A 129293-nucleotide genomic window follows, 5' to 3' on the forward strand; every position below is an offset into this window, starting at 1 on the left:
CCCTAAATATGACCCACTCCTGTGGAAGCGTATTCAGGACCACCAGTGCTGCTGGCACGGGTATATTCTCTGACTTTTCCAACATCCAGACGGTCAACATCAGCGGCATCGTCCGGTCCATTGATCCTACAACAGGCACAATCACTTACAACGCTGAGCTGAAGTACTATTACTCCTGCGCCTATCCCTTAGAATATCTGATCAACAACACTCAGATCGATGTGTCGGCTTCCTCCATTGCAATCAAGGACAACAATGGGAGTTTCATCAGCACCTTGAGCATGGAGCTGTTCAGTGACGCCAACTACACCAAACTGATGACCATTCCAAAGCTGGGGATTGAACTGAGGACCAGTGTGTACGTCGAGGTCAAGGCCACCAACTTGACGGGCCAGTACCACGTCTTGCTTGACCGGTGCTACGCCTCCATCTCCCCATTGCCTTCTAACTCCAGCTTCTTCAACCTGTTTGTCCCCTGCTCCAAGGACCAGTTCACCACCATGATTGAGAATGGACAAAGCCAGAGCGCCCGCTTCCGCTTCCCAGCCTTCCGCTTCATTGAGCAGCAGAACGAGACAGTGTCCACCTACTACCTCCACTGCATCACCCGGCTGTGCGAGAAGAGCACCTGCAGCACATTCATGCAGTGCAACAGCAACAGGAGGAAGAGGAGCACCCTGGACACCTCCGCAGAGGGTATAACCAAAACTTACACCATCACTTCTCGGGAGATCACCACCAAAGCTGAGAGCACCGAGTCCAAAGAGGAGGCCCTCGTTGCCAAAGAAGAAGACGACTCTGCTGCTGGGCTTGGTGTGGCTGTTGGCGTCCTAGGCTTTGCTTGCCTTATTGCCCTTAGTGTTGCAGCCGTGTTTTACAAAAGGCTCAGGAACTAAGGAGGCATTTATGAGCTGAAATGCAGAATACTGGCCTCAGATCTGTGGGCTAAGCACTTTGTGAGGTATACAGTATCTGCTTCCTCATTTAATTTTGCTGGTGGAGGACTAGGCTCAGCTCATCAATACATCTACTGGGAGATCTTTGTGTGTCAGTTACTGTAGCCCTAAGTGTGTATCAGTCCTGGAAAGATAGTTGGGAGAATGGCTTATCTTTAGAGGATTCAGTAGATTTTGCTAGTGCTTTCCTAAATGGACAAAGAAAAGCTATAAGTGTTAATGCATGTCTGCACTTTATAAGCTTTGAAAAAAAAATAATAGAAGAAAAAATGGTTACTGGCGTGAAAAATATTAAAAAAAAAAAAAAATCACATAAAATTTCTATGGGGAATGTTTTGAAAGTGAAGTCAGAGTACCTTTCAAAGTATTATGTCTAATTTATTAAATGCTTCTCTTTGCTTTTGAACAAATAAAGCTATTAAACTGAAAATGCTACGTTTCATGAATCCAGAATCTGTTTGTGTTTTTCATTGAAACTTCAGTTTTGAAGCTAATCCATTGATCAAGTGCCTAAAGCACCTGGCCCCACCACGCCCCACATGTACTGGCAAATAAAATACTGGAGTGGAAAAGTGTCCTGTCTGATGAAGTACCATGTGAAGAAAGTGCCTGTAGAATTATCATACTGTTTTCCCTGATTTGTCTTAATTTGTCTGCGTTCGTCTACTGGTGTTTAAAACAAACTAGTAAAAAATAAAAATTTAAATAAAAATAAATTGTTCAAAGTCAGCGTTCTTCAATTATGTATTAGATGTGTATTACTGTGAGTACAGGGGAGAGGTCAATAAAAAAAAAAAAAAGGCTGCTGAAACGTGTACTGAAAAGTGTATTGATTGTTTGATCTAAATTGTTGCTTCTCTATAAGTCAAGTTCTTTCAAGTTGTCAATAAGAATATCTGAAGGGAAATAAAATTACATTTATATATTTACAGTAAACTATAATCTAGGTTAAACTGCATAATTTATATGCTTATAAAATCCCTTTTAAGTAGCATGTATATGTGACAGCCTGAAAGCTTCTCCTGGTGTGTCAGACTCCTGAAAGTTTCTCCTCCTCCTGTGTGAAAGTCTCCAGAATTCTGCCTTCTGGCCTCAGGCCCCTTAAGGCCAGTGTATATGTCAGAGGAGGAAGCTGTCTGACTATCTGGATACATAGAGCAGTATATCTCTGACCCCGCTGGGCCACAACTGCACTGTCTCACTGTGATGTGCTCTGGAGGTGAAGGTTGATGAATGGAAAGGAGATGCTGAGCCCCTTCACGAGGTTTATACGACCAGACCTGAGATGAAAAGTTTTCAAGTTTTCTTTCTGCAGCTCAACGCAAACAGGTAGTTTCCTGATTCAGGAAACTGTGAAATACAGAAAACTATATTAATACTGATGCCAGCAAACCAGTAGCTAACAATAACATAACATTTCTGAATGCCTGCTTGTGGACACACAGGATACGTTCAAAGCAGCTCAGACATCTGAAAGGTCACAATTTGCTGCCCAAGACCAATTAGCTCGCAAATTATGTTGTTATGTCATATCCAAGAACCAGATCATGAGCATGCATGTAAATCATGAAGAGGATAATGGGAAATTTATAAGTCTTTGCTTTGGAAAGTTGTTACTCTTACGGCTGCCACAGATAAAGTGACTACTGTGGCCCTGAGGTGGAAAACGCAACAACATTTTTCTACGGAAATTAATAAAACAGAAGGATTAAAAAGAAAAAAACATTTGATAAAACAAACAGGAGAAAAAAAAATACACTATGCAGCTTCTGGAAATCAAGTTAGCAGCACCATGAGACTTGAAAGCAAACCACTCCACCCTTCCTTCTCCCTGCTCCACCCAGCCCTTCACCTACATCCTTGTTGTGTTCATTGTCTCAGATAATGCAGGTATCATGAGCTTTCTAACCTGTGGATCAGCCACAGCTACGTCTTCCAGCAGCTAATAATAGCGTGAAGCCTCATTGTGAGAGGAGTAGCAGACCAGAGGCGTTGTCACGTATTGACTGACAGCCATGAGCTCCCACCCCTGACTTTGACCTTTGGTTAGGAGGGTGAGGTTCAAAGTATTGTTGTTTGCTTTGTCTTTACTTTTATCAAATATTGTTGTGTGTTGCAGTTCAAAGCCAACATAGAGAGTACAATGACGATGCAACAATGAAAGAAAAAAACAATCATTATGATGGGGTATCATTTTCGAGCACTCATTAGTCCTTGCGAGATGATATCACACTGAACTGATTAAAAAATAATAACTACCTGCAAGGTAAGAAATGAATCTAAATATATATGGTATACTTTGGAAAAACCACTGGTGAAGTGCATTCCCAGCATTAATCTTTGATCCGCCTGGAGTTGCAAATCCCATCCATCTGATTTTCCAAGCAGGTTATAAAAATACTACAATAATTATTTGCAAATACTTTAGAGTATAACTCAGGTCTGTGGAGAATAACTCACCCCATGCCTCATGCTTTAAAAGAGTTGTAGATGACGGGTTAGTCACTACTGTATCTGTCTGCTGCAGGAAACGATATGCAGGATAAAGTGCTATGGAAAATCCAGAGTTTCAGTAGAAACATTTGGCATTGTTGAACATCTCTTACTGTAAGCCTACCCACACATATGGGTTACTTTCACACACACCACATGGAGCAAGTTATGCACGGGTTTCATACTAAACCCTAAACCTGATCAGATCATTATTTGCTGTAGAGACGGGCGAATCTGGAGTTGAACCGTTTCCCAGAGTCATGCTGGGTTTGATCTATGGCAGTTTAGCATCCAGTGAGGTTTGGCGAGGAAATGATAAGAGCTAAAAAGGAGAACAAGGGGAAGAAGGAAAGAGATAGAGAGAGAGGCAGTAGGAAGGAGGCCCATTTTCTGATTGCTCTCCTGTGTATGAACATTATATATTCTATGAGATTTATTCTCTGAGGCTTTTTTTCGGGGGAGTTTAGTCCTGGGAAGTCTATTTGTCTTCCCGACTGTCCCCGACTCCAGCTGGCATGTGCATGTACAGCATGTATGCAGCAGATTGAATTTCATTCACGCACAGATTCAAGCTTTAGTTCAATCTTAGAGGCAGAGCTGCAGAAAATCTCATTGGCAGAGTTGAACCTCAAAGAACGAAGGATTTTTTTTTTGTGGCAAAGTTAGCCTGAAGTGTTTTGAAAGGGTAAAGAGAAAGAATCTAACAAAGCGTAAAGCTCGTTCTGAAAAAAAAAGTCTACGTTTGCTAATTAACCTACCCGACTGTCCAGTTTCAAATACAACAGTTGTCTGCTCACTGTGCAAGTTAAACAGTAATACGATGTGATTTTTATATCCCTGCTCAGTCAGAATGAGCAAAAACCGCCTTTGTAAAAAAGACTATATATAATTTATTTAAAAGGTATGCAGCATTGAAAATGTACGTGTATCATTATGAGGTTTAAGACCACAGCTTCCATGGATAATTCTGCCCCATGAACAACAGTTAAATGCATGTACCTATAAATTAATGCATGTACAGCAGATTGTTTCAGTCAGAGGGAATTTGAGAGAGGATAAACAGCATGAGATATAAAATAAAATGCTATAATAAAAACCAGTAATGAAATCAGAAACCACCTGGCTTTCCTAGCATTTCAGTGCAGAGACTTTATATCAGTCTTATGTATCCTGCGATGGCCTAATGGCCTCGCTGTGCTGATACGACAACAGCAAGCGGCCTTGAGTTGATCGCCGAGCATGCTAAACGTATTACGTGAGTTTACAGCTAAGCAGCGGGAGGCAGGCCGGCTGGAAGACGGAGGAAACAGGAGGAGGAAGACCCGCTGTCCATAAACAGAGCAGAGTGTGGATGTGTGAGAGAGTGCGTGTCTGTGTGGGAAAACCCCAAACTAACCTACCGTGTCAGATGCAATTTTGTCAACTTAACTGTTAAGCTTTCATGTTTCCATTCCACATTTCAATCACTGGTTCTTTCAAGCTTTTGTCGGTTGATTTGTGCATAAATATCTGATTCTCATATACAATAAGAAGAGGAGAAGGAAGGAGAGGAAACACTTTCATTTCTGTTCTTCTTCTGGATCCCTTTATGTTTATTTGTGTTTTATTAAGCTGAATTTCTTCTACATGTTGAGATCTGTTTCTGCTTTTTTGATTATTAACCTTTCTCATTGGGTGCAGATTGGTGGGGTTTTAAGAAAAAGCATACATATATACAGACGCACAATTTCAGCTCCATAAATCTGGTCCTCCCTGCAGAGAGAGATGAAACTGCCTCCTATGGAGCTGGCATGAGCAGACAGAGGGAGTCTCATACATCATATCAGCAGTACATAGACTCCTGCAGTTCACGTTAGAGATGGACAACCTTGCAACTCTCTGACTTCATTTGTTTCCATCTCTCTCTTTTAGACTCCAAATGTACTGCCTGTGCCTCTGGCCTTGGGTCTAAGGAAGTGTACGAGGCTGAGACAAATGTTAAGTAACAGTATTGCTGAATGTGTGATTTAACTGGAAAGGACCCAAATGCAGACACACCAGGCGGACTTAAGAATGACAATGTGTTTTAAAAACTCAAAACAAACACGGAGAACACAGGAGCAACCAGGAGCAAACACAGGATTCAAACACAAGGAAAACGACTGACAGAGAAATGGGAGCAACAAGACAGGTGATCTACGTTAGGGTGGGGCAGACAATCAACAAGGTGGGATACAAGACAAAGACAGGAAGTAGACTATGAACAGATACACAAGGAGCAGGGCTTCAAAATAAAGCAGGAAATACTAAGCCAAACCAGGAACAGGTATATAAGAAGCAGGTCTTCAAACTAAAACAGGAAATATTGAACAAACTCAAGAAACCAAAACAAGGGTCCTCAGTGAGTCCAAAAAGGTCCAGATCCCCTGACTTAATTTAATTTAATTTAATTTAAATTAACTTATTAATTGCATTGCAATTAATTGCATTAAATACGTGCACACATATGTGTATGTGCATATGAAGGACACACAGGAGTATATAAAAAGCAAGAAATAAATACATGCATCAAGCCCACATGGCACTGATTGAACCAAGCTGTCTCACTGTCTGTCAACATGCCAAGTCCTCAAGTGTCTCTGTTAGACCATGGACTCCACAAATGTGACCTTCCAAGCCGGAGAGAGAGAGTTACGGTTCGGTTAACATCTTAGATCTGGGTTCATGTGTTTTGGATTTCAATCAAATCCAAAAGAGGTTTTTATAATTTTGATCATTAAAGGAAATAGGAAACATTTCAGCTGTAAATGCTGCTGACCCCAAGCCTGCTCATGCACCAAACAGAGAGGGATGAAGGGGAATCAGACCTGGGCTTGTGTGTGTCCCTTCACTCCTGAACAGCTGTGCATGCGTTCAGAGATGTTTGAGCTGCAGAGCAATTAGCTGCTCGTCTCTTAACCTTGTTCACAGACTCTCTCTAAGTCCTGACTGAACAAGAGTTGGAACTCACTGCTGGGAAACATTACTGCTTTTGAGTTCGGACATATCATCGTAGATTGAATATTACATTTTTTGGACACATCTGAAGAGTGGTTTGATTTTGAATGGAAAGTGGCAGCCCTCATACTGGCAGAGTGGTCGAACAACAATGTAGATGCCTGAAGAGCAAGATGCTGTGATCATTGTCCAAATACTTATGGACTGCACTATGAAGCCGATTACCAGAGTTTCTCTCAATATTTAACACATTCCAATGCCTGACTCCTGTTTACAGAACTAGAAAGTAATTCTACACAAATAATGCAAAACATGTGTGAGTGGAAATTGGATCCAGACACAATAAGTCTGGGACGTTTCTCAGAGAGTTTATGAATCAATACTCAGCAAAGATTTTTATTAAATATACCATCCTGTCTATTCTGTCTTACTGTGCAGCAGTAAGTCCCACCGCCACATGGAGCTCGCCACAGTGACAATTTTGTGGGATCGGTTATAAAACGCAGATGTCTCCGACATCCAGGATTACTTAAACTGCTTACTCATCATCACTGTGTTCATCTGAACACATTACAAAAACAACAACACCAAGGTCATGGGTGGCATGCATGTGTCGGGTGGGGTTTGCTTTGGAACGTCACTGGATGTGAGGAAAGCCCCAGGATCTTTCACATGTCAGTCTCATACCAGCAGGGAATACAGAATGCTAGTTGTCTCACAGATCTGTCAACCAAGTCTGGAGACACAGAGGTCTATCTGAGGATTAAAGCCACTACAAAAACTGGTGGCTTTTACTGAACATTAATAATTTTGACTATGATGTGAAGCACAACAGTTATGTGTGCATTAAAAATTTCTCATCACTACCTCGTCGCGCTGGATGCTGTGAATCCAGATGTTCCTGGCCACCCTTCTCCAAGACCCGAGGACCTCTATCATGGCTGCCACAGGTCATTTTGCATTACTCGGTGGGCTGAGATGGCTGCAGGAACAATTTCTGTCACTAACACCTGCCCTCACCTTGACCTTGACTCATCTACAGTAGAAGCAATAGTATTAAGTATTATTAAAACAAGCGCAGTACACAGTTTATAATGTCAGGTTTCCTGGGAGGCTCAACGCAGGGCAAAACGGCCCCTTACTCATAAGAGACGGAACAACTCGCAATCTCCACCGCAGGTGCTTCTTGCCTATTTTAACATGAATAAACACTGTTCTCTGAAAGTGTCTTGAAAACGTATTAAACTGTTGACATGAGACAACAGAGACGACTTGGTTCTGTACAGGGATTTTCATTCATTTGTTTTTGGAGATCGATTTACGGGAATCTGAAATCTTCCCAAGCTCCAAAAGGAAAATATGAAGGAACACTAAATCTGTGATAAGTTTCGAGCCCACCAAAATCAAAACATCTAACATAGAGCTAAAAGGATGGACAATAAACTGTTCGAGCAACCCCGTTAACTTCCTGCACTGTATTTACTCTGACCACACCTACTCCTGTCAGCACACACCTTGAGCAGTGCTGATATCTGTATGTCGAAGGGAGCAGATGTGTCAGAGCTGAGGGTGAAGAAGTGTGAGCAGAGAGAGACGTGGTGAGTGAGGACTCCATGTTTATTCCTCCATGGGGAGAGGGCTGTCATTGCTGAATTCCTGTGAATGAAGTATGGCAGCCAATTCCTGTGAGCCGGATAATTCACCGTTATAGGTCTGATGTATCCGACGTGGACGTGACACCTCCGCAATAGTGTCGAGAATTCGCACAAGGCCCGGCCACGCAGACTCCCGCGGTGCCACTAATACTGGCAGTTTTAAGAGGGACGATCACCAGCAGATAGGGCAGACGGGCCGCGGAGGTGTCGAGTTATTTGGATGCCTAATCCGAGTAGTAACAATACCAGAGAAGGTTGAGGATGAATTGTCTCACTGGGGAGCTTTCAGTGACAAATGAAACAAGATGAATGTACAATACAACCAGAATCACCGGACCTATTCACACATCGGCTCAATCAGACATTACACGGATTTTGCACCAGGGAGCTGGTGGGGTAGTCAGTTTAATTTCCAGTTCAGCTGATTCGGACGTTTGGATTCACACATACAGCTCCTGTCTAGAAAAGTTCAGGGTTGAAGGGAATGTGTGAAAGCAGCTTTAAACTGATTTTATTTTCTTTGCGCATAGAAGAGATGATCTTGTACCTTGTGCCTCTGCAGCCTTTAGGATAGGAAGTTATTTATTTTGAAGAAACTGAGTTTGCCATTGATTTCCTGCTGAGAGGAATATCCACTTTGGCTTTAACAAACTCTCCCTCTACATGTCCTGAAAACGCCCCCAATGACATAAAAGTGCTTGATTTGTGGACTGTTAACAGACTGATGATTGATTAATGGAACCAGCTACTTATTGGGATGAGTGTTTGTGTTTGAAAGGCAAACTGAAAGTGGTTAAAATTCACATTCTAACACAAAATACCAGTGAAAAGCCGATTTAAGTCTGAAGTGGATATCATAAACACAAACATTACCAAAGAAAGTCAGCAAGAGGAACTGATTTCCACACATGATGACGGCCTACTCGATACATGCAGCTTCCTCCTTATTTACTGTGTGCTGACAGCAAAGGTCGTCTCAAAGTCCCCCAGACAGCCTCTGTGAGTCCAAACCAGACACCTTTTCCCATTAAAGACTTGTTATTGTTGTTGTAGCACAGGGTGAGACTCACTGACTCACTGCTGTATGTGGAAAAAATGAATTATCTCAAAATGAATTATCAGCTTTAAAAATGTTAATTTATGCTGATTAATTGCTCTTTTAAATATTGTGCCCTGAGCATAAAGTTGCAACTGAATGTAGAAAAAAACAGTAGGAAACAAAACCTAAAAAAAAAAAGCATTCACAGTTTTTCCCAGATTTTTGAAGCATATGCTTTGTGTCATCTCCTGGTTGCCAGAGCCTCTGTGGGGAATCTCTCTGTGTCTCATTGACATTATCTACTGCTTATACGATTTCATACATGTAGTTATCGTGTCGCAGAGGAACCACCTGAGGCTTGGACGAATATCATGCCTGCTTGAGGTTGCTTTATGTCCAAAAAGACGGCTTCTCTCATCGCACTCAGATATTCCATATCAGATATCTCACTCAGTTATCTCTGCTGGGTTTCCTGGGGTTTCCTTGGCTCAGAAGCTGAGCGGAGGCTGAATTCCTTCATGCTCCAGCCCCCTCCTGAAGGCCAACCCTGGGGTTTCAGCTGCTCTTCTCCCTTACTCTGAGCTCTCCTAAGTGACCGTAAACCTGCTCAGGTTTTCACCTGCTGTGGCCATGAAACCCAAACTGGCTGTAAAAGTCAGAAAAAGAAAGAAAAAAAGAAAAAGAACGAAAGATAAATGATTTTGCCTTTGTCTCCTTCCCTGTTTGGAGAGCAGATTAGAGGCTGGTTCAGTGTGATATACTGTTCACTCTAAAACACACTCCTTCCTCTGCACTGTGCTCATGTGTGGGAGGATATTTGGACCGGAAGTGAAGGCGGAGCGCTGGACTTCACTGCAGCGAGGGAGAAATGAACGTGTTTCCAGTGATCTTCCTCTGCCTCACTCTACCTCTGGACATCTATCTGTGTTATTCTGTTTTACGAGGAGAGAGAAGGATAGAGCTGTACTCTATGAAAGTTATTTAAAAGGTCTACAACCACAGCTCCCACACACACACACACACACAACATCACCCCTTCATCCCTGGCATGTCGGACCTGCAGTGGAGCGTGTAATCGTAACACCATGTCCAAGGCTGGAGAGAACTCACAGGCCAAATTGTCCATGTCATCGCCCGCTCCTGGCTGTGAAATACTGGATCTGACATCATCGCCCCTCATGGAGGGGCACAGAGGGAGTAGAAGACGACTGGGGGGGATGGTGGTTGTAGAGTGGGGGGGACGGGGGATGGGGGGGGGGGTTGTATGGGATACAACAAGATCAGGGGTGAAGGTGCACGGGATGTCGTATCTGTGGAAGTCATTACGTAGAACTCCCCAGGTAGACATCTAAAATTATTACCTGGTTCCTTTTCTGCCTTTAAATGTTGCTTCCGCTCTCTTTTTCTCTTTCTGTCTTCCCACTACTCTGCTTCCCTCCATCTTCCTATCCCTCCTTTCACATTTATCCCCTCCTGAGTGTTTAAACACGGCAAGAGGACACATCTGGACCATCTTGTTACGTGGTGCCTTTAACTTCCTGTTCTCACCCTTTTCCAAAATGTACATCAGAAGCAATATGGAGTGTCAGTTTTTGCCATGGGATAATTTGCACAAGAGACAAGAGGAGCCAAAGATTTAATCAACCACATTATATCAGCAGGCAATCCACAAAGGTGAAACATCTTCAGGTATCTACAACCACGTCCAGCTGCCCTCCATTCAACTCTATCTGATTCACAGACACTCTGCTGGGCTGGAACCAGATCTGTCACAGATCTCTGATATTTCACGAATCTCGAAAGCGCTGCTAAAACTAGTGACTGAATCAGAAGTTGATGACATCGAATCTGATGCGAAGGAGCTGCTGATTTTTCTGCTGTAGTTCAGGTGACACCCTTGGACCAAAATCAGATTTGAACTTTATTGACCAACATTTTATGTTGTCCGATTGTGTCCTTGATGTATTAATGACTCCTACTGGTTGGTCAGGATGCCTACACAATGGGTGCACAGTCAGATAAACTGATTAAATGCTATATGAATATCAGACACAGCAGGCTTTCTCTAAAGGCCAGTCTGTATTATATTGGCAAATATCGCGTTTTAATAGGTGGCATCTGACGGTGCTCCCACCTGACCCATCCCACCATGCTCTTCCTTTTGAGTTTAAGTGGCAGTGGTTGTGGTAGGGCAGACCAGGAGACCCACTGGTCCTTTTTAAGTGTTTGACAGGTGAAATATGACGAGCTAATCTCCCTGCCCCCCTCAGGGACATGGCCAGAGAGAAAAACATTAGTCCTGACCTTGGAGTTTCAGATGCAAATACATTCTAGAGGAGACAACCTGCCGACCCTCTGATGACCCCCATAGTTTACTGCGGACACGCACATGCACACGCATATATGCTCACACTGAGGCAATTTCTCACAAGCAAACAATAACTAATAACACACACACACACAAACACACGGGTAACTGCACACGTTATTGTTTATCCATGCGTGTTAAGAAGAAGCATGCATACAAACACATAAAAAACAAACAAGCTTCTCATTAATCCAAAGTGAAGCCCTGTCTACACACAGTCCAAAGAACACACTGAATAAATGGGAATAAATACTCACATCCCTCTTCTATTTATTAGGTGTTTGCTTTATTTTAATGTTATAGAGGATGATTCACAAAGGAGCTTCTCAGTTTACATTCAGCCACTGTCAAAGAGCTCACACCGGGCAAGTGAATCACCGCACATGGCTGTGAAGACAGGCTCGCTTACATTTTGGCCAGTTGACCTGGAAACCCATGAAGTCACTGTCCTGAAAACACAAATCATTCAGCATTTTTTCTTACAAACCAGACAGCAGAAATGGGAAAAGTATTTTTTTACTACAGAAAAATTAGAAAAGGATTTTCAGTAAAATGTTGAAGGCTGATCCGTCCCGGCAGATCTTGAGTTGGTGAGTTTTATAGATTATTTCTGTATTAATATTACTGATGTATTCACCTTTTTTCATGTTGTAGCTGATCTAAGCAGAGATCATTTTAATTATTTTAAATAGACACTGTACAAATGTACAATATAAGCTGAAGCGGGTCTTAATGTTGGTCCTGGAGATGTTTCTTCAGACATCTAACAGGCTCCTTCAGTCCTTCTAATGTCGCTCAGGCATTTTAACCTGTGTGGCTCTTTCACATTTTGATGTCACATGAATGAGGATGCAAACTGTAATGAAACTACATGGGAAAAGAGGTAAGGATGACACCACTGAATGTAGCATGACTGATGCCACAGTTTCCCTCCTCTGTTCAGGGATCTTTCCTCCTGTTTACATGACTCGTGATACTTTATTATAACACTGTGTATAAACAGATAAGATGCTGATTATCTGCTTCCATGCATTAAACCCCCACCTACTACACCTGCCCCGCCAGAGTCCCACACATCAGATTTTTTTTGTTTTTTGCTCTGTAAATGTCGGCTGAAGATTTTGAATTCTTGACCTGCCTTAAAAGTCCTAACAAGTTAACTAAGGCCTAATGAGTTCATACATTTTAAAGTGTTGTACAGGCAGAAGGCTGCCCAAACCTTTGCACATGCCACAATTTGTGCTTAATTTTTATCTATTTGTTTGTGAAATAAAAAATAAAGTTTGCTTTAACTTTGAAGAAAGGTTAAATTTTAACGTCTGAGCACAGCAGATGGTTTGTATTCACTTCTCACTTCAAATATCAACAAAATATGTAAATTGTCCAGGGGGTGCCCAAACTTTTGCATAAAAGCGTATAATGTTTTTGACAGCACAGGGTGTGATTATGTTACACTGGGTCTGCTCTATCTGCCTGATCTGACACAGAGGGGCCTTTTAGAAAAGTCTCTGTGATTTCAGATTGGGTCTGTGGCAGGGAACAGGTGGTGGACACGTGCTGCAGAGAGTCTCTGATGCTCACATTCCTTATTTTAAGTAAATCGTCATCAAAGGACTTTTTTTTTTTTTTTATAAATCAGGGAGTTTCTTTCTTTCTTTTTTTTTTTTTTTTTGTTACAGGAAAAACCTGGACGGCGAAGGAGCCAAAGGAAGTTCCGCTCTCAAATTTCTACCCCTCATCCTCTAAAAAGTACAATCTGTCAAGATGAATATTGCAAACATGTCTGTTTTGTCCAGACAGAATGGAACAAAAGTGAAGGAGGTACAGAAAGAGAAAGGAAATATAATGAAAAAGAGGAGTGAAATGGGGAAGATGCACCAGGGAAAAGAGCAAAGGAATATTCAGTGAGAAAAATGAAGATGAACAAATCCCCACTTTCCTCTTATTCTAACTGAGGAAAAAGGAGTGATATCTGAGAGCAAGGAAAGAGAGAAATAACGGGAAAAGGCTGAGACCACACAAAACCTGCACACAACTTATACTTGCTCTGAATCTCAGGGGAACCCTAAGCCATACAGTGAGGTAATTCAGACCATCTGCAGGGAGACCAGGCTGAAGAGGGGGCCTCCATTTTACCAGGGCTCTGTAACACAGGTTTGGTGGGTGGATTCGGGCCCATACAGTGGCTCTTGGCTGTGACATTTACAACAGATTCATAAAGAGATAGAAAGAAAGAAATCTCTAAAAGTTCAAAAATATCAGTTGTTCTTTGTAAAGTAGCACCAGAGAAGATTTCATAAATGTGACTCGCAAATTGGAGATCCAAGGGGGAGGTCCTGCCCATTTCCAGTGACTGAAACACTACTCATCTGTCCTTTCTCCTCAAACTACATTTTTATATATATAACACTGGACAAGTGTACAAGAGTTCTGGTTCCTTTTAATGTTGAGAACACAAATCTCTTTAACACCTTGTCCTCAAGTCTTTTTACTTTGTCCTGTCTGTCCTTATGGAGGCTACTCATCAATCCATCAATCACTAAAAAAAACACACACACACACTAAATTTCAAGAAAATCAGTTATACCTCCGTACCTTTCTGCTCTGTCTCTCTTCTTAATTGTGTGCATACTTGCCCACAGCGTTAACAAACACACACACGCACACACACACACACACGGCTGTACAAGACAGTACGGAAACACGCTCACTTGATCTCATGGCCTATCAGTGCACCTCATATAGAATGTCCCTCACCACAGCCAGAAGTCACATTCAATTTAGTAATGATCTGCTGGTGGATATTCTTGGACAGGAACATATAGCGAATATGTGCATACCTAGTGAAATGCTAGGAGAAGCCTTAATCTCATTTTCAGGGAGGGGGCAGGGCTTAGCGGTAAGGTTAGCCACGTTGAATTATCAGTCAGCCTTTAGCAGTAATGATGTCTGTGAGGATGCTGTATCAGGACAGCTGAGGGACGGAAAGTATATGTTCTCCTCAGGACGCAGGTGGAGGTAAAAACTGCTTCTGTCTGGGTCAAACAGACAAAGACAAATAGAAATTGTTGAAAAAGCCAACAACGTTTGATGCAGTGCAGGAGATAATGAGGTAGAAACTAAACAGTGCTGTCATATGATTTGGCATTTTAAATAAACTGTTCATCTCGGAGGACATTTAATCCTAATTTAATTAGGCAGTGGAACAGCTCTGCATGATGACGGACATCATCTCAGCTTTCATTTTCTTCTATTTTCAGCGTTGGTGTTGGCTGTTGTATCAACGTCTATTCAACATTAAAATGTTTCCTGGCAGTTCATAGAGTTTAATGACTTGGAGCACGGCTTGTGTACCGTCTTATCAACTGGAGGAACAATACTGACTTTCAAATTCTTCTCTGGAAAAGGAATTCACCTTTTCCAAAATTATATCATACTGTCTGATATAAAAGCAGTCATTTATTGATTTATTCATTGAAAAGAATTAGCCATGAGGTTAGTTGTTAGTAAGACTTTGACGCCGACTTCTGATTCCTCTCCATCTTTTCAAGGTGTTCACCTCTTAGTCTCTGTTCCCACACTGATTCACATAATCTCGACGATCTACCACAGAAGTGACTGGACAACAACACTGAATAAAGACAAAAGGATTGAGTAAGATCCAAGCGCTTTAGCACCTGAACCCTTGCGAGTACAATAAATGTCACAGCGATATTTATAGTGCAGTATATGGAGACTGTCCAATTCCCCTCTCCTCAATAACGCACATGCATCTGCTAATGGCATCAGAGCGAAAACCCCTTTTGCTCCATCTGAGAGGGGCGAGGAGGGTTTTGGGAAGTGAAAATAGAAAAGTGCATTGCGTCAGCTCATCTCTGCGCCACTGCACACTTTCTATTAACTTACACTTTAAGCCCCTCGTAACCCAAACCCCAGCCAACTGCAGGCCACACTGCCCTGTAGGGCCCTGGGACTGAGAGCTATATATATATCTAACACTCACCTTTACAGCTGCCAAGAGAGCACACCACACAGCAAGCTGTAACTCCATCACACCACACAGGAGCCGTCTGAGAAATTTGCCCCCAGCAACAACTGCCAGAAACTCAACATAGATTATACTACATATACATAATTTTCTTTATTTAATTTTTTCGAGACTGATTCTGTTTTTTTCTTGGCTCAAATGGACGTATAGATATTTCACATTCATAGAAGGAAGATAAACAACAAAAGAAGGATGTACATCTTCCCTGAACCCACAGATGCCATAAAAAATGCCATAAAAAAGGAATGCAGGAAATAAATTATAAATAAATTATTAATTTTCCTAATAATAGATACACAGCAGGAGGTAGAGGTGTGTTCAGCAGTGCAGAGAAGCAGAAGATGACTCGGATTATCACACTTGAAGACTCGCTTTCAGTGATCAAACAAAAAATGCACCAAAGTGCAAAACACTCGGCCCAGAAATTGTTTTTTTTAATAATTAATCATTATTGAAATTAAAGAAAAATTAATGCCAGGTGCTGCCAGTTAGATCATGGGATGATACAATCACTATGATAAAACTGAAATAAACCGTGTCATTTCCCAACACCATTAATCAATGGTGGAGACTTCCAGGCAGGTTCATACATTTTCAGCAACTCATGTTGTGTTGTATCATATTTCTGTTTTGTTTTATGTGACTTTATGTGACTTTTCTAATGCTGTGGATAAATAGTTTATATGTGTTTCTCAGACTGGTGTGTGTTTTGATTATCTGCTGCAGTTTTGTTAAGATGTTTTCTGTTTTCTGCTTTTGTTTTCCTAAACGGAGCTCTCTCAGATCCCCCTCCCCCTTCCCCCCAAAAAAAGCCTAACACTGACTTTACAATCCTCATCTGACAATACACACATTTTCATATAAAAGTGTGTTAAGAGGAAAATTCACAGGAAGAAGGACTTGTCAGCTTTAAAGAGAAGATCCTAATAACCAGCATGAATTAATAAATTGTTTGCATTTTGAAAGCCAGTAAAAGATTTTAAAATATATATTTGAGGGCACATCCTGATCAAAGCACCTGCCCTCAAATACCATATGTTGGGCAGCTGCTTTAAGTTGGATGCCACTAGTTGCCTGGGCTAGTTGGGAGGTGAGAAAGGTTTTTTTGTGTAGCTGTTTTGTTTTTATTTTTATATTTTTCTCCCCCATAATCAAAAAGGTTTGCTGTTTAATTTAGTGTTGGGGTTGTAGAGGAAATGTAGTGGGGGTTTGAGTGGTAATAATAAAATTGGGGTGATCTTAAAATGTCAATTTACGCGTGCCAAATAATCTCCCCTGTAGCTAAGTTTAATGGTACATTCCAAATAGTATTTAAACTCAGGGTTTAGACGATGGCAGGGGGCAATCTAACATGTTGGTTTACTGACTTTTCTTGTTTCATGACTGCCGTCGATCTGTGTTTCACCAACCGAAACGGCTCAGAGAGACCTGATATACAGTCTGTGGGCAGAGTTTGTGCTCTTAGTCATTTTTGCCTGGTGCAGCAGACTGCTAAGGGCGGCCGCGTTAGCGTGCGAGCTGTCGAAAGGCCTCACAAAATGACGTCTGGGTAACTGAGAAAGTGTGGATGTGGTGTGAAAGTGTTGTGAACGTGACAGATCTCGGTGTGCTGACAGCATCACCACAGAGATCCATCTGTGGCCTCACTCAGTCTCTTCTGCCAGGAGGACATCAGCCCTGTCAGACTAACTGCTCTTCAGACCTTGTATCTTGTATCCGGGTACCGTGTGTCCGGATTGTGTCTAAACCCAGTGAACACGGATTACAGTTCACACCTGACATCAGAACGCGTCTCAAAAGCATCTCATGTGACCACTGGTAATCAGATCTAAATTTTTCACTCATATTTGATCGTCATTTTCTGACAGAATGGTTACGTTTGGCCTCTCACAGCACTTGGCTAAGGTCAGGGAAAGTCTGGTTAAATACAAAAAGTTCACAGTGACTTCAGACACAACTTATTTACTCACATTTCACCGAAACCACGATCACGATCCTCATGCTTTTGTTGCCCGACCACAGACAGCGCTGTAAATCTGAGACTGTCTCTGGTGTGACAGCCGTACACTTTATACATCTACCATCCGCTCCGACCACCTCCTGGCCACCCTGCTTCTGTTAATAACATTTTATTTATTAGAAAAAAAAAAAATTCTCTGAACGTGATCCAGTCAGTGATTACATTGCCACCGCAACGTAACTGGGAAAACAGTTCTGTTGTATATGAACATAATTTCTAAAAACTTGACACAGCCCAGGTCTACAGTTTGACTGTTTAACACCCAAAGGGCCACATATTCCTAATAATCTGTGCTAACTATACCCAGTAAACTACATAACAGTCTTTCTTTGTGATGAAGTCTGCTCAATTTGGTCTTTGAAATCTTGCCATGAACATCTGCAGAGACAGAGAACAATAAATTCTTCTTTTCCATACTGTGACTAAACAAAGGTAATAATCTACTCACATCATTCAGGTTCCGTCACAGACAAATGTGCAAATCGATTTTACAGTTAAGTATTCGTGTCATGTGCAATTCTACTGCAATAACATGCACTTGTGTTTCACACACACATGCACACGTCTGTGGGTACGGGCTTCAAAAAGTGTGTGTGTGTGTGTGTGTGTGTGTGTGTGTGTGTGTGTGTGTGTGTGTGTGTGTGTGAGTATTTTGCTGATATAAATCATTTCAGCACAGCTGCAGTCTGCCGCTCTATCTATCCTCAGATAAGCCTTCTCAAATCTCCCTCCAACCATCATGTGGCCTCGCAGCGCTCACGGCCTGGCTGCCTCTCAAACTCCTAACTTTTGAGTGCAGGACCGTGTGTTTGTGTGACAGCATGTGTTTGCCCCTGTGTTTAAGAGAATGAGAGTGTACAGAATGCTTAAGAGCAAATGTGGGTTTGAGAGGATGTGTTAGTGTGAGTGTGTGATTTTGGGTGTAACTGGTACTGACTAATCCCTGCAAGATGATGATGCTTCTGCTCTTTCTCTCTTAGCATCACCAGACACCTTTTCTGATCAGTACAACATTTTCAGTCTCCAATCTCTATAGTTATCACCGGGTACGCCACAGGTTTTGCCCCCATTTCTATTGGTCACAATAACTTTGTGCTGTCTAAAATAATTGCTGAGATTTCGACCATGGCAACGTCACTACAAAGTTATGCAGAGAAAAAAAAGGAGAGCAGCCGGAAAATCAGACAGGTTGTTATAAAAGGTGTAGTCAGATTGCTGCATCTAAACAACTTTGTTTGGAAGTGAAAAAAGAAGAAACAAACAAATCCAAGCAACTTAAAAGACCACGGGGCCGTCGAAAACGTGGATATGTGAGGAGGGGTGTTCCTGAAGGAAGGGGGAGAGAGAGGAAGAAAGGAAGAGTGGTGCAAGAAGACCTCTGTGTGTGTGTGTGTGTGTGTGTGTGTGTGTGTGTGTGTGTTGCACACGGGCCACAGAGGCAGATGGAGTTTGGATTTGGGCTCCTATGAACGTACTTGTCACATTTCATTCTTCAGTACTGCTGAGTGGCTCTGCTGAGTGCGCTGAAGCCCACACATACACACACACACACACACACACACACACACGCATGCATGCATGCACTAAAAACGTATGCAAACACAAAGAACTCTCATGTTATTTTTGTAAAACATAAAACACACAAAAAAAAAGTTTAACTTTTTTTCTTTTTCCTGTGACTCCAGCTGAATCTCACTGAAACACCACAGTATGAATCAGTCGACATTTTCAGGTATGCAGAACACACAGACAAGCTCACACTCACATGCACACACTAATAAACACATACACATCAAGCCGCCATATGCTTCCAGTTGAGGTGGCCTGGGTGAAAGCGAGTGGTTTTTGGACGAAGGCCTTTTGCACGCGCAATATAGCACAATGAAGATACATTAGCCATTACCATCCCAGCAGAGAGTCCCTAACGAGCTGGGGAGAGCCGAGCACCTCTCAGACACACACAATGTACGCATGCAGTCACACACTCAGACTAGCAACACACATGCATGTATCCGCACATTCAGGAATGCCTGTGCACGCAACACACATGCAAACACACACGGCTTTACTCCTGTGGGATTTTGCAAGGAAGAAAGTGGAAACATGCTAGGGGCAGGGAAAAAGACTCCACTCTATTTCTTTTTGGTAAAATACATTGATGTAATTCACTATAATCCAATAATCTAATCGACAGCAAGGGGTCCAGTATAGCTTGGCTCTAATAACACCAGTAACTCAGTGAAGGGGAAAACCAGGCACAGAATAAAATAGGGGCAGCAGTATAACATAAAGCCTCAGGAGGCGGTTTGGAGGACATAGTTCAGGCCTGTCTGTCTGATGATCCTACAGCTCATATGCATTTGTAGTTTTGTAGTTCTTTTGCCTTAGTGAGAGTTGTCGTAGCTTCATAAATGAATATACCTTATTTTTAATAACCCTGTTGTTAAAAGTGGAGGCTCATTTGAAAAGTCTACCACTGACCTATGGTTTTAAAGTGCAGAGAGAGAGAGGTTCTCCAGACATGAGTTATATTACAAAAAAAAGCCTTTCTGATTAACAGAAATTAAATTCCATTCACCTTAGGGAAAACAGAGAAAATGGGCCCAATTACAATTTGGGTGAACTAACCCTTTCTGGCTTGCTGGTACATTCCCTACAGAGCTCTGTCATTAACACGTGAGAGACCTACCGCCCCGTTGCTCTTTCACATTTCTCTGCAGCTCTGGACAGCTCTGCTGGACCACACCTAACCAGAATTAACACATAACACAGATGCACAAACTGACGTTATCACCCATTGTCCCAAACACATTAAAGTCTCACACAGATATAAAGACATTAGCAAATTAATATCAATGATTATTTTTCTGGATGTAGTGAAGATTTCCACATTACTGCATCGAGCTCAACTCAAAGGATTCACTATGACTGGTTTTCTTCTTCTTCTTTGGTCTCATAACACGTCATCACACAACACAAAACACATGTAAGAGGCAGGGAATGCCCCTGATCGGCACAAAGTCACAAGACTTATCACCCCTCATATTTAACCGCTGCGAGTTGCGAGTCTATTTTGTTCCTTCCCACAGGTGTTAGGAGTTAATGCCGTCGGTCATGTGACGGCCGCTCGGCTTTGGTCCCTCAGGATGCCGCAGAGGCTTCAGGGCTGTGAACAACCAGCCCCTCGGCCTTCATCTGGGTTAGGAATAACGGTGTTAACAGCTTCTCACACAGTACAGCCGTACAGCAGCACTGGCTGCACACAACAAGGGAGACGGTGAAGTTGGAGGAATTTAAAAACAATATACTTGAAACACATTGTGAGTGATACAGATCTTTTCACAGAGGGATGGTTTTTGTCTTTCAGCTCTAATAACTATACATGTCATAAAATTAAAACAGGAAAATTATTTCCTTTTCTTTGTTTTGCTCCTGGAAATGTAAGGTAAACGACACTATAGTGCAAACATGCACTAAATGCAACACAATGCTTTGAACAGTGTTAACAACCTAGCAGAGACATGACAGAGATGCAACGCAGGAGTTATGGAGAAGTGAAAAACAAAGTGTGGCACAACATCTCCTCCCTGACATAACTGGGAATCCTGTCAGCAGTATTAAAGAGTCAGTTCACTCAAACCATAAACTTTCCCAGTACACTTGCATGCAGCATTTGACCTTGTGCCAGGTTATCCAGTTCATCTCATTGGTGAGTTCCCTCTCTGTTGGGGGTTATGATGGTGTTTCCAGGCTAAATTAAATAACATGTCCTCAGCAGAGACGCAGAGAAAGTTGATAAGGACAAAAGGCAAGAAACAAGAAAAGGACAAAAGGGAGAAAAAGCAAACAACACAATAACAAGACAATGTGAGATGGAGTGAAATAAAAATACGTGGAGAAGCATAACCTGGGGTGAAAAAGACCTGGACAGCAAGATAAGAGAGAAATTCTGCCAGAGAGCAACCTGGAAAGGCAACGTTGTTGAACAAATCCCAAATTTCCTCCTGCGCTCTCAGGCCAGGAGGACGGTGGATTTTAGGTTAAACAGCTGGAAGACGTGGAGGTGTCTCTGCAGACAGACCAAGGTCTGTAAAGGAGCAGTGAGGCTGAGCAGGATCCTCAGACCTCAGCCAGAACACACACACACACACACAGAGGACATCTGGATATACACGCTTCACTGCAGTGATCATCATTATAAATTGACATCCTGAGCCAGCAGCACATAGAGGAATAAATAATTTAGACAGTAAAATGGGTGGAAGACATAGATACAAAAACAACGTGACATTCTGCACAAAAACATAACGCTTTCGTCTGTTCAGTGAGATTTCCATACACCGATCTCAGAGACGAGAGCTGCTCCACCGAACATTCGTTTCGAATCCTATAATCCTGTGACACAGCAGTATAAATGTAGAGGGGGTTAACTGCTGACTGAATATCATTTTATGAATTGTGTAAGCATGAGACAAAGTTCTCAGTACAACCCCGGTGTGCCGAGGCCTTGAGATCAGGCCAAGCATTACCGAAATGTTGTGCATTATATGGCACGTTTAGGGATAAACACGGGTCCAGCTTTGTAACCAAGGAACCACTACAGTATCACAACAGGCAAAGGCCGGGAGACAAACTGTGATGACACACAGTATTAAAATAAAGTTTGTCTAACTACATACATTATAACTGATATTCAGTAGCAGAAATATTACACACTGTTGTGATATTATTCTTAGTTTCAATGTTAAATTAAAACTTCGCAAAGTCCATGTAATATTTAACTTCAATGATCTTTTCTACAGTTCTGCAGTACAATTTTTGAAGGGGGGGTTGGGGGGAGTGAAAATGCTCAACAACCCTAAATAGCACACACGGCTGCAGAGGCATTGTGTACATGTAGCCACTGGTTCAAACCCATTAACACATGCTGCGGAAGGCAGCACCACAAAGATCCCGCCTCTCCTCCAACACAAGAGGGACTATTTATAATTAAAGTTATAATTTCATGTTCATGCTCCGTTTATGGAAGATCCTCGCTTTTTGAAGAAAAAATAATAAACTATATAAACTAATACCACTACTACTAATACTACATTTGTCTTTTTGTCACATCTAAACATAAGGGATGTTACTGTCAACTTTTCAGTCAACAAAATTAATGCTAACAATCATTAAATATTAAATATATTCAATTATGTATACAGACATAATTACACAAATGTAGAACTTTTTTTGAGCAAATAAAAACGAATGTGCTGATTAAATGGAATTTCACTGCAGTTAAGTTAAAATGAATGCATGAATGCTGCATATCTAAGCCTGAGGCTGTGTGGCAGGGATGCATGTACAGAAGCAGCCACTAGGGGGGAGATGTGAGTCTTCCTCTGCCCTCTCTGCAGCCGGCAGGAGCTTCAGATGCATTAGACTCAGGATGAGGGAACATGCCTGGAAGTTTGTCCCGTTAAAGTTTTGGGGCATGAATGAGAAACTACAAATGCTGTCTTGTTTTCAGACAAGGAGACCACACAGCTCCCAGTGTTCCCAGGCCTGGGTGCACTGGTAAGGGTTTCCACCTCTGCTGGTAATAGCAACCTCAGCTAATTAACCACAGGCATTTAATTTGAGCCAGAGGAGACCCGAGCCTCGCTCCTAAATGTCCCTGGAGGAAACGGGGATGAGGGGAAAGGCAGAAGGACCAATAAAAACGGGCAGGATTTAGGTTCAGGGGGCCAGGGCAGAGGTTTGGGCCCGAGCACCTGTCACACACAGCCTGGGAGCAATGAATACTATTGATGAGCAGGGCAAGGTCAGCTCCGACTGCGCTGGGGCCTCCGCTCGGCTTCTTCGGATCTCCGGCGCAAAGCCAGGTGGATTGTTGGACACCTGTCAATCAGGCCGGGGAGGGAAACAATCTGAACTTGGCTACTGTGCCTCAGCTGCAAGGCAGGCTCATGACATTCTCACAGAAACCCCTGTAACAAGATAATGATCTTACAATATTACACCGACATTGAGAAACATTTTGCACACTAGCACATTATGAAGGGTGAGATGAGTAACGTGCTCCCCAGCACTAAACAGACTTTTGATTGTTTGTGTGGCTTTTGTGGGGAAGCTGAGCCAACCAACTGTGTGTGTGTGTGTGTGTGTGTGTGTGTGTGTGTGTGTGTGTGTGTGTGTGTGTGTGTGTGTGTGTGTGTAAGTGATGGATGAAGAGGATACAGCCAACACAGAGGATTTTTTTTTTATTTAATTCATTCATGGATCTTCAGAGTACACTGAATCCAAATGGATAAAAGTGAATGAGAAAATTTGTTTCCAACTTAGTCCTTAATTTAAAAAAAAACAAAAACAAAAACAAGATCTATTTTACGTTTGTGACAACTTGATAATAGGAGACTGTTCATCAAAAAAAAGTTGCTGCTGGCGACATATTTACTTGTGGAACTTTACATGAACACACTCTGGTCCTGGTTCTGACCATGCCAAGTATCTGTATTCAGGAGCAGTTGCACAGGCAGTAACCTTCTTCATTCTTTTGCAGACCGTCCATGGGGACAGTCAGTGTGTACCGATTGTGCTCAACTGACATCCCTCTGGCCTTTCTGTTAGTTTTGCTGCACCTGTTAGTTTGGGAGAATTTACATCTTTATCATCATCTAATTGGCTCATGAACTTTGGTGATTATGTCTAAAATCAGCACAGCTCCACCTCTAACCTAACAGGTAATGTTTTCTTTTCTTTCTCTGCCTTGTGAAAGAAAAGGTTGGATTTCTGTACACAAGCCCCTGAATTTATGAGTCACACACTGTTTTGGTCAGTGATAGGAGGGAATTCAGCCCTTTCTTTCATGATTTCATTTCCTTATGCACCTGTCCAGCAAGTTTGTTTCTCTTTCTTTAATAAATGTCTTGTTTTGCAAAACCTAAATAATATTCTAGAAAAAGTAATCATGTCTTGATTGATCATCAAGAGGGGGATCAAATTTGTCTGTGAAGCCCTTTGACCATCTGTTTGTGGTCATTTGGTTAAATTCATCATTTAGGAATACACACCATGTAAATTTTGACACAACCCATAAGACAAATACACAAGACCCTGCAGGACCCAGGACACAAAGTTAATCTCAGAGGCTCTCTGCAAAAAAGAAGTGTTTTATCATAACTTGTTCTGGGTCAGTAAAAAGGTTATTTGTTGAGAAAATTTGTATTTAATCACATTACTGTACCACAAACCAAACACAATGAGTATGGGCCCTTTGGGGCCTCTGAGGATCTGCAGCCCGAGAGCAGTTGCCTGCTTTGCCCATTTGTTAATGAAGTGTTGACAGTAGTCTCTCTTAATTTTGACTTAATTGTTGTGGTTCTGGAATAAAACACGTCATGTATCGGACTTAGAAACAGACACAGTGACACAGAACAACTGGTCTGACTGTTCACGTGTGAACAAACTGGAGAGGAGCACCATCCAAGACTTTTAGTTTATTTGGTTCAATTACTGTTCAGTTTTTTGTACATGGTAAGAGACCTATGATAGAGACGGTATGCAATATTCTGAGTGTGTGTGCACAGGTGTTAGTGTGTGTGATACGATAGTGGCTGATGATCTGACCACATTCACGCCGGGGAGGTCTCAGAGTTCTTCTCTTGCTGCTGGCTAAGCTCCCCCTAGGAAATGGCATTAGTTCAGGGAAAAGATGGGACGTCCCATGAAACCCATGGTGATCCCATCTGGGACCGACCCCTGACCTCTCGTCTGAGAGGACGAGGGAGGCGGCGGGGTTGTGTTGAGAGGGGATAAGAGAGCGAGGAGGACACCAAGATGATTGAATTTTGTTTTTCGGTTTAAGGAGGGGGTTTGAGGATTTAGCGAGAAATCAAAAACCCCCTCCCTTCTCTTCTCCTCTTCCCTCCGTTGTCCACAGGACCTTTGCAGCTGTCCCTTTTCCCTCTAATTTTTCTCTGTCAGATTTCAGCCTATAATTAGCAGAAAGACCTCAGTGACTCTCCGCACACATGTGAGTGTGTGCCTGGACAGCCCAGAACTAATGGTCTAAATCCACCCCCTATACACACACCCCTCCTCCCCGCCAAGCCTCCAGATTGCAAGAGTGACAGGTTCACATGTAGAGACTTCAAGCTGAACTTCGTTCTCACCGGCCGTGCAGCCTTAAAGGGCAACCCCGCAGAGGTCTCCTCCGCAGTGCCAACGGGCATCTTTAAGCCCCCACGGAGTCCTTCCCCCTGCTCGGCATTCCTTGCATGGCATGGAGCCCCCACCTGCTGCCCGCATCGCATTTAAAGACCGGTTTTATAGAACCGGCTAAGATTCAGGGTCTGCGAAGTTACAAAGGGAAAGCAGAGGCCGCCAAGCGCACCAGCCGTGCCTGCAGTGGGAACAGTGTTTCAGGAAACGCTGAGAACTTTTCCATTACATCCCTCCTGAGGCCATACGTGTCAAGTCGTGGTTGTATAATCAAAGAGCAAGGTCGTGCTGTTACAGGTCAGCAGCTTGTCCATGACGAGCTGAGGTCCGCATCCTGCTGGTGTGACTGGGCAGTGCAGTCGGCCCCTGGGCCTTCCCAGAAATCCATCAACGTCACTGTGATTTAGCCACCTGTTACTATTCTGCCTCCTTAAGCCGGAGACGAAAAAAAAAAAAAAAAAAATTCAAGCACTGGACATCGTCTCTGTTGCGACTCACCCAGCTTAATTAAGATCATTAGTCACTGTGAGATACCTCTAAATTCTTGTTGAAATTTAATTGTATTTTCCTTGAGTTATTTTTGGAGACACACTAAATATCTAAGTATTCATAATTTTTTACTGAAGTAAAAGAAGAAATACCCTAATGTAGAAATATTCTGTTACATGTGAAAGTGTATGAATGAATGAATAAGCCCCTTTTCATGACTTCAAGGATGAAAAACAGCTTCATCAGTCTTACTGACTTCCCATAATTCCCACTTTAGTAGGGCTAATCAGCCACATAACTTTAAACACCTGTGGGATGTGCAGGGACTTTAACCTGTAATGATGCCTTGTAGGTTAGAAACTGATCATATGTTTAAATGTAATATCAAAGTAATATTAGCTGTTAAATAAATGTACTGAAGTTTCCATTTGAAATGAAATGGAAAAGCTCAAGCAAAGTACAACTACCCCAAAATTACCGCACTTACATACACTATGTAGTTAAATGTCCTTAGTTACTTTACACCACTGAATACTACAATAAAATAAAATAAAAATGCATATCCTACATCAGGAGTTGTTTAAAGTCAGAATTGGCCTGTTTATGTCTGAGATAAGTGAGTATTCCTCTCAGTTACTTAAAATACTTGTACTTTCTAACACTGCAAGTCACAGATCAAACTGTATACGGTTTGCATGTGATATCTCTTTGAAAATTGAATCGAAGGCAACTGGACATATGTTTGTCTGGGAAGACGTTTCGCCTCTTATCCAAGGGGCTTCATCAGTTCATACGCATCGGTCTATCTAGTCCGCACTAGTCTGACCAAGAAGAAATACCCTAGAAATACACTAGTCTGACGACCCTAGTCGTCAGACTAGTGCGGACTAGATAGACCGATGTGTATGAACTGATGAAGCCCCTTGGATAAGAGGCGAAACGTCTTCCCAGACAAACATATGTCCAGTTGCCTTCGATTCAATTTTCAAAGAGAGAACTATGACCTGGATGAATGAGAACATTCACAGACATATTTGCATGTGATAATTAATCAAATATTGTCATCACAACTAAAAACAAGTGCTTTGCGTCGAGCGATGTCTTAAATAAAAATAGCAACTGCTCCTCAGAAATCCTTCCTCGCCAATAAACACATACTATGGGAGAACAGTATATTTTTAATGGAAGGGAAAGAAGGTCAGTGCAATAGTGCAGCAGCTTGAAATCCAAGCATAACTATTTCCAGTGTAATACCAAAGCGTAAGTCAGCGTGCAAAATGAGACAAATGCCACCCCACATTTCGGACGCGGCAATATTTCCGAGGAAACACGACACTCATCCTAGAGTAAACCGTGTCGTTAAAGGTATTACAAAGTCATTCTTTTCCTCCTTTTTCTCACACTTCATTTGGGCATTACTCTAGTTTACGGAGGCTTTCTGCGGTTATGGTGGATTTGTGTGGTTTATCAAGTTTTCCTGGCTTTTCTCCCTTAAACCCACAACACTAAATCACACATTGGTCTAAACAGATGTGGTTTTTACCCACCATGACGTACAGTTTGAACAGAGCACCTTTTCAGTTTGTTACACGCAAGTTTTGATCAGTTCAGTACTGTGACTATTCGCAAGCGCCCATGGGAAGTGCATAGCTATAATCTGTGTTTATATTCTAGACCGATGCTATTATTCATTCAGAGATCCTGAAATGCTGCTGGCCCTCGGTCTCGAACGTTAAATTCTTCCTCTTTGCTTTGATTCGCTCAGCTCTGACTCACAGCCATGCTTTGATGAGAGCAGAGGCGTCTAAAGTTAGCAGACGAGAGCTGTAAACAGAAACACTGTGCACCTGATGAGGTGGTGAAGCCACAATGTGGGAATTAACAAAAATACAAATGAGGGAAGCAAGACAAATGTCGGGGGGGGGGGGGGGGGGGGGGGGGCAATACAATAAAAACATTAAGTCAATACAGCTTGATTGACAAGTTCATGTGGGGAGATCTTTACCATAGCAACATAACTTTGGTTGCTAGGAATAACATAAGCAGATGGATGGAGTGTCTGATTTTCCGCATGCACTGACCGACAGAGAGACGGCATCTGCTAGTGTTTGTTTGTGCGTCAGTATGTGTGCACTTGCATCTGAGTTTTATGAGTGTGTATGTGTGTTTCTATCTATATGTGCAGGGATCTCGATTCTCTATGCACCAGAGTTTTGGCACAGGGGAAAAAGTATTAGATTCAGGGGACAAATAATTAACTGACATCAGCTGGCGAGGTCCAGCGAAAGGTTGCGGCTACAAATATAGCCACTTTTTTTTTTCCCAATAAATCGCTGCCGGTGGAGGCAGAGGCCTCTGGATTGACAGAAAACATTGCCTGGCATTCACTGCTGCCCTGATTAATGTGACAGAGAAGTCTTTCAAGTGTGCGCTGAAATAGAACATCAAAAGGTTCGGACAGCCACAAAACAACCTCGTCTCTCGACCGGCCGGCCTGCCCGATATACCAGGAGAATTTGTCTGGTGTCCTGCTCCACTGGAGGACACAAGGAGTCCCACAGCACCCTGGACTTTAACAACACTTGGCTTCCAAATCTGAGATTTTGAATTTAGTATCATGTTTTGGACAATGTTGTCTTGACTGGCTGATCTAACTGAAATTTCTGCTTAATCCTGGTCAGCTTAAAAACACACACACACACACACAAAAACATGTCACAACATCAAAATCCTAAACCCACACGTCGCTCTGCGCTTCAGCTTCTCTGGTATTACAGGAAAGAAGAAATAAAGCTGGGTGTGTACACATTTACAGATTATCAGTAATAAAAGTTAGAGTGTGCTCATAGTAAGAGTGCTGCAAGAGTGGGCTGCTACAGCAGTGTGACCTACTGTAATACACGTGTGAAGACTGTCAGTAAACACCTCGATGTATTAGGGTGTTGAGAGACGGTACTGAGTTGGTCTGGGCACTCAGTTATCGGTCAGTGACAGGGTGATATGTGGAAAGCTGCTCAGGCACCCATGTCGGCATCACCGCCACCAGAATCGCCACAATCTGGGGAAAAGACGAGCAGCGCAGTTTTTCCAGTCGGGTCTATTGGCACCGGACTGTTTATCGCATCTGCGGGTTTAAGCGTTGCGGGGTCATAAAATTAGCACCTTTCTAAAAAGACGGGCGGTGATGTTTGGAGAGGAGCCGGCCAACACGATGGGGGATATTTTGGCAGCTGCCAGGGCCATGGTTAATGACGAAGCTGATGATATTTCTGCTTTTATTGACCTGTCAGTTCTTATCAGAGACTTTATCTGTAAACAGGTTCAGGTTCTGTCCCTGAAAAGATGAGCAGGCCTGTGGTGGTGACAGTATCTGTCTATATTGGTGTGAAGAGTCATTTCACCTCTGAAAAGGAAAAAAAAAAAAAACAGCTATTGTGGTAACAAGATCTTCAGTGCTGCGAGCTGAATCAGCCAGAATAAATTTAAGTCACAGTTGGATATTTCAGTCGATTATTGGCCACTTTTTCTGGCTAAATATACACAACTACTGAAATCACTACTGAATTACTCTTAGTAAGCATTTTGTAATAGCATCAGCTTCAGGTCTTTTCTGTTCTGCTTCAGAAATACATCCATCATTCAGACAGCGTCTTGCCAAAGTCGGGGCTGGTTTTTTTCTTTGAAACTGGGGAGGAAAAAAAAAATCTCCCTTACAATTTATAAAATACATATTTTATAAATACTCACATGCCCAAATGTTGTCACACAGCTACATCTACACAACTACTAGCTGAACACCATGCACACACAGGTTCACAAACCGGTTATAAAAAAAAAATAGAATAAAAAAAAAAAAAAAGGTACAAATCCTGACAACTTTGCACACAAAGTTGAGCTCAATTTTAGCCTCCAAAGTAAACTATCATGCCTGAGCCAGCACTTGGCCTTCACAAAGGCCCACTGTAGTTATCACCTTAAGTGTGAACGGACTTCTCTCTCTGCTTTTTCATAAACAATGTGGACGGCCAAGAAAAACATCATAATTCCATTTATTTACTTTGAAAAAGATGTAATCTCTGGCGCTGGATATCACTGAGTGTATCTTTGGCCAAAACAGGGTGAACTCTGGTGCTGTATATTTTTTACACACCTCCTCCCACAACCCAGCTCTCTCTGATTCCTCAGCACTTTTATTTGACTTTCACATTCCTACGCTGTGGCTCGCTGAGACTGAAAGGATGGGGGCAGCGGTGGTAGCCTAAAGGTTAGAGAAGCACGCTTGTGACCAAACGGCGAACCATTCAAATTCAGAGAAATGTTGATGGTTAACAGCGGGATGGAGGAAAGTAATGAACCCGCAGTGGCTCAGAGGCTCACAGAGGAAGACTGTGGCTGCACGGGGCAGATCTCAGGTGTGAATGCGAATAACTGTGTGAATGTGAAGAGAGGAGGAGAATCAGAAATGTAGGTGCTCTTATAGGTAACTTCAGACTCTGCCAGCGCTGAAAAACATCAGTGAGAGATATCTGTGTAATATATGTGAACTTAAATACCCCAGAATTAATGTAATAACACATCTCAAAGCTCATGTTTGCCAAGCCAGCTGGTTTACAGTGGTTTATCAGTGAAAGGAAGAGACAAAGAAAGACCCCCTTCTTCATTCTTGTCACAAGTGACCTTGAAACTGTTGATTATTTATGATCCATATTTTATTTGGCAGAGTGCAAAAAATATTGAAAGCTGAAGATGTACAGGAAAGGAATCTTTCAAAGTTTCCATCCTGAAATTATTATTTTCACAACTTCATAATCGCAAATCGCAAAGTAAGGTGTCGGGACCCCAAAGCAGCTTCAATGCTCTCTGGCATTGAATCTCCAAGTCTCAGGAAGTTTACTGGAGTGATGTGGTGTGGTGTAGAATGTGCCATATGTGTTCAATTAAGTGAGGTTTCTCCATTCATTCATCTGATTAATTTGTCACCCATCCATATGGACTGAGGTAGGATTCCCGGAAAGGGACTGGACATAGAGCAGGATCACATTTTGGCTGGCACCGACAGGCACTGGAGGGCAGGGTGGTTTTAAGTTGTGACGGCACTGAAGATGTGGTGAAATCAGATTGGTTCAAGTCAGTAGGGGAAATTCCTGCAGTCAGGGGATTAAGACAGAAGCAGGAAAAAAAAGTATAAGAGAATTGCAAATTTAACTTGTGCACCTTGATTTGGACAAATCTAGTGTTTCAGTTAGTGCCTATGGGAAGTTCCTCTTTCTTGCAGCACTAATTTGTAATTTGAGCTGATGGAACAGGTGCATTTTAACTTAAAACATTTATCTAGTGCAACTAGGAAAAAGAATAGCACAGAAAAACCACAATAGGTCCTGAACAGAAACTCAATAGAACTGAACATTGCACTTCCAAAAAAAAAAAATAAATAAATTAATTAATTAATGCTCAGAAAACTACTTTTAAATATGACAAAACACAATTCTCAGCCAGGGACACATATCTGACACAGTCACACACCTTCCTGCTGATACACACTGTACCACACGTAGGAGCACACACTGGTGGACTGTAGTTCACAGTAACGCAGTGCTGCCGGTGAGAGATTGATGTGTGCGGTGAGGAATCTTCATGTGATGTGACGATATCTGGAACATGCAGCGGCTGCCGACCCGCATGCCGGGGTTCGCTTCCCATACTGCTTTTAGATTTCCACTGGTCTTTAATGCGAAAAGCCCACCCTGCTGTAACTCGCTCTCCGCTAAAACCGAGAAGTGACTCAGTGACGGGAAAGGTTGCACTGACCCTGTGAACGGCCCCAACAGCGCAGTATTAAAATGCAACTGACTGAGAATGAAGTAACATAAACTTTATTGCAACCACAAGCGTTCCCGTCCAGGAATACGCCAAGTCAGCACCGTTAATCTTTCATCAGCCTACATGTTGCTTCACTGAAAATTGTTACTGCAATTGAAATAAATGTACAAAGATAACAGACTTTTTTTTTTTTTTTAATCACTGATATCACCTTAAAAAAAGAGAAAGAAATGGCTTAAATTACTGAAGTTTGATGGACTGTTCACTGTGGAAAAAGGGAGAGTTGATTTAAAATTTGATTTATTGTCATATAATTAAATATATGAATTACATTTTTAAAGTATTTACAGTAAAATTAAACTTCCAGTGAGTATATGTATCATAAAGCCCACATGTGATGTGATGTGATTTATTTAGTGTATTGAACAGCACATGAAAAAGGTGGTCATATGAATAAAATGATTTCTCATTACAGCTGCAGGCTGTATTGCTATGCAGCCTTTCTATTGATATACCATGTGTATTGTACATACGCTCTGTACCTTGTGTTCTATCTATATCTTCATCTGGCTGAACAGGTGCAACCTTACATGCAGCCAAAGCGTTCTGGAAACGGATCCCCATAAATCAATTTAGATATAATTACAGACAACACTACTCATCAGTCAGCATGGGCTCATATCATGTCTTCTGAAATGATTAGCATAGCAAGCTATTTTCACTGATGGAGTGATCAAATCATGAACTACTTTGGTCTTCTTCTCTTTCATCTAGGTTCAAACACTTATGTACATCGAGCCAACGTTTCATTCACATCTTGAATTATTATTAGATGGGCTACTATGTGTTAATGCATATAGCTCATTGTGTACAGCAAAGTACTGACATTTGTAGGATGGCGATTCTGGCAGGATTAGAAATTAGATCCACTAATGCTGAAATAAATGCTTTAATTTGCTGCACAATTCTCTGTGGATAGAACCGTCCAGCAACTGTTATCATGCTCATGTTATCACTGTGTGTTGGTCATTCGACTGTACCATCACACATGAAAGTTTAAGCTTGAACAGATGAACTTTTTTGATTCAAGGCAGGAAACTGAATGCAGTACTGTACATTAAACAACTGAATAGTATGGTTTGGAAATAATACTATAAAAAATGATGCATGACAAAAATGCACTACTATATTTTCAACACACAAGCAGTAAACACAAAAGCGCTCTGAGATATCAAAAGTTACCCAAAATCGAATGATAGCTGAAAAAAAAAATAGCATGTTTTGGTTTATGCAAAACAACCAGCCCCATTAGAATACGGTCCAAATCAACAAAGATGGATTGCATGCTCTTTAGCTGACAATCATAAAATCACTGGTCCAGTTCCACCGTGGTGATAGACCAAACTAGTGTGACAAGTGGAATCAGGGAAAGTGCTGATTAATTAGAAGCCAGCTAATTGGTGGTCGTCTGAAATAATCGTAATGACCTGGTGACACACAGTATGAGCGGTGTAAACGATCGGGCCCATGGCTCTGTGACAGAGGGAGGAGGGGTAGTGGAGAGAGAGGAATAGTGTATAAAATTACATTATGTGCACAGATGGCTGGTGTAATAGCACCAACAGGCATACGATCCACTATAGATGGATGAGATCCGTCCTCAAATCGCAGGGGGTCCTCTTGTAGTTTGATTTTAGTTTGAGCACAACATGGAGCAGCGGCCGAGCTAGCTTACACGCTATTCATGTCACTGAGCTTCTCCCAGAAAACATGAGCAGGCTCCTACTCTGACTTCATCAGCTCTTTATATGGTAAACCAGATGGAGATACAAATATATTGTTGCAGGATTTATAAAGGTGTCCTCGCCAGAAAATTGTCTTGATCTCGAACACTTGCTCACACCCTTAAAGGGATCATCTTGTGGTCTCGTGATATAATATCTGTTGTTTGTCAGGAGCAAAGAGGGAGTCTAACATTGTATATTATCACAAAATCTATTTGGTTTTAGGTAAACAAAGTATGCGACTTTGACTAAAAAGCTTCAGTAGATCCACTGCACATGGTCTGCCCAGTACCAAACAGTAGACAGGCAAAGTTAGTGACAGCTTGGTGAACAGTGCATTAAGCAACCTATGGCCCAGATCTTTCCTTTCAGAGTTGGTGGAGACCAAAACAGAGCTAAGAGAACAGTGGATTTTGGACTTGGCCACGTTAATCATTTTTTGTAATGGCTTTGAAAGGCACTGACAAACAATAATGTCCTGATGATAATGATAAAAGCTCACATGGGTTGTTTTTGGAAGACAGTGAGTCTCTAAAAAGTGCAGTCAGTGCCAATTGATACGAACGTGTTCTGGCCCTGTGAAACCAAGCTTGGCCCAATGATGGAAAAGTAATTCCAAGGTCCACCCTCTCTCCGACTCCCTCTCTCCCTCTTTCCCTGGTACTGTAACTCTATATCTGCAGCTCAGCCATCGCTGAGGTGATTAAAGCAGATCTGAGCCAACCGAGTGAAATGCAGTCTGCAGGAATGTTCCACTTGACCATCCAGGGCATACCAAGTGAGAACGAGAGGTGGTGTTTGGGAGGAGGTTTAAGTTTCACTAGACCTTCTAATGTTGTAGCAGTCAACCAAACATTTAAGCTAATAAAAAATTAGATGGCTGGTGACGTCGGCCAAGGTAGTCAGTGTGTGTATGTGTGAAAAGTTGTAATATTAATGGAACCCTACTGGCATTAAAACATGAGCATACAATACCTTAAAATTACTTAAAATTAGTTTTTCTTATAAAAAAAAAAATAGTAATGTAAAGAACGCAGATGGAAGAGATGGAAGGTTAAAACAAGAAACTATAGTTCACATACAATAATAACTTTAACTCTGACTTCTATGGATTACTTTGACCCAGAGTCTATAGAAAAGTAAATTAAAGCCACAACTACATAACTTTCTGCATCTCAAACGTATCTCAAACAAATACCACTGAAAGAAAACTGCTTTTCATCTGTTTTATGATCTCCTCCTCTGTCACGTCCGTAAACCCAGATCTAACAGATCCATCTGACTATTCTCAATTTATTCTAAACAAGTCAGAACCATAAAACACATGACTTCCCGTGCACAAGTTTACCTTTTGCAAAGACAAAACTACAAGCAAGGGTTTGGAAAACTGCTTATACTTCTTTTATTATGCAATTTGTTTGTTCCCACTCAACGGCTAATGTTTTAGCCTCTCACAGGTGTTTAGTTTGTGGCCATCAACAGCTGTCATGATTGTCATCTACAACAACATCTGTCATGTACATTTTTTCCATCAGTGCAGCTTACGATGAGCTGCCATACTGCAGACTGTAATGACATTAGCAATATAATGCAATGTCACCAGGCCTCTGTCACTGCTGTTCACCCAATATGGTGCAGTCTCACTGCTATATTAAAGAAGTGCCTCTAAACACATATAACTTACTGTCTGTCATGATTGTGAACAATAACCAAGCACCTGCTTCTGTTCGCAGAAAGCACCGACTCACCCACAAACACGTTCACCTTCATCCCGGGGTCACAGTCACATTCTTTAGACAGAGACAGATTGCCTGTCGCACAGGTGTTCTTCCCACTCACCCCCCTCCCTGCACACACATGCACACACACACATGCCTACACACACATGCCATCACATACGCAACTGTCCTTGTGCGCTCTGAGCTACAGATGAGTATTTATCATTGTAGTGCTGGAGGGACAAAGAGTATAAGGTAAAGCTGAAGTGCTGCGCTTAAAAAGAAGCTGTAACAAATTTCTAATTTGCTTCGTCACAGAACAGCAGCATGTGGCAGCTTAGATTTATGTCTAGAGTCCAACAGTCCGGCTGTATCAAAACATCCAGTCAAACCACTCCTGCAGCACAATCCACATCTCTGCTGTCCATGTGTTCGCTCAGTGTACTCCATGTAGTAACTGTTTTATCAAAATACAGCCAAATACACAGCTTCCATATCACACTATCACATTCTCTTAAGCTCAAGGATGATAGATTTTAAGTGTAATATCAGCAAAAGGTGATTTGGAGTAGGACACTGAACTACTCATTATTACAAATAAATACACTTTATGTCATTATTTACATAATTCTTCGCAGGTCACAGTTATAGGAAAAAGTTCATATATTGATATATTTTCAAAAGGAGCCCTTAACTTTCCAACAATCTTAAAAGTGTCTCTCAGCCAAGGTCTGCTCCGCTGATGCCCCACCCGCCTGAACAGTTAATTAGCAAAGAAGACATCTCCAACCAAGACATCACACTCCAGAGGCACCCCTTGGCGTGGAGAATCAAGGTGTTAAAACGGGGAACTGATTTATTAAGTTCTAATTGTTGGTGTGGATGTCTCTCCGTCAGACAGGGGCTGAGGTTACTGACAGACTCCGCTGAGTGCTAACTTTTGTCAGCTTGCAGATTCATAGCGGACTGAAACCTCCCGCTGGGGAGAGAATATTCTTGAAAAGTCGCAAAGTTGTTGCCACCGCTCGAAAATTTCCCCTTGTGTCCTAGAGGGGGTACTGTTTGTTTTTTTCACCTCCAGCAGGCAGATGATTAATGACCAGGGGGAACATCAGAGGAGGGAGAGAGATACCATGAACAGGGAGAAATAGGAGAAAGAGAGAGGACGACAGACAGAGCTGAGAGCTGGGGGTTGTGGGCCTAAAATATCCCGGCGTGGGGGGTTGGCAAGGGCAGCAACGGGGGTCGCCATGCTCGCCTGCAGGCAGAGTGTGTTCACAGGCCAGCACACATAACGCATGACTTACTGTAGATAGCAGGAGATTGCAGAGGCTCAAAAAAGTGAGGCTTGTCTGGCCGGGCTATTTGTGGAGCAGAAATTCAGCTACGGCCACATACTGTCATCTGATGATGGATCAGTGGGAGAGGAGCACATCAGATGGAGGAGGGGAGGACAGGGCATCTTGTTGCAACACAGGGGTTCTGGGGAAAACAAACTTCAGCCATTAAACTGTGTGCCCGACCATCAAGCCTTGGACAATCCCAAATGTCTGCTGGGATCTGATCACAGCTAGAGTTTGTTTTCTTTGGTCTGAACCGCAGATAGAAGGCTTACTTTGTGTATTTGGTTCCTCATGGACTCACAAGCAGCCTGTTCATTGGACGGCGTTGCAGTTATCAGTCACCTTGCCAGGTTACAGATTCAAAACAAATCTGACCCCAGCCCCGTAACTTTATCTATGTGTGATGTCCTTGTCCTTTCATAGTTGACCAACCCTGGTGTTTATACCATTTTCTGTGACTCATCTTGACCATCCAAACTTATCATCTACCCTTTCCATTTAGTTTACTTCCCTTCAGTTTGCCATTTAATGTCCACCTTTTAATTCATCTTGCACGGTGCCCTTGTAATGCCCAGTGGTCTGTCGCAACATTATTTTGAAAACAGGACTCACTGACAGACAAAAATGACTTGATAAGATAGGATTTCTCAGTGAACAAGACAGTTTACTCATTCATAGAATCATTTTTGCACTGCACTTTAACAAACTAATAGTTGAAATGTATTTTTTCCCCCAGTTGGTGGACCTGTCTGACCTCCCCTCTACTCCCCCTCCTCTTCCCCACTCACTCCTCATCTTCCCATCAGTGGTTGAACAGCTCGACTGGGTTTGGAATAGCACCAGTGACCCCTGGGGCAAAAGTCTACAGATCCTGTCATGGGTCCCCTGAGTCCACTGTGCCCTCTGTGATTTATATATCTGCCCTGAATTTACAGCTTGTGAAATACTCTCCGTTAACAACAGGAGGAAAGAGAATGGAGAACGAGGGTGGTGGGAGCTGGTGGAACAATGGGCCTCAGTCCATATACATTTATTTGTATATGCACTGAGAAAGTGTTGTATATTTAAAGTGTACAATCATCGGCATCCTATACTATGTGTGTCTGTGTGCGTGTTACACAAACGTGCAGGTGAGGGGGGTCTATGTTTAAGTGTGTGTCTGAGGTTGTGTTTTAATTTGAGGATTCATGTGAATAACATACTGTAGGTCTGTACTGTAAGTGTATCTGTCTGTACTGCAAGTGTGTCTGTGTGTGTGTATGTGTGTCTACATTCCCCAGTTGGAGCACCTGGCTTGGAGGAGAGCTTATAAATTCCCATGATAAGGAGAGGGGAAGTGTCACATAGCTTGGTGTCATTTTTTTAAGATGTGAGGAAATACCGCCTAGCTTGATTTCCTTTTGAAATACAGCAGCACTGAAAATAGCAATAAGTTTCCCATGCTGCATAAACTTTTACTGATTTAGCAGAAAAGTTGGAAATGTTTCCCTGGGGGCCGTATACTTTGGACTACTATCATCTGATTAAGCAGTTAAAGCAATTCATTTGCAAACAACTGACAATTCACATACCAACCAGACACAGAACAACATTTAGAGACGTGTTTCTGTCCACCAAGGTGGACAAGTAGGTGCAAGTAGGTGCCAATGTTCGATCTAGTATAGACATTCTCTGAAGCAATGTACAACAACCTTTTTACTTTCATATGAAACTGAGGTCATTGGGAGGAAACACACAGATTCTGTCTACAACACAGAGTTGTGCTGTATGGAATCACTGCCTGGTAAAGATGCCACACTGTTCAGCTTAAAGCTAGACTGACCCAACTGCTTCATATTCGCTCAGCGACTGAGGGTGAAACTCTTGAGTCAGTTGACATAGTTTAATTGACAGGTTTAAAAACAACTTTCACAGCCTTGGCATAAAAGTACAGCTGGAAACTGGATGGCTGAAACAAAAAGAATCAGCTGTTGCACGAATTACTTTCTACCCAATAATCATAGAAAATATCAAAAGCTGGACTTAGATCCATGTACACTGCGATGTTTTCAGCACTGCAAAGACCAAACAGAAAATCAACCTGACGATCTGAGTTGACATAAGACGGGGAGAAATTATATCTCTGATCCCAGCCTAGACTTTGTTTTGTGAGACCAAAAACTTCACAGTTATTTCCCAGTGCTGCTTCTTAAAATAACTCCCCCATCCTCTCTGTGGTGATCTGCCTGGGTGCCTCCTGTAAAAACTGCCTCCCCACATGACTTCATAGCACAGGCCATGGTATTAAAAGAGATGTTCCCCTCATAATCTCCTCATTAATTGGTTGTCGGGCGAGATATTTTGTCATTTCATTCCCTGGTCAACTGAGCCATTGCTCTACGTGTAATCAGTCTGTTTATCAAAGGAGGTTTCTATGTAAATGATAGGTTTGGATAATCTCTTTTAATTAGGTGAGGCAGGGTAGTGGGTGGGGGTTGGGTGGATCAGAGAGCCCAATGGCTATTGAAAAGGAAACCTTGCTCATCACAAAACAAGTCATCACATGTACTCATAATGAACTTACTCGTGCACAGTAATGGACACCACACACACCTCTATTCTCACCCACTAGAACAAGGGCGAATACTGATGATTCTCCTACCTACAGCACAAGACATTTGCTGCTCAGTCTATTTAATCGTGGTACTTAAGCACATTTGCATGAACATGGAGCACAACATCCCACACACACTGCGCAAAATTGTATGATACTACTGTTATGATCAGTCCCTAAGGGGCTAAGAAGAAGGAGTCACTTACCAGAGTGGATCCAGAACTGTGTGTACAATATTGAGCTCCATCTGGACTCGCAGTCAGCTAGGCTTTGGCCTGCTAGCCTCCAGCCAGTCTTTCAACCAGTTAGCCTTCAGTCTGCTAGCCTCCAGCCAGTCTTTCAACCAGTTAGCCTTCAGTCTGCTAGCCTCCAGCCAGTCTTTCAGCCAGTTAGCCTTCAGCCTGTTAGCTTCCAGCCAGTCTTTCAACCAGTTAGCCTTCAGCCTGTTAGCTTCCAGCCAGTCTTTCACTCAGTTAGCCTTCGGCCTGCTAACCTCCAGCCAGTCTTTCAGCCTGTTAGCTTCCAGCCAGCCTCACAGTCAGTTAGCCTTCGGCCTGCTAACCACCAGCCAGTCTTTCAGTCAGTTAGCCTTCAGCCTGTTAGCTTCCAGCCAGCCTCTCAGTCCCCAGCTTAGCTCCCAGCTGGATGTGGAATTGACCACTCACATCAACGCACCATTCCTTCTGGTATCAGTGGTCCTGGTCAACATCCCACCTTCTCCTGCACCTGGGATCCCAGCTGATGCATGACATGTTCTAGCATTAGAGATCCTGGCTGAAGTTCTGCCTGTTTTTGAGTAATTTCTGTTCTTTATGTTGAAAGTCATGTTACTGTTTTTATGTTTGTTTGTTTGTTTGTTTGTTTTTTCTTGAGTTTGGTTTCAGCATTTCCTGTGTTTCATTTTTGTAGCCCTGGACCTCTTGTGTCTGTACCTAGTTCAGTTCCTGCCTTTGTCTTGTTTCCCCGCCTTTGCTGATTGTCGGCCCCGCCCTAATGTGAATCACCTGTTGCCAATTTACTCCAGTGTATCTAAGTCTCTTTGCTCCCCTGTCTCTTTGTCAGTTTGCTATGCCCTAGTTTGTTCTGTTATCAAGCCTGAGCCCGTGTTCCTGCCCAAATCTACCCTTGCTGTTTGTGTGTTTCCCTGATGTTTGTTTCTTGAGCTCTTGCATCCTGGATTCTGCCCATGTTCGCCTCCTGGTTTTGTCTCCTGTGCTGATCCCCATGTACTCTCTCCGGACTTTCCTCTGTGCCAAAATATCTGTCTTGCTGAAGTAAGCACAACACTGAATCCATCCCAGCTCCAAAGATTCTCTGGAGCTGATCTCTGACCTCCTCTTTTAAGCATGAACAGACAAAAGATAATTTATTTGTGGATATCAAATGTAAATCTGCATTTATTTGCAGAGAGACTGAAGGCTGACCAAAGAACTAAGCCACTGAAAAAGTCTACAAACATTCCTGCTAACAGGAATAACTTTTTGCACAACTTTGAAGCTCAAAATGTTAGTTTGCACTATAGTAGAGACACTGTTTGTTGTTACATGTTTCAGAATTACGCTAATGCTCAGTGTGATTTTAAAAACTTTTTTTTCTATATCTGCAAATAATTAATTTCAGCAAAGTCATGGGAAAGAGGAATCAATCTCCAAATTCTCTTATTTTTGGCTGGTTGTTCTGCACACACCTTTGACCAAACCCCGCCTCTTTAAGTTTTTCTGCTGCATCTGGTCACGCTCTGATTCTCTGACACTAACACAATGTTAAATTCTATGACCTTTACTCACAAATACTTGGCCTCCTCCCTGTGTAGAAGGGTGATGAAGGCTCGAGGTGTTACATGCAGTTTTGCATATCATATTTTTAGTCATACAAAGTTTGGTGGGAGGCAAAGCTGTTAGAGACAAAAAACTAAATCCAAATACCAATCTTGTACCAACTCAGGAAATCCCCACTCAGTATTCTATAAACTACCTGCCATCCAATCTGAATCAGTTGTCAGGAGTGAGATGGGCAGTAATACATTACCTCTGTATTTCCCTCCCCTCGTGCTGTTTTGATATAGCAGCCTCATGGGAAATTATGTGTTCATAAGTCAATTAAATTAACATTATTCCCTGAGCCAAACACTGTGAGCTGTAAATTCAAATGGGCACATGGACAACAATTTGATGGACAATTAAATGTAGACGAATTAATTTCTTTCCTCCTCCTGGCTGGTGGCATTCAAAATAACATCCTGGTTCACCTGCACTTACACACAGGCCCATACTTCATCACAGAAAACAAACCTTTAGTACAAAGAATGCAATGGGAAGTTGCTCAGATTAACAGCTGTTTCACTTTCTTTTCTTTTTTTCATATTAAAGATGCTGAAGCTCTACCTGACTTACACCTCTAACTCAGTGTAACTCATACAAAGCCAAAGAGATTCTAAGTACCTCAGTTCAGCTGTGGGTATTGAAACAGCCAGTGGTGCATCAAATTTAGTTTTTTATTTCTTTTTTTGTCATCTTCTTGTTCACAGCAAGACTCAATTTGTTTTCAATTAGTGCAGAAATAAAAGCAGAACAGCTGTTTATTTTCTGAAAAATGCGACTGGACGCATTTTTAAAAACCAAAAGTTAATAAAAACATCATAAATCTGATATGAACACATATCATGGTTAAACTAAATTGACCACAGCCATCTAAAAAAAAAAGGGCAAAGTCAGCAAACTGAAATCCCTTTTCACCATATTGTTTGCCAGTGTTTCAGTTTTGTTCAAAACTTTTTTTTGGTTTAAAGTGCTTTGAAAATGTAACCTATCAAAGATCCACAACTGTATAAAGGCCGAATGGGATACGAGAGAAGGTTTTAGTAGTTGGACTTGACAATATCTATACAGTGATTAACGTTTATCACACTAAACCTGTCTTATGATCACAAGGACTATACTGGTTAGTTGGTGGTGAATCTGAAAATAGGTGTGAGTAAATGGGAAACAACAAGACAAACTTCACCAAAAAGCTCCAGCTGGATTAGACATGGTTTCATGAAAGTGTAATAAATCAAAGAGTGATTATCATTTTACTATGCTTTCCCAGAAAAGCAACACCCTGCAGTAAGATGTGGTGTGGATGTAGCCGCATGGTGCATGTTGGTGTAGATGGGAAATCGATCCTTTGTGATGAAAGTAAGAAGTAAACAAACAAACAATTTTGTCGAATGTCATCGTCTCCCCGCTGGGCGTTTGTCGGTGGGGGTCAAAGGGGTAGAGGGGAAAACAGGAGTGGAAATGTCATAAATCAGAGGGATTTTAGAATCTGATGACAAACCTAATTCCTGTCTGAAAAGATCCGAGCCGCCCCCCCGCGACTGTCATCGAAGCTGGCCTATAAACATCGCAGCTGTCACCCAAACTCGCCTGGACCGCGAAGGACATGCCATCGTGCCTCTCACATGCTCTTTCTGTGGGCCAATTCTGGACTGGAGGGGCCGGCGAATTCCACTTTGCATTTTGTCACATTCGCCCGCAGTGGGAGCTGGACCAAGACCCCAACTGTAAACCCCCACCACCACCACCACCACCCACTGCCCCCCGTCATGTCTGACCATCTGTTGAAGGGCATTTACTCCTGCAAAATCACTTTATCCTTCTATCACTCCAAAAACAGGTTGTGAAGCCTTAAAAAGGAAATGTGGATGAGGGGGGAGAGGTGGGGTGAAAACAGAGGGTGGTGAGTGGGTGAGAGAGGTGAGTGGGGGGTCGGCACACCGTGCTAAATGTTGTCACTGCGAAAGGTGAGTAGAGGAGCTTTAGAGGCCATTTTCCACACAACAAACGCTCCCCCCTGCCCCTTCCCACCCTCCTTTCTCCACATCACACCACACACACACAGGCAGCGGTAACTAGATAGCTCCTAGCGTGCCTGCTCTGTAACCTATACAACTAAAGCTGGCAACTCACTCACTGGAGATGAAAAAAAAAAGAAGAAATATAAAATTACACTGGGGCATCTAGGCATCTGAGGAGCACGTCTCACTGTTCCAAAACTGTTGCATTAACTTTAACCTAAAGCAAGATGAGACCCTTCACTGTTTTATAGCACAGGGACATGAATGATGTATTGGCACCCGTGAAGGACTTTGCCGGGTCCTGCTGACATATATGTCCCGATTTGACAAATAGGCTTCTACATTCAATTATTTGATCCCAAAGCGCTAATGGTTTGGCTAAGACCAAATGTAACACTCAAACAGAGCAGCAGAACAGAACTAAACCCATACCTCAATGGGAATATTTAGAATGCATTCAGTAGCCTATATAATCATTTTAGAATTAACACCCACTTCAGAATGTCCATGCAGCATATTAGCAGTTAGCTAATATTTTTTGGTGCTTCACATCCATGTAAAGCAGTTTGCAGCTTTTTTGAGGAAACAAGTGGTCTGTGAAGCTGAACATTTAGTACAGCACCTGTGCAGAACCACACTATGTTGTGATGATGCTTATGTTGGTATTTCTGCTTGATGAGAAATGTTAATGATAACAACATTGCACAGGAGCTTTTTTTAATGATGTAAATTTTCATGCCTGTGTCTAGGCACATAAAGTATCTGTGCAGTACTGGTTTTTTTTTTTTTTTTTTTTTCACAGCAAATGCCACAGCAACACTGCGCTTTTATTGAAAGCAACTGAAAAACAATATAGCAAACAAATCAAAAATTATCACTCTGATTCTCTATTGAATCAGAAGATGGAGAAATGAGGATGCAGAATCTGTGCTGGTGATGGAACAACATTTCAAACTGTTTTTTCTTTTTCCCTGCAGAAAACTGAAAAACTAGAATGTAGCAGAGTTGTATTTTTTAAGAAAAAACGTCTGCAATTGTTACATAATTTGAAAATACCAACTACATAAAAACTACCAACACGTCCTCCACATTCAAAATGGCAAAATGCATCATTTGTCCATGTGTTTTGTGATTGGCAGACATAATTTTTTTGTACCTTCCAAAACGATCACAAACCACTGTGAAAATGAATCAGTTTAATGACGTGACGATGTTGTGGTAAAGCTTTGGTTACATTTAGGCACAAAAACAGCTGAGGTAGGTTTAGGGAAAGATTATGTATCGTGGCCTCAAGAAATACTCTTCTCTTAATTGCTTTCTGGTGTTAAGAAAGAATCAAATGGCACCTGAAATGTAGAGTTATTCTGTTCAGCAATGTATTCTCCCCTTTAAATCAGTGCACAAGGAACATTACAGTAGACAGAAGGTATCAACAGCACTTGCTAAGACTGTGAACCTACTGACTGAAGTAACAACAAATAAAATGCCTCTGGTTGGTGGCCGAGGCATAAGCACAATAATGCACAGTCAAGGTGTCCTGCTATACAAATATTAAAGGCATTACCTTTGTTGAGTCAGTTATTTTCTTTTGCTACAGAGCAGGACAAATCATATCAGTGGCACCTGTAAATAAAAACAAGTTTGCTGTGCCCACGATCATGACTAAGTTGACTCTCAGTGCATTTGTTTTTGTTTTTATAGTTAGCCTTTACTGTAACAGAGTGTTTTTCCGACACAAGTGGTTTAAATTCCTGACTAACTGCTGCCCTGGGTTTCCCCCTCTCAGTTGGTTTAGAAGTAAATGGTCGCAACACATCATAAATAAGAAGAAAAATGTCACAGGGCCTACTTCCTGTGTAATTAAAACAACATGCTGTACTGTATGTGATGCTGGAGAACGTCTGTGTGTGTGTTCGCCATATGTACAATGACACACTATCTTTGTCTGTCTATTGTGCTTCACACTCTCTCTCTCTCTCTCTCTCTCTCTCTCTCTCTCTCTCTCTCTCTCTCACTCTCTCTCTCTCTCTCTCTCACACACACACACACACACACACACACACACTATGAATGTGTTGTATGACTGAACATGAAACAGTTTCCGTATTTCTTAACAAAGACTGCAGAGGGTTCACATCCAGCTGCTGGATTCACTGATTGCCATCAGTTTTGTGAGGAGCCTCTGTGGTTGCTTGCAGTTGGCTTTCAGATGAAAAAAAGAGACATTTTTCAAGACTGACAAAGCCAAATGTAAAAGTTGAATGTTCTTACTTTTAGATAGTAGGCACTAATTGACCAGCCTCTACCAAAGCATTTTTAATTAAATTTGAAATTGAGTCTAAAATATTGTATGTTTGCTTTGTTTTTTATCAAGTCGTGCTTTGCTTAACACTGTGGATTGAACAGTTAGAAGAACGTTTATATCATGTTATCCTCTGACGGCAGCTTAACACAAACCCATTGTTTTCTGATACGTGTTCAAAATCAATTAAAGTGTCAATGTGTGGCAGGTGTTGATGTGTCTGGCCATCTGCCCTTTGACCTTAAAGCAGCCCCACAAAACGCTTCTAAATCTAAATCTCATTTTGCCAGAGTAGGAACTCATCCGTCAACACCTTTTACTTCTCTGTAGCCAAAACAGTGATTATATCAATCACGGCTACTGCAACTAATGGACATAACAGCCAAGTGGGAGAGAGAGAGAGAGTAAAGTCCAGGGAGAGGACCAGAGTGAGGGCTTGTCCTGCTGTCTAGTTCCCTCCACCACAGACTCCATTGTCATATTCTGGAAGGCGATCACAGTAATAGTCTTGTAATTGGCTTTAAGTGGATTAGGTGCCAGGCAGGGCAGCGTAGCTCTGGCCAGAGATGTGCAGTCCAAAAAAACCTGTTGCTCTGGCCGTGACTGAGCGTGAGGTCTCAATCTGGACAACAGACATGGCTGCCCGCAATGTGCATCCCAGTCACCGTACATTATAAAACCTATTGCTCCAGTCCACACTTCTGATTGGCTAAGTCACATTTGAAGACTTTGTAAAATACCCAATAAGCACACACCTGTGACCACAAAGCTGTTCATTTACTCATACCAGTACTAAGGTGTGACATAGCAACTGCTTTGTTAAGATGGTGTTTAGGAACAACACTGTGCACCACAGGAATAACAAAGTAATACAGATTTTTTTTCCAAATAAAGTCATTTTTGATGGTGAGGGTATCACAGTACAAATTCCATTTACCATCATTATTTTCATGCGTCTGTTTGGCCATATTAGGTACATTGACATGATCAGATAGTTGCTAGTCCACAATTTAGCAATATGCAACAACAAGCTAATTAAGCTAACTGACAGTACACGCAGGTTAAACGTTCTTACAAGAACACAAACAAACTCTTAGTATTAGTTTCATATGTGACGATTAGCTAATCATTGTCCTGTTTTCCTTGCAAAGTCAAAATTATTCACTTTTCTGTAGTCTCTACATTTGTATACATTTTTAAGGAATATTTTTAACTTCTGCATTTTGCCATCCGTTCAATCAGGCAGCCGCCAGCACAGAATCACATGCAGTAACTGCAAAGACTGACCCGACTATTTCTTTAATCTCTATGACAGAAAATACAAGTTAGAACTGCAGAGCATTTATTCTGAAACTTTATAATAGTTTACAGTTCTTTTTAATCTAGCTATTGCAATCAAGACTTCATTTGAAATGGGCAGGCAAGTTATAACAAACTGTCCCACTAATTCATACAACTGTATCATGCAGTCCAAATGTCACAGAGCCATCCACAATTAAAATCTTCTTTCCACTGGGTCTTTAGCCGTGGCTGTAAATTTAACATGGCATTCCTTTATGTAGCAGGTGTGAGGGATTAGGCTGAGACATCTGAACTTGAACTGTTTCACATATAGATTGATTCACACACTCCCGATTGTGTGAGGCGCAGAAGATGCTATACATAAACTACATTATACACTGTACATGCAGACATTAAAAGACATGAACAGAGATAAAGTGACAACTGGGCAGCACAATGACAACATGAGTTGGTAACACTTATGTTACCACAACAATGCTGAGAAGACAAGTGCTGCTGGTGAAGATCTTCTGCCTGTTGGAATCTTTACTGTCCTTTTAGTTATTTGACAGAAGGCTGCAGATGCATGCTGTGCATCTGCCTGTCTGAGAATTCACATATTGAACACCTGAAAAGCTGGGATCAGAAGTGTATTTATCTCCATAATGCCAGCTTGTAATTATGACATTAGAATTGGTTGTCTATTTTGTGACATGCATAAAAGATGAAATGCATAATTATTTAGATTTTTTAATGCAGTGCTCTATTTTATTGACCATGAGACAGAGGTTGCAGCGCTTCCTGTTCTAAAATAATGACTATATTCAAGAGTATTGTGGTGTTTTTCAGAGAAGATGGCTTATCTTTCCAGGTTTCCAGACATTGCCGTTTTGCCTGCCTACTTGCACACATTTGAGTGTGAGTGATGCAAAATGAGTTCAAGGAAATAAATAAATAAATAAATAAATAAATAATGCTGACACTGGGATACGTCCACATTCAGTGAATTCTGATGGAGTGGGTGACGCGGTTGTCCTTGACTTACTCTTACTCCATGCTTTCTTTTGCTTCTGTGTGCCCATATTTTTGTATTGTAACCAAACACAGAAGCCACACGCACACAGCACACACATCCACAGCCTGCTTTTGTCTTCCAGCTGTGCATTTCAGGGACTTGAAAGAGGGTTTGGCAGCGTTCAAGCAGTTGGTCAGTGTGTGTTTTTGACACACAGGTTTCAGGCACTTGCTGAACATGTGCAGCCACTCCAAATTCCACCAGGGAAAAGACAGAGGACCCCGGCTTCCTGTTTTCCCCTCTCAGTGCACGTCGCAATGCGACCCCAGCCAAGCTGCTGGGCAGCACAATAAGCGCGGGTGTGATTCAGCTTTCAACAGGCCTGTTACCAGGGATTACCCCAGTGTTGTTTAATAGTGTTATCCGGACCACAATAGAATGTTGTTTTATCAGAGTATTAAGTCAGACACTTTGCTCACTGACGGCTTCAGAAATGTCACCGTGAAATTTCTGTGAATCTGTCCCTGGCCTCTGCCCAGCCAGTGCAGGTGAGGTCCATGAGAGAGCACAGCTGCCACTCTCAAACTTGCATTCAGACACGCACCAGCAGGCATGTATGGCCCCCATAGATAGATTGATGGTGGCGAGGGAGAACCAAGGGCTGCGTGGCTGTCCTGAAATCAGGCCAGCTTTAACACAGCGGACATGCTCTCAAGCCCACAGTCGTAGTAACATTTTATGTGACAAGCATTATAAAGGTGATTTATAGAACGCATGTGTGTTGGACTGAATATTTTTCAGAAAATTTAGCCGGGGGTATTAGGTCTGCATTTTCAAATCTGCCTGGTTGTTCACATTGTCCCTACACTGACCGTTAAACAAACTTCCTGTAAAAATAATGAGCGTAGCAAATGGAAAACTGAATGCCCTCTCAGAGGGCCTGACAAGGACAAGGGAGGCATGCTGTTCCAAGCACACACTTATAAGCATTGTTGTTTTTATGGGATGGCCTGTTATGTATGGCAATGACCTCTGGCTTGTTCTCTTTTGTACTCATTCATTCAGAGCAGACACGGACTACAGTGCCAATAGTGCCTGCAAATAGTTCATAGCTTTGATTTAAAACGCCTGCAGAAACAGGCGAGTGGAGCTTAGCGGGCACAGTTCAGAGAGCTTGAGTGGTCCATCACACCAGGGTTTACTCAGGTGACTTTCAAATACTGTTGTGCTTGTCTAAAATTTCTGACATTTATTGTGTCAGCCTGTGAATAAACAACACCTTCCTGGTAGTTACTCCGGGTTACTCCTGATGGTTGACTCAGTTCCAACATCAGAACCATTGATACTCACACGCAAAAGTTGGTCATGATTATCTATGTATAACGCAAGTAAAACTTGGGCAAGTACTCTGTCTTTGCAGACATCTGGACTGACTAAAATGTTCTGTTCTGTCAGACGTGTGAGAGGAATGGTTGAAACGCCTCCTGTGTACACTACATCTTTGGCTTATTGTCACCTCTATTTTAGGGCTGCAACAAACAGTTCTTTACATTGTCAAGTTATCTGTTCATTGTTTTTTTCTGTAAAATAAATTTGATTTGGTGGCTGCAGGACAAACGACGTAGTTTTAAACTAAGCTAAATGAAGTTAAAGGCTTTTAGGGAAAGTTACATGTGACAGTAATGCAATGAGTATTTCTTTATGGAGTTAGAACCTACCTCATATGACAATACGGTTGTAATCTAGATTATAGCAGTTGTCAGTTCATTTTCTGCCAGTTGACCAACAGATTAATGAGCTATATTTAAGCGCATCTCCGCCTAGTTTACCTTTACCACTGCACATCCTTCTCACACCCCACCACTCCGACTCTCGCACTCTGAAATCAACCCTCCACGGGGGTCTCAATATCCAGGTCACCTGCCTAGTCAGTCACACTATACGCTGGATCTCTGAGGACCTGACTGCAAACTGCCACACAGCACTGGACCCCTCTCATTTAGACATGGGGGCTTCCCAGCAGGGTGTCTTTGTACACAGCAGGCACAGCACCCTGGGACAGCCTGTGACGGGCCTGTTTCCATCTGGGCCCGGGGCTTTATCAGAACCACCTGCCTGTGGGGGTCAACCCTATCTCAAACATCTCTTTTCCCTCCTGAGGAAGAAGAAAAATCATTTAGGCTGTTTCCTGTTGACCTGCATGCCATCACTGAGGCCTTTTTCTGAGTGTGTGAATTTTTGTGTGTTTTATTTCCCCTGTGTGTGTGTGTGTGTGTGTGTGTGTGTGTGTGTGTGTGTGTCCATGTGTATGCTTGATTTTAGTCAGTTCTCTGTACTTGGTTTGCAGTTGGTTAAACTGGGGATTAAGTCTTTAATAAAGGATTCAGATTGAGGTTTGGCATGAGTATGAGGGAATGGTTTTGGTTCAGTATGAGGGAATGAATGCAGTCAAAACAAGCTCTTTGTAACCAGTGATACACCAGGGTAAAACTCAAAAATGCCTCTATTCATTAGCTTCTGCCAAACACAGCAGTGTCTCCATCATCACAAACACATGCTATGCACTGTGAAGACCATTTTAGATTCAAGATTCAAGAGTCTCTATTGTCATTATGTGAACATAAGAAGATTTTGCAGAGACTCCCAGTTTGAAGGCACACAAAAATATATAAACAAATATCACAAATACTAAAAAAGATTTATGAAAATATAAACACAAAGTAGTAAGTAAGTAATAAGGAGCAGAGTGTTTTTGAATAGTGAAGATACAAAAGTTCTTAAACCAAATAGTTTTTTGTGGGAAGTGTGCAAAATCATGAAAAAACATGATAAACATGAAAAAACATGATAAATACCTTGGGTTTGAATATAATATTGAAAACACCTACATTGGATACGCTGTATGTCTGATATTTTCATTCTGTGTGGAGTTACTTCTAATTTCATTTTGATTTCATTTCACTTTGCTCTTATATTTTAAAGTTGTATGTTTTTTAAAGATTGAAATGTAAGCAGAAAATAATGTTTACAACATTTTATGGGATTAAATTAAATGTTAGGCTGATGTGAGACACTTTTATATTTTAAATACAAGTCAGTATAACATTTGACATAAGTGCTGTGATCATTCAGTATTCTAGTTCAAAGCCGCCAGTATTCTTGGTATGCATCATACATCATTCATTGGTACCTGGAAGAAAATATCTCAGAATTTTGTTTCATCATTGTTGTTAAAAATCATTTTCTATGTTTCTATATGTATAGCTTACCTGGTTTGGAGACTGAGAGGTACGTGAGGCGTCCTGCATTGAGGAAGCTGTGAAGCTCTCTCCAGATCTCCTTTTCTGGTCTTCCACTGGTCTGTCAACTTCAAACCTGTTCTAAATTTACTTCTCCCTGTGTCCATCTTTCTCCTATTCAGAGAGAGAGAGAGAAAAAAAGAACTGATTGTGACAACCGTATGTAGCTGTCAGGGGGGAGGCTCAGAAAAGAACTCAAATGCACGACTCCAGGACACAGGGATAAAAGGCAAAGGCTAGTTTTTAATACAAACAGTGTCGGTACATGGGAAGGCAGTCCAAAATCAGGCAGAGGTATCCAAATCAAGAGGCAAAAGGCAAAAACCGTAAGGAGAACAAACCAGGTCAAAAACACACAAGGAGTAAACACAAGGAACAAATGCTGGAATGCTTGACACTACGGACAAAGACGATCTGGCACAGACAAAGGGGAAGACAAGACTTAAATACACTAGGGGGCAGGAAGAACAATTAAACACAGGTGAAACCCATAAAGGCGGGGCAGGTAATCAGAATAGGAGGGAAAACACTAGAGGGCAGGAAGTGAATTTAGAGCTAAACAGGCAGAAAAAGATTTCAGAATAAGACATGAATCAAACATGAAAGGCAACACAAGGAAACAGAGTCATCAGACCAGACTTAAGGGGTCAGCTGGTCATGGTTCAGTACTAAATACTTTTTTTTCTCTTTTTCATGCCCTAATTGTGTCATGACCAAGAAAACATTAGTTATTGTTATCATTCTTATTATTTTGGGGGATCTCGACATTACCCAAACTGTCTTCTTGTGATGATTTCATAAAAACATGATTCTGATGCTGTAATTTAATCTGTTTTTAATCAGCAGACAGAAGACAATCACTGCCACAGACTCCCTCTCAAAACTGAAACAGTTTCGTCCAAAGATCACAAGCCAACGACGTGTGTCATGTTGAGGTTACAAGAAATTAAAGTCATGTCAGTCCGTCAGAAATATTCACTGATCATGAGAGAACCTGGCTTACTGTGTTTCCGCTTCTCTAACCAGCTTTTATTTGAGTAATAATAGTTAAGTCATGGTTAGGAGCTGCTGTATGACATTCATGAATGTTTGTAAATGCAGAAAATGACAAGAGTTCATGTATTTTCTGGCAATTAACACAGTAGACGTATTTATTAGTGCTCATCTTTGCTTCAGAGATCTGTGCTTCTTTGACTGTAAAATCTCTGGCCTCATCACCAGAGTCTGCATGTTTCTTTTTTTAAGCTTGACATCTGTATCATGACTTTATCAATCCTAAAATAGTTTCAAGATGTTCCTTGAAAGAAAAAAAAAAACCCTGGTGTAAGGCGGCTGAAGGTATGTGAAAACCCTTTGCGAAAGAGCAGTGATTTAGTGCTTCAATACACATGTCAGGCGCACTGTAACACCTCCGAAAAGTGGGTCTACGTCTCCTGTCAGCAATAATTTACAGTGAAGATGAGTCAAGCCGAGGAATCTCGAGCATGAGAGAGAAATAAACACAAGAGGGCAATAGTTTACCAGGAATTTTTGATTGGAGCGTCTCATATAAACTCACACTCTGTCATATCAAAACCAGACCCTCAGATCCAAGAAATTAAAACAATATTTTTCCTCTCTTTTGCATATGGTCACTGACCCCCCCTGGGCTGGACTTGCATCCAGTAGAGTTCCCCAGAGAGTGATTCTGAGTCTTTTAAAATGTCTGAAATGTGTTCGAAGAGAAAGATCAATGGCTGAAACAGGGGGATTATGGGATACCCTGCAGTCGGCGTGCTGTCACTCAAAATGGGCTCAAAGAAGCAGATTAGGCACCAGATCTCTCTCATCTCTGTCAGAGGATCTCGTTAAAATACCCGGTCCTGTATCTCCAATCGTTGCAGTTTCATGTTTTACGGCGATCCGGCCGCACTCTGCCATTAATCAATCGATGGGATCGTTTGCATATTTTGTTTCTAATGAAAGACGCCACGATGAAAGGCAGAGAGTGGCTGTTAATCAGGCTCGGCCATTCTTTTCCACTTAAGGACCTGATGGATAGTTTACGGTATAAAAACAGACCTGCTGTGCATTATGTCATACCACCGCTCTGTAGATCCATGTGCACTGCTCCTCTTTACAAATACATCTCCTAATTTAACAGGCCCTAAAGTAAATTTGTGGGGAAGACGGGTGGGGGTGAAGCAGGGGGGCAGGGTGATTTTAAATGCTGCTGGAACAAGAGTGGGGGTGTGTTTCAGACAAATAATGTGAATAATTATTGAAAATAATGTCCAGATAGGTGGAATGGAGCCAAATTATGAAATCATGCGCTTCTCTCCGGTACATCACCCTGCTCATTATTTGAAGTCATGCTTGGAAAAACAGGTGTTTCCAATACTGGGTCGTTGTCTCCACGGTCCCGCAACCCCTTCATTTTCTTATGATGGTTCAGATATGATATTTCATGGCTGGAGCCATACACATGATAGGAGGTGATTGGGGAGAGCCGCTCAGAAGACATCCGTGTAATGGATGCTGATTGGCCTCAGCTAAATCCCCAGCGTCTGTGCCTGTGTAACAAGAGGGGAACCACAAAGCAGGAGGAATGATCCTAAATGCTGCATGTTTTCCCTCTCCTGGAGGTTCAAATGATTACAAGGGGATTTCTCTGTCTCTTTAAACAGGTGCCATATTTATGTGCATCAAGCACAACAGCAGTTGGCACGAGAGCTTTATTCTTCATCCTCGTAATAAACAGAACCAGCAGGAAGAAAATTTGTCTTTTCGGGGTCTTTTTCTTCCAGTTTGGTTTACGATCAGTGCATTGCGTCACCGTTTGAAGCCCATGACTCTGATGTGGAGGACAGCAGATGTGTATGTTTTATACCCGGAGAACACTCTCTTGTGTGATTAATAATCATGTCATTTGTTGTTATTGTAGCTTAGACGCTGTGATTGACTGGTAAGTGAACTCCCACAGTTACCATCTCAAACACTCTTCCAAAGGGCATGTGTGTTTTTTAAAATAATCATTTGTCAGACATTTCCAAGTTAATTAGTAAATAGCTGTGAAATGTAGAACATCCGGTGTGTAAAAGCAGCATTATTTTGTTGATTAACTACCATGACCACTATAATTTGTTTCACCTACATTCTCCAAATGATTTTTTATGAGCAACTCCTGTTTCCACTGAGTTTGGGGAAAAAATCTCCATGGTGAATTACCAATAAAAACATCTTTTCCCATTCTCTTTAGATGGAAAACACAGTATGTTCTTATTATTTGTGGATAATCTTTTCAGGTCTACAGCTAATGAGGAGAAGGGGAAAAAAATCAAAACCATGTACATGAATTAAAATGTTTATTGAGCTTTTTACGTGCTTGGCACCTGTATTTACATTTTTTTAAAATGCCTCAAAAAAAAAAAAAAAGAATTATTTTGCTATTTCCCTTTTTTCACACATTTTTTTTATAACAGATCGGCCTGTAAAATTGTTTATATTGCTCAGCACTTAAATACACATCTCTACAACACACCAAAAAAAATTTTTAATTACTCTGTTTTGCTATTGCTTCTTTTATAACTTTTCACACAACAACCTTTAAGCTTATGTTATTGATTGCATTTGCCATCTTATTTATATATATGCTTAAAAACATAACCCACTCAAAAATAGTGAAGCCATTCCAGTCTGTGAGGGAAAACAGGTTGAAGTTGTGTGGTAGAGTCCTGAACTCTCGTGTACACACCTGCAGGGAGTTTTCAGGATGAAGACAGAGTTCCTCTGTTGGCCAACAGTTCTTTGAATTACTGCGTCCATGTGTTGTATTCATCCTTTCTGGCACATCGACCGGCTGCTACAGTGCCCAGATACTTCACTGCACATACTCCTGCATATATGTAGAGCAGTGAGTCACTCAGTGATCTTGTCCAGTTGTCCCTTTCATTCCGGCCAAAACTTCAGACCATGACGGGCGAACCCCTGACCCCCTGACATTTCTGAAAGGATACAACACAAGTGCTTCATGAAGTAAAAACTCAGTGAAATCACAGTGAAGATTCTTTGGTTACAGGATGTCATGACCGGATGGCCTTTGAGTCCCCAAAAATCAAGAATGAGTCACTTGAAGAGGATTTTGCTACTATTGCACCACTACATATTCACAACTGATAATCCCTTCTGAACCAGAGCACGTGGGCTCCTCCTCATCCTTCATACACTGATCTGAGTTTGTTGTTTCTTTCCTGTCAGAAACAGTAAGAGAGTCCAGTTTCTGTCCCAATTATTCACTTTATTAATACATAGATAATTTAATAATACTTTTACTCCCTCTATATTGCTTTGGACGTGGCGGAGAGTCTTTAAAAACAAAAAAACATGAGATGATACCCTTTTCTGAAAGGTTTGTTTTGTACCTCAGTACATTACACCAAACCAGGTTCATAGATTAGAGATTTGCTTTTCAGCTGAAAGACTTTAGAGACGTGGAGGACTGTGAGGTTCAATCTCAGTTTCTACACCATGTGCATGGACATCTGAGAGGAGGAGCCATACTGACGACCGTCACAGGAGCTGCTTCCCTGCTGGCCACTGGTGGTGTTGCCGATCATGTGCATAGTGTCCATGCTTCCGTTGGACAGATACTGGCGCTCAGCAAAGGCCCCGGCAGGAGAGGAGGAGCAGAGCAAACCTCCCTGTGGCTTCTCAGGGCTGGTGGCCAGGCGAGGAGAGGTGGGGAAGTTGTATCCGTACAGGTTGTAAGGGTTGTGCAGGGAGAAAGCGTTGTAGGAGCCCTGCTGCACGTGGTGGTGGCTCCCGCTGAACATGTGGGCGGAAGAAGGGGAGGATCCGGATGTGGAGGATGAGGCAGAGCTGGAGCTGCCTCCGGCCTGCATCACGTACTGAAGCTGTGAGGCTGGGAAGGAGCCGAGCTGACCGCTGTAGGCATCCATCTTGCCTCCAGTGCCGCTGCCGCTACCGCCACCAGTCAGGGAGGCATGAGTGCTACCCTGCATGCCAGCAGCAATCAAGGAGGAAGTCCTCTGTGGCAGGAAGGATTCAGAGGGCTGAGCAGAGGCTACAGCACCCCCTGCGGCCTGGAGGCGGCCATAGGAACTGTCAGCCAGGCCACCGTAGCCCTGCAGGGCCGCCATGTTGCTGCGAGCGCAGGCTGGGTACTCAGACAGGCCCAGGTTGCAGAGTTGACTTTCCCTGCAGCCCACATTGAAGGTGTTGGGAGCAAGGTGGAAGGTCGGCGGGGAGCAGGAGGGGGACAGGAGGTGTGCCGCACCAGAAGGGGAGGGGGTTCCTGTGCTGGAGGTGGTGGGCGAAGTGCCTGTGCTTCCACCTGGAAAACACACAAATATAGACCGAATGATATACGATGACATTTTATAAGTGCGTTTATCTTAGTCAAGAGTCAGTTCCAAGACCAGATCCAGTTGAGTTTGAATCAGGATCACTGCAAAAATGCAAATTATACTTAAAATACTTTCAGCAGACCTCTGAAAATAAAAACTTTACTGTGAAACTGTAACTTGTTTGACTGTGAATATGATCCACTGAGGTGTTGTGTTGATGGGGAGAATCATCCAACAGTGGACGAGACACAAACAAGCCAAAAAAAAAAACAGCCCACGCCATTGTGTAAAAGAAACTGAAAAAGAAAAAGAAAAAAATTATGCATAAAATTAAACATTTAATTGAGCATTTTCTCGTGTTTGTTCAGGTCATGATTGAAGTGTTTATGATGGATTATCGTGAATCAGATAGTTATTTTTAATCAACCATAAACAAACTGGAACATGTGTGGTTCTTGTGGTTTATTGTATTAGAGTGAATATAAGTGATAAGATCTCTTTACTTATTTATTTAACATAACAGAGCTAAGAAAAGTGGTGTTTGGCTGCCATATTTTATGTTATGTCCACAACCCTTTTTTTTTCCTAGAAAATTTGATATGATGGGAAAGTGACATGAATCCCTGCCTGTCCACCTCTGACCTCCCTGTGAAGGGTAGCAAGAAACAAACAGGATTTCCCTGTGGGGAGGTATTAGTCTCTCATTTCCAGACCTCCACATCCTTTCTACCCTGTGGCAGTGAAGGAGAAATGTGTTCTTAAAAATCCTGGAATGTGTAAAAGACAGATTTTTTTTTTTCTAAATGTATTACTCCACAAAATGAATCTTGTTTTTGTACTGATTCTTCACCTTCAAAGTTCAAGCATGTCATGCTTGTCTCATTCTTCATAAAGAGCAGAGAGAAGCAAAACGCAGTAGTAATTGCTAATGGGAACATTTCCCACTGGTGCACATGCACCGAGTCAGAGTAATAAAGTAAGCAGTAAACTAAATTTCGAATTCACCTGTCACCAGTCTAATATACAACCTTGTTGATCCACGTGGACTTTTTCAAAATCCTATCCTTAAACTAATTGCAGACTACTCTTTGAACCTGTGCTGGATATGAGATCATGAGCCATATCATAAAATATATCGCTGGTATGTGGAGATGAATATGGATTCAGTTTTGACCACGTCTGGTCAACAGAGCTGCCCCACATCCCCAGTGCTTTCCTCAATAAAAAGCCACAAGCTTTGAGTTTAGATATGTACCATACCAATTCAGCAGAAAGGGGAAAAAGGGAGACTATATATATATATAAATGTGTATATACACAGATGACAGATTAAAAAAAAAAACATTGGCACAGATTGTATCCACCCTTTCATAGTGAAATGATAGCTGTGGGATGTCAATCGCATATTTCTCTATTAATGAGAATTTGGCCAGGGTTCATCTTGCTGTTGGAGAAATTCAGTTTGAAACCTGAATGAGGAGGAGGCATAACTAAATAATCCAGGACTCGCTTGGCTGGGGTTCTGATTTTGCACCATATGCCTTCAATAACATTGCTGCAGCGCTCTGCTCTGCTCTGCTCTGCTCTGCTCGGCTCGAGGAGATGAGGGGAGCTTGCAGGGGGAGGGAGAGAGAGAAAGGAAGAAAGAAAGGTAGATATATATATATGAGGAAAAAGAGAGAGAAGGGAAGAGGGGGACAATAGTTTGGTGATGTCATGTTTTCCTCTGGTTCGAAGGGCTGAAGGTGCTTCAGTGGAATAGATGATCACTTGAAGGGAAAAGGGCGTCTTTAAGAACAAAGCCACACAGTCACATATACAGTCACTTCACACGTATGCTACAACAGTGTCCTCACAGGGTGACACAGGGTTCACTGGCGGCGCAAGGACTTTAATTAAATCCTAATCACTCTGGAGGAGTTTAATGATAACAAACACATGTCCGCCTGCTCAGACAAAATACGGAGCGTCACGTCATGCCGACCTCAAGAGGTAACCGAGGTAGGGTCAGCGAGGAAACAGAGTTACGTTAAGGCGGCGAGGCCCTTGATCTGAGCCATGACTAAGATCTTGTGCCGGTGCTGGACCTGATACAAAGGGAGGTGGCCCGACTGATGCTGACTCGTGTCGTGAAGCCATCCAAAAGCCACAGGGTTTGTTTAACGATTTTATTTTCAAGGGCTGCACGAGATGTGAAAAGTTCAGCAGACGCAGGCCGATCTGCCAGAGGAGCAGCGTATGGCCAAGCTCAAATGAAGGACAACCATAGCTGATGCAGTGTGTGGTGAGATATACAAGGAAAATATGCAGAGGGAGAGGTTCAGGTTGGGACAACACATGCACCGATGTCATGCTAATAACCGCCGCACACTACCCTGTGTTGGTTATATTAACTTTACTGCTTATAAAAAAGAAATCATTTTGAAGAAAGTTAGACGTGATAATGAATCACAAGAATAACAGCGAAAACGTTAAGAGTGTGTTTACTCAATCACAAAAAAAAAACATTGATCCGAGTTCCAAAAAGTGTTAACAAGAGTGAATCAACGCCAACGAGTATTACGTGTCAGCAAAGTGGTTCTCAAAGTGTCTGAGGATTCAGATCACGTGCAAAAGGAGAAATGGTTTAATTTCACTATTCAGCAGTTCACTGGAAAAGATCCCAGTCAGTGATTATTTGAATCATGGGTTTCAGTTTACATTAGTTTCTTCGTTTCACGAGCTGACTGTGCCTCAGGAATGAAGATTTTCTCATATGATTTCTGTTGGGGCAGAACAGCTGATCAGATGGGGTCAGTGGGTTTTAATTTGTCTGAGTAGAAAAGGTCAGAGGACAGTAAGTGAGCCAATTCTACCATAAAAAAAGCATATTTAACACTTTAACCCTAACAAATGTTATGAGCTCCTTGTATGTCTAGTGTATGTCAGATGGAGGACTCAGTCCCCAAAATAAAAAAAAATAAGGGATTCTTAAAGTTGCCAAGTTTTGCCTCCCTTAGACAGAAATACCAAGTAGAAATCCATCAAGTCATCAGTCAAGTGGAGACACAGAGACCAGTTTCTACTTTGTAGGTAAGGGATCTGATCCTGAAATTTTAGCTTGAACAAAATAAATCTAATGTCCACAAAAAAAAATTCAGTAAGAAAGACAATAAGGACTGAAGGGGAATTTGAAGTGCTGCTTCCTCCTGTACAGGCAAACATTGGGCAGTTACACACCTTGTTGTTTCTGCATGTTGGTGAAGTCTTCAAACGTAAGGGTCCTCACAGGGGGTCTCCAGAAAGCATAAGTCTCCATGATCGCCTCCAGGCCAGTCCTGACAGAGAGGAAGAAAAAATTTCAGAGCACAGAAAAAGAAGAATATAAAAACAAATGGGAAATGGGACAATAACGGCCTCTGCAAATACATGTTGACCAGACGACACAAACACAAAGAGAGAGAGAATGTTTGGTGTAGAGTAAGATTAAGAGGCAAGAATTTAATATTATTGGTCTTGGAATGGATTTAGATTTTTGAGATTTTCTTGTTAGTTTTTTTTTTAAGCGTTCCATGTCCTGGCTCTGTGATCTGCTAATTCCCTACACGCCTGATCACCAGTAGCTGTTCTAAAATCTCGACTTGTCACCAGACCCTTGGCTGTTCAGGCCCCTCAGCTTTCCCCACGCTCTCAAATAAGCAAAGGCAGTGTCATCAGGTCTGATATGTTATATTTCTTCAAAGCACATTGTCTTAAGGTATGTATCAGTTGTTTTCTGTTTCTGTTACACCTGCACATTTTAATTCAGTTAAATACAACTGTCCTCTGCCACACATTCTACTTATATGATGCCTATAATGTTCAGGGTTTTCTCACACTGTCACAGAGGTATTAGCTCAACTCTATTTTCAGTTTTAGCTTTGAGGTCATATTTAGTGATGGGGTTATTCTGGACTGCATTACATTCAGAGGTGAATTTAATGTATGTATGTAAACAGGGGGAACAAAAAATTAGAACCACCTCTCAATTTAACAAGTCTGGTACAACACCACCTTTAACTGACCTCAGTAATAAATATGTAATTCAATTTACACATTTCAAAGTCAACAAAAAGTGAACATTACAAATAGAGCAGAGCTGTTCTGTTGAATTGCAATGGATTGCACAGGTGTATCTAATAAAGTGGCCACTAAGTGTACTTTATAATGTTTCTGAAGAAGTGCTATGAAAACAAAAGCTATTTTTAAATTAATAGTCATAAAATATAAGACTTGTGCAGGTGTGTGTGTGTGAGAGAGTAACTAATACATGCCTGGAAAAGGAGACTGATGGATTTGGTTGAGAGACAGAGAGTAAGATCAAAAATATTGAAAAGATTAGTTGAACAGAGACGGGAAGTGATACTCATTAATATCTGTGTGTGTGAATGAGTGAGAGAAAGAGAAGGAGAGAGGAAGAGGGAGGTTGGTGGTCAATGAGTCAGACTCAATGAGAGAGTATCATGAAGAAGAGAGGGAGAGGGAGAGAGGGCGGGAGAAACTGGAGTCCTGCTCGGAGGAAACTGGAGCCATTAAAAAGGAGCAGATTTTTACTGTGCACATAAATCTGGGTGACGTTTCATCTTGAATCTGTACACGGTTCTCCTTCCTGCTTGATTTACTTCCCTGCATGCCGCTCGGCCCCCGTCCCGGGGAAACCAGCGCCCATCGCCGCTCGGCATGTTATTTTAGGGCCACTAACTCCCTGGCCGCGGCAGCTCGTTAGTGCGCCATGCTAATCGGCCCGGCCCTCGCCATCACTGCACTCATTCATGCAGTCACACTGCTGCGGGACCAAAACCCAACAAATGAGCTGTATCCCTCCGCTAGGCCATAAAGCCCGGTCACCAGACACAACTGACGACACCACCATAACTAAGAGCTTTGGAGAGTTCAACATTAAGATGCTATTGAGAAACTCAGAAAAAGAAGTCAGTGCTTAATTTGAGAAGTAGCAGTGAAGGTTCGCCCTTTCTATTAATTTTGAATTTCCCCTCAGTGTGGAATTAGCTGGTAATGTTCCACCAGTTTCTATGTTTGCAGCTTCTTGTTTCCAACACTTACAGTCAAGTTGCTCCTGTTGCCTTCCACTTCTGTTCTTTGGCCGATTTGACTGTGAATTATTACAGGTTGATAAATTTTAAATTTACTTAAATAAGATAAATGGTTGTCAGCCAACATTTGCATTCTATTTTAATTTTAATGTGGTACACTGTGCTCACTTTTTGTTACCTGATAGGCATCTTCTCGTTTTCTTTTGGTGATTACGGTTTAAAATACAAAGATTTTTGAAGATTTCCAGTATTGGAGATCAAACTTAACCACTGCACACTGCTGTCAGACAGGGTGGGAAAATGTTCCCTCTAACTTTTTACCTACTACTTTTTACCTTTTACCTAAAGGAAAATTAATAAAAACATTAAAAACATTAAATAAACAAACATGTAATAACAAAAAGTGGCTGGAGCATGCAGATGAAGCACCTGCAATACAAATAGAGCTCAGTGACAGAGTCATCTTACCTCCCCTCCTCTCCTCCTGAGGATTTATGTTTACAAAATGTGATTCAACTTTTCATGTGAGCTTTGCTGAATGACAGGTAAAACCCACCCTCTCTTTTAAACTGGCTGGTCACTGGAGAGTCTCACTTTTTGGTTTAATCAGATTGAAGTACAGTGTGTGATCAAAATCATCAGCCACACTTTACATCCACTAAAATTATTTTTTGATTGAAATTATTTAATTTAAATTAAAAAAAATCTGATTTGGAAGGAAAAAAAAAAACTTCCAACTGTGGTGTGAAATCTAATAAAGCAGTGCACTGAATTACAAACCACAGTTTCTACAGTTAGATTTCATGTACAGCAGACACCCTCATCCAGAGTGACCTCACAGTATGAGACCAATGAAACCCCTAAATCACCTTAATTATGCAAAAGCAGCAGCGTGAAGGTCACAGGTCAGAGCTGCAGCTCACAAACAATTATCATGAACGATCAAAGATAAAAAGCAGCTCGAGACACGAAGCATGGAATTCAGAATGACTCAGAAAGGGTTTTCAAGGTGACACAATCTGAGTCCTCGCTCTGAATCCTCTGAGGCTCCTACATGAAGCTGAACAAAACAAATCCCAACGGGGCTGAGGGGAAGGAATCGCAAGCGGTACGTGAGGGTAAATTCATTTTCTCTCTCCACGGGCAAATATCTCATTCTCTGTTATCTTTTCATCTGTAGCTTTTCTGCAATGAAATTCTAATGCCACTTCATAAATCAAACAGTCTATTGTTTGAAAAACGAAAAAAGATGTCTCAAATATCTGTGTGCCAATAATGCAGACCAGATGAGGGGGCTGCTTTCATGTGCGGAGGGGTCTGGTGCTTTAGTACACTCCCGCCTGCCCCCTCCTCCCGTCCACAAATGTTATATATGATAATTCAGAAACTGAGAGAAAGGGAGAGGAATCGAGAGAAAGGAGAGACCGAGAGCGAGCGGAAGGAAAGAAGGTACAAGGAAACGAAGAGAGTGAGGATGAAACTCGTGTGAGGAGAAGAGAGCAAAGGCTTGCCTTCATTGACAAGATCGAACATGTTTAATAATATCATTAGGTGTATCAAGACGAGTAACATGATTTTTGACTACATTGTCAGCAGCCAATAGGAAAGCTCTCTCTGGCTTACATCAGCACACCGGTAGTGAGAATGCAGCTGATGCAACAGCTGACAGAGGACGGAAGTGTGCGCTGTTTGCAGTCACCCACTTCGTCAGTGACGGAAAACAGCATGGCATCCTCTCTGTCCCTGTCGGCGATCCATGTGTGTGGTGTGTTGTGTGGTCAGTGTGTATGTGCTGCGCTGTCTTTGTGAAGTTTGCGTTTGTGACAGGAAGAGGAAGGCTAAGATTCAACATAAAGAATCCTGTTTGAGTCTTAAAAGGTGTGATGCTGCATGACTCGCTGTCCTCACTGAGACACATAGTGTGTGGGAATGTGGAATAAAAATCCATGACTTCAGACAGAGTGTTAATAACCCGTGAGCATGGATTTGGTGATTTGCAGGTCAAAAGATGTCTAGACGTCTAGGTTAAAAGAGGCTAAATTACATGTAACCATTGTTCCAACTGCATTTTATGACTATAGTATATTTCAGTCTGAAGCAGGTCCTAACTATGTGCTGAAATAAGTTTTATGGTTCTATGTTGCCCATCTAAGAAAAAAAAAAGATTCAGACCATATAAAGGGGACACAACACAAACTCAATAGCATTCACAAGCTTCAACTCTTCAGCCATGACAGGATGTGTGTCAGCAGCACAAATCCTAACGGACTTCCTCATCATGTGAAAGAGTGGCTGATAATTTACAGTTAAGATTAAAGGTGGATGTGTATCCATACGGTGGAGGGTCACAGCGTGGCAGTGGTACGTAGCTACGTCATATGTCGCTGTAACTACAAGTTGGAGCAACGGTGGCTACAGAGACACCAGGGACTGTGACAGGTCTGCTTGATGCTGATCTATTAATTAATTCCTACTTCTTGTTTCTGGTTTATATTTTCATGCATGAACAGTGTTATTTGCATGTTGAGACTTCATGAGCATTTCATGAGATGAATGAGACAACGACAGAAATGAAGAGAGTGGTGTACAAGGGGACCCCCATCAACCAATGACTCTCTGTCTCTGTGCTGCAGATCTGAATTGTTCCACTTGGCAACAGACAAAGCAGCTGTTTTTATATAGAGCAGCATCTGGTGCTAAGTGCTATCTTCAGAGGATTATTTCCATATTAAAGGTCACAAAAAAAAAGAGATACGATTTTTGTGGGCAGCATGAAAAAGACTACAATGGGCCAGATTGCGTGGCTGCTCAGTTGGTAAACAGATGCTGTGATACTGTACCTGTTTCTGCCAGAGTCCCGGAAACCTTTGGCGAACGGGTTGCGGTCGATCTTTAGTCTGGTGATCTGCAAACAAGAAGCTTAAAAATGAATTTGCGGCACTTCTTTCCAAAACACAAGTCATTGTTTCTATTTGTTTTCTTCATAAACCTTCAAGAAGGAAACATTATTGGTTCTTACTGTGCCATGTACTATTGCCAGTTGGCTCGAAAAATGGTTCGTTTTAGGTATTAAAGTGGAACTGATTACATTTGCAAGTTTCATAATGGTCAATTTAAGAATTTATAGAGACAATTGTAGTTATAAGAAAACTTTGAGATTGTATTTATTTGACTTTGTCTTATAAAAGTGATTGTAAAAGTAATTCTGAATTTGATCATATTTACATCAACGTGACAGGTGACTGGTAAAATTGGAAAAACATTCCTCAAATTCAGTCTCAAATTCTTTGCAGGAAAAAACAGGAAATTGCAAAATGACAAAAAAAAGATTTGAGGGGATTGCTTGAATTTGTGTTTACTCTTGTGATGACAAGATTGCAAATTTTTGTGAGTTGAATGATTAAAACCTCACAGTTTTCCTGTGAGGGCATAAAACGAGAGGTGCATACCTGTTGGTTCTGGTAGGCGGTGACAGTGGTGAAGACGGTCTCAGGGAAGCTGAAGGTCTTCACTCCCTCCCCGCTGGGCACAGGCTTGTTTGGGGACAGTTCGCTGCTGAAGTCCTTCCTGATGACATGAACACGAGGCTGATACTTGTGCATGGAGTGGAGGATGATCTGAAAGCACGAAAGGAAAGAAGGTGAAGTGCCGCTCCTATCATCGGTGCTAATGATGGTGTTGTCTTTGAAGGCTCATCTTAATCAATCCAGGTGGCATGATGTTGGAACAAAGTTGAACCCAAATCACAGAAGTTCAATTTTGATTAAAAAAAACAAAACAAAAACAACACTATTCCAGAAATGTGTGTCTCTCTGTGTGAATGTGTGTGTGTGTTAGAGTAATTGGGTTTGGTATGTTCAAGCTTTGTGGAAAAAAATTTGGAAAAAAAGCAGAAATGATGATGGATATCTTGCAACTTGAGAATAATTTTTAATCTGTTTTTGCTTGTAATAGACAGAGAAAACATGGAAAGTGCAGATTCTGGCGAAGGTACAACAAAAGATCTCTAACTTTTGACAGCTGGATCAGGTTTTGGTGAGGGTTCGGCACGCAGTTGTGAAATATCAGGGTTCAGAAGTGAGTTTCGTGAACGAAGACAACATAAGTAATACATCTCAAACCTGTATGTGCATGTGTGATTTTCCTCTCTGCAAACACATAATACATGCACCGCTTCACAACATCAATTAGCTGCACTGATTCTCTATCAGAGCTACATGACATCAAGCGGAAACTAAGTTCACACTGCGATGACGCTCGCAGGAGGGCCGAGGATTATTTCACAGTGGAGCGGAGGCGTCAGACGGTGTCGGCCCCAGCTTTGCCTCAGGGCCTCGGTCTGTTCTTGATTAATCTGAGAGTGAGAAAACCTCCCCAGAGCCGAACACCCCCGACCTCCCTTCTCTGCTACAACAGAGGGGGTCATTTCAAACCAGGGCCGTGGGGAGAAAAACAGCTCTGAGTATCAGAAACACTACATTTAACGTTCCAGACCTCGAATCCCACACCCAGGCAAAGACATACACACAGGGCTGCTGCAGATGCATGCTCTAATCTGCAATCCTAAATTTAAGAAAAAAAAATAGTGTCCATCAGTGTTGCTCAGCGTTCATTTCTGTGGTGTTTTGGTACACTGTACTCAGAGCTCACACGTCAGTCAAACTGTGTGGGCGGTGCTGGGCTGTCTTTTTCCTCGGGGGCTCGGTAAATGTTGCTCAAAATTGTGTTTCCCCTAAGAAACTCCTGGCTGCATGTCTCTGCATCAGTTTTTACAGAGAAGAAATATTTTGGGATTTTGTGGGTTGTTTCTCTGCTGCCATTCTTGCAATTGGCAAAACAGCATTTCGAAAAATCATAATTTCAATATAATGAGTGCAAATCAGGCAAAACTGTGTGTGTATATTTATATGTTACTTTATGTCCTTTTGACCATGATCATTTTATTATGCAAGTGAAGAGGCAGCCATAGGTGCTCAAGCAAAACCCAATCTTCTGTTTTTATTGAAGGTATAACTACCAGACAACAAGGGTTAAAACTGCAAATAGCAAAGCTTTCATGAAATTAACACAGGTTGAATCACAGTGATGTTTGAGCAATAGAGATTTCGCAGCTGACGCACACAGACACAGCTGCTTTATGGCCCAGAGGAGTCATGCTTTTAGTCCCTAGCAGACCTGAGGTGATGTAAAGTCAAAGCGGATCACACATCGGCACACTGAACTCACAACGTGTAACTCAGAGAGCAGCCAGAGGATCTCAGCTGACACTTGTTCACACTCAAATACAATTAGGCTAAATAAGTTTTCCTTTGTTTTCGTTGCCATGGTAAGGAATGATGTTCTTTTTTGTAGATTTTTGATTTTCAAACATAGCTAATGATACTTTAATGGCCAGAAACATTTAGGGATCAAAACAATTAATCAAAGCCTGCGGCTGAAACTCTTTGGGACGGTCCAGCCTGCTTCAGCATTTTATTAGATTTTCCCATAGACCAGCAGGGACAGACAGGAAATAAACAACAGGCGAGAGTGACAGCATGAAGCGGATCTGAACCCATGTGGACAAAGACTAACAAGTCCAGCCGGGCACGAGGTGCCCCGGGGACAAAAACGAGTGCTATTAGCTTACAGTATGAGAAAGAACACAAAGCCTGCAAATGCTGCTGGAGGCAAAAAAATATGTGCATATGTGAAACTCACAAAGTGATGCATCACAAATAATAATAATCTTTTACTATAATGTGATATAAACATAGGGGGAGTATTTTCACTTTTGATACTTTAAGTGCATTTTGTTGATATTACTTCTGTACGGTGGTAACAAGTGTTTGTGCATTGTTGTAATGTTATTTCGTATTGAGGAAAGGATCTGGAAACTTGACCACAATGGAAATAAGCCACTGTGCTTTATTGTGTTTTTATCTTCGATGATTGTAACCACAGCAGTGCGGAGTTATAGTGTATTTTTAATCAGCAAATAAAATCATGCAATCGATCATAATCGTAATAATGATAAACGTATCATATTTTATGAGCTGATAATTATGTTTTGTATGTAAAGTTGGTTAATAAGGTCAAGTCAATTAATCTGCAAAAGAGCGGGTAGCTGTCGTTAAACAACATTTCCCACTGAATTGTAGTGGGGTGAAAGTATTAATCAGCATTAAATGGAAATATTCAAGTACTGTAGAGTACAAGTACCTCAAAACTGCAGTAGTTTATCGCTGTCCATGCTTATTTATTATTTTAGTTTTTGTTTGCTTTTTGTACAGAGGAGAGAGCAAATAAATATCTGTTTAACATCAGATGCTTTAACTAGAACACTTTTAAAATGTAAAATTGTATGTCTCGTCTCTGTATGACGAATTTTCTTTGGTACTAATGCAGTTATCCGTCAAACAAATCTCTCTGCAAATCTCATCACACAATCACACACTCGTAGAGGCACTGTTTATCAGTCTGGAGGACGATGTGCTGTCTGAGACACAATAAATATTGTTTTTTCACACAGACTCTGCTTCTGTTGTGCACTGTGACGCATGTGATTCATGACAAGTATGGTGTCTGTTTCTGATGAGGCAGACAATTCACAACACCACAAGTCAGGAGGATGAGTGAGAAGTGGTGAGGTTTCCCACACAGGAAGCTCCAAAATTAATTTCCTTTGGCCTCTAAACCCCTCCAGGGAAACAAAGCCCTTAAACTGAGCAGCGGGAGAGGAAAGACAACCTCCCCTCGCTCTGAGAGAGCACTGCATATGAATCCGCGCCCACCAACACCCATATGTTATTACATTTGTCACCACTGAGCTGATGTGATCATCTGCAGAGCGGTGACAGAGCAGGAACCTGCCAGCCCCTCGCAGCTCAGTACGCTAAACTGCATGCCGCCATTTTGTCACAGTACTGGAAACATCTCTGTCATGGCGCCATCGCTACACCGCTTTTCAAATCATCGCGTCACCTAACGTCCCCCGCAACAATGGCAAGCTCTGATGAGAAAATGATTTGTAGCAGCTCCCCGTGCTCTTTTCAACGGTATCTCAGACCGCAGCGATCAAAGCAGCCTCGTCTATAACAGCTCAGCAGTCATGGCAGGAGGCATCGTGCGATCTTCCACCGTTTCGACATTCAGATTATGTGATAGAAAAGGCAGCACATCCTCTCCTGTTTGCACCAACTTTCTGTCAGCTAATAAAAGTACATGGGAGTCATACGGATGCGAGACAGTCCTGGCCTTGCCATTTTTCACATTTTTATGACACCTACACTTTGCAAAAGTGTAAAATTTACAGACTCCAATGCACCATTACCTCATGATTTAAAACCAGTTTGGTTGGGGTTGGTGATAAAAACATTGGTAGTGTGAGCTAAAATATGTTCGTCATTGTCTTTGAGGATGCATTGATCAATTACTGGTCACTAAGGGACAGAAAAACATGAAAACAAGCTCACAGATCCACAACCATATCTTGGGCTTTTAAGATTGTTGCCTCTTTACACGTCCATCAGACACTAAGCGATATTCATGTTCATTTGCAGCTCTGATTCCTGTGTCTTATCCAATACGCAAGCTTCTTTTTGACTCAGGTATGCTCTCCACCAACTCCTGATAAAAATAACTTGGTCGTTAGCTTACTAACTCTAGATTTCCGACCATGTTTACCAGCCACTCAGTAACTTAATGCACAGGTTTTGTAAGAGCTTTACTGCAGGTACACCCTTTGTGGGAAATAGCTAACTAGGCTGAAGCTGCACAAAAACAGTTTGGTCATTTTTATATTATTCATATTAATATTTTGCAAAGTATTTTTGCAGCTTTCACTGTAGGTTTAAACATAAGGGGCAAATCAATGCTAATAATCAAAGGCTAACACAGTTTTCCATCATCTAATGTTGTCCCTTTCCCATGAAACCCATTTCTAACTATAGAGAAGTATAAAGTGCAAATAATGGACTCACTTTAGCCTGCTGCCCACTTGCTGATTATACATAAAGCAGGCAGTAAATCAAACAAATTGTGGTCTAACTTGTTGCATTACAGTTAAATATTTAACCTACGGAACCCACATTACACATTTAGAGCAGCCAAGAACCAATAAGAGACTTACTTTAGCTCACCACCTCTGTTACTGACTGGATACAAGCAAGGCAGTAAATTAGACAGATTGTGGTCAGACTTAAATTTTAGCTCAGTGGTGTGGCTGCTGGAGCGTACTACAAATCAAATTCAGACATTAAGTGCCTTTAACGAAACCGTTTCATTACAAAATGCTTTACAGAGCCATGACGGAAATTAATATTACATATTTAAACAGAGGCATGGGTTCAAATCCCAGTTCTCTAATATTTCTCCATGCTAATCCAGAGACCTAATAATATTCAGTCAGGATGGACCATCTTCAAAAAGAGTGTGGGAGGGTAGTGTGTGGCAGACTGTCATGCACTGAAGAAAATCAGTTCAGAGCAGGTCTCATGGCTCCGTGAGTCATGAAAGCATGAAGTCCATGAAGAACCGTGTCAACTTTCCTGTAGAGCAAACGCATCAAAAACACTTCTATCCAAAAAGCCTCACAGCTCCAAGAGTGGATTCATTCCTGCAGCACCCTGGAGTGACATGAGGTTTAAAGCACAAAAAATGAAACTAATGAATCACAGCTTGAACATTTAAAGCAAAAGCGCTGCAGCTGAAATAGCTACCATCTTTTTTCTTTCTTCTTTTTTTTTTTTTTTTAACAGGACTGCACGCATAGTCAGCTCTGTTTTTAAATACTGACATCTGATTGATCTGTGGGTCCATGTTTAGTAACATGGTGCATTGGTCATCATGCAAACAACTCGTGAGCTGCATAAAGCCGCATAATCAACATTAAAATGTGAAATATTAAACCAGATTATCTGATGACTCCATCATTTAAAAATGATGGAGTCAGGAAAAACTCTTGTCTCTTTGTTCCCCCAACATAGGACATCACAATCACATATTTCTCCAGTGGTGGAATGTAACAAAGTATTTGTACTTCGTTACTGTACTTAAGTAAAAATAGTAATGCATACTTTTGATTTTACTCCATTACATTTTGCAGCAATTATCTGTACTTTCTACTCCACTACATTCCTACAATTTATGCCGTTACTCGTTACATGTTAAGAACATAATCTTGCATGAAAAAAAAATAGACTGATTGCGTTGAGGCCTCGTTTGCCATTGCCAAACAATCAAGTGGCTCTGTTACCTCCACTGATGGCAGAGCGCGCATTAGCAGCACGAGCTGGTGTACTGGCCTGATTCCGGCGAGAAGAAACGACATGTAACATCAACATGAAGCCAGAGCCAACACCGGCTGACCGTGAGCCTGAGCCCGAGCCCTGCAGCTCAGAATGAGACCGCCATCTTTGGCTGTATTTAAGCAGGTGTTGTATAGTTGCTTGTGAGCAGTGACATAGGCAGAGGCATAAATCAGTATATCTACTTTCTTTATCAAAATTTGGGGGCGCAGTACATTAAGAGTGCAGCTTTGGACTTTGGACCAGCCTGAGATCGGAAGGTCGTGGGTTCGATCCCTTGACCAAGCGCAAAAAAAACGGATGGTTAGACCGGTGGTGGTAAAGGATCTGTTCGGATCCTCAAAGAATCTAAATATGATCTTGAGTCACTTACAGATGCTTAGATGCTGATGTAAATGTTTCTTCACAACATGTTCATGGTAGCAACATGTAAAAGAATTCAGCAGCTGAGATGTAGTGAAGATAAACAGGAAAGATTTTTGCTTACGTGTCCCTGGTCGTCCAGCTCGTTGTTGGTGAGTTTGAGCTTGTCAAAGCTGACCACCTGCCTCATCCAGGTGTCTCCTGAGGCCAGGGAGTCTGGGTGGATGTAGACCCGCGGAGGCACCGGGGAGTCTGCGTTTCCTGCCACCATCCACTTAGAGCTGTGGTACACATACCTGGAAGACAAGAAACTAGCTCTTAAGCATCAGAAAATGAGGTGTACCAAGAGTTAAGTGACTGAGAACAAAATTTGGTTTGTCCCATGATGAGCCCCAACAGATAAAGTAGATGGTCAGTACCTGTGACCTACACAGCTGAAACTTTGCAGACCATAAACCCAGAATGTGACCAGAAAAAAATGTACTTTATATTGTGGGAAAAATGATCTGGTCACAGTATTTTCTATTGTACAGATTTTTTTTATTGTTTTTCTTGCTTCATATTTGAATTAGTAAAACTTTTTATGATGCATATTTAGTTAGTTTTCAGTTGCTTTTTAGTGAGTTTGTGTAACTGTAAAGGGTCGGTCATGATATCACGTGAAGACAGGACATTTGTCCTTGAGCAGTTTGCAGGAAGATGAGGCTCCTCTGTCTCCTGCATTGCCAAAGTGTCAGAGGTCAACTGTGTGCTCTTAAATTTGAGTTATTTGAAAAGTCAGTGCAAACTGGAAAAGCACAATACCATCCTGAAACAAATTTCATTTTCCTCTCCCCCATGTATCACTCTGATTTCTTTTGCTTCTCCAAAAGCATTCGCTAATAATGTTTTTGTTCCACAGAAGGTTAGTTAAAGCTCCAGGACTAATATTCCTAATGACTTCACTGTTTTGAAAACTCATTTGAATCGCTGAGGTTACTTCAGGGTTGAACGCCTCTGCTTCTTTCACTACGCTGGAAAACAAACTCCAAACACTCGGCCACGTTGCCACAACACCGGCTTTTAAAACTCATCTGTTGTTTCTTCATGGTGCTTGAAATTTCTAACAAGAGCAACATAAAATAGTCCATATGCACTCACACACTCTGCTGTATAGTTTCAATTAAGCAAACCCATAATATTTGATGATGTTGTGTGTGAGTTTGGGTACAATGGGGTGTCCCACCCATTAAACAGCAGGGAGAGAGAAGAAAACGAAAAGGAAGGAGAGAGTTAGAGAAAGAAAATTACTTTTACCCTCATTTTTAAAAACAAGTCCACAAACCACCAGTCTGAAAAATAAACAACAAAAGTAACAGGAAAAGAAAGGCTGGAAGGAAAAGAGAGGGAAGGGAAAAAATGCAAGAGAGGAAGAAAGAAAGAAGGAAAGAAATGCATGGACAGAGAAAGTGAAGTCAGATAAAGAAAATCAACCATCAAGAGGGATAAAAGAGAAAATGAGAGAGAAAAGAAAGGTAGAACGGGAGAGGAAGAGGAGAGAGAGAGAGAGAGAGACATAACACACATAAAACACAGAATGGGAGAGAGAGACAGAGAGTAAATGGAGGAGAGAGAGTGTGAAGCACAGCTGTTTGCCTTTAGTTCTGGCCATGCGCTCAGTTTGAAAGTGTTTTATCTGCAGCGTCTCTGCCAAAGTCATCACTCACTCCAGAAACATGGACAAAACTCTCATTTGGTCCTTTTGTTATTGCCACAAAGGGCTGCACCACCCCTTTACACATACACACACACACACACACGCTCATAAAGCATAAGTATACAGTAAGTACATTCAAATAAAAGCAAAAATACATACTCAGCCTCTTTCTGCCACAGCAAACACAAATGAATGCACACATTTAAAAAGCATCGGGGGCGTTTCTAAGGATGTTGGCAAACACCCTCTGGCAGCCATACTGGAGGTAAAGTCAACTCTTTGTCACTGTAAACAGCTTCACTATGTTTCCAACATTGCATTTGTTAACAAATCTACATTATTTCAACCATTCAGACTCACTAGGTGGGTTTCGATCCAAACTTAGTGCAAGGTTTAACCAAATTTTGAGAAATTCAGCAACAGAAAATGCTTGTTTGTCAAGATAAACAGATGGTAGCCCTAATTCACTGCAGCAGAAGAGGGTGAAACAAGATGATGCAATCACAAGAGCGCCACTCACACTTCATATGGTGAAAAACAATGTAGAAAACATAATGAAGATGTGACATTTCTGTTTGTTTCATGTATTGATTTAAGCAACAGTCTCATTATCAGTCCACACAGATCTGAAGTTCTTGTCTCCCATCATGATTTATTCACTGAATCTGTTTCCTTTGCAATTATTTTTGATGATACATCAAATGTAAAAATGAATTTCCCGCATTTCCGCTTAAGTTTTTGTTTGTTTGTTTGTAAATTGAAAATACACATAAATACAGGAAGATGGAAACCCACCCACTGACACACGATCAGGTCTTAGGGCCACACTTCCCACTCATTTGCGCCGCCTGTCACTTTAAGAGAGTTGAAGTTTGTCCAAAGCCGTGTCCAAAATCACTCCCTCATTCACTCACTTCATTACTCCCTACATGATACACGCTCTCTATAGTTTATTGTGCGCAGCACATTGAGATTTTGGACACTTATGAATCATGATCATCAACACTGACACATGGAGTCACACAGCTGTACGATTTGAGTCAATAAAAAAAAACACACACATTCAGTTTTGGGACTTGCAAAGTGTCGTCCAGGACTCATCCACCGTCAGTGAATTTCACTGTTGAGCTCTCTATTCATTTTTGTTCAACAGCAGCAAACAAACAAACAACTCTTACGGAGACTAGTTAAAACCCATGGCTGCTGAGCTGCTAAATGCTCCACTGTGTTCACCAGTTAGTTGCTAGTTGCTAACTTTTCTGCCTGCTTGGCGGTATGGAAGATGTGTACTACTTTGGCCAAAGATGATGCCATGAGAGCAGTGAAAGTGAACCAACACAGTTTAGTTGTGTGCCGAACATAAAAAAAAAAAGATCTGAAGCGCACTGTAAAGCTCCATAAAGCCGAGGGAAGCTGTAACTCACACTATCACATAGTTCACACTGTCATGCGATACATCAATATCTTAAAAATATTGATTATAGCTACTTTAAGTTACAGGAGCTGGTTAGCTAAGGCAGGTCAATTCTATATATGCCAATATCAGAAATTTATCTTAAGGGTCTTTGCAATCTGTTCAGCATCCGACACCCTATCCTTTGATTCTCGATTCAGAGAATTAAAAAATCCCCCAAATACTCTTTTAACACAGAAACAAAACGTCCTGTTATTAACAATATACATCACTGAAAACACAGTGATGTGAAAAACGTATTTATTTACATGAAAATGTGTTTTCTTACTAATAAATGGTCACATTTTAGGTCAATGAACTACAAAAACACAACAGAACACTTAACTATTCTTAACTATTCTTTCCAGGTTTTTACTAAACAGTATCTAATAACATGCACACACACCTTCACACACACACACACACACACACACACACACACACACACATATATATATATATATATATATACACTCACAAAGGGTGCCAGGCGTTTCTGTAATTTCCTGTTTGGAGTGCTGTTTAGGGTTACGCTCGGCGTAGCAGGGAAAGTGTTAAGGAACGAGGAAACTTTAGCCCCAAACAGGACTGGAAATCTGATTAGTCCCCCCGCTTTCATCTTCCATAAATCTGCCATCTGGCACCGGCACAATCAATAAAGACTGGACTTTATGTGACACTCTTACTGGACAGATGGGGGAGGGAGGGGAGGGACGGGAGGGAGGGGAGGAGCGTGGTCTTTTCCCTTCTCAGCCAACACCAAACCGTACAGCTGACAAAACTGAACTGCAACGCACACTCTGAGTGTCTTTCTTTCTTTCTTTCTCTCACATATACACAATCACACCGACTGGGACAAACACACTTGTACTTTAAGGCACAAAACCCACACACAGAACTACACACAGCAAACAGAGAGCAAAAACAGCTCGCCAGTGTGTGTGTGTGTTTGTACGAGCGTGTGTGCGTTCCCAGCTCATCGCACATATATTCTCACACAGGCAGGCATGCACATAAAAACACACATTTACACACTCGCCAAAACCAGCCTGTATATTAGGTTACTGTACTGACCGAGTAAATATTGCTATTGAATTACCATTCAGCGTTGACTGGTGTGTGTGTGTGTGTGTGTGTGTGTGTGGGTTGGTTTGTAAGAGAAGACCATCAGCTTTGTGTGAACGTGTGAGTGTTCTTGAATTCTTATACTTATGAGGACCAAATGTCTTCACAAGGATGAATAAACGATGCCATTTGGCCAGTTTTCAGACTCAGGTTAGAGTTTAAAGGATAAAAGTTTGAATAAGTTTAGGATAAAGTTGGTTTCAGTTCAGGTTGGAACAGTGTTTGTCCTCACAAAACACTGATAAAAATTCCTGTGGGTGTGTTTCTGTGTCTTTTATCCCTTTTGAATGTGTTTCTAATTTTAAGCGGGTACCTATGTGTGTACACATTCTTCTGTTTCTGTATTTCCAAGACCAAATGTCCTCACAAACATAGTTAAATGAGCAAAAGTTGGAGTTTTTTTTTTTTTTTTCCAGCACTCACTTCAACGAATAACTGTCCTAAAACATATAACAGGACCTCTGGGTGTTTTTCGTGTGTGTTATATCCCCTTTTACTGTTGTTCATTTTGGGCGAGTATCCATGTGTGTTCTTCTACTTCTGTACTCATGAGGACCAAATTGGATTGAGGTTAGAATTAAGGTGAAACTGATTTAGAGTTAACAACCTGAGTTTAAAACCACATTTAGGCCAGGGTTACATTTGTTGGAGGAATGATTGTGTTCAGTGATTGTCCTCATGAGTATATATAGTGTGTTTTATCCCATACAAAGGACAAAATGTCCTCACTAGGATAGATAAACAATGGCATTTTGCGGGTCGTCACTTGCACTTACGACCAGAATTAGTGTTTATAGGATTATACTTTGATTTAAGATTAAATTTGGATTAGTTTAAAGTTAGTTAAGGCTTAACAACATGGGTTTAAGGTTACGATCAGGTTAATGGTAAGCTCATAGGATCAACTGCAGTAACACAGATGCATTTGGGCATTTCTTGTGTGTGTTTTATCCCTTTAGAAGAATGCATCTAATTGTCTATTGAGACCACTGTGTTTCTATACTTTCCACACACACAGACACACAAAAAAGCGACAATATCCTGCAGATTTTCACATCTACACAGTGTCAGTGTGACATAAGATCAGTGTTAGATTTAGGATTAGGTTTTGATTTAGATAAAGTGCATTTAGGATTAACAAGCTGGGTTTAAGATCAGGTTTAGGCCTGGGTTAGGTTTAGGTTAGAAACAGGGGTTTGTGGAATGACTGTATTGTATTCAGTGACTGTCCTCACATGTATAGCACAACATTAATGCCTGCATATGTGTTTGTGTGTGTTTTGCTCTTTGGAATGTGCTTATTATTCCATGTGCTATTTCTATTTCTGGACTTATGAGTACCAAATGTCCCCACAGAGATAGATTATAAAAAACACAAATGGTTTAATTTGATGTAATTTTCTCATTGGATTAAGGTTAGAAGTACATAGCAAAACATAAAGTTGTGCGAGTTTTATAAACTTTGAACATGCTTCTAATTGTGCGTAGGTACCTGTGTGTCTGTGTGTGTGTACGCTGACATTCTCTGACACAGAGTTGAGGGAATGAGGTATGTTGGAAGAGGCAGACAGCCTCCACATTCAGCGGCTTTAGCTCAGAGCAAACCAAGTGACTGTCCACATAAAAGAACCGTAATATATGGGGATTTAATGAGCACGGTACCAATGAGACGTTCCTAAAAAGGGGCAGGGAGCCCAAGCAAAGCAAGCTGATTCCAACAAAGACCTTATTTCCAGACCCCAAACTCCCCAGGACTGTGAGACACACCAGTGACAGCTCCCAGATCAGTTTGCAAAGCCCTGTGGTAAATCCCCCAGCCAGGAAGAAAATCCTATTTAATTTTACAAGATCTTCTGGCCATTAAAAATTCTCCATGATGTCTTGGTTCGCTGGTGGGTGAGCGTGGAGAGGCGGCAGGGCAGAAAGTCTGCTATGCTCTGGTGGAAAACTTTACATTAATAAACAACGACATGAAATGACAGATGCAGGAAGCCCGGATCAAATGCACACATTGCAGCAGTCACTTTATTTTTATTAATTGCTTGTTTTTATGCAGACTTGTGTCTTTGATTTCTTTCTGACTAACCTGTTTTTTGTCACAAATACGTCTGACTTGACTTGACATGAGGGGGGAAGAGCCTTTTGTCTGTTTCCTTCTGAGATGACAAGGTTTTGTTTTGCAGAGGGAGAGGGAATATATCTGTGGCACACTCAGTCTTTAATCAAATATTCACTCTCACATAGCAACGCATGAAAACAAAACTAACTCCCTGCAAACATGTTTTATGTCATTGAACTTTTTGCCTTAAAATATGCTCAGCAGCTGCCAAAAGAGGCCATTCAGGCCTTTAAAATACCGCTGATACATCTGATACACTATTGAGAACCCACGCACAACTCAACTGACCTTGTTACACAACTGTGTTTAAAGACAGTTATTTGTGTTACTTCACATGAAGTGAATTATTTTCATAATTTTCTAAATATATACATATATTTAGGGATAGTTTGGTCGACCAGGTGCTGTTGAGCTTCATTGCTGGACACGGTTATTTATTTGAATTTCAGATTTTGGAGAATGTGTAAATTTATTCTTCCCTCAAAGGTTTTTTACGTGTCCTGGAGTTGCAACAGCCTTAAAGAGCTGCTAACACTTTCTCACCATTAATCGGCAGTGGCACAAAAACCTTTAGAATGAAAGTGTGACAATGAAATAAATGATACGCTGCAAGAAGACATGAAAGACCTGCAGGCAAGGTTTACATCAAGATGCTATCAATACTCTTTGGATTATGTAAATTACAAGTATTTTATTTGTATATTTTAACTGTTATGTTTATATACACTGCAGTTGTAAACAAGCATCAAAAAACATTAATGCTACACTACTGAGTGAGCTGTCTTTGTGTATTAAAACTGTAAATCGTATGTAAAGTTAATAGCAAGTTCCATTTTTCTGCATTTTGACCACTAGGTTCCACTTTTCTTGCTTTCAGATGAGGTAAAGTTTGAGTATCTTTCATTTGTACTTCATGGATATGTCAAGTGATATTCTGCATTTTTTTCTTATTCCTTCATGCCAGAGCTCCATGAGGTGTATTGTTGTCCAAAAACTATTAAAATCACACCAGTGAGCCACAGCGCCGCACTGGGTGACATGTTTCCTTCATTAGTCCTTCACTAGGAAGAACATGGGCACTGTTCTTTTTTTCCTAATCACACCCACATACACTGTCCTGGTGCCTTAAATATTCAATAGAACACAGAATGTGTATTAATCCGCAGGTGAAAATAGTCCCCAACAAATGGACTTTTTACCCCAGTGTAACATTTACTTAAAACTAAAGTGCTCAGCTGTTTTAGGAAATTACGGGTAAGGACGGAAGTTGGATCATAAACTAATAAATTATCGGTCTTTGGTCTTTTCATGGGATTTATTGACAGTAAGCAAAGTTCATCCGTCCACTTCAATCTCATTTAAATAAATAAATAAACAAACAAACCTGAATTCCAACCTGTTTCCTCGCAGCTTCAGTACAAAAAAAAACACAGCAGCATCAGCTTTTAGAAGCTCTTACCAGTCAAACTATTTTACTCTGGGATATTCGCCACATTATCCCTTCATCACACAAAGCAACAGCCTGTATCTGCGTCAGTGTCCACGAAGCCATGCAAACCAACAGATACACAGGTAAACAATACGTTTTTCTCATCATCTGCATCTCACTTCCTCAATTTCTGTGTTAATGCCTGAAAAGATGAAACCGAGCCACAAAAGTAAAACTTATACAGTCAACCACTACAACGGCAGGTACATATGCAGCATTGCAAACTTTCTTTCCAACTTTTTTTTTTTCTCGTTTCCGTCATTAGACATGAATGTTGAGAGTTATCCTATTTGCAGGCAGAATCTGGCTCTGCTGCTCAGCCAGTGGGATGATGATGAATACATTTCAATCTCCTCTCTCTGGCTCTGACTTCAGGGACTAGTACCGTGGGCCAGGATATCAGTCTTATTGCATATCCAGAGAGATCCATCACATACAAGCTTTACTCCAGCACATGCACGCTTTAATCACTTTCGCTTCACTTCATGGATGCAAGTGATGGGAGTAACTGCTTTCAATGCATTGCCGAGAAAAACACAGCAGTCGCGTAACAGTTACGAGAAATCTGAAAAATGAAAAATGCTGGAGTATCTTTGTTGAGTCCAAATCCTGTTACGTACGAGCACGACATGAGAAACGGCATGAAGATGAGAACCATCCAACTTGGTCAAAATGTGTATGCTCGCTCTGACGTTTGAAAATCATCCAAGAAAACATCGCTTTGTGTCCAGATGCAGCAGCCTCGCTCATGCAGATATGACTGTGCATGTGTTTATTATGTACAGCTGTGCATTTATTAAATGAAGTTCTGAAGGCTGATGCTGCTATTTTCAGACTGAAGTGGCCAAAAGCTGTGCTGGTGCGCAGCATCTGTACATCTGACATTTTTTCATGCTTATGAAAAAATACAATTACTCAGCGTTTTTGCCACAGCTTAAATGTTGTTGTGGCCAAAAAAGCATTTGAAACAGCATTCAGACCGTCATAGGACATTAAACTCCCCACTGAAAACCAAAAGAATGAAATCATTTTGGTTTAACAGCAGTTTGGTAAAGAAGCTCTGGGTTATATTTCTGCATTTGGAAGGCGAGTAAAACGGACGGGAACATCAGGTCAGCACTGTTTCCTGTTCAGAGAGGACCCTCCACTCTGGACAACACTGACAAGCTGGTGTCTGGTGTGTTACATGGCACAGTCACTCACGTCCATTCATGTACTTGTGTGTGAGGATGGTACCTGTATCTCTTGTTGTCCACAGGCACAATGTCCATGGCGATGTAATACTGCTGATGAGGGTCCAGACCTGCGATCTTTACTCGCATGGCGGGAAACATCCTCCTGAAGGAGACACAGCGACACACAGCAGGACTGAAAAATCTGATGGAGTAATGCTCATTTCTCCTTCTTCCCTTCTGTGGTAAATTAATCAAAAGAGACTGTTACCATTAAAAAAAAAAAAAACTCTGCAAATAACACATGTCCAAAAACCCACCATTACCATTAGAAATAAGACTGATGAACTCTGTCAGCTGCTGACACTCTGTCAGTGTCAGCAGCTGTTACATGGCAGACTGACCCACAAAACACATTCAAACTGTGTTCAATTCATTTCAGAGACTTTAAAAGGCATGTACAGACAACTCAGCTCAAATCAAAATTCTGATCTCATGTCGGTTCTCTGCAGCTGTGGTCACGGAGGAACCTGAGGTGGACATCTACTGAAGCTTAGTGAGATTTTCCTTGTTTTCACAATAAGGGTTTTCACAATGACAAAAATAAATGCTGAGAAATACACTAATGAAGTAAAGCACCATGAAAACAAATATGTTAGAGGGAGAAAAGAATTATTTTTTCCATTGATTTGAGCTGTACGGTATGCCAGCTGGTGCACGCTCCCGTTTATTTTTAGATGTAAATAAATAGGTCTCCACCTCCTACATGTTTTCAGATGTCTAACATTTTGAATTAAAGGATTAACACCAATTAAAAATACTTAGTCATTAATTGTTGAAATAATGAGAAATGGAGTGAGATGACATTCATTTCAACGCCCTCACAACTGATGTAAACAGTTTTGTTTGTGCAGCACAGCAATCAGCCATCAGGCAGATACATGTTTAGACTGGAAGACATTTTTTAAATATTTGCTAAAAGTTTTTTACACATTGTTGAAAATTGTTTTGAAAATTGGTTCTGGCTGCATTTTTAAAATTCCCTACATTTTTATTTTGTTTATTTAATTTTTTTCTTTTTGCAGTGTATAAAGTGAAATATCTTTCGGTCAATCAGAGTTCTGTGTTTTGAGGAGTTACAGCCTTCACATCTATTTAATAAAATCAAACAAATCATGATAATTTCAGAAACCTCTTCAACATCATTATCCTGAATCTGAGCCCTTATCTGATCGCTGGCATCGCTCCTGGCTGGTGGATTTTATAAAATATCTAATAATGCATTGATTCATACTGAGGAATCTTTCCAGTCTCTCTGTCCAGCTCATTTTAGTCCCTTGAGCATTTCTATAATTTCCATCATTTTAGTGGAGTGAATTATTATGTTCCATATTCTCATGTCCCTGTGACCTCTGACCTTTGCAGTCCAGGAATTTGGGATTATTCTGCTTTTGTTGTCCTTATTTTGTCACAACACTTCAAAACAACTGTAAACGCTGTTTATATATAAAAACAGGAAGAAATGTATTTTTATCCTTAAAATATTTTTTTTTAGCAAACAGCTCATCCCGTTTGAATGCTGCAGACTAAAGCTCGAAGCTTAAACTGATGCAAACCTCATGAAAATTACAATCTGAAAAGTAAAGTGGGGGCAAAACGGCACCTATATTAAATAACGGTCTGTATATGAAGAGGGAAACATTTCAACTTAATTCCTCGCTTTACACTTCAAACGCTGCATTTTCCCCTTTTCATTTTGAGGTCGTAAATCCGGGCCAGCGTAATGAGAAAAGAGGGCTGTTTTCTTGCTTCCCTTCTCTTCTGGATTTATGGGCTTATTATGAGCAGGCCGTGAAATACACACGGCGACGGTCGTGTCCGCGTCCACTCCGCTTCAGCGCAAACAGATTGTGGCTCTATTTATGAGCTGATTACCAATTTAAGCCCAATTCATAAAAACAGCCGAGTATAGTCTGTAAGGAGTAGAAGAGGGCGACGTGAGAGCTTATTTCAATCTGAAGTCAGAGAAAAAGAAAAAACTGAAAAACAGCTTTTGGACTCATTTGAAGCTGCGCAGAAAAAAAAAACTAAAGAAAACAAAAGTCTGGTTTTAAAAGTTGAGCAACAAAACAAAACACGTTTAATAAGCTGGACTAAATCTACCACATACACTGCAAACAAATACACAAGTTTTACTAAACTAAAAAATATGCAATCAGATTATGCTGTGATGTTTTATTTTGACTTTATCCGCTGGTCTGAAAAGATGAGAGTGACCTGCTGCACCATCCTGCAAGAATAAAAAATATCCCACATATAAAGCGCGAGCCTGGACAAAGAAAATAAATTGACCTTGTACTAGAACTGAATATTCCTCATTACTGTCCAAATAATAAACAATATTATTTGTTAACAGCTACTTCGCTTTTCTCCTGAAAATATCACAGTATCGAAAAGGTTCCAACACCCAACAAAAACGTTTATTCGCTTAATTAAGAACCAAACGTTTTAAAGACTCAGCACGATGATAAATACTTTGTTAAAGGGGGAATTTTCCTTAAATCTGAAACGATATTAAGCCTGAAACGAGCCACGCCGGTCGGTGTAAACAGAGGGGGGAATGTTAGTGGAAATGTGCGGCGCAGGCCGCGGGGAAAGGTCCTTCCTGCAGGATCCGCAGGTCAACTTCTGCGCTTGCTCTGGGTGTGGACTGTTGGGCCGAGGGACAGAGGAACCCCGGAACACGTTAGAGAGAGATTAATTAGAACCAGCTCGCCTTATTCTCCGACATCAGGAATAACCTGCAGCGTCACGGAGGCCTGAACGCACCAGAGCGGCCTGCATGTGCAACACATTAACACCCTCCAAACAGAGCTCAGAGGTGTGTGTGCGTGTGTGTGTGTGTGTGTGTGTGTGCGTGTGCGTGCGTGTGTGTGTGTGCGTGCGTGTTCAGCTCACACACACAGAACGGTGCGTTTCTTTAAAACTGACGCAGTTGTGCGTGTTTGTAGGTCGATGCGTCTCTAGATTTTTAAATCTGCACATTTGATAAATTTGGACGCTAGTGTGATTGACCTGAGTCTGAGTTACCTCATAAGAAATTATTTTAAAAATCATATTTTTGCGGCTGATAAGGAGGCCACCTGGCGATTTGTTCTTGTCGAATAATGAAAAAAATAATCGCCTTTTACGCACAGTGTCTGCGCCAAAAGTTCACCGCAGAGCTGCACGTAAACCAGAGGCTCTGTGTGTGTGTGTGTGTGTGTGTGTGTGTGTGTGTGTGTGTGTGTGTGTGTGTGTGTGTGTGTGTGTGTTTGTGTAAGACTACTTCTATCTTTGTGAGGACCAGTTTGAGCTGTAGGCCTTAGGGGGTGGGGACAGTTTGACGGGCCCTCACTTTTTGTGACACACATTCAAAGGGCTGTTTGAGGATTAAGACTTTTACAAAGATAGAGAATGATAGAGGTACGTGTGTGTGTGTGTGTTCGACCTACCTGCCCGCCTTGGTGATGATCATCTCCGTGCCGATGTCATGGAAGCGCTTCCACAGGTCTGCGCACTGCAGCTCCACCTGGATCTCCTCCATGGACGCCGGGGGCGACGGGTCACAGGGGCCGGGGGCCAGGTCGGCAGGTGAGCCAAAGGAACACGATGTCCTCTCGGCCAGACCCTCTCCGTCCGAACCGGGACTCGCCTCCGAGTCTGAGGGGGGAAATGAGGAAGATGATGAGAAGGCAGCTCAGTGGAATTAATACAGTGGAATTAATACGCTTTAGGCTTTACGCAGGAAACTTGGCGCGGTGAGAAAGTACAGCGGTTCTCTCCGCTGACTCCAAATCACCTGCCGTCTGCATCTTGGAGAGAAGCGGCCGAGTTTGGCTCGCTGGCTCAACTCGTCATGGAGTTCTGGGCTGATGTCAAAAGCAGAATAAATGATGCGTAAAGCCTTTGAAATGCGATGTAGAAAATATTAAATTTTAAATTGGGCCACACAATGAAGGATCCCGATGGGAAACGTTCAGCAAATGAAGTTTCCCCTCAAGCGCTCCCTCTGAGCCGAGTTTTACAGACTGACCATTCAGAGTCATCAACACAGTTACAATGTTAGAGCAGATAAACCCCCCTCCACAAAACCTGACACAAATCCAGACCTACAGGAGAGGTTTCCACCCGCCTGAGTCTCTAACCAGACACCAACCAGGATGACATCAGCCTTCTTTGCATTTGCCTAATGCATCAGATTTTTTTTATCTATTATTTTGTCCACAACATGCATTTTTTTTACAGATATCTTCAATTTTTTATTTAACCTCAAAAAGACGAAAGTGAAGTAAAACAGGAAATTGCATATTACACCAGATTCATTACATCCACCACCAGAAATTAAGAATTTCTTTAAAAAGAGAGAAAAAAAAAACTATTCCACTTGATGTTGACCTTTACATATTGCTTAACATGTGTGATGTGGTGTTATTTCAAAATAAAATGAAAACCTTTTGGGCTAAATATCAAAATGGATCATAGTTTTTCCAGCTGAGATGTCAAATCTTTAATGCTCAACACTTCAGAGCTGCACTTTACCCAGATAAAAAAGATCACCACATGCAAGCTCTTATTTCACTTTTCTCAGAAATAGTTTATAGCTGAATATCCTACACTACCACCCCCCCCCCCTCCCCCCCCCCCCCCCCCCCCAAAAAAAAAGAATCTAATAATGTATTATTTATTGAGGACCCTGACACAAGGAGGTTTACTTGGCAGACTTAGGGCTCACAAATATGGTTATGCAAATGCGGAGCTGCTGAGAGACTGGACAGCGTCCCAGGTGAAACCGCTGCAGCACAGGCCGAGCCAACCCCGCTGGAAACAAGAGCACAGAGAGGAGAGATGGAGATAGGAAGAGCAGAGGGAGGAGGAGGAGGAGAGGAGGAGCGGAGGGGTGTAATGACCACAGAGAGACACTTTCCATCATCGTCTTGGGAGATCCTTCCAATGTCACTGCAGCCAGCGAGGACTGTCACACATCATTACTCTCCCCCATCTTCTCCTTTTAACTGTTCACACACATGCAGATACACACCAGCAGCCAGACAATCAGTCCGTCAGCCGCCTCCTCACTCTCCATTAAACACACTCCCGGTGTTTGAGGAAGAAGACAAGATGGACGGCTCGAATCCTCCCACAGAAAAACAACTCTAAGTCTGCACTGTTAATGTGATCTTCAGATGGGGCCAATAAGATTAGGTCACGCAAAGAGAAGACGTTTAATTTGAGCATCTAATAGGAAGAGCAGGGGCATCTGACTGTTCTGGGGATTTTGCCGAATTATTTACATTCTGCATAAGAAAATAAACAAACATGGATAAATATCACAACCTTGTTTTACACTGTTGTTTGGTAATTTGTTTCTAAGTTCCTAAAGTGTCCAAAACTTTAAATAATTTTATAAATTGTTCTAATTAGGTTGAACATTTTCCCTCTTGGCTGAACAACACCGCCTGCTGCACTGACAAGGCAACAAAGCTCCTATAATCTCAGCCTCGGGCTGTTTTTGCAGAAACAGTTTTGGTGTTGTAAACCAAATGTAAGTCTTGTACAATTTTATCAATTTCAGGCTTTAATCAAATATCAGCAGGTCAGTTTTGTTCACCAAACACAATGGAGGCCTTTTACTGAACAAATCCACAGAAAAAAATATTTTGATCTGCAGTGGCAACTATTTTCTGTCATTTAATGTTCAGTAAATGTGAGTAATTTAACATTTAAAGGCCTACAAATTGTCTCCTCCAGCTCAATAAGGTGATAAAGAATATCATTGGTCTGCTTTTTTTTGGTCTTATAATGATATAATGCTGTTGCTTTTCTGCTGTGACAAGAAGAAGATTTGAGACTACACAGAAAAATGTGATATTTCTGGCATCGAAACTGAAAGCTGCTTGAATATTTGCAACAAACACAGCCCGAAAAGCCACACCAAGCAACCCCTCATCTACTATAGGCATCCGAAACTGGATGTTGGTGTGTGAAACGCAGGCGCTCAGAGGAAACAGGCACATTCCAGACAGCAAAAGCAGCCCGATCAAATGAGATAATTTGGCAGAGACACCTCCGAGATGCAGAGGAGGGAAACGCCAACCGAGCGGGAGCCTGTCGACTCTGCCTGGCCGCCCTGTCATCAGGCTGAAGGACCTGTCCTCCGCCACTCACCCGTCACACACACACACACACACACACACACACACACACACACGCACACACACACACACACACACACACACACACACACACACACACACACACACACACTCTGTATTCATGTAGTCAAACATCAGGCCTGAAGCCAGTTCATTGCCTAAGTTCAAACACTGAGAATAAAATTGCCAAAGAAAAAAAAAAAGAAGCAAAACTGGAAACACAGGACAATATTTTCAGACCAGTTTCACACGACATCGAGTTTATGTGAAGGTTTCGAGTTTCGAAAAGCTTCAGTTGGGATTTTTTTTAGGCTGAATGAATAAAAACTGACATTAATTGATGATCAGAAATGTGCCCACTCAGCAGAACTGCTGCCCTGCTGTGGTTAGCTTCACTCACACACACACACACGCACACACGCACACACACACACACACACACACACACACACACACACACACACACACACACACACACACACACACACACACACACACACACACTCACACTCACACACACTCTCGTGCCTGTATCTTGTGGTTGAGGGCTCCCAATCAGCTCATGCCAGGCCTCATTAAAATGAGGCTAACATCTATAATAGGCCACTAATTGTTCTGAATTTAATCGTGTCAGTGCCGCGCATCAAACTGTCCACATGCAGTCACACTCACGTCAGCTGAGGAAGGGCTGAATGTTTGCTTAAAAATACATGTAATGTATGTGTAATGGGAATATAACTGAAGGAGGACGTGCTTTGAATGAAATGAAAAACAAGCTTTAAATCACAAAGTTGGTAGATATGATTATTTCTGCGGAGCTACACCTATTATGGAGAAAAAGTATTTTATGAATACATTTTTTTTTACATTAGATGCCTTTTGTGAGGAGATGGTTTTAATGAGCTGCAGAGATGTTATGTACTTTGAATCTATGTGGGAATAATCATGGTAAAGGTCTTCATGATCAGCCTGACATGCACTTAATTGTCTTTTGGTAGAAATTCTACAGTTGATTTTGAACATTTCATTTTCTTTTATGTTTCAAACAAAGAGCATTAACCTCTTAAACCTGGTTGTGTTTCCATTGTTTTTTAACGTTTCGGGGTTTTTTTTTTAAGTTAAATATGTCCAAAATTTGGAAAACCATGTCATATTATCTGCAATATTTACAGTGGTGGTACAGCAACATGCAATTATACTGCATGATATGCTGTTGTACAATGCGTTGTTGTTGTTTTTTTTTTTTTTTTTACCTTATTTGTAGATTCTTAAGAGGAAAATCAAGGAGAATATCAAACGTTTACGATGTTAACACTTTAGACGGAGAGACGTTCAGATTTTATACTGAAATTACGTTTATGAAGTTGATATATTTATTTCTGAAGTGGACAGTAGCAACGTGCCAACCATGAAATCACTGAGTAACTCAATCCACACAGTGGGAGCAACTGTTTCCTCACTGATAGAGACTCAGGCACGAAGGAAGCAGTAAACACTTCAGTCAGATACACGGCTCTTTCATCAGCCTGCGTGCTCAACTGAGAAATTACCGTAGTCTTTAGAGAAAACACTGAAAGGATCATTCATTATTAGCGTATTATTACACAGTAATCTTGCTAGATTTTAATTAGCAGATATCAAGTGAAAAGGCAGGTGAGTGAATTAGTTCTGTGCGTAAAAGCGAAAAGCGTCAACTTGTAAAAGTTTGCACAAAGTTTGGGTCAGGCCTCTGAAAAATGGAATTCAATATATTAAGTTACACCACATGTAGTTTAACTTGTTAGTTGTTATCTCAAAGGGGAAATATTTGAGCGACATGCTTGTTGTAGTTTTGTGAGGTCTAACAAAACTACTTTTCCTGTGCTAACTGAAGACTGATACTGTTAAATGCGAGCCTGTGTCAGAGCCTGTGCGTTTCTCAGTCCTGCCCTTGTCTTTGAGGCTAATAAACGTGTTATACGACCGGCCGGCTTCCAGCCTCGCCTGGAGTTGAGTAAAAATAAAATTACTCCGTTAAGGATTCCTCTAAACCACATAATCTGACCACAGAGACTCGCTGTTCACGGTCACCGCCGCCCGACGCGCCAATGCGCAGGCTTTAGCACCGGAGCAGGACACGCTGAACCTGCCAGGAACCCGCCTGCTAATGAGTGGGACCGGTGGGGGGGGCGAGGACCGAGAACTGAGTTATTCATTCAGTGAAAAAATCCTGAAATTACCCGAAACAAAACCAGAGAGAAGATGAACAGAGAAACTCTTCTTCTCCAGAGAATTGGAAAAATACAATTTTCCAATTGGAGAATTGGGGAAAAAAATAGAAAAATCACCTCATGGCCGTTTATTGATGTGTGAGGTTTCATTTCTGATTATCTTCTGAAACACACACAACCAAACTGTTTGCCACTGTAATCAGGTGTTTAGCTTCACCTCCTTCATTTAACCACAGCTTACACTTCAGTATCAGCAGCAGCAGCAACAATCTTCCCATGAGGATTCACTGGACAAAATCCTCCCTCCCTGTGATTTACTTCTCTTTTCCCATTTTGTAAAGTTTTGCTTTTCAATCACTGCCATCGGGTTCACACCGGAGAGGAGCCGCGCGTAAAGGCGCTGCGCCTCGGAGGTCAGACTGCAGCAGGCAGCGGGACTCAGCGTGGGCCTTCAACTGTCTGAGCAGCATGCAGAGGTGGAAGAGCTTCGTCTCTGCCTGTCTCTACACTTCTACAACAATTTAACGAGCTGTGATGCACATATAAAATAATGTGATCTACATATTTCAAGCTAAATAATTCAAGCTAAAAATGAAGAGCGGGCCTCTTTGGATCCATTGGCCTCACGAAGGTAGTTCATTAGCAGCCAATCTAAAATTTTGCAAGAAGGCGACTAAACTTAAACACCGTCTGATGCACTGTTTGGACTGAACTACCTTGAATTTTCAAACAAAATGAATTTTCAGCTGTGGATCAAGGGGAACGCGAGGGCCTGAATCTGTCAGTTTAAAAACGAAGCTGAAAGCGAAGTTTGGAGGTTAAAAGTTACTTCACAGCGGCACAGCAGGTTAATGTGTGTGTGATCAGTTCATCTCCACACAATGAAACCTGAGCGGTTTAAGGTGAAAGAGGGAGCAGCCAGAACATTTCATCACACCTGTAATAAAATTAATTTCCAAATTAGAGTAATACTGTTGATTATGTGCTAAAACAATCAATCAATCAATTAAGTTGGTGCAAATATCCACGAATTAAAAAATAAATAAATAAATAATCGTTCAGAGAAAAAGTTGCTGCAAAAAATTGCAAAAAAAATCCTAGCTGCCTTATCACGTGTTTGTTATAAGAAACTAAATTTTAAAAACAGTTAATACAAAAGAAAATTACTGTTTTTAATGTTGATTTCCACTTTTGGTTATTTCTTTTGCTTCAGTTGAAAAAAAGTCTTAATTCCGCCTCGTTTCTCCTGTAAATTTTATTTTATTATCATAATCATCTGATTTTTATTTATTTTTTTTAACACCATGTATATTTTCCTTGGTGGTTGGATGATTGTTGATTTTTTTTTACATCTTTAAACTAATAACATGACATTTTTCCATGAATGAGCAAATCTTTACCTTAACCTTAGAAATTCTCTGAGCGCTCTCATACCTGGAAAATACTGGATGTTCTGCGTGTGGCGCAAAACGGACGCACAGGTAATTGTAATTTTGCACGGAGGCCGGGGGTTGTTTCTTTGCAGCGGTCAGTCTAATTTAAAACAGTCTGAACTTTATTTCATTTGAGAGTAAAACGCACTAAGTCTTTTGCTTCACGCCAATGCACCGTGTAACCAGCCGAGGCCTCTCTGCAGGCCTGCAGCCAGACATATGCTGCAAGCAAATAGCGTCCAAACAGAATTTTGATGTCACCTACATGGTACAGAGTAATCCACCAGCCCGGAGTCAAAAAGTGGACAGGCCAAGCCGCCGTGACAAAAACCAAAACTAAATACATCTAATCATTTGGACATATGATGAGTCCTAGAATTATTGTTTTGTTTTAGTAGTTTGATTTGTTGTTGATGCAAATTCTCTCTCTGCATGTGTGTCATATTCCTGACTGCAAGACTTTCTCTGCAGGCCTGCACCCGTCAGGTTTATAATCTACACCTACAACTGTGAAACTTTTTCTTCTTTGTACAACAACGCTGCAGCAGAGTGGAATCTCTGAGTGGAATCTCTCGCTTGGTTTAAAGGAAAAAAATAAAAGACTCCACATTCACATGGAGACCGTGGACCTTACAGCTACATGCCCTGTCTTGGGTTGGGTCACTGAGAGTGGAGCCATGTTTTGACTCGTGGTTTTTGCTTTGCGCTGCAGCGATATAACGGAGAATCCGGTAATTTGAGCGGTGTGGTGCATGCCTGCAGCACTGACCCGGGTCCATATCCAGACAGTGCGCCGGGTCCTCTCCGTCCGTGGCGAGGCTCTCCATGGACAACTCCAGTTCCTTTTCCTCCCAGCCCCGGAGCTTCCTCTTCTTGTTGGAGCCGATCAGGGCTTCCACGGAAAAAGCGTGGGCTCTAGAGCTCAGAGCTGCGGCAGATCGCCTCCTCTCACTCATTTCTCTCAAATCCACCCGAAGGGGGGGACGCGGCGAAAAACCCACTCCGTCCGTCCAACGCAGTGAAGCAAAACAATAAAAAATGCACACGTCAGTGTTTACAGCGAGGCGCAAACTCACCAAGTGTCCAAAGTAATCCCAACTGTGACTAGAAACGCCGCATCAAACTTTTGACGGCGGACTGTGCCATCCTGGCTGCGCATGAGATCAAGTCCGGGAGGATTGATAGTTTCGATGCGGTCTGCCGCTTTGCGCGTCTCTCGCTCCTTCCACTCCGCTTCTTTCTTTTTCTCTTTCTGTCCCCTAACTTCTCTCTGACTGATACTCACTTCTGGAGGAGTTTTTTTTTTTTCAGGCGCGGAGGGCGGCCCTCGTGCTCCCTGTCAAACCTGGGCGTCCAATGAGAAGTGAGAAAAGGCAGCTAGACAGAGTTCCGTCCAATGACAGCGGAGGGAGACGCGCGTCCTGGAAGAGGAACCGTCATCCGGACTGCAGCAGCCTAATGAACGGGCTCCATCAGGTTGCCTGGAAAATGGAAAAATACCTAAACTTATTTTTTTTTCTCATTGTACCAACATCTGCTTTTAACACAGATTACAATGCAAACAAATTAATAAAATAATCAAATTGTGTCAGAGTTTAATTATGCATTTAGAGAAACTCACCAGTCCCGCGGTCTCCCCTCTCTGACACCCAGATCCTGCCGATTCAGATCACGTCTCCTCTGAAGGTTGATCAGTCAGGTTTGGGACTCTCATCCAAGGCCGATGCGAGGCCCTCACCTCATGGCGAACATCCAAAAGCCATTTTAATATTTGTCTTCTCACCGAGTATGTCTGAGCCGCTGACTCCATCATTACCAGGGATTGTAGGAAAAGTCACATTACAGCTTCATCGTGTCAGCCGACAGCTGAGGGGCCAGAGCAGAGCCGGAGCGGGACAGGTGGGCTCCTCTCAGAGCTGCGAGCTCCGACACAGAAAAGGAACGGGAAGATTAGTGAAATGGTGTAACTCTGCTCGGCTGGTTGAGCGCTCATTTCAGCGGATCCGCAGGTCTGTAACAGAAAAATATGGCCTGCAGTTATTATGGACAATAAAGTGACACGCCTAAAGGTCAGAGTGGGGGTTATTTCAGGAGCTGATGTAATGATTTTCGATTTCAAACGTCAATTTCCAGCCGCGGCCTGTCATCTGTTTATTCTTCACAGTCTGTGAATTATTTAACGGTATACTCATTTATTAGGGCCTTCATTTTACTCAGACATATTACAGCCAAATCCCCGACACTGATCAAAGAAACGGCGCAAAATAACCTTTAGAATGAAGAGTCACTTATTCAATTAAATAACATTTTAAACTATTCACAAAATCAGAAAAAATACATTTTTTTGCATTTAACATTGTGCTGAAAAACAAACAAAATCTTTAGGTTTCTGTCTAATTCAAACGAGACTCATTCCAGTAACACTGTGAGTAAATATATAGTCTGGCACATTATATAAGACTAATGCTGTTAAATATTTTAATGAAATAGTGGCGATTATAATAATATTAGGCTGATAATGACAATAATCATAATTAAGACAGGTTTCTGGTCAAACTTGTGGAGATGATCGGTTTCCAGCTCAAACAGGGCTTTTTAAAAACAGATGCACTCAGCTGAGACTTGGTCCTGAGCTGCATGTGATCGGTCTGCGGGCCCGATTCTGCAGAGGAGGCTCACAGGGCCGAGAAAAGAGGAGAAAAAAAAAATATCTCACCCATTTCCTGTCAGCGGCAAAACGAGGGGGTCAGGCAAAGAAAGAAAAAAAAAACGGAGCAGAGGATGATCGCTGCCGGTATGATCCGTCAGAGGAAAGGCGGCTGTCTGCGCCGAGCAGGCCTGGAGTCAACCTGCGGCTCCTGAAAACCAAGCTCTCCAAAGGTCACCGCTGCGCATCAGTCATCTTAAAATGAATATTTGGCGAAGCACATCCGGATTATGACTGAGCAACAACTGTGGTATGAAGTTAAGAACATTGTGACAAATTAAGATAAAGGCAACAGAGGTTTAAATAATAATAATCATAATAAAACAGGAGGAAAAAAGCTGAAAATTTGTCGGAATATTTTACTGACAGTTTCTAGAAAACAAAACGTTTGGGTCACATAAATTCACGGTTTCCTCCTGAATAAGAATTTATATTACGTTGAACCGACTTTTCATCAGCAAAAGCTACAGGTTCATGTAAACTAACGTTATTCTGCGTTGAGATTTTATTTGCAATTCTTTCAGTTTAAATAATGTGTCCGCGAACACTTGATTTGATTTGAGCTTAAAAATAATTACTGAGCTCCTAATCGGAGAATCGTGGAGGAACAAGCAGACTGAAATAATCTGAATAATATTTCGATTAGAATTTATGCTGCTATGAACCGTTGGTTCTTGCTTTCGTGCAATTTGAATGCTTTTGTACGAGTGAACGTTTGCGCGTAAAGTTCTGGCAAAGTAAACAAGTAAACATAGTGCGTGTGAGCGCGCGCGACCCTGACTATGCTGGAGGTGGGTGGTGGTTTGAGGGGGGGTTAAATCCCTGTGGGAGGAAACTCTTTAAACACCAGCAGTAAAAACTAAAACCAACTGTTTGCTGTTTAGATCCCAATTATAGCCCCGATGGCATCTCAGTCATCCAAAACCCAAACATGAGCGTCAAAGCTGAACGCTTTGATTCTCATTTGATTTGGACCAGTTCGGATAAATCTCTCCAGCGGTTTGTTTAATTTCAATTTCTCTCAAACATTTTCGGAATTCCTCTGCCATAATTTTACATTATTCTCGCCAAATTTCTTTGGTTTTTCCATTTCTTTTAACCAAACCCAGAGATCATTGGACACTTTACACATAAACAGATTCACAAACCAGAAACCCCCTTTTTCATCCTACAAGTCAGACACGTGGAAGGTGGGCGGAAACGCTCGAACGTGTCGTTGATGTTGAATTAGTGAAAGAAAGCTTCTCGGGCTGTTTCGGCAGCGTCCGCCTCAGGCCAGCGAGTGAGTCCCCTCACAGGACCGAAGCCTCTGAATGCAGAGTGGAGAGAGGGAGAAACGCAGAGACCCAGAGGAGCTGAAGATGTGAAGGTTGGTTGGTCAGGAGGTGCTGGTGCTGGAAGCGTGTGTGCAACGAAGCAAAGGACATAAGACAATTTATTTAGGAACACAACGAAATGATGCTGTTGTTGAACTGTCAGAGACCTGCAGCAGGAAACACGACGACATGAGACAAACAAGATAAATGTGACGAGGCAGCGTCCTCTGTCTGTGTGTTATAGATGTGATATAAATATTATAGGCTAAGTATCAAAAGATACTGCAGAACTAAGTGGACGGTGAAAAACAGTTCAGACAGAAGAAGTGTCCTCTATCTGTACGCGATTAATAATAGGAGCTCATGCAAAGTGCAGTGTAACACGGACTGGAACGCAATAGCATGAAGATTTTATAACACAGATGTCACATGTAGTAACGTGCTGGAGTGAATTAGCATTAGCAGCAGCGTGTGTGTGTGTGTTAGTGGTGGTGGTTGTTTGGGGGCGAGGTTCATTTACAGGCGCAAAACACAAAATCAGCCACATCCGGTCGGTTGTTGTTCCGGGTGTTAAATTGTGCATTTAACGACAAATTGTGTTACCGTGATGATCACAACCAAAAAGGTCAGAGTTCACCCTTTTAAGCCTCACGTGTGCCCGTTAAACGCGAGGACGCAGGACAGATGCAGAGGCCGCTTTGTTTTTTTATACCGAGATACTTTCCTCAGGAGACAACGAGCCGGGGCAGTAAAACAGAGTGGAGAAAAAAAAGGAAGAAGAAGAAGAGAAACATATTCTGATCGTGTGCACAATCATTCCTGTGTGTAATGATGAAACGAGAAATAAACAGCCCGTGGTTAGATTTGGTTCATCCATTTGGTCAATCGTCTTTTGAACTTTCCTGAAACATGAAAGAAATTTCTGGAGACATATCGGACGATAAACACTCCAATATAAGTTATATTTTAAAGGGTTTACAGACCAGCCCCGTACGAAGAAAGGAATGAGACAATGGCCCATAATTACACAGCCGTGATCGTTTTCTAAAAACGTCCACACTGTCCATTGCTTTTGTTTTGTGAACTCAAATATAGCACAATAAATCTCGAACGGATGTTGCACAGATGTCGTTAAGAAATGAAAAAAAAATGTCACGCTGCTTGGATAAACGTTAAATTCTAATGCTATGACCGGAAACTAAATAAATAAATAAATTATTAAATGTCTCCCGGACGCTGGATGTGCGTGCGTTTCCTCTGCTTCTAGTGCTTAGAAACGTGGACACGAGACATCTCCGCCAATCGGGTTTAGAGGCCAAAAGAGCCGCAATTATCCTTTAATGAAATAACGACACATATTTTTCACAGCTGACATCTCATAGGAATACTGCAGGATTATCATGGAGATATTATGGTCATAAATAAGAGACAGTGAATTAAGAAAACTGTAACCTCCTGCAGCCTAACTCCATATCTATCCTACACAGACACACAAATATGTACACGCATTTTTATGATATACAATACACGCATAAAGCATAATTTTCATAAAGTCGCTGATCATAAATTAAGTTCACTGTAGCTTACTGCGGGACAGCGCACTAAAAAACTTTAATAATTTAATATCAAACTCAAGTGTGTCCTCCACAGACCAAAGCGTCCCTGTGTAAACTGCCTATAATGTTCGAAGGTTAACAGACTTTACTAGTTTCCTATTCTGCTCAGCGCATGGACCCAGTCTGAGTTCAGCATCAGTAAAATGTCTCATTTTTTTAATATGTATTTATTTTGTCTCTGCGCGGATTGTGTCTGTTTCCATGTGACGCCCTTTCCATTTACCAGTTTCTTTAAAAAAAGAAATATTTATTACGCCTCCATTAAAGTTTTTACTCCTGCGCGTAAAACGGTTCAGTTACGGTGTCGCTTTCATATTAAAACACGCCACTTATATCACTGCCGCGCCACTTTAAACGGAAACCTGGATTTGTCATAACGCCGCGGTCCGAACAGGTCGCTGTGAGTTACAGCCTGGTGCTCTGTGTGTGTGTGTAGTCTATATATTCTCATTTATAATCTGTCAGCTGGGTATGCCAGCAGGAGAAAAAGAAAAAGAAATAAACCGAGCGAGGACGCGCTCTGTTCCCAGGTAAACACCGAGATGGAAAAAATCTCAGCACAGTTTAACTCCACAGACTCAGAGGAAAACACAACACAGGTAGAAATTAGAGAAAGAATCAAAGACAAGGAAGAAATGAAGAGATGATGATGGTGGAAAAAAGAAAATGAATAAATTAACGACATTGTGTTAAAGTCACTGCTCCTGCTCCAGCGCTGCTGCAGATGCCCTGCGAGCGTGTATGTGTGTGTGTGTGTACACAGTTTAATTAGTCACGTGTTACGCGTCTGTGGCCGTTTATCAACAGAGATGTGTGGAAAAACTCGTGTGTGTCTGTGGATTCAAAGTAAAAAACTTGTGTATCGATATATTTTCATTTATTTGTTTCCCCCAGTGCTCAAAAAGACAAAACAGTAAAATCGGCAAACGACCACCAGACAAGCACAGGTAGAATTCCAGGTGACTCTCCCCATCACACACCCTTCTATCACCTTGGTGTCAGTGCTCACGTTCAAGTCTTTACCTGTGAACTCGAGACATTTGGGCTCCTCATGAGGCTGTGATGATGGGTCTTGGAGCAGCGAGGCTGAGACAGTGTCCCTGCAGTTACTGGGTTACAAAGACAAAAGTTTTCAGTTTTTTATATATGAATATTTATTCTTATAGCCTTAGCTACAGAAGCACAACTAACTCTTAAAGCTGAAGACAATCCAGATGCTGTTTCTTCTTTTTTTAATTTGTGAATGTTTTTTTTTTAAAGCAGGGTCTGTGTGTAGCAGTAAAAGCAAAAAGACTTTATTAGGTACACCTGTGCAACGCTTTATGATGCCTATAATGTTCAGGTTTTTCTACTCTGTCGCTGAGGTGTTCAGTCTATTACATACTTTAACACTGACGTCCAAGTTAGTGATGGCGTTGAAATAGACTGCACTGCATTCAGAGGTGTTTCTAATATTCTGGCCCCCCTTGTGTTTGTGAATGGGAAGGACTAAAAATAGAAAAACCCGAAAATATAACGCAGTCCACCTTTTAACTATGACCTCAGTAATAAAAATATAATTGAATTTACACATTTACTGCCTTGTAAAGGTAGAATTTATGGCAGACTTGTGTTGAATTACAACAGACTGTAAATGTGTAATTGTTAAATTGGTCAGTGAGTGTATGTTACTGTCATAAACAGTAAACAGAAAAAAAAAAATTCAGAACAAAACAGCTGCAATATACAGCTGTCTGTTGTGAACGTGTGGAGATTGGCCCGGGCTGATGTTAGAGTTCTGGCCTAAATTGTTTAAGGTGATAATCAGATTGAGCTGCCAGTGTGAACAGAACCATGGACGGTGGGATACAACATCAGATCTCAACACCTGTGATCCAAATTCAACTTGTATCTGAAGTCAAACCAAACAAGTATAATTTTATAAGTAAATGTTACCTCTTTGAGTTAAAGTATGGCTGAGCACAGTTAGCACTGAAGACAATGAGACAAAACGCTGGAAACAATACTACAAAGACCAAAAGTCTGTGTGGTGTTTGGTGAAACACTTAGAGCCGAAACTCAAAGGCAGATAAATAATTTGTAAAAGGTCGTCCACCAGAGAGTTTTTAGTTTAAACACACGGTCGTCTGCAGTTGGGTCTTTTCCACGCTGATTTCAACACATTCAGTTCTAAATGCATTACATCCTAGACAATCAGAGGAATGTAAACACTCAGTCAGCAGCAGTTAAGTACCGAGCAAGACCTGGAGCATAAATGTGGATTTATCTTCCAGCCCCGCTGCCTCTCAGCAGAATCCCACTCGCTGCTGGACCTCTCTGAGGACCGGTGCAGCCAGTTCCCGAGCCCTGCGGTTCCCCTGAGCCAGCACTGCCTCCAGGTGAGCCTGGTCCGACCTCAGCCTCTCGATCTCCTCTCTAATGGGTGTCAACCTCTGGATCACGGCCTCAGTTACAAGCTTCTTATAAGCTCCCGTGTCCAACCCTCTGGCCTGGGACACCGCCTCCTCCACACTGATCATCGCCACGGCAGCATGGATTGTCACCAGGTTGGACACACCTGGACGCGTCTCCGGGTCAAAGGTGACCTCAGAGGTGAAGTCGGTGACAGCACGGCGGAACTTGAAGGCGATGTCGTCGGGAGAGTCTGTGATGGTAATCGTCGCCATTGTCTGGGGATCGGACTTGGACATTTTGGCAGAGGGGTCACGGAGGGATTTGACCTTTCGTGTGGAGCCTGTGGAAGGAAATCAGATTGAGAAACTCATCAGTATGATGAGAAAAGAGTTTACAAACAGTTTTACTCATTTCTAAATATATTTATAAAACTCAGAAAACTCAGCTGCGAGAATCACTGGTCCTAGAGATTGAGGGACAAGGCTGTAGGGTTGGAAGAAGAAAATTATACTGTAATCCAAAAAAGAAAAGGAAAAAAGAAATTTTCCTTTCAGGCTGTTTGACTCCAACAACCTCCACCGGTCAGAGGGTGGGGCAGCACGTACTTTGCCTGAAACCTTTGCCAAAAACCAGAGCAAAAAGAGTCCATAAAGCATTCACTGCAGGTCCTGCAGCTAAATGTCATGAGTTTACCGAGACAGCTGGGTTGGTGCAGCAACATTTCTATCAACTCTTCATCAGCTTCTGTCTTCTTGATTTTAGACATCAGAAAACATCAGAGAGATTTTAGCGATTTTAACATGTCCCCTCGTCCTATAAAGAATTCCCTTAAAATATGACTTTGGTAATTGTTTATCAAAATTGCTGCTGACTAGTCCTTTTTTTTATCCCCCACCCAAATTGCTTAACTAATCATGACATTTCCAAATAAATAAATAGTTTTAGATGGTAAATGTCATTTTGTTGAAATGAGGCAGCTGGGATTTCCTTTCCTTCCTTATTTTTCCAGCTCATCCATCCGCCATCTTGCGAGCTCCAGCTCTTTTTCTCTCCCATGCTAACAGTCCACATCCGTCCCACGTGTCACATGCTGTATATCAACCCTGAGACGTCCTTATTTCAGGCAAATTAAAAAAATCTTAAAATAGTCTTTGGTTTGGTTTCAAAGGGAAGGTGGTGACTGGCAGCTCAGCCAAGAAATAAAGATGGGACCCACCAGTCTGAGCGAAACACTGCTGGGACACACACAAACAAAGTCTTCTTGATGACCCCCCCCTCCCACCACCACCAAATCTATTACCATTATTACTAATACAAGGCGAATAAAAAATATTTCTTTAATCAAAGCTGCACTGCACACATGACTGACTCCATCTTGTGTGTGTGTGTGTGTGTGTGTGTGTGTGCTATAACCTATTAAAGAGGAAAAAAAATAGTCATGAAAAGAGACAAAAACAAAAGTCACTTACAAAAGAATTTGAAAGATAAATGCGTCCGTATCTGCTTCAGGGAACTCACATCCCGAGTTCCCCGAAGCAGATACACGCAAAGCCTTTCTCATTCATCTCTAAAAGGGCGACTCTGTGACTGAGGGGTTAAGATGTCAACCATGAGCCGCCACATCCACGGCGGAAATTCACCTGGTGTGACCTTTAAAACCTGGTATTCTGCATCTCTCTCCCTTGTTTCCTGTCATCTCTCTAGAGACGCTGCTACTTAATAAAGGCAGAAAAAAAGTTAAAAAGGCGTATAACCAGAATTACTGAAAAAATGCTGCCTAAGCACCAGTGAAAAAATAGATGTTGATAATTGCTGCCATTTGCTGTATTTTTCTTATTCCGTTTGTCTGCTGGACAATTTTTTTTTCAGAAAATAAATCTGTTGCGGGGCAGGCAGAGAGAAAAGTTTATACACCAACAGAAGCAGAAAATATAACAGAACACAACATGGCTACCAGACAAAATGTGATCTGCACTGCAAAGACCCAGTCATCTTTTTAGGTAACTGAATTTGTAAAATGCTATTTCCTTATAACAAGTTAAACAAAATAAAATCTGATAGTGCAGTAAATATATGTGGCCTTATTTCCAGTACAAATAAACCTGTTTTCAGTATTTTTTAAAATCAAGTTTATTTTGTCTCTCTATCAAAACAATGTCTTCAATTCAATCTTTAATTCCAGAAACATTTTTCATTTCCAGAAGAAACAAGCTGATTTCTGTTCAAGCTGGTCAAAATATTCTGACTGTACTGGTGATTTCATTCACTTGTTTTAAGAAAAAGTTTTATGGACTCAATTACAGACAAAGTCGTGCTCCTTGATAAACAAATGGAGATTTTATCTCATAAAATCTCCATTTGTTTAAAATCTCAACTCTCATAAAATACAACAACCTCATGTCCTGTGGAAAAATCAGAATTAAGGGTTAATATATCATTCAAACAGCTGCTAATACAAAAAAAAACCTTTCAGTGTGTTTCAAAGGAGTTTAATGTGTCATGAGGTTTTTCCAGTTACAAAAGGAAACCAATGAAACCGCTGAATACATTTTTTTTGCATGAAAATAAAAATGAAAAGCTACTGAATGCTGGCACCAGTCACTGGCTTCACACGAGCTATTGCATTATTGCTAGCTGCCCTTCAAAAGCCCATATCTGATGAAACGTGGTGTGTGTATGTGCCTGTAAATGCGTGTATGTGTGTTCTTACTCAGCAGGGCGCGGGGTTCAGGGAACAGGTCTCCGTGGTGGTGGTTGAAGATGCGAGCGAGATCCTGGGCCAACTCTAAATGCTGGACCTGATCCTCTCCGACGGGGACGTGAGTGGACCTGAGAGACGGAACCACAGCACAACGTGAGCTTCCTACACAACCGTGCGCAGTGACAGCACAGGAGTTAAAACACACAGCGAGAGACACTTGGCGTCACTGCTGGAGCCCTCTTCAGCAATGGTTTAGCAACTTTGCAGCTGTCACTCGGGAGGAAGCGATCCATTAATTTTCTCTTTAATAAAATCCGGACAGCATCAGAGATGAGGTTTTATCTACTGCTTTTTTTTTTTTTCTACAGGAAATTAGGTTTTGGCTGTTTGATGGTTCAAATAGAAACAGCTGAGGAGAGAAGTTCTAAGTTGTTTAGAAATGTGTGGCTGAAGTGTTCATTTTCACTGAGGAAACCACCAACTGATGCGATCACTGACTGGGCTCGCATCAAAATCTACTGATGCAACACCAGCACACTTTCAACCTGCAGATCATACAAAAAATAAAAATACAACAGTGGCATGCAAAGGTGTGGCTGACTGTTTCTGTGAATAGCTAAGCAAGTAAAAGACCTGATTCACAGCCAACTAAGATTCTAGCAATTCTCGTTGGTGGGATTTTCACCCATACAAGAAGTTTTTAGCTCTGTGAGATTCTTGGACCATCTTGCATGCACTGCTCTCTGGAGGTCTGTCCACAGACGGTTGCACCTATTGAGGTTGTCCTCTGTGCATTTTGAGGTGTGTTTAGGATGATTATCCTTTTGTAGAGGCCATCCAGTTTTTATCTTCAGCTCCTTTACAAACAGTGTGATGTTTGACTCCAGAATTTGCTGGTGTTTAATTGAATCCATTCTTCCCTCTACCAGAGAAATGTTCCCTGTGCTCAGATAGTTCTATTTTAACTTCATCAGTCCACAGCACTTGGTTCCAAAATGGATCAGGCTTGTTCAGATATTCCCTTGTAAATTTGTGATGCTGAAATTTGTGGTGAGGACAAAGGACTGGTTTTCCTTCTTATGATGAAGAACAGTGCAGAGTCGGGTAAATCTTCCTGATGGTCTTTTGCAGCCAAACAGGGATTTTGATTCGTTTTCTTTGAAAAGAAGTTTTCTTTGAAAGTCTTCTTGGTCTTCCAGAGCTCCACTTGGCCTCCACCGTTCTTGTTACTTGCCATTTTCTTACTGCCTTCTCCTGCTTTGTGTGCATTCAGTCACTTCAATGTTCAGAGTGCAAGGCAGCTGCTTAGAGAAGCCTGTGGCTGCTGATCGCTGGGACAAGGTTTGAGGAGTCAGAGTGTTTTATAAAGCATCACCTGACCTTTCCAAATGATGCCTGTGAACATGCCATAGCCCGAACAAGCTAATTAAGGTCTGAGACCTTGGTAAAAAATTATCTGTGAACTCAAACTTTTGCATGATGCTCCTTTCCTTTTTTTTGTCACTCTAAAATTGAACATAATAAAAATGAGAATGTTTCATCTTTAACTTTATGTCTTTTGGAGATCAGTTCAACTTTTGCATGCCACGGTATGTTGCATCAGACAACGTCCCAGCATTAAAATCTGATACTAATATTTATCTGGAACATGCCATAACCCAAGTAAAACAACTCAGCATGGTGGAATTTAAACACATTAAGGAGTGTTAAAGGGCTGACTCAAACAAATTATATAAAAACATGTTTTATATATTTTATTTTTAATTGGTCCAAGTTTTGCTATTTCTGTCTCTTATTTAATATTCACAGGATTTGGAAAGGATGAGGGAGAAGGGAAACGTTTCCAGGTTAATGACCTGCAAGTGTTAACGTTATGAAGACAGTGGTATGAGAGTGGATTAAAATACTGTGCACTTACAATTTAATACGTTATCAATTCAATGTGGGTTTAATCACATTTGACAACGGTCTTTTCCTGATGTGAGGCAGTTTATTTATTTTTCTTATATTTCTTTTGTTTTCAGGCACATCTGTAGTTTAAAGCACCAAGTCTAAAATATTAGAGCTTTCAGAAAATCTGAGCTGCCCAGTCGTGATTACGACCTAGACGTTGATGTGAATGCTATTTACAAGTTGGAAACTTGGAATTACAATGACTCTGACGAGGGAATGTTTTTTGGATTATTAAGATTATTAGGAGAAACAAGTCTTACAAGATTTCAAAACCTGGATGAATAAAACCAAACATAGCTGCATGGAGAGAAAGGTGAGAAAATTCATTGGTTAATTTTTTTTTTTCCAATACAGTGTAAGTGAACTGACTTTAAAATGTTGGGGGAAAAAGATTATACCACAGCAACTGCAAACTAACAGTCTGTAGATTGGTGTTTTTGGCCAATCAGGCTTTACCCCAGGAAGTATTTTAGCCAAGGTGGAAAGTCACAAAGCTCCAGACACTGTCCTAAACAACAGTCTCATAATGTGTGACATTTGCTCTATGAAATAATGTCTCTGCTCGTTTCCCACTGAGACAAATGTTTTATTTCATATAAAGTAATGAATTTCTTTTTATTTAGAATAACACGCTGTTGAAAACTGTTTAGCACAAATTATTGACACCATAGGTAATAAAACAAAACATAAGTCAGACCTTCAATCGGAGGAATCTACAGTATTAAAATGATAAATTCACTTTTTTAAAACTCAGATCTCGTTGGTCCAAAGTTTATAATCATGCAGACGATTACCTCAGCAACAGATTTTGTTTTTAGAAAGTGATGACTTTGCAGCTTGAGATTAAACACAGTGAATCATTTCGGCCTTCCAGTGCAAGGATGAATCTATTTTTGAACACAGGATGGTCACACATGTCGGTGTGTTCTAACAATGAGAATGGCTGCAAACCATGTTTTCTCAACCAGGATGTACTGACTTTACTTTTTCACTCAGCTTCATTTGCACCTGAAGCAAATTAAGGAAAAAAAAAAAAAAAAACTAATGGAAAACACAACATGACCCATCCTTAGAGCAGGGACATAGATGAACAATAGAAAACTACACTTAAATAAGTTTTGGTGGGAAAACTGTGAACTCGTCCTTTAATGGGCTTTAATACTCAGATTTACTGGAGTGTGGAATATAATAATAAAATAATGATGCTCAATATCGCATTAAAAGATGGAATGGCAAAAGTTTTTTGACAGCACACACACACACAGACACACACACAGACACACACACACACACACACACACACACAAACACACACGCAACATCCTACTTGCATGATCTCACTTGTAAAGGAGAATATCAGCAGCCTGGAGGACAGGATACGTGTAAAGACCAACACTGCCTTCGTTCTTTTGTTTGCTCTTCATCTGGAGGAAAAGATGGAGGGAATCAAGTTTAGACAGAGGAAAATGAAAAGGTAAAAAGAAAAACTAAACACAAAGCAAAAACAAACGGGGAAAGCGTAACTCGCTGACTATTTCTTTCCCCCAGGAAGAGCCATTTTCACCTTTACGACTCATCGGTTCTCAGACAAACGGGGTATGGATGAGTTCACGTGACATTTTCCACCATGTTTGAGATCAACTCATCTGTTGGGTAAACAAAAAGGTGTTTTCGATGTAGCAGCAGAGACGAGGAACAGGAAACCGCTGGCTCTCTCGCTCCCTCTCATCATGTATTAAAACTGCATGTGGCTGGAGAAAATAACGGTAATTATAAGACTTTTGAAAAATCTGGCAGGTGGAATGGAGAAATAAAACGATAAAAACACACAATACGATCTTAATTTGCAACTATTAAACTGAAGTTAAGCGAAGACGTGGCGATAATGAAATCAGCATGATTCTGAACCAGTGAGGGAGAATGAGGAGGTCCAACCTTTGATAAACATATAGTCTCAATAATAATCCCAAGATATGCAATTTACTATAAAAGGAACCATCTTCATCTTCAGATTGCAGTTTGCTTGATGAAAGATTTGGCTTCAGAAAACTATTTCAGTCACAGAAATCCAGGCTGGATCTTAAAGATATTTAATTGCATTCAGCTATGAAACAAATACTTTTCATCTTCAGTTGATGATTAGTTACGTTAAAAAAAAAAAAAAAAAAAAAGAAGATATGACCGCAACAAGTAACAGGATATGAGGGGCTGGGCTCAATCTGATTTCACATCCGTCAATTAAAAATATTATTTGGCACTGGATCTCCACAGAACAGTTTTGGATAGAGGAATCCATTTTGTCTCAAAAAAAGTTCAGTCTATGTTTTTAAACCTTCAGTAAGTAATCTGTGACCTCTTCTGAAGTCTATCAGCAACCAGCAGTCACTGTAACTCCAGTACAGAGCAGTGAGTTACGTACAGTATCTCTGCTTCAGTATTTATTTATTTGATGCTTGAAAATGAAGATTTTTAGTCTTTGTGGTTCAGATGTTCGTTGTGTCATATCCACAGTCTTATAAACCAACGGATAAGGAAATCAAAACGACACTTTACTCAAAATGTCCCTCTAAAAATGCAAAATTGATCATTTTTAAACTCTGCGCTTTGTTTAAAATTTAATCACTAAATGTCATCTTACTCAAGACTGTTACATGGGTATATTTATTTAAACATTAACTGAAGTGACTTTCTTCTGCTGGCAACACTACGTCCTCCTATAAGCAGTTAACTGTACCAACACTTAAATGTATAATAACAAACTATAATGCAGTTAGAACAGCATTGTAGTGCATATTCTGTTACAGCAGGTTGCAGCATTTTTTATTTTACAGATAAAAACACTACTATAAGTACTGGCAGAACAAATGACAAATAAATTATAGAATTGTTGTCTATCATAAAGTAATGCACGGTTATTAACCGACATTAAATGGTTAATAGATGCTTGTTAGAGGAAGACTAGATAATCTGATACCTATAACAGCTGTGTGCAATTTGTATAATCACATTTAAATACAGCTACAAATCAGGTCAGCACGAATTTGCAGCCACAGCAGAATTACACACACAGAGATGATTACAATTTACCACAAAATCTGACGTGTCACACAATGAATTACAAAATCATAAATATTACTCAGTACTTAAATTATCAAGATCTATATAATTTTGCTATTTACCAGGAGCTGAGTTACTAAAGAACTTGCTGGTTCTGTAACTGCTCTAACAGCCTTACTCACCAGCTGTCTGATCAGTTTTTGTGTGTGTGTGTGTGTGTGTGTGTGTGTGTGTGTGTGTGTGTGTGTGTGTGTGTGTGTGTGTGTGTGTCTGCTGCAGGTGATATTAAAATCTTACCTTCCACTGTGGCAGGTGCCGGAGGCGGGGCATGCTGGTCAGACAGCCGAGGATCCAGGAGAGCTCAGCGTGCTCAGACACCTGCAGGGATGAGAGAGGGAGGGGTGGGGACACATCTGATGTCAATTTTAGAAACACAATGACCTGTTACAATCTGCGTAGAAACAAACGCACAGGCACACGAATGTTAACGCTGCATTTCTGCAATTCACACCTTCCCCTTTCTGGCACTGAATCATGCAGTTCTAGATCTAACATTACATTTATAAATTTATGTTTGTTCCTCCTGTAGTTTGGAATTTGTTGTGTATTTTTTCTTTGTGGATTTTCTTCTTCTCTTTTAGTTATATTCTTCATTTCTACTAGGCTGTGTACAAATGTTAGTGTTGGTGTGTAAGGCAGGGTGAGACAAAAAAAAAATCAATATAAGGTAAATATATACGTTTACATAATGGCCAAATAATATGTATATCTACATCCTGAACATATGTTTATTTAGTCCAATTACACAAAAAGAAAAATACCACTGGTAACCACAGAGCAGCGCTCGAGAGATAAATAGAAGAAATAAATTAAGCATTGAGATTAAACAAACAGAATGGATGGAGAGTTCTGCTATGAGACAGCTGTGAAGGAGAAAGGGGAGGGTAACTCCCTAGCGCCTCCAAGTGGCAGAGCATAGTACTGCTGTTCTACACCTCTATCTGTCCTCTATCCTGCACTCATTCAAGGACAGGTGCGCCAGCTCACACCTGTGCTCAACCAAACACCTGAAGTCAGTAATCTGGGGAAAGTCAGAAATCCTGATGGTTCAGAAGTAAATATATTTTTATTGAACCTTTATTTAACTAGAGTTAAATCAAGGTTAAAACCAGAGTCTGTGCAAACTTTTAACAGCTGCATTTCAGCTGCATTTCAAATCTCTCAGCAGGATGCAATTCAAACTTCCTGTAACTTTTAACACACCATCTGCTTTTATTGTTGTTGCATACGTTTGTCCATCTGCCCTTTAAATTAAGTTGATTTGTTTATTAAATTAGTTAATTACTTTTTAAACTATCCTGGTGGTCAAATCAATTAATAACAATAATAACAACAATAATAATAATAATGTTGCTGAGGAGCAACTAAAAGGTGACTTGATGTAGCGTAGCTTATGCATCTGGCAGTGGAAAATTAACTCCAACATATCCGCTTCCATGGAGAGAGAGAGAGAGAGAGAGAGAGAGAGAGAGAGAGAGAGAGAGAGAGAGAGAGAGAGAGAGAGAGAGAGAGAGAGAGTGGGGATGCAGGAAATATCCTTCTGCTTCAGCAAATTAAAGTTTATGGACACTGGCTGTCTCACCATCCTCCTTTTCTCTTGTTGCTTGAAAAGCATTCTGGGGAGCGTGACGTCAACACCAGACAGCAGGGACATAAACCAGGATTTGAGGCTAACATGTAGGGGGTCGGTATTCATTACATACTGCAGACAGACAAGAGATGGGACAGATGTCGATGACAGTGCAGGAAGGGACGGATATGATTTGAAGTGCAATAAAAGTCTGATATTTAAAGGCTTGGGAAGAACAAGGCTTCTATTCATGCTTCATGGCAAGAATGTACCGCAACAAGAGATGTGCTAATGTTACGGATCATATGGGCATTACACTGATAGTGACTTATCATACAGCCATGGCAACAAGTCCTTCAGATGATAAATATGGGATTTTAGGGAACAGCTAACAGTTGGTCCCACACAGTAAATCTATTTTTCTCTTTAATACTTTTAGAAATCCCAGAGGATCTGTGGATCTGCTGATTCATTTAAATTCATTTTTGATACCATTTTGAGTTCGGTTCATCACTAGTTTTGCTTTTTTTTATTTTTTTTTCGCTCAAGTCGAGTATTTTCTTTGGGCAGCGGTCGTATTTTTACATGTGGAGCAGGCGTGTTCAACAGGAGGGTCGCCTCGCTGCCAAGTTATGTGGCATGAAGCTAAACAGGAATAAAAATAGGACTGGATGAGAGTGTGTGTGTGTGTGTGTGTGTGTGTGTGTGTAGGGGAGGGGGTGGCAGAGAAACACAGATGGACTGAACTATCTCACACTCTTTCTCACACATACACACACACTTAAACTTGTAAACTTACGAGTAAGAAAACAAAACACACACAGTATCAGGGGAGAACCAAGCAGCTGTGATTTCACTTTGCGTCATCACTGTGAATTAAAACCTGAAATCTGGGATCAGCTGTGTGCTACAAACACTGAATCTGTCATTATCCTACTTAGCTGCCTCACAGGGCTGAAGCAAGACTTTGTGGTAGTGTGTGTTTCCATAGAGTAAAGTAGAGATAAGAATCAGGAGCGATCAAATGAGAGTTTTAGAGCTGGCCTGCATGTCGGTATGTAAACACTGAAAAGTCAACAGAGGCGAAATAAACAGTCAAAGACGACCGAATGTCTCGATGACAAACTTGGAAAGAGACTAGAAGCCGTCTGAAAAAAAGAGACGTGAGCTCAGTTGTCAGTTAATTAGGGACACCTAGCTAAAACTTATTCAGTCTCATACAACAGGCAATAGCAATAAATCCTGCTTAGTTTTTGTAGAAACTTTATTAAAGATGTGCTGATTGAGCTGTATGATCATTTTTGAAGCTGCATTGCATTTTTTTTTTTTTTTTGGTCCACCCTGTTTTTACTCTTCTGCTCCTGCACATGAGAATTATTCATCTAGCGTCTCTCTTTCCTGGGAGAAGGAGCTTTCACTCATTATAACACATTGATGCTGCATTCCTAAGACTCTGTGAAGTGAGAAAATCCCAACGTCTTACTGGGAAAGATGAACTGAAGAGCCCACAAAATAATGGTTTGGGGGAGAAAGCCTGACATCTCAAAGAAGCATTTATCACATGTACCGACAACATGACGTCTGAACAGCATTACCCTCATAATGTTTACAACCCTAAATTATAGCTAATTTAAGGAACACGTGGCCTTAAATCTATCATAGCACCTGAGCAGTTAATGGCAAAACATTTACATTCAGTCCATTAACATCAGTCTCCGTGTAAATTAAATGGACAGATGTACAGTTATTTTATGCTAATTACCTACTTTACATTTACACTGTGGTCACAGTGACTGTTACACAGAGAACAAAATTACACTAGGCCTGTGAGGTAAATCTGTATTCCTGCTAGTAATAGATTATAACATCCATCCCACCACCCATTCATCTGTCCCCTGCCCACCTTAGACTGCTGGAACAGTATCGCCCTCGCGGGGTCGATGCCACAGGCCAGCAGGCTGGCTGCCATGTCCAGTATGTTGCTCCTGAGCTGGGTCGGGTCCTGAGGCTGGGTGATGGAGTGCAGGTCCACAATGCTGTAGAGCACTGACGGGTACTGGTTCTGGAGGGCCACCCAGTTCTCCAGGGCACCCAGGTAGTTGCCCAGGTGGGGCACCCCTGTGGGCTGGATCCCAGAAAATACACGTCCACTTCCTGAAGGCTCCTGCAGAAGGAAGTGGAATATATGTAGGGTATTAGTTAAAGATCATCTGCATCTCACACTTTTATTAGTGCTAGTGTTTTTTAAAAATAAAGACCATGCACACATGAATCATGTCTTCTGAGCCTTCTCTTAAAGTCAAAACACCAGAGTCTCAAAATCAATGCAGCAATGACTTGTTAATTTAAAAATTCTACAACTGATGACAACTGATAAGTAAATAAAGGTAAAACAACAGACAGAAAAGAAACTCTTAAGTCAGAGAAGAGAAGAGACCAGTCTTTAGAGAGAGAGAGAGGGTGAAGGTGAAAAGGTGAGAAAGTCCCGAACTAGAAAGAAGCCTGCGGAGACTGCAGAGTGTTGGTGTTAAACTATTGGCAGGTTGGAGGCCAGCTGCGGTCACGCTTGTATTACTGAGATGCTAACTCCATGGCTAGCACCTCTGTTCTCTCCCAAACACATGCAGCACAAAGAATGCATCACCTCACTGGCCAACAATATCACTTAATATCCATCCAACCGACTTCAAGGCCTCTGTTACCACAACAGGGACGGACACCGAAAGACGTAGGCCCACAGAAATAGATGAAATATACCAATATCACCAACATCAAAACAAGAACCTTATTTAATAAAGCTGGAGCAGAGACAGCAGCAGGCTCTTCGCCACTTCTAAAAGATGGAGGGAGATCACTCGTGTGTTTGTATCACTGGGCAAACATTGTGTTTCTCTTTCTGCAGAGCCCGGCCAGGCCAAACCAGACCAGACTGCCCGATTCCTTCTGGCATCGGCCTGCTCTGCTGAACCTTGGCTTTCACTTGGCTGTGCTGGAAGACAGTCTTAACCACGGCTTGTGGCACCAAGAGCCGCATGATACAATTAGAGGGCAAGCAGAGCGGCACCTGCCATGAGACAAGAAACCTCAGCGGAATCCAAAATCTAAGGCTTCTTCACCAAAGACATTACACAGTAGATTTAAGCTTTAACAGAGCAGAAAAACACGAAGACGCAGACTGGAACTTGTGTTTTTGTTGGGCAGTTAGAAATGGTCTGGGTGACACACATGGGGGTTCAGTTCCCGGCAGAAGTGCTGTGTTGTGGCTTAGCAGGATGCTCCAGTGCACAGGTGGGAAGGTGATGAGGGCTCATGTCTTTGTCACCCATGATGTCCACAACCTCCGGAATAACAGAAGGGCCAACAATCCCAGGGACCATTGCATGTGCATTACACCCACAATTCCTCCTTATAAAATTCTAAAGGTAAAAAGTAGCATTACACTGTTCATTTTAAAAAGCAATCCAAGAGGAACGCGTCCTTTTTGTGTTTTTCACCTGAGCCCTCTGCAACAGGACCCTTGTGTTAAATTCTCTTATTCAACAATCGCTGAATCAGAGAAACATCCCAGTTATGATGAGGTTAGGTTTTAGCTCGATGTAAGCTGTGTTGATGGGTTGTAAACAGCAACACCTGGACATCACAACAGAGAAGCCCATTTTTAACCCCCCCCCCCCCCCCCCCACCTCCCAGAAAACCCATGGGACCTCCGTGTTATCACCTCAAAATCTGACTGGCGATCATATGTTCCCCGGCTGCACTTTTCAAGGTTATCATAACTAATCATTAAAACCTGAAGCTTTCAGAGGATATCCTCTCTGCTCGATGCTCGGAAATCAGTTATCCTGACAGCTTGCTGAGCTGCATCACATTCAATCTGACTGAGGGACAGGCTCAGCACAGCGTCTGAAATCAGATAACAGCTGCTCCTCTGACCAGCGTGGCTCAGAGCTTCTCCATCTCTCAGCCCTGAGCGATCAAGTAACAACTGCTCTGAGGCCAGCGTGGTCCACAGAGTCTCCGTCTACTGGCCTGAGGGAGCCGGTCGCTGCCCGGCAAGAGAGAGGCAGGAAGGAACTGGGTGCTTATGTCATTACCGACGGGGTAATTGTGCTGGAGTGCCATTGATGCTGAGAGCCTCTTAAGAGGTGTCAGGATTGATTTGGGTGCGGACGGGGCCCCGAGTCTGGCTCATGTGTGTTCTCACCTCGAGCTGACACGCCAAACGCATGTTCCCCCTCCGCTCTGGCCCCCAGGGGAAGCCATTAGACCATGCAGACATGGTAATGGTGTCATTTGAGCCAATCGAGTGTTAAATAAGAGTCAACGGCACGGCTAACTAGCCACTGGGCAATCGTGGGGCTATCACGCATCACGCGGCTTCACCAGACACCTCCGTGTTACCTTTAGTCAGAGGAAAGCGTCTTTAAACATTTGACTCTACAGCTGTTGGAGGAGAAAGTGGGTTACACAGAAATGTAAATCAACTGCTGCATGATGACAGAGGAGACAGTAAATGTTGTAAAGCAATTAATGTTTGTAATGAATACCGCACTGCAAAGCCAACAGTAATAAAATATTATCATCTAGCTTACTTTTGCCATGTACTATATTAAACCTGTGCAAGCGAATTCTTCTCAACATTCAAATACTTGCAGAGCTTGACTTCAAGTCTTGAACGTGAAATGACACCTTGTGGTCAGTAAGATAAATCAAACGCACCTCGAGGAGTTCAAATGATTAAAAATTGTGATTTTAAACCTGTTAACTAAGACCAGAAACCATCACAAAATAAGGGGCAAAAATTTGGGCAACACATGCAAACAAAAAAAAAAGAGCATTTACCGATTAGCACTTAAATGGACGTACAGCTGAGGCTGATGGGAATGTTAGGGTTGCAGATATTCAGTCAAAACAAAAAGACATGGTACAAATTAAAATTTTGACCTGATGGTGGCTTTATTTATTAAGTTATTAGGATTCATCATCTGGGAACCATGAATGTATGTACAACATTATTTCCCTATTCAACCCGTGGATGCTGAGATTTTTCTAGAAGAGTAAAAAGTTTGAACACGGATGTTTGTACAATATCTTATGGAAATATATCCGAAACAGTGGACGTCTGGCCGACCAGCTGACGACAACTTTGTCATCCCTTGAGCGGCGGCTCAAAAACAGTTGCTTTTTTTCTGACCTGAAGAAAACTTTTTTTTGTGCCAAAAATTTGAGCAACAAAAGGAAACAGGTACACCACGCTCAATACGACCAATACGATAAAAAAAAAAATACTACGCCTCTGCACCCATTTTAATAAAAGAGCAAAGCCACGTCTCCTATTGTTTTCTCGCTTCCCTCTCTTTCCTTCTGTCTCACAGTCACTTCAGGGCCTGTTGATGACATGTAGCAGACGCGGGAAACGCTGGTTGTTCTCTCCTCATATGTTACACTGACAGACTCGGAGCTGTCGAACTATATCGTCACTAAGGTGACGAAAGCTTTCTTCATCCACGTCTGCCATATGCTGAATGCATTACGTACCGTGTGTGTGTGTGTGTGTGTGTGTGTGACATTAACGCCAACAGCTAGAAGGTTACGCACACTAAAAAGGGCATGTTTTCACACTTGCAGTACCTTTCCGGGAATATGTGTTCATTTGTCAGTGTGTGTATGCATGTGGTAATATCCATGGGGATAGAGGTCATGTGTAAACACAGACGTGTGTCCGCAAGTGTCGTAGTCTTTGCCTACATCAACATCAGCGAAGCTGTGAAGGTGTCTGTCCAAATGAATTTGACAGCTCGCATCAAGGATCAAAACGGGTGGAAGGAAAACTATCAGAGGGCCCATCAAAAACAACAGTAACGCAACCAGGTCCTGCATTCAAGCTGCATTATTAAATGGAAAAACAATGGTCAACTGGAGCTGATTCACTTCGTTTGAGGACTAAAAGGAATCAACACTGGGTTTCCCACAATTCCAGAGAAAATCTAGTTCCAGGAAACATTTCCCTTTTCTCTCCAACATCTTCCAGAGCCCTGGAACCACTGCACTGTGGCAAATAAAGGACAAATGTTGAATTATCATTTAAGTGAGAGCAAGATACAATTAAATTACATCCTTGAAGAAGAATGTGCAACGCTGACAAATAGCAGGCAGCTGGGATCAGATGCATGAAGCTAAACTGTGTGTAGACACACACACACACACACACACACACACAGTCTGCACAAAGACAGAAGTATGCATGCAAATTCTTTTAGCCAGATTTATAAAGCCGTGCACTCAAATTCCTTCAACTCCAGTAAACTCCACAGTGAACATGGACGGGGGTTTTACTAGCTGTTGTCTGAATTAAGGTATCCACACTGTGCACATTCTGACTGCATGCTCTTCTACACTGAATTACATCATGAAGGGTGTTTAGTCGAACAAACCTTTTACCCTTAACTGAATATACTTTTTCTCTGTCTCCTTCATTAAGTAGTAGTCACCGCGCAGTTGCAGCTTCCAGCATGTCCAGGCCTACTGCCTCGCTCTGCTCCATGTTATCAATCACAGCCATGGTTTCGGTCGAGCTAGGCCTTTGCAAAACAGTGGATTTCTCTTCTCAGATCTGTTCTGGGCTGCTTTTCAGGGTCCATACATCATATCAGAGCCCGGGAGTCCTGGAGCGGCCCACTGACATCTCTCTCACCGAGGGGCTGATGAGCGGGGCCGACAGTCCCCTCCATTTTACCGCGCCAATTTCAACAAGTCTCAAAACCACCTCTGGGAGCTTGTCCCGCTGTGAATTACCGGCGGCTCTTTGTGGGCCGGGGAAGAGCTCCAGATCTGACCGTACCTGCGGAGAATCAATATGGGCCTACAGATGGAGGCTGTCCGACACACAGGATCCAGTGTTCTTCCTCTGTCCTGAGCGCCCCATGCACCCCATTAACACCGGCATCATGCTGACATGCAGCGTGACACACCTCCCCCCCCCCCATTCCTCTGTATCTTTCTTCATCTCTGTCTTTTCTCACTTTGGGACCTGTTAACGCGAGCGACCAACAGAGCTACACTTCAGTGAGGTATCAAAAAGGAAATGGGGTTTACTGTACAACCCCCACCTCCCCCATTTTAAAAGTGTGTGAGTGTATGTGTGTGTTTACCCAGTGTGGGGACACACCACAGCTTGAAACAAAGTGCATATGACCACAGAGAAAACACATAAGTCTCTTTTAAACAGAGATCCCGCTATATTGCCATTAAGAGGACCCTTCATTATGCCGGCTTTGCTTGTTGACACTGAGCCGAACAAAGTCTGTCCCATCACACAGGCTCGGTGATTACCTCTGCTGCCGGCTTATTGCCAGAACAACAATACCCCCCATTTCATGTTCGTACCTTTAGAGAACAGCGAGGTGGAACAACATGCCCGCCCCGAACAAGCTGTGTGAAAGGGGCCACTGGCAAGAACGTTAAGAAATGTTTTTGCTGTGGATAAAGCAGGAGACGGAAAAATAGAAAAGAATGTGATGGATGTGATAAATAAATAAACAAGTAAGAATAAAACTGTGACTACAGTTCAGTCAAATCTTGGGCAGTTTTTTTTTCTTTTTCTTTTTTTTTTTCCTCCCAGAGAGGGGGGGAGTGAAGGGGGAGTGGAGGGGAAGGCCCAAAAGGAGCGTTTGATTAAATCTGCGGTTGACGTGTGAGACAGGTGAGATTGATGAGGTTCCTCTGAGCTTCACACTGTGCAGAGAGCGGGGGTACGGGAACAGAACGCTGCAGTGTGGCGGGCCAGGGCTCGGGGCCCGCTCGCGCCGTGGGGTCCCTCGGCTGATTAATGGGACTGGAGGCCCTTCAAAAACAGCACTCCCCGCAGACAGGGCCCGACAGTGCTCCAAAAATAACCAGGCAGGGGAGGCAGCCCCAGCCTCCAGCTCTAACAGGCTGCAGCTTCTGAAGGGCCCAGACTTCAATACAGCCTGGTGGGGAGGTGGGATAACCAAAAGGAGCAGTGCCTACTCGAGACAGGAAACTGGAATCTGCCTCATTAGAAAATAAACGTCTAATGGCTTTTCTAGTTTATGGGGAGTGACAAACATTGACAACTGATAGTGTATCAATAACAGTTTCACATTACCTGCTGATGTAATTATACACAACAAATAGAAGAATATGCAGCGGTAAACTTAAAGACATATAAACCTGACACTATGTGGCACCAAAGCTAATAATAAAACAGATTTAAACAATTCAGTACTAGTTAGAACTAGTTAGAACATCAGCAGTTCTATTACCAATGTGCAAAATCTCCATCTGCTGGAGATCAGATACTGAATGGACCTTGTGGTAGGAAAGTTTTGTCCACTATTGTTTACTCAGTCAGGAATGAATTTTCAGCTGCTACAAACAGATATCAGAAAAAATACACGGTGCTACGGCAATCTGTTTAAGTGAGCACTCAGAGTGAACACTGCACTGCATCCCTGTGGCTTCAAGTACAGAACATACAATCCAGGAAGCCCAGTTTCAGTAAATGATCCATGAGTTCGTGGACTATTCCGATGCCAAAATACTGCATGGTAGTTTATAAAACTGTGTGGCAGGATTTTACAACTCTGAGCCATCACAGCAGAAATGATTTTATACTCTGTTTTAACAATCACAAGGTAAACACTAGAATTACAGCACATGCAATAATAAGTAAATACAGGATTTGTAAGCTTACATGCATTTGATTTGGCCAACAAAGCGCATTTCCAAATGATGCTGCATTGCGAGAAAACTTGAGCTTGATCATCTATTTTGCCGACGACCCTGCACCTTGTTTTGTGTTTCTTTGTCCTGCCTTTTTTTTGATGCAGTGATAACATCTGTCTGAAAACGCCCCAGCAGTCTAATATTTTATATAGCTGAAAATAATTTCCAACATCCATCCCATGATAGCTACCGGCTGTCATGTAAAATCAGCAGGTTACAAATCAGGCCTGATAGCAGCTTCAGCAGTTTTGTTATCTTTCACACACACTGTTTAAAACCAGCGTCGCTGACTAACACTGAATGTGAGTTCAGGTCCGTTAAAACCAAAGCCGTTTGCCTTTGTCCACGATCCCACATAGAGCAGCTGTGTGCAGCTGGAAAAATCAAGGCTAGATGAATTTATATGTAACTCTTTTTCACTGTAAGACAAACACATTCACGCCAGAGCTACTTGTTTCCATGCAGTGTGGGTCTGTCCAAACTGTTTCAAATACTTTCATTTAACCACTTCCTTCTCCTTCTGTGTTGACAATGGGACATGTTTAATTTCATTTCACTCGCAGGAAACAAATGACTGACAGGAGAGCTAATAATACCAGAAAAACACAGAAAACTCACAACACAGCAAAAAAAAAAAAATAAAGTAAAATAACCGGCACACACTTAATAAATTTATCAATATGTAATTATGGTAACACTCAGGGCAAACCTCCACCAGCAGCCTCTCTCCGAAGAGTCCAGTCATTTCCTCCTGGAAAAGCAGTGTCCATTTACTTGAGTGCAGCTCAAAGGCATGATACCAGATACTTGGTACGTTTTAATTAAAAATGTCAGACGCTCAGCTAAAGGGGGTGGATCAGGCACAAATGAAAACATGGGAGAACTAGCACGAGTCCCCAGGTACCATTGTGGGCACGTCCCCAGACTGATTCTGTAATTCAACTTAGGTAGAAACTCAGCTAGATATGAATTTTTTAAAAAAAAGGACAATGTTGATATATGGGATAGTTTAAAGAAACGGGTGACGTGCACAGAGTCTGAGTGAGGGCCGTGGCGGGAGAATGACTATGACAGACCTAATCACACAGAGGGGACTGCTGAGAATTAGCGGGCTTTTCTGACAGTTGAAAATAAATAGGGCAGTTAATGAACATCCTCGAAGGGGAAGCCATGTTTCCTCGCTCTCGCCGGCCTCTCCCATGTGGTGCGGGAGCCGCTCTAATGGTTTTAGCTGACACCCGAGTAAGTGAATTTGGAGCCGAGGAGAACAGAGAGGCAAATTAGAAGTCACTTCCTCTTTCCTGGAGCCCGGGGCTGACATGACTGATATCAGCCAATAACAGGACCACAGGCAAAGGACTGAACGGGGAGCCCCGTATTTACAGCTGACATGAGGCTGGAGGTTAATGTAAGGCGGAAGGGCTGCAGAGACACACAATGACTACTTCACTACTCTGCTTAAAGTAATTCATGAAGTGCTTCAAGCATTTAAAAATGATTAGTTAATCAAATATTTGGTCCAAATTCGAAATATCTGCTTGTTTTCTTAAGATGTTTTCTTTTTGTTGGCCTTGTCTTCAAGCTTTATCAGTTGTATGTCAGAATAAAGAACAACTCTCATTAGCGAGACAGAACTAGAATCTACGAGAACAGACTGCACCACATTTGCAAGACTTCTACACAACAACAAATCCTGTATTCAAGACCACATTAAGCCCTGATTTTACATAACTAATTTTATTATTATCATTTATTTTAGCCATTAGCAAAAAACATGTAAATGAATATGTTACGTTTTTTTAGCAGTGGGTTGTAAGTTAGGTATTTGAGGGTATTTCTTTTGGCTTGTAGCTTGTAATAGGTATTATCTTTGACACTTCATAAATTTGAGTTTACTGAAACTAACGGATCCTACACTTCCCATCATGCAACTCAAATAGCATCTTTTCTTACATCTTCCCTGCCTGGTTAACATCCATGTCTTTTATTAATTTATTTCTTTTATCTAATTTATTAACAGCAAATTTTAACCTCAGGTGACAAGATTTTAAAAGCAAACCACAGCTGTCTCACAAACATTGCTCTCAAAAAATAAAACAACCGACAAAGGTCACACTTCATCTCTGTGTCAGTCCGTTGAGGTTCAGTGACTTTTTAAACACATTTTCCAAACCTCCAAAAAAGCATCTTGTTTGACGCACATCACACCTCGGGACATTGTGAGGGTGCTGGTGTTTGCACTCACCCGTCCACATTTGGAGAAAATTAAAACAAATGAAAACCAACACTTCATTTCTGATGTTATTGCTGGTAATGAAGCACTGCTGCGATGCTTTTTGAGTCCTCCCCACTTCCACCCCTTCCTCCCCCCTGGTTGCACACCTCTCCTGCTTCTCCAGAGACTATGCCTTAACAAAACACAGACGGGACAGCGGTGAACGCACATACTGTATTACAGCTCGTACATCAACCAGCTACAGGGCTTTGGGCAGATGGGTGAGGTTCTCAACTACCCTGTAATGCAAGAACAGCTCAATAATTAGCATCGTTGTTGTACTGAAATGCACCAGTTATTCTTACGTGAGCCATGGGACTCGTTGTTTGCCTTAACACCCCATTTGCTTCTCCAAGGCAGCCGTGCAATAATAGGAAACCTTCAGATGAGTTATAGTCGGCGCGTTTCTCGAACCCACTGAAGTTACACTCAAGGAGTGCTACTGAGGAAATGATGTCACTTGCCAGACCAAGAAAGGAAACTGCACAAAATAAACTCAATAGACAAGGATTTGAGTCAAGGATGAACAATGATGGGTGTCATCAATGTGTCATTCAGAGCTGAGAAGGTAATAAATAATAATTTAAAATAAAAATCTAACTCAAACTGCAAAAAACAACAACATAATTTCATGGCTTTGTAAAACCTATGCCAGGTAAAGCCTAACATTATCAATTACATTTATTTCATGTGACGACATATTTTATTTATTAATATTGGAGAAGCACATTTTACTACAACTTGCCCTGTTTAGTTCAACTTCAGATTCCATTTCCCAGAATGCCTTTGCCCCAGGGATTGGGTGTAACCATGTTTGCCTTCATCTGCACTGTAAGAAAAACCTTCACTCTTTGATAACTGACAACAGAGACGACAGTTACTGTTGAGGTTTTAAATCTCTGAAAACATTTTCTGCTGTCAAACTAAATGCAGCTGCTGTAAATAACAAAAACCTCCCCTGGCAATTCCTGCAAGTATTACCCACATATGTTTACATTTTTAGTACTTTTATTTTTTTATGTTTTTTTTAATAGTACCAAAGTAACAGTAACAACTTGCAGAGACATTTACACTTTAAAGCACTGGACTAATCATAAAAACTCTACTTTCCTAATGCATACTTGCTGAAGAAATGCTGCACTTTGGATCCCAGCCCCAGAGAAACTTTGGATGACTGAATCTTTTCATCACAATCACGGAGCACCAATTAGGTTTTCTGGGTACACAGCTCAGCTCAATCATCATCAGCAATCAGAGAATCAGTGATTAACTTGTCAGCTAATTATAACTGTTAATCAGCACTAATGACACAGCAGATTTGTCCTTACGTGACATTTATGGGGTTCCAAAAAAATAATTATCCCAATCCCAGCCAACTTTGGATGCCAGTCTTTCACACTCACGTCTAGGCCTACGGACAATTTAGAGTCACCACTTACACCAAAGATGTATGTCTATGGAGTGTGGGAGGGAGCTGGAGTATCTAGAGCAGGGGTGTCAAACTGTTCCACAAAGGGCCGGTGTGGCTGCAGGTTTTTGTTCCAACCAATCAAGAACACACAGTTTGACCAATCAGCTTTCTGAAGACTGAGATCAGTTGATTAAATGAGTCAAGTCTGGTGTGCTGCTGCTTGGTTGGAACAAAAACCTGCAGCCACACCGGCCCTTTGTGGAACAGGTTTGACACCTCTGATCTAGAGGGAACCCATGCAAGCACAAAGAGAACATGCAAACTCCATAGGGAAAAGCCCCAGCTGGCAGACCGGAACCCAGGACCACCCAAAGAAACACTCCACACTTCCTCCAAATGTTTGCACATGCCACAGTTACTGTATAGTTATTTTCTGGCCAAAACTTTTCAAACATCTGTGTATCGCGCTGGTGTGCTCCTTTACAAACAGTACACCTCCTCTACACCACAGTCTGCTATCACACCTGCTCAAAGGATCACTACTTATAACAGCCTGTTAATCCAAAGACTAATAAACCAGATGATTTAAATAAAACTGCATTAAAGAAATATGAATTCTAAACATATGAAGCTAAAAACTGGAGTAAACTCTGTAAACAGGGGGAGTGCATGACAGACTCGGATACAGCAAAGTTTCAGTTTGTGTGTCCACATAAAGAGAGACCGACGCGTTTTATTCGACAAACAAACACAAACGTGATTCTCTCGGTTCAAAAAACATTTTCTCCGCAGCACCTACCTTGTTTTCCGGACAGGCTCCGGCGCAGAGAGACCTTTTAGGAGAATTAAACTTCTGAATGAATCTGAAGACATGTCTCAAGCTAGTCCGCACGGGGGGCGCCATCTTTACTCGTGACTTCACACTACGGTGGCTGTGAAAGGACAAAAGGTACAAATGCGTTTCTGCTCTTTAACACGGACGGTCCAGATTGGGTAAAGTGACGGGACCAAAGCTGTAGCGTGTGAATGCCCAAAATACGTTTATATATTTATATTTATATTTATATTTATATTTATATTTATATTTATATTTATATTTATATTTATATTAATCTAGCAAATGACATAGTGTGGAATTGGTTGCCAGGCTCGTGTGTGCTGAAGTTTTAGGCACTAAACATGAAGAGAGGACTCTTTCATAAAATAATGCCACAAATAGAAAAAAAAAAAACTGTACAGCAACAACCATACGCAGTAAATATCGTGCTTTGGTGGTGTACACCAGCTGCCCGCCCTGCTCTGTATGTATATCTAGGCCTATGGAAGAGAAAGCTATGCAATTACACGCTCTCCCACCACCACCACATGTACATGTACAGTAGGCTATAGAAATGTGTCAGACATGTGCGGTTTCCTCATTGTCAGAGGTCTTTATGTTAATTGGGTGGTGTTGTGTCTAGGCCGGCTGCTTCCTCAATAACTCAACTTTCCCAGGGAGCAGCTGCAGAGCGGCTCAGCTCCATACCTTCCCTCATTACAATGTGGCGATATAGATACTATAAGTGATTATTCTACACACTGGGTAAGGTTACAGTATGTTTGCAGGGCACACTGGCTGCTCACAGTCCTTGAGACCTCTTGTTTCACACACATCTGCTCCTGATTTTTTCCCCCCTCCACCTTTTGCATCTGGTTGCATTTGCAGCACAAAATACAGACTATCATTCCATATTCATTATTATTTCCCGAGGCGCTGAGGCTGAGCTCTTTGGTGCGTCGGATTTAGAGAGCTGAGCCGGTATGTTCTCTCACGCCTGGGTGACGGGAGATGTGGTCGGTGGAGCAAAGAGTGACTGATGGGAGATGGGTGTGTGTGTGTGTGTGTGTGTGAACCTTCAGCTCCTGTTTCCTGGCCACCCTGTAGAGGCCGGTCCTCCTGTACTTCATCTCCTCTCTTCCTCCTTGGAAAAAAAAGTTTCTACATGAAAAGAGAAAAGTTCAAAACCAAACTAATCCAAGTCTTAAAACAGCATTCTGACACAACAGGGGCTGCAGATTACATGATGAAGCTGGGCTGACGGCTCTTATCATTTCTCTTATGGAACTCATTTCAATGGAACCCCCCCTATTAAAATGTAGTAATGTATTAGTAAATCCAAATGCGTTGCAGAGATATTTTGACAAATATAAACCTTCTTACATGTCATTTTGCCATTCACAAGAAATATTTTTATAATCGGGTGAATCTGCAGTATCTCAGTGATGATGAGAGCAGTGAAACACCACATGATGTAACTGTTAAATACAGCATTTATACTGAGCCTCACACTGCCGTTCGGAGGTAGATGTGGTGAGGCTTTTCCACTCTTCTTCTACTTCACTGGGAATTAAAGTGTTAAAAAGTGTCCATCACTCACTTTGAAGCAGAGAAGAAGAAACAGAAACTCAGCAGTCTGCTCTCTGGAGAGGAGTCAGAGGCCGTCCAGGTGATGAGTGAAGACTCTGTGCTTTCATCACAAATCCTCTCTCCTTTCACCATCAGGCTGAGTCATTTGCTGAATCAGGCTGCACCTCCTGCTGCTCCTCCTCATCCCCCCTAATTTCACACCTTCAATCCTTTTCTCACCTCTGTCTCCTCTTCCTCTGCATTCTCTCTTTCTCCTCCTTCTCCTTCTTTCTTGTGTGCATCCTCATCCTCCTATCTGTTCATCTCCTCATCTGTCCTTTTCCTTTTCCAGCATTTACTCCCCCTCATGCTCATCCATGTCCTCCAAAACTATGCTTGCATGCTTACATTTAAACCATGTAAGTTTACATGTACACACACACTGTATGAATATATACATCATACACTGAGGCAGAATATGTAAACATATACACACATAATGAGTCTAACTTCTAACCAACACACACACACACACGTTAACTCTGTGCAGCAGCCCTCTGGAGCGAAGGAGAGATGCTGGTAGGAAAGTCCGGCTGGTGGCGACCGACCCTCCACCTGTCATAATACAATGCTGCTGAGTGAGGGGCCAAAGATGTGTGAATGTGTGTGAGTGTGTGTGTGTTTTCTGGACTCTGGATCCTGACGCTGAAAGACAGGATCTCCCCTCTGACACTGTAGGCATTCAGAGCCTACAGAGCGTCCACCACCCAAGTGGATGGATGGATGGATGGGCGGGCGGATGGATGGATGGATGGACAGACAAAGGAATGATGGACAAGTCAGATGTGCTGAAGACACAGACAGACAAACAGAACAACACATGTCATATGGACAGACAAGAAACCAGATGTACAGACTGATGAGTCGGTGGCTGGAAGGATAGAATTTGGCTGAAGGGATTTAAAACAATAATAATAAAGTGTGATACTGTGCAGAGCAGAGAATGTGTCAGTGATTGAATTGAATTTTAGACTGTGATGAAGAACCTTGATCAGTCAGGAATTTAAGTTTAAATCAGATAGACATTCATACTTATTTTATGTAACAATGGTCCCCCAGTTATAATTAATCAAATATATTTGAATGATTGACAGTTTTGATTGAAGTTATTTAACAAACAAAAATGGCCAAACATTATCATGACAAGAACTCAAACAAGTAACTAAAGAGTGGGAGACAAGAACTTTACAATTAAATAAATACATTTCAGTGGAGTCAGAACGTTGCACACAGAGAATTTGGGTGGTTACTGTTTCCTTGTTTTGTTCTTTCATTTGTCTCCTGATCTCTGTGGGCTGTCAATCATGTACAGATACTGTGTGTGTTCTGGACAATCAGAGTGCAGATGTGTATTTGTGTGTGTCTGTGTGTGTCTGTGTGTGTGGAATTGGGGGTTTACAGTGGGGGTTGTGGGGTCCCTCAGGGAGGCAGTCAGTTTCAGCACCTTGTCTCACTGCCTGTTGTAGTGTTGACAGGACAAGAGTGGGAGGTTAGACAGGGTGAAACACAGAATTACAAAGGATCAAAAGGACACTTCCTCAACTTCACTATTATTATTATTATTATTATTATTATTATTATTAGTCAACATGTGAGTTGACAGCAGACACTGACTTTTCATAGCACAGGTGTAAGCACCGGTAATCAAATAACTGATCACTATATTCCATCAAGGTTTCCCAAGACTGAGTTGGAGGTGGCGCACCTGAAAGGAATTGTATTAACAATTGTATTAGTTACGCCTGCGTTTGACAAATCAATAGTAACCTGAACTTTTATGTGAGTAACCTAAGACCTAACCTCCAACTGTAACTACACTAATCTTGACCATGTTCATTTATGAGTCTCTTTTTGTTCCAAAGCTCAATGTAAACCTTTGCTGAAGTAGCTGACAACATTCAATTATTACTCATCTGAGAAGGTTTGTTTGACCATCAAGTCAGAGGAAGCTAAAATAAATTGCAGCGTGTTGAACACATGCAGTATTTAAAGAATTAAAAACAGGAGTGTGTCATTTCAGAAACAATGTTCCAGATATGCCAAATAACCCACAGAGCAGGCTGTCAAAAGTTTTCTTTGGAACTTCTCTGAAACAGTCCACATGATTCGGATTATTTGGGGTGACGTTCATTGTTGTGAACCGCACAAACAAAACTCAATTCACCACCATTGTATTAGGGTGGAGCCAAAAATCTCCAAATTTATTTTTGTATTTTTGATGAACCAACACTTCACATGAACTGAGTGTGGTTGGATTTACTGAAATGTACGTGAATAAATGATGAATCGCTGTTTAACTGGCTTTTGTAATAACACATAAGGCTTGTTGTGTCCACTGGTGTCAGTGTCCAATCATGGAAACTGCACTGAGATTCACAGAGGAGACTGACTATGAGCTTGTCCTTGTCATAGCTTCATATAACAGCCCGATGGTTCTATGATGTTTCTCATGAGCCTGTTTCCTGTGTCCAGGATAAATAAATTCATTTCTGAGTGTGTTTTTCATTCATCGCTGATGTAAACCACTCATAGTTTCTGTCTCACTCCAACGCTGTCATAAATGCTTCTCAGAACCTCGGACACATTTCTCATTTGCTTGTTATTTCCTGTCATGCGAAAGATGTCCCTCGTCCTATCACAGCTGAGTAATGCAAATATAAGTCACAACAAAAACATCTGCTCAGTCTGAGTGCTTTAATGTGAGCATACATACATACTTTATGCTATGAGACTGTATTTCAAAGCCGTTATTTGTCATTTAGCACATTGAAGAAAGTGTAACAGAGCGGGTTGCGTGTAGTTTTCTGGGAACCAGACATGCTGCGTGCTCCGGGGGTTTCCACCATGAAGCCTCTGACTGAGCTGAGGCCACGGCAAAGTGTCAAAACTGATGAAGACTGCAGAGCAGGAGCGAGTGTGTGTATCTGAATACACACACAGCAGACACAAATGTGTGTGTGAACACATGCATGTCTGCTGTAGGAGTATTTATTACCCGTTTCCAAAATAACAAAGGGATCGGGGGATGAGTGGATGCCAGTGTAGTGTGTAATCAGAGCCAGATCCTACAATCCATCAGCGCCGGGGTCTATCAGAAAATGACTGACATCGGTGGATGGAGACTTTCTCCTGATTCCACCACAGCAGAGACCCAGTCATTAGTCAGCCTGACAACGTCCATTTATTCCCTGTGAAATGAAAAATAATGACTCTCTCTTTGGATATGAACCCCCTCTCTCCCTCATCTCCCCCACTCCTCCCCTCAGCAGCCCACCAAAGAAACTAGAAGTCACGCAGACAAACTCAATTTGGATGACAGTTTTTCCTTGTCTTCCCTGCAGTGTAATTCCTCGAGACTGTACTAATCAGATGCCTCTAGATTTGGTCATATTTTCCTTCTTTTATCAATGTGAAATAAAAATATGTGTCACTTAAAATAAGACGCAGCCCTCGTCAACTGTTGATTGAATATTGTGCTTTATTTTTGATTCATATGTTTCTTAAGTCCATTCTGACGTTTCACCTGAGATCAGTGAGCTTTAGCCTCCGTCTTTTTATTTGTTTTTATTCCTGTTGTGTTTTTCATGCTGAATTAACATGATGTTATGTCTGTGGACATTAAATGCATTTTTGAAAATCCTTCTGCAGCAGGATACATGAAAAAGTCAGACAGGAAATTGTGGCAAAGTAGTAGTCATTTCAGTGAAACTGCCTAAAAATGAGCAGACTTTCTTCTCCCTCTGTCTGAGATCAGAAAAGCACATTTCAGAAATTAACACCAGTTCTTACTGGTAAATCCACCATTGTCCCTGTAAACTCCAGAACTGCTGTGCTAGAAAGCAAAACTGGCAAACATGCACACAGCAGTGACTGAGGGAGGCAGTGCTTAGCGAATTACTATAGAAAACACAGTCATGTTCCAAACTACACAAGTAGCTCAACAGAAAAAAAGACGTTCTTGTCTGTGTCTGGTTAACACACAGACATGTGCACATGTACCTGGACTCAATATACACTGGCCTACACATGTGCGTCTTCACGATGTTGGCGTGACTCCCTCGCTCTCAGATTTGTGCTAACAGAGAGAAACTAAAGCCTGAACTAATAAATGATTTAATCATTAAAGACCAGCAACATGGGCCAAAGAAAATCCTGATCTCCAAATGTGACCTTGTTATCCAGTTAGCTGGTGTATGAGTGTGTTTGCATTTATCGCCTGTTTCCCCCTTGAACCTGATGACTGATTAAGAGCTAGGACCCTGAATAAACATACAAACATGTATGTTTGTCCATGTGTTTGAGTGTGTGTGTGTGTGTGTGTGTGTGCATTCCCAGCAGCCACTAAAAACAGCCACAACATTATAACACCTAATTTACTCTCATTTAGCAGCAGGAAGGAGTGAAGGAGAGGTCGATGATATTTGCTCTACATGCAAATGTGAAACGCTCTGTATTCTGTCACAGGAAGCTGCTTCAGATGAACACGTGACAAAATCACACCTGGGAGACGTGGTGCTAAACTGGCACCAATGTCTGCACATTCTTTTTCTTTCTTTTTTTTTCTTTTTTTTTGGGAGGAGACATTTTATATTTTTGACATTTGATGTTTTAATCAAGAGCAGCTTGCAGGAAGGCAGGAGCTGAAGGACAGTGTGATAGATAGATGGTGATGGTTACAGCTTGCTGATCTATTTTACCCACAGCAATCACAAAGGTTCCATCTGGTTTTAAAACCACAATGCCAACACCCACATCCACTGCATGGAGAGCTGAGAGGGTTTTCTAAGTGGAGAAAACAGGCGTCGTGTCCTGATTTGCTGTGACTTCAGTGGGAGTTAAACCCCAAACCTCCCATTTATTTATTATTATTATTTATTTTATTATTGTCACTGTTAGTCTTATTATTATTATTATTGTTGTTAGTTTTCCTCTGAAGACGCTACAACCATGAGATGACCCTGAAACTACACCCACCATGTTGATCACAGTGAATGAGCACATCATGCAGTGTGGTACACTTCTCTGTGTGTCATGGCGCCAAAATGAAAAGAGCCAATGCTCAACACAAACACATTACATAATTCCTTTTAATTCTAAGCTAAGCTTAAGCTATGGCGGCAAGAATGTTTCACATTAAAAGTCTGCAGGAGAAAGGAAGGACTGTGACTGTAGAGCCACTGGAAGACTTTTAATGTGAAACATCTGTGCAGGAAGTGTGTGAGTTTCATTGACAGAATCTTAACACTCGGTGAAAAGTCTACAAATAAGGATTGACTGAAGTTAATTAGTGAGCGCAAACAGTGTTTGTGTTCCACAGAGAATCTCGGAGCAGCACAGTGGTATTTCATGACTCCAGCTGAACTGATGAGAGTTAAAGCTGTGGAAATGTTGTTTATCTTGAATTAATGCAGACAACAGGTTAACAGGGAGCATTAACAGTAAACAGCAACAAGGGCAACAAGTAGGGGATCAGAAAATAGGAAGATGACTTACTAAAATGTACTTTTAAAAACAGGAAAATTAAGAATAAATGCCAATATTTAAGACCAAAACATATTTAGAAATATTTCTGTGTGCTAGTACTACATTCACTCTTTTCATGTGTGTTTTTTCTTTCTTTTTTTTTTCTGTTTGGTTGGTGGGTAACTTTAAAGTCCTCTAATCAGATACATTTACCCTGGAACAGCAAACCGTTTTCCATTTGACCCCAAACCTCAGTCATCTCTGCTTGTAAAGTATCCTCCTCACTTTTCCCATGTGTGTGTGCATATGTGAGGCACGGCGATAGCACATATGTATAAGTGTGTGTTTTAGTGCATGTGCACGGGCCTGCTCACATGTGTAATAGATGTGTAATATCTCTTCCCGGGCCTCATCACTGCTGTCAGCACGTCAGAGCTTCAGCGTGTGTGACGGAGGATTGTTTTACTGAAGTCATGCAGCTGGAACCGCCGCCGTCTCCCATCCGAACCCGCTCATTTTCATTTGCATTTCAGCCCAAGTGTCCGCACATTCACTGTGGAAAACAGAGAAGCTGCAGCAACAAACAGCAGCCGGTGCGTTCGTCTGTGAGCGTGTTTGTGAATACACATCTGATTGTGTGCCGGAGCATGTTTGTGTGCATCTATGGGAAAATACAGTATGTAAGGGTGTATGTGGTGTAACTGAGTGTGTGTACCAGAGGCCGACATGTAATGGTGTGTTCCAGGGGTCCTGTGGGATTCCTGTGGGACCGGAGGACAATTATTTTTTTTCAGAACTTGGATTGCAGTCAGGAAAACCAAAAGTGAAACTAAATCTTATGGTTTAATTTTTTTATGCCACAGAGCACAGCTGTAAAACGAGGTCACAATGTGCAAATATAGTTCAGGAAATAATAATAAATTACAAATACATCAATTTACAAACTGAAGCCAGATCAGCAGACTACAGGTAAAGAAGGTCCAGGGCAGAGGTCTTTGAAATTAGGGTGAAATTAGGGATAATGTTTTCTGTGGCTCTGGGCCTTTGTCAAGTCTGAGAAAATCACTCAAGTGACGTCCATCAGGTATCTCGGTTTGGCCTTGAAGACTATAATTTCTTAGCTAAAGCCTGTTTTTCAAACTGGGTGGATGGAGTTTGAAAGATGTGGGTGTTTACCAGTCAGGGAGGGTCTGATGAAAGATGCTATCAAGTTGTTTTATGGGAAGTTCAGGATCCGGCATTTCTGAGCTTTAACCATACAAGGAACTGATTCTGAGCATTCTTTTGTATGTTTCTCTTGCAAAATCCTCCAACTCTTTTTAAAGTATAATACTAAACATCTCAAGTTATCTATATACTGTATCTGCACAGTTTTC

The 129293-nt window shown here is 41.7% G+C and overlaps 3 protein-coding genes across 5 annotated transcripts in view; 1 reads left to right on the plus strand and 2 right to left on the minus strand.

Annotated features, from left to right (window-relative positions):
• The window catches only part of LOC121194735 (zona pellucida-like domain-containing protein 1), a 1164-nt gene extending 268 nt beyond the window's left edge, over positions 1–896 (plus strand). The window contains exon 1 of the mRNA XM_041057743.1: positions 1–896. This exon is cut by the window's left edge and continues 268 nt beyond it. Within this exon, the coding sequence (XP_040913677.1) occupies positions 1–896 (896 nt within the window).
• A 53776-nt stretch (positions 897–54672) lies between these two features.
• On the minus strand, positions 54673–91431 carry tbx15 (T-box transcription factor 15). 2 transcript variants are annotated; one of them, XM_041057282.1, is made up of 8 exons: positions 90970–91431; positions 83858–84065; positions 80428–80529; positions 71434–71605; positions 65109–65276; positions 64500–64564; positions 59807–59904; positions 54673–56574 (listed from the first exon to the last, which is right to left on the minus strand). In XM_041057282.1, the coding sequence occupies exons 1-8, from the start codon at positions 91154–91156 to the stop codon at positions 55742–55744; spliced, it is 1833 nt and encodes a 610-aa protein (XP_040913216.1). In that variant the 5' UTR covers positions 91157–91431; the 3' UTR covers positions 54673–55741. The 2 variants fall into 2 exon arrangements, with proteins under 2 accessions (XP_040913216.1, XP_040913217.1); XM_041057283.1 differs by lacking the exon at positions 90970–91431 and adding an exon at positions 86470–86547.
• Positions 91432–96734: 5303 nt separating this feature from the next.
• wars2 (tryptophanyl tRNA synthetase 2, mitochondrial) lies at positions 96735–120912 on the minus strand. 2 transcript variants are annotated; one of them, XR_005895381.1, is made up of 7 exons: positions 120808–120912; positions 109478–109738; positions 106242–106322; positions 104229–104311; positions 100944–101062; positions 98073–98573; positions 96735–96948 (listed from the first exon to the last, which is right to left on the minus strand). XR_005895381.1 is itself a non-coding variant. In XM_041057348.1 (6 exons), exons 1-6 carry the CDS (start codon positions 120910–120912, stop codon positions 98125–98127), a joined length of 1098 nt encoding a protein of 365 aa, XP_040913282.1. In that variant the 3' UTR covers positions 97113–98124. The 2 variants fall into 2 exon arrangements, 1 of the variants encoding a protein (XP_040913282.1); XM_041057348.1 differs by lacking the exon at positions 96735–96948 and having other exon boundaries at positions 97113–98573.
• Positions 120913–129293: the final 8381 nt, after the last annotated feature.

The sequence above is a fragment of the Toxotes jaculatrix genome, chromosome 15 (assembly GCF_017976425.1).
Source record: "Toxotes jaculatrix isolate fToxJac2 chromosome 15, fToxJac2.pri, whole genome shotgun sequence".
Classification (NCBI taxonomy): Eukaryota; Metazoa; Chordata; class Actinopteri; family Toxotidae; genus Toxotes; species Toxotes jaculatrix.

Coding starts and splice junctions, on each gene's coding strand:
- wars2 (XM_041057348.1), bottom strand. CDS start 120,912: ATGGCGCCCCCCGTGCGGACTAGCTTGAGACATGTCTTCAGATTCATT. Junction 106,323..109,477: donor TACTGTTCCAGCAGTCTAAG/GTGGGCAGGGGA, acceptor TCATCCCTGCAG/GTGTCTGAGCACGCTGAGCT. Junction 104,312..106,241: donor GGCACCTGCCACAGTGGAAG/GTAAGATTTTAA, acceptor CTTTTCCTCCAG/ATGAAGAGCAAACAAAAGAA.
- tbx15 (XM_041057282.1), bottom strand. CDS start 91,156: ATGAGTGAGAGGAGGCGATCTGCCGCAGCTCTGAGCTCTAGAGCCCAC. Junction 71,606..80,427: donor GTGGACAACAAGAGATACAG/GTACCATCCTCA, acceptor CTTGTCTTCCAG/GTATGTGTACCACAGCTCTA. Junction 56,575..59,806: donor CAACATGCAGAAACAACAAG/GTGTGTAACTGC, acceptor TGTGTTTTCCAG/GTGGAAGCACAGGCACTTCG.